At 39.1% G+C, this 139852-nt stretch overlaps 2 protein-coding genes and 2 pseudogenes across 3 annotated transcripts; 2 read left to right on the top strand and 2 right to left on the bottom strand.

Annotated features, from left to right (window-relative positions):
• Positions 1-40498: 40498 nt before the first annotated feature.
• On the bottom strand, positions 40499-41053 carry LOC113937887 (protein S100-A11-like). Its single transcript, XM_027622808.2, has one exon. The coding sequence runs from the start codon at positions 41000-41002 to the stop codon at positions 40691-40693; it is 312 nt and encodes a 103-aa protein (XP_027478609.1). The 5' UTR covers positions 41003-41053; the 3' UTR covers positions 40499-40690.
• A 40715-nt stretch (positions 41054-81768) lies between these two features.
• Positions 81769-82186, top strand: LOC113938180 (annotated as a pseudogene).
• A 6653-nt stretch (positions 82187-88839) lies between these two features.
• LOC113938429 lies at positions 88840-92875 on the bottom strand (annotated as a pseudogene).
• A 325-nt stretch (positions 92876-93200) lies between these two features.
• ACTR2 (actin related protein 2) lies at positions 93201-130730 on the top strand. 2 transcript variants are annotated; one of them, XM_027621461.2, is made up of 10 exons: positions 93210-93391; positions 100263-100373; positions 102402-102416; positions 105735-105950; positions 109684-109756; positions 113316-113452; positions 115412-115561; positions 119387-119532; positions 123599-123731; positions 128006-130730. In XM_027621461.2, exons 1-10 carry the CDS (start codon positions 93344-93346, stop codon positions 128174-128176), a joined length of 1200 nt encoding a protein of 399 aa, XP_027477262.1. In that variant the 5' UTR covers positions 93210-93343; the 3' UTR covers positions 128177-130730. The 2 variants fall into 2 exon arrangements, with proteins under 2 accessions (XP_027477264.1, XP_027477262.1); XM_027621463.2 differs by lacking the exon at positions 102402-102416 and having other exon boundaries at positions 93201-93391.
• The last annotated feature ends 9122 nt before the right edge of the window (positions 130731-139852 follow it).

Here is a 139852-nt window from a genome sequence, read left to right as displayed (position 1 = left end):
CACACACACACACAGAAGACTGCCAAAGACAAATCCAGAAAACCCTAAAGACTCCACCAAGTAACTACTAGAACTGAGAAATGAATTCAGTGAAGTCACAGGATCCAAAATCAATCTACAGAAATCTGTTGCATTCCTATACACCGATAATGAAGCAGCAGAAAGTGAAATTAAGAAAATAATCTCATCATGGAACACTACATCAAAAACTAATGATGTAATGTATGGTGATTAACATAACAATAAAAAATTTTAAAGAATCCGATTTACCATTGCAGCAAAAACAGTAAAATATCTAGGAATAAACCTAACCAAAGAGATGAAAGATCTATACTCTGAAAACCATAAAACACTGATGAATGAAATTCAAGATGACACAAAGAAATGTAAAGACATTCCATGCTCATGGGTTGGAAGAACAAATACCATTAAAATGTCTATACTATCCAAAGTTATCTTCAGATTTAATGCAATCCCTATCAAAATACCAATAGCATTTTTCACATAACTAAAAGAGCTCTAAATTTATATGAAAGCACAAAAGACCCTGAATAGCCAAAGCAATCTTGAAAAAGAAAGGCAAAGCTGGAGGTATCACAATTTCAGACTTCAAGTTATATTACAAAGCAGTAGTAAATTTTTTAAAGATTTTATTTTTAAGTAATCTCTATATTCAACGTAGGGCTCAAACCCACAACTCTGAGATCAACAGTTGCATACTGTTCTGACTGAGCCGGCAAGTGCCCCACAAAGTGGTAGTAATTAAAACAGTATGGTTCTGACATAAAAGAAACACATAGATCAATGGAACAGAATAGAAAACCCAGAAATAAACCCACAATGATATGGTCAATTAATCTTCAACAAAGGAGGAATGAATATACAATGGGAAAAAGACAGTCTCTTCAAAAATGGTGTTGGGAAAACTGGACAGTCACATGCAAAAGAATGGAACTGGACCACTTTCTTTTACCATACACAAAAATAAACTCAAAATGGATTAAGGACCTAAATGTGAGAACTGAGACTATAAAAATCCTAGCAGAGAACACAGGCAGTAACTTCTCTGACATTGGCTGTAAGCAACATTTTCCTAGATATGTCTCCTGAGGCAAGGGAAACAAAAGCAAAAATAAACTTTTGGGACTACATCAAAATAAAAAGCTTCTGCACAGTAAGGGAAGCAAGCAACAAAACTAATAGACAACCTACTGAATGGGAGAAGATATTTGCAAATGATATATCCAATAAAGTGTTAGTATCCAAAATATATAAAGAACTGATACAACTCAACACCCAAAAAGAAATAATCCAATTAAAAAATGGACAGAAGACATGAATAGACATTTCTCCAGAAAGACATCCAGATGGCCAACAGACACATGAAAAGATGCTCAACATCACTCATCATCAGGGAAATGCAAATCAAAACCACAATGAGATACCACCTCATATTCTGTCAGAATGGCTAAAATCCAAAACACAAGAAACAGTAAGTATCAGAAAGGATGTGGAGAAAAAGGAACACTTTTGCCCTGTTGGTGGGACAACAAACTGGGGCAGTCACTGTGGAAAACAGTATGGAGGATCCTCAAACAAGTAAAAATAGAACTACCATATGATCCAGTAATTCCACTACTGGGTATTTACCCAAAAAGTACAAAAACACCAATTCAAAGGGATACATGCACCCCTATGTTTATTGCAGCATTGTTTACAATAGCCAAACTATGGAAGCAACCCAAGTGTTCACTGATAGATGAATGGATAAAGAAGAGGTGGAATAAATATACAATGGAATATTATTCAGCCATAAAAAAGAATGCAATCTTGCCATTTGCAACAACATGAATGGAGCTAGGGAGTATTACGCTAAGCAAAATAAGTCAGTCAAAGAAAGATAAATATCATACAATTTCACTCATATGTGAAATTTAAGAAACAAAACAAGTGAGCAAAGGGAAGAGAGAGATTGAAACCAAGAAACAGACTCTTAACTCTAGAGAACAAACAGATGGTTACCAGAGGGGAAGCAGGTGGGGGAATGGGTGAAATAGGCAATGGGGCCTAAAGAGTGCACTTATCCTCATGAGCACTGAGTAATGTAGACTTAAAACCAAGAAAAAAAAAGACAAAACTAGACACTAGTTAAAGGGGTAAGAAGAATAGACTTCACTCAGTAACAACCATGGCAATAGGGAAGAAGCCCCAGTGTGAACTGAACTCACCGTCACTGAAATGAAAGATAGACTTTTTAAAGCTGGCATGTGCTAAGGAAAAGACATTGAGAGGTGTTAACAGGGTTGGTCCATGTGTCTAGGCCATCTGGGTTTGTTCACTGGCACTTATCTAGAAGACAGAATTTTTTGCATCTTTATGATAGGAAGCAGCAGTGCAAGTTAGAGCAAGGTGCCCAGTGCCACTGGTCTGGGAATGAGAGTTACCTCCTAGAATGTTTGCATTTCAAGGAGACAGGAAGCAGGGAAGGATTTACAATTGCAAACTTTCTAAAGTGACTACTCTAAGAGAGGGTTTCAGGACCTCTCTGCCTGCCACCATGTTTTGGCTAGAACAAACAAATTCTCCAGGCAGCATTGAGCTTTTTCAGGCAGGCATTAAGGAGGGGCCTGGATCGTCCCAAGGATGTGGCCTCGAGTGGTTAGAAACTATCCTGGTGTTTGTTCAAATCTCTTAGTGTATGTGGATGGACAAAATCATTTATGCTGAGAGTCTGTAGTTTTTATAAGCCAAGGTTGAGACCTGCTTGCGAAGAGGGCTCAAAGGAGCCTGACTGGAGTTTGGTCAAAGAGAGTCTTCGTCAAGACAGAGCCCTGAATTTAAGATGTCCAGTGATTGTGTAAGAAGCATCCCTTTAGGTCAATGACTCTAAAGTACCATATTTGATCTGCAGGAATGGTAGGCAGGAATGGTGAAAAATCTTAGCAGAAATTGTCAAGTTGAAAAACGTTTCCAGGACTTGTACTTGCCAGTTACCACCATCTGCTCCCTTCAGCCACCCCCTCCCCATACCCAACCTTACCCCAAATATATACTCCCAATACACACTAAACTCATCCCCACTTCAGTTTAAGGTGTTCCCTTTTTCTAGTCCAACTTTCCCCACCTTTCCCAACCTATAGAAGGTGAGAGATACTTTAGAGGTGAAGTTTCCACTCCTTCACCTCTGCTTTCTTCCTCCAAAACAGGAGGGTGCAAAGGATGTAGACTCTTGCATCCCTATACCTCCCCCAACTCCCACCTGCAATAACTCCATTCTCCACCCTGAGCAAGACTTTAAGTTGGGTGACATTGGACTGCACCATCCTGTCCCACTAAAATGTGATGGGAATCAGAGAACACTGGTATAGGACAGAAACTTGGAGAATGTTTACTAAAGAACCCTTGATCCTTTTTAGACAACAACAACAACAACAAAAACTAAGCCCATGTGTGGGTTAATGACACATCAGGAATAGAATCCATGTCTCCTGACTCCTGGTCTAGTGGTCTTTCTATTGCCCTTAAGATTATTTGCTCAGACCCCTGGAGAAGAGGTGTCACAGAGCACTAAAGAGAAATAATTGCCTCATCAAATCCAACCATCTTTCTAAAACAACAGATGAATGAAAACCAAAATAAGACTGTACTCTGTTCAATAGTTACTTTCTGGTACCCTCCGTTGTGCTCTCTGAAAGTTCCCGGAAGCCAGTGCTATCTTCTGCATATTCTCCTCTGAGAATGCTACATATTCCCAAGGACTAACTCTAATCACCCCCCTTTCTGGAAGCCTTCCCTGTCTACATCAATCTGAAGTGGATGCTCTTTGTCCTCTTTTATCTACCTCAGCTCTTTTGTTAGTGCTCATGTAATGCCTCATACAAAGCTGTCCAGTTCAGGAGCCTCGATCCACATATGACTATTTAAATAAGTTAAAATTAAGTTAAAAATTCAGTTTAGTTCCTCAGTTGCACTACCCACATTTCTAGTGCTCAACAGCCATAAGTGGCTAGTGGCTACCATATTAGACAATGCACATTAAAGAACATTTCCATCTTTGCAGGAAGTTCTATTAGACAGCACTACATACTATTAGTTATAATTTTTTATGTGTATGTTTTAGGTTTCTAGCTAGACTATGAGCTCCTTGAGGGCAGGGACCATACCTTATCAATTCTATATCCCTCCCCTACTTAGCACAGTGCTTTATACCTAATAAATATCCAACATATTCATTGATTGGATCCTCAGGAAAGAATTGCCTCATTAGTAAGCTCTAGGATCTTTTTCCTTTATTCTCAGCCAAAATAAAGCTCAGCCCATCTTCCCAGAAAGAAGAAGAATGTGTTAAAGCCTAATAGATAAGAAATTCCTATCCATCTAGGCATGGTCAGCCAGAAGAAAAGGCAAAGGAAAGGATTGGCTGAAGTGCACTATGCCTGCCATAGATATCATACTCCAGGCCTTCGGTACTCTGAAAAGAACCTCTGTCTGAACACCTGGTTCCCTGACTTCTACCTCCCATGGAGTTGCCCCCAGTTTGGAATTTTTTTGAGGTCAGGGTGCTGCCAAGGTTGCCACAGTATTCAGCAAATGGCAGGATGGGGCCACAGATGTGTCAAATAAAATTAGATTAAAAAATTCCCTAAGTAGGTCTCAGAACCATTACAGAGGAGTGTAACACCTGTGACTAAGGAGTCCAAGAAATAATAAATAATCCTTATGCCAAAGTGGCATATTTTGGGGTGGCATATTCTGCTGCCCTTCCATCTTCAATTAGCCAAGCCACGTCTACATTATTATGTGCTGCTAGGAACTCATTTTCGTTCACTTCTAAAACAATGGCAACCTTGTGGACAACTTCTATTTCACCTAATGATGATATTACATAACTAGGCTGGGCAATCCATCCATCTTGGTCTGTCATCTACTCAGTGATCCACTCATTCATTCAACAATTACGTATTAAGCACCTATTCTGCTCTGACATGGAGATAAACCAATGAGAAAAAGTGCCTGGGTCTATGCTCTTATGAAGCATGTAAATTCTCATAAGAGATGTATCAGTTAACTACTACATTTCCTCCAATCTAAGACATCATTGATTTCCATCATGGATTTAATAACAGCTTTTCAGGAGGAAAAAGAAGTGCTACCACACTTAAAACACATATTGATTCAATGTCACCATCACAAATTCCTCTCCAAAAATATCACTAAAGCAATGTGTTGATATGACAAAACTCAGTTTATTGCTTACCTAGGTAAAGGAAAGCATTATCTAGATAGGCTTTGTAGCATCTCAAAGAAAGTTAAGGACAAAACTGGGCTATTTTTGAACTTCAAAAGTCTGGTTAAAGGTGGGTCTTTCACTGGGGGGCGGGGAGGGAAGGCTCGGTTAGCACTGGATAAGGATCACGATATGATAGTTTAGAGTTGATAGACACAGCAGTTGAGGCAAGGGGCTCAGAGAGACTTGAAATAAAAACTGTCATTTGGGGCGCCTGGGTGGCTCAGTCTTTAAGCATCTGCCTTTGGCTCGGGGTCATGGTCCCAGGGTCCTGGGATCAAGCCCCGCCTCAGGCTCCCTGCTCCGCGGGAAGCCTGCTTCTCCCTTTCCCACTCCCCTTGCTTGTGTTCCCTCTCTTGCTGTCTCTGTCTGTCAAGTAAATAAATAAATAAATCTTTAAAAAAAATTTTGTTATTTGATGCTTTAGTATATGTGCTGCCGAAGCGAGCACTTATTTGATGCTTTATTTTGAAGAGTAGATGTGTCTTTCAAGCAGGTCCTGGAATCAACAATAAAGTCATTTGTAACTTTTATCTTCCTGATAAAGAGTTGCCTGAAATGGTGAAGTCATGTTGATGTAGAGACTAAGCTACTTAGATGGTGCCATCAACATGTGAAAAATATGCCCCTTCAAAGAAATAAATTACACAACTAAGAATATGTAATTATAATTGCAAAATGTGCTCTGATGGATAAATATAGGGTACTATGGGAGCATATAACTGGGGCACCTCACCTACTCTGCAGAGGTCAGAAAAAGCATCTTTGAGGAACTTGTACTTGAACTGAGGCAAAATGATGAATTGAGCAAAATGAAGAAATGGAGTGGAGGGGGTAGGAGTATAAGATAGCATGTGCAAAGGTCCCATGGCAGGAAGGAATATGCGGCATGAAAGATTTGCAAAGCTGGAGCACAGGAATGAGAGGAAAGAGGCACACAGCATAGGCCAATTGGCTGGCAGTGGGCAAGAGATTGCTATCCACTGCTTTGCTTCAGAGTGACTTTTTATTTTTGAGACAAAAGCACTTAATGCTCTGAGATCTGAAGACAATATCCCCAGAATCAAAATCTAACGTTCTCAAAGTTTTAAAAAGAGTGATGAATGAGCCTCCATGGTAGTCTAGCATAACACCATCAGATTCAAATTGTTGCCCAACAACAGCAAAACCAGTTCTAGAATATCCTCCTACTTGTGCTCAGACTTGTGATCAAACAGGTTATCTTGATTCTGGTCTGGAGATTTGGCCATGCCCAGGAGGCCAGATAAATTTAAATTAAGGAAGAAGAGTTTTTTCCAAGTGTTTAATTTATAACTGAGCAAATCAACATTAAAAAAAAATCCCCTGGGATTAAGACCTCTGCTTTATAATGATTTTTGTTTTATATACAATCATTCATTAATTCATAAGAATACTTCAATAATGTCTATGGGGTACAAGCTGCCACACTAAATCTTGAGTGAAACTTGCTTAGAAACTTGATTCTAAGCAGTTGGGGATGGGTTTAGAACCACGTGATCAAACGAAATTCTTAATTCAGGGGCCTCTTTGCTCTGATTCTCTATGGCTGTGTACAACAATTTATTATTACCTGCCATGTGTTGACTGGGCTCAACTCAGCAGATTTTGTTTGATGTCTCTCATGCAATTGCAGTTGGAAGTCACCTGGGACTGTGATCATTTGAAGGCTCAACTAGGTGAGACATCCAAGATGGCTCACTTACCCGGCTGGCAATTGATGCTAAATGTTGGTCAGGAGCACAGCTGAGGCTGTCACCGAGGGCACCTGCATGTGGTTTCTCCATGTGGCGCCTGCTTCTCTCAACATGAAGGCTGAGTTATGACAAGAAGCAGCCGAAGAACAGGTATTCCAAGAAGCAGGAGCAGAAGTTGCTGGGCCAGTAGAGGACTAAGCCTAGGACTTCCGCTGTGTTACTTCCACCATATTCTATTAGTCAGAGCAGTCACAGGGCCTTCCCAGATTGAAGGGGATGCAGAAATAGATGCCACCTCTTGATGAGGGAGTGACAGATTGACTTTGCACAAGAGCAATGCAGAGGGGTGGGAGATACCGCAGCAATGTTTGGAAAGTATAATCAACCCTACAGGAACAGTGAGAATATTTGGACCAAAAACTTGTACCAAATCTTACAAGGAGGAGAAGGATACAAAAGAGTAATGAGCATGACTCTTGTCTTTGAGGTAGTACTTGGCAATGCTAAACTCACACTTAAGAGAATATGTTAAGGCACTTCCAAAACCACATACCAATAAATATGGACAAATGCACAGGCATCTTCCATGCAATATCAAAAAAGCTCTTCTGAAAAGTAGAAACTCTGTGTGAAAACCCAAACTGGGAGTCTATTTTGTGTAATTTAGAGGGAGAGAAGTATAACCAGTTACACATCAACCCCAGACTCCTAATCAATTTTCTAAGTCCGAACTAAGACACTGTAAAGCACCTATATATAAGTAATAATCAACTCTATTGGGTTGTAAAATGCTTAGAACATTTGCTACCTCATCACCAAACAATTAATATGAATGTTTATAAATCGCTGCTTCATGTCAAGAACCATGAAGGATTTGAGATTTTTTCCCACTTGCAAGCTACCAAGTTAGTCTGCCACAGTTTTGTGGATGCTAACCAAAGACAAATCTGGGTTGGTGAAAAAGAAGTTTATTACTCACAGAAATAGCAGCCAGAGAACTATTATTTTCTTGCTTTAGTTCCCCAACTCCAGTTTCTTCAGGTGACAGAATGAGGGCCAGGTGGTGCCAGCCAACTGCATTCCAGGAGAGGAACCCCAAGACTAGGAAACTTCAGTTTTGTATAATGGACAGGAAGCAACCTCATTGTTCAAACTTTGTTCCTGAGGGAGATAATTAACTTTATTGCACTGCATAGCAAACAAACCTACCTTCTGCTCTGGAGAAAGACACTATCTCCATCTTCCTAGGCTATACTGTCCTGGAAAAGATAGTACAGAACAAAAGACTGTTGGTGCATCTGCTCACAAGACCTGAAGAAACACAAGAGACACATGGAGAATTATCTCCCAACCCTTCGTGGACAGTAAAGTCTACATCCGAGATCAAGCAATAGCTGAATTGTGTGTCCCATTTGTTGACATTTGGCATTTTCAAAGCATCTTCATGGAATTCTGATGTTCTGGCACTTGTTTAGAATATAACAAGAGACTTTCCTTGAATATCATTTTCCAAAGAGAAAGAGAATTGGTAATATATGACTTTCACTCACCAATACACTGAAAACTGAGACCATGGAAACAGATAATGAGATCATGTAACCATCTGTTTATTTTTCCATTCATGCACTCACTTACTCATTTATTCAACAAATAATTATTTAGGCCTGAGAATTATAGAAAGGAAAAAGACAGTCATGTTCCTTACTGTCATGGAGCTTATGGTCTAGTGGAAGAGGTAAACATTAAACAACTACCCAATGAATTGTTTATTAGAATGGTGGTAAGTGCTCTGAAAGAAGGAAAGCTGATGCTACTTAGGGAGTCTGGGAAGGCTTATTTGAGAGGTGGGTTGAAGGATGAATAGTAGTTAATCAGGTAGTAAAGGAGAAATATGGGGAGGAGTGAAAAGGGAGAGAGCCTAGAACAATCCCTGAAGATAAAACCTTGGAGAACACCATTATTCAAGGGAAGGTAAAGGAAAAGAAGTCTACAAAGAAGATTGAAAAGTAGGAGCTAGAGAGGTTGGAGAACAATTAGTATTAAGAAAAATTGTCCGGGGGCACCTGGGTGGCTCAGCCAGTTAAGCATCCGACTCTTGATTTTGGCTCAGATCATGATTTCAGGGTTGTGAGATCCAGGCCCACGTCTAGCTCTGTGCTCAGCGGGGAGTCTGCTTGAGATTCTCTCTCCCTCTCCTTCTGCCCCTCCCCCTGCTGTGCGCATGTGCTCACTCTCTCTCAAAAACTAACAAGCTAAATAAATAAGTAAAATCTTTCAAAAAGTTGTCTAAAACTCGGAAATAAGGTGAAGAGGGTGACTGCTTGATTTCAGCTCAGGTCATGATCTCAGGGTCCTAGGATAGAGTTCCATTCTCAGTGGGGAGTCTGTTTGAGATTCTCTCTCTCCCTCTGCCCCTCTCCCCATGCTTGCTCTCACTTTCTCTCTCTTTCTCTAAAATAAATAAGTCTTTTTTAAAAATCATGGTAAAAAAAGGTGGACACAACCCAAATGCTCATCAACTGATGAATGGATAAACAAACTGTGGTATATTCATATAATGGGATGTTATTCGTCCATTAAAAAGGAATGAAGTACCAATACACATGTAACTTGGATGAACCTTGAAAACATTATGCTAAGTGAAGGGAGCCAGTCGCAAAAGTCAATGTATTATGTGATTTTATTCATATGAAAGTCCAGAATAGGCAAATCCATAGAGACAGAAGGTAGATTAATGGTTGCTTAGGGATGGTAGGGGAAGATGGGGTGAAAGGGGAGTAACACCTAAGGGGTACAAGGTTTCTTTGTGAGATGATGAAAATGTTTTAAAACTGTGTACATACTATACACCATTGAATTGTACACTTTAAATGGGTGAACTAAAAAAAAGGAAGAAGAATGTGGTGTGGTTCATAGTGTTAAATGCTCAGAAAAATCAAGTGGGAAAAGAATAGTGCAGTGGGAGGTGAAGAAAGAAATGAGTTAGATGACTTTCTCAGGATGTTTGGCTGCGAAGGGCAAGGTAGATATCCAAGTGTCTGTAGTATTGAGGAAATATGGTTTTTAGATTGAAGATAAGATATCTCAAGATGCCAGTAGAGAAGAGAAGTTAGAGAGATAGGAGGGAGTTTCATTGATAGTATAGGTCCCTGAGGCAGGAACAGGAGGAAAATCCAGGACACAAGTGAGGGGTACAGTTGGAGACAGTATGGTGAACATCTCTTTTGGTGAAATGGTAGGGGATGGAGAAAGGTAGGTGGGTGTGGAAACAGCTGGGTTTGTAGGTTGGGTCACCAGAACTTGAGGAAGTTCTCTGATGGCTTCTGTGCTTGCTGTGAAGTAGATCTGGCCATCTGAGGGAGTGAAGAAAAAGGTGATTGGGTTGGAAGAATGAGGAGTGGAGAAAATTTGAAATGGTTGCTTCTGACAATGGGAGGAGGGGTTTGCAGTGTTGCAGGGAAGACTGTAGTTGGAAGAATCTTATTTAGTTCCCACCCAGAAAGTCTGGAGAAGTTGAATTCATAAATATATCCTCCAAGATGAGCAGGAGAATGATGGACCCCAGGGTTTAGAGTGGCCTATTGGAGACTGCTTTTAGGATAAATGATTCTGGGTCTGGGTCTAGACACCTGCATTCTAATTTCAGGTAAACCACTTATCTGTTGTGTGATCTTGAATATCAATTAACTCCTCTGTGCTTCAGTACTTTTTCACCGAAATTGTATTTTTTAACTTTTACTTTGAAATAATTTTAAATTGGCAGAAAATCCAAAGATAGTATAAAGGGTTTCCATTTATCTTTCCCTCAGCTTTCCTTAATAACTAACATTGTACATAATCATGGCCCATTTATCAAAACTCAGAAATTAACATTGGTACAATATTAAATTACAGATTTTATTTGGATTTTAACAGTTCTTCCACTAACATCCATTTTCTGTTCTAGGATCTAATCCAGGATGCCGCATTGCATTTACTCAACATGTTTCCTCCAGTCTTGACAGCTCTTAGTCTCTTCCTGTCTTTCATGAACTTGACACTTTCGAAGAGTGAAGTATTTTGTAGAATTTCCCTTCATTTTGGGGTGTCTGATATTTTCTCATGATTAGACTGCAGTTATGGACTTTTGGGGGAAAGGAGTATAGAAATGATGTGCCCTTCTCATCATATTGGGGGCACATGATATCAACATGACTTATTACTGGTGATGTTAATTTGATCAGTTGGTTAAGGTGGTGTCTGCCAGATTTCTCCATTATAAAATTATTACTTTTTCCCCATACTCTATTTATTAGAAGTCATTCACTAATTCTAGCCCATATTCTTGAGGAAAGGGATTCTATGTTTCTGTTTTGAATCTTTGCAATGAAGAAGTTTAGCCCCCCGAATTCTATGATTCTAGGCTGTTTTCTATAGTGGTACAATTTGAAAGGAACCAGGATGTTCCTAACATTAATCATCTACCTGTCCTAGCCCATGATTGAAATTCCAAGATTAATGAGGCATTCCTTGGGGTTTTGCATTGCTTACTTTCTACAGATCTTCTTTTAAAATGCAATCATTTCTGGGAGAACCAGTACCATCTTATTGTGATTGGTAGTTAAGGATGCTTGGAGGCCAAATAGTGCAACCTCCCATACAAAGTGCAAACCTTCTTTTATTTATTTATTTATTTATTTATTGAGAGAGAGAGTGATAAGCAGGCTCCATGCTCAGCATGGAGTCTGATGCGGGGCTCGATCTCACAACCCTGAGATCACAACCTTAGCCAAAATCAAGAGTCAGATGTCCAACCAACTGAGCCACCCAGAAGCCCCTGAAGTGGAAACATCCTTATGGTGTGTATTCATGTGCAACCTGAAAGTGCCTTTTGGGTAGATCTTAGTCTGGCCCTTTGCCCCATCTTGAGACCAGGCAAAGAATTTATCTCCTTACACATATACCTAAAAAATTACTCCCAATGTGCCATTCACTGACATTTTCATGGGCAGACTAAGCCAAACACCCAGAAGTTCCCATTAGACATCTTTGTTCTTTCTCCCAAACCATCCCTACCTCAACTGATCAGTTCATAATCTTTTTCCACAATCTGTCCCCTCCCCTCCCCTCCATGCCCCGTATTATCCCCATCAATAAGTACTCAGCATGTCCTACTAGTAAAACAAAACCCCAAAGCTGGTTAGATAGCCCCTGGGGAGGATCCTCGTCCAGCCTTTCCTATCTGGGTCATACCCCTCTGAGACAAAAAGCAAAGAACTCTGTTCCCAAAGAACCAGCCAGCACTTTTACCAGCAGCTTGTAAACATCTCTAGGAGGATCACTGGACTCTTACTCTTTTTTTTTTTTTAAGATTTTATTTATTTATTTGACAGAGAGAGAGAGAGAGCACAAGCAGGGGCAGCTGCAGGCAGAGGGAGAAGCAGGCTCTCCACGGAGCAGGGAGCCGGATGCGGGGCTTGATGTGGGGCTCGATCCCAGGACCCTGTGATCATGACCTGAGCCGAAGGCAGACGCTTAACCGACTGAGCCACCCAGGCACCCACTTTGTGACATCCTTTAAAACACTACACTAAATGATCAGATGCCTCACATCTCAGCTAACCTAACCCTGTCTCTGATACAAGAATGATAACCCAACTCCTTCCGGAATGGGAGTGAGGAATGTGCCGGCACCAGAGAGAGATTTTCCTTAGCACCCCTTTAAACATAGGAGCCCAACCAGGGTACCATGAACACCTTACAAGGGCACACTTTTGATATTGCACAAGATCTAGGAGGAAATGGGTCCTGTTGGGAAAGGATTCAGAAGACCTGAAGGGCAGAAGGAACGGAAATTGAGTCTCCATCAAAGTGCTATTATTTGCAGGTGAAAACCCTGGCTATTATGTGTCTTCACACTCAAAGCAGAGCAACTAAGGAGGATAGAATAGTATTATTCTGTTGCCTAAGAAAAATTTATGAGGACAGTCATCCTTGGAGAAGAGAGTATGGCGCTGAAAGAATTCCCTACGACAGCACTTCTCAGCCTATCTGCCATGAAGGACCAGAGTTTTTCATTTCAATCCAACACCTAAACTGACATTTTTGCTAAATGAAATGAAAAAGTACTAGAAAAATAATTATGCTTAGATTGCTATAAAACTTCCTAGGTGCTTACCCTTGATTTCTGTGCCTGTGTTCTCATGGATGGACTGGTAACAAACACTTTGCCGATGGGCCTGGCCAATGGCTCCCACCTTGAGGAGCCCTACAATTTGCCCAATTTCACAAGAAATAGGTCTCTTATCAATGAAACACGATAGAAAGGTGGGCATTTCTTGTTACATTCTTTAATATTAAAGGAAAAGCCATTTAACTTCTATGGTTTATCTTTCCAGGAGGTTGGTTCATTCTAAGTAAATATATTCTAAATGGTTTTTGTTGAAGAAATTAGGACAGGCTCCCATTTTGTAAAACTCAAGGCTTAAATATAAAATATGACAGATTGGAGTCTCAGGAGTCAAGCTACTTTTCCTATCTGGCAATTTATATTAATTGATCTACCAGTTAATTTACAAAAAAAAAAAAAGGAGAGAAGCCCTGCTAGTTAATCTAGAGCATGCGTTGTCAAAATTATTGAGCGTAAAATTTCACTGCTCTTGAGACATCTCGCACCTGCCTAACTGAGCCAGGTGCACCTGTTTTCCAAGACAACTCCAAAGACAATGCATCTAGTCAGGCTGGCAAGAAAAGAATGAGTTTCATGCAAGGACATGCATTTGGGGTTTAATGAGGCACACAGGATTATTATTTATAACACAATCAACATACGCAGTTTATGAAGTGATTAAATCTTGTCCCAGAAGAGCTCACGTGGATCCATGCCATGATGACCCAATAATTTAGAAGATTATTTTTCTTTTCTGTCATAATTTGCTCTCCTGTGACCAAAAAAGGATTTGAACTACTCTGAGATAAAAATTCAAGGCCATAATGGCCTTTGTTTTCCCCAAATTAAATGGTAGCAGAAACAAAGACTTAGCTTAAAAAGCAAAACAAATTAAGAATAACTTCACCCTGAACCCCCAGATGGGGCCGTGCACATTTTGATCTTTGGTTTGTCATCCTTGGTATTTTTATGTCCTTTTATTCCCTAAGACTTTACATTTACGTGGTTGTTATTCTTTGTAAGTATTTTTAGTTGCCGTACAAGATCCTTCCAAGCCTTTCTGGATGGGCAGTGTAGTTATTATATCCACTTTGTGTGGCGATAACAAAGTATTTGGCTTGGGCACCAACCAGTCCAAATGAGGCATGAATCAATCAGAAGTGACACCAGCAGAGAACTCCCAGTACAGCTGGAGGAGAGGTCACGAGGCAAATTGGCCCTGCCAATTTGAGAGGAGGAAATTGAGGTGGTTAGGAAGGTGGTTAGGAAAACCATGCCTGGGGTCACAAGCCAATATTTTCTATTTTGAGGTAGTAGGATTGCTTCTAAGCTGTCTGACTTCTAACCTGAACCCCCCATTCATACTTCTAACCACTTTAAGATAATGTTGAAACCCCAAAATGAGTAGAGATGATGGTGGATAAGCTTCTTTCATGTCCCTACAAAAAAAGGAAGGAGGAAGGAAAGGAGGGATGGCAGGAAGGAAGAAAATAATATTTTTTTATGAGAACTGGAAATACAGCCTCATTGTGATCAAGTGTTTTCAAATATCAATTTTGCCCTAGCTGATTGGAATTGTTCAAGATACCCTGTTTAGTGCTGGCTTTCTCAACAGTGACACAAATGACACTTGATATTATGGGCCACAGAACTTTCTTGTGGGGGCTGTGCTGTGCATTGTAGGATGCTTAGCAGCATCCTGGCCTCTACCTGCTGGATGCCAGTAGCACTCTCCTAGCTGTGACAACCGAAACTGTCTTCAGACATTGCCAAATGTCTCAGACAAGTCCTCCGGTGGGAAACACCGGTTTAGTGTGTTTGTTCTAAATATATTCTCAAACTCAATTCATTTTATATCTGAAGGTCAAAAGTTGCAACGAAGAACTGGAACTTTTATAAAAAAGAAAATACGAGATTCTTTCATTAAGGGAACTCTGTAATTTTGATCAAAAATATTCCCCCCATGCCCATCCTCTGACTGAATTTTGAATGCAAATGGAATTATTCAATTAGGTAACCAAGAGCAGCCACCTATCTTTGAACTGTATAGTTCATAGACCTAACAGCAGGTTTCATTCTTCTACCCATCATGACACATAGAATGGCATTTGATATTTTTCTAACATTTCCAATAATTTCTTATATTTGTTTTAGATTTATAGCCTATTTCCTCTCATTTTTTTCTTAAGCACAATAACTCTACGCTATATGAGGAATTTACTTAAATTCTTTTTAATTTTCTCATGCAAAAGCTATTTTCAAAGGACTTTGAGATAACTGAAAAGTGCTCTGTAAGAAACATACCTTTTAGCTTGCCCTCCACCCATGTTCATGGCAGCGTGTTATGTGCTATATCCATAATAGCCCAAAGGAGGGATCAACTTAAACGCCCATGAGCAGATGGACAACATGGATAAACAAAATGTGGTGTATACCTACAATGGAAAGTTATTCAACCTTAAAAAGGAACGAAATATTGACACATGCCACAACATGGATGAACCTGAGGACACTATGCTGAGTGAAATAAGCCGGTCGCAAAAGACAAATATTGTACAACTCCACTTATATGAGATACCTGGAATAGTCAAATTTATACAGACATAAAGTAGAATGGTGATTTCTGGGGGCTGGAGGGAGTGGGGAATTGGGAGTTTTTCTTTAATGGGTACAGAGTTTCTGTTTGGGATGGTAAAAGGTTTCTGGAGAGGGATAGTGGTGATGGTTTGCACAGCGCTGTACTCAATACCATTAAACTGTACATGTAAAATGATAAAAATGGTGGGGCGCCTGAGTGGCTCAGTAGATTAGGCATCTGCCTTCAGCTCAGGTCATGATCCCAGGGTCCTGGGATTGAGACCTGTATTGGGCTCCCTGCTCAGTGGGGAGTCTGCTTCTCCCTCTCCCTCTGCTCCTCCACCCCATTTGTTCTCTCTCTCTCAAATAAATACATAAAATCTTTTTAAAAATGATAAAATGTACATTTATATGTGTATTTTGCCATAATAAAAAAATCAAATCAGAATATTCAGCAATATGAAAATACTCTATATACATAAAAAATATGCAACCATAATATCTCATTCGAAAAAAATCCTCTTCTCTGGGGTAAGGGGTGTGACATCAATGTAATATCCATGGGCACACCCATTGTTCCTTGGAATCTGGTCAAATGCATTTCAGATGTCCAGCTGGGCTGCATTTGTGGCCAAGCCAACCATTTCAGTCATCCCTAAAATCCAATTGCTGAGGCAAGTCAATCCCTTAGGAACTCACTGAACTAGTTTGGACAATTCAAAAGAAAGAACTCACTTTGTGTTTTTTTGGTTTTTTTTTTCCTCAGAGTCCCAACCTTAGACTCCTTTCATTAGCCTCAAAAGCTATGCAGATAATTAAGAGTTGAGAGTAACATTATTTCTCCCATCCACTGGAAAAGCAAGGTCGAAGCAGCATCCCATTTCTTTTCATTGCACAAAATCATATTAATAAATACTTGACACTGTGTCTGTGGAATTGATTTGTTTTGTCAGCAACAGAAAATATTGAGTGTCTATCTCTAGTAGGTACATCATGTACAAAATTATACTCTGTACTACTCGATTAAATTAAAAGTTACAAAAGAGAGTTATAAATGTGGGATGAAGTGCAATCAATATCCAAACACTTATGTATGTATAAAAAAGGGGCATCGATTGTCTGGTTACTGCCAGTGTAGACACTTTATTTCCACCACTTATCCTACATCCAGGTCAGTATGAGCTAGCATGTATGCATGCATATGGAAGGAGCTTTAATTCCGGAACAGAGAATGTGGAGAGGAAGTGTGGGGAGGGGGAGAAGCTGAAGTGAAGGAACTGGGGAATGGAAGGAGATAGAAGGGCTTCCAGCATCTACCTAGTTCCTTGGACTGGTTTTGAATTCACTACTGGGAGAGTTAGAGGCAGAAGTTGATGGAACTCTTCAAAAGAGGCTTTGAGAGACCTGTCAAAACCAGGGAAGGAAGAGGAAGATGCCCTTTCCTCCCATTTCTAGTTGCCCCAGCAGTGTTGTTGGGCTCTAAGAACTGGTAAGGTTGGGAGCATCCAGAGGCCACAGCTTGAGGGTGTGAAACGGGGCACCACCATGAGGCGACAGACAGCAGCAGTGGACAAGAAGAGGAAGAAGATGAGGGAAGATGTCATGACGGGCACTACTGAAGCACCCTTGTATTTGTTCCCAATAGTAATGCCGGGTCACTGTGGGGGAATGGAGATGGGAGTATCTTTTTAGGAGTACAGTGATTCATAAAAGTCAGTAGATACTGAATTACATATAAAGTGTTTTTATTTAGCCCCTATAATAAATCCTGTGAGGGTGGCATTATTATTATTCTCATTATACAGATGAGGAAACTAAGAGTCAGAGAGGTTAAGTATCTTTCCTGAAGCCACATGACTCTCAAGAGGCAGAGCTGGGATCAGAACCCAAGTATGTTTGACTCTAAATCCTATGTCCTTAACTGCTGTGCTTCACTGCTTCCTACTGTAGAAAGCAAGGACGGGTTAGGAACATCGGAATTCTGAATGTTGCTAGTTGCTCTATTTTATGCACTATTACTTTATAAAACACTATTAAGAATGCTGCGGGTTTTTTTTTTTTTTTAAGACTGATTTATTTATTTTAGAGGGAGGGGAGGGGCAGCGGGAGAGGGAGAGAAAGAATCCTCAATCAGACTCCCCGCTGAGCACGGAGCCCACTGCGGGTCTCACTCTCACAATCCTGAGATCAGGACCTAAACTGAAACCAAGAGTCAGACGCTCAACCGACTGAGCCACCCAGGTGCCCCTACTGCAGGTTTTATACATGCATGGTTTTGTCATTTTGCTAATAAGTGCTATTGAAAAAGACAGTGTTTCTTAGGAGTTCACAGATTCTTAGAGATTGTTTTTTGTATCTTTCTGTAATACTTGAAAAATGCTGCACATAAAAGTGGGAGCCAAGGGGCGCCCGGGTGGCTCAGTTGGTTAAGCGTCTGCCTTCAGCTCAGGTCATGATCCCGGGGTCCTGGGATCGAGCCCCGCATCAGGCCCCCTGCTCCGCGGAGAGCCTGCCTCTCCCTCTCCCTCTCCCACTCCCACTGCTTGTGTTCCCTCTCTTGCTGTCTCTCTTTCTGTCAAATAAATAAATAAAATCTTGAAAAAAAAAGTGGGAGCCAATAGCCTATCCTAAATCATTTTAAGATAAGGTTGTTTAAAGACAAATGCCCTTTACATGGGGATGAAAGGTGTGGCATAGGGAATATAGTCGCTGGTATTATTATAGCCCTGGGTGGCGACAGAGGGCAGCTACACTTGTGGTGGGCACAGCATGACATATAGACTTGTTGAATCACTATGTCGTACACCTGAAACTAATGTAACGTTGTGTGTCAACTCTACTTCAAAAAAACCCAATAAAAAGTAAAGACGAATGCCCCCTAAAGTACAATTCTGAAAAATTAAAGAGTGCCTCCATATACCTCCTATGTTCTTTGTAACCTGAATGCATACTTCATACACTGACGACACTTACGACTGCATCATATATTATTTTGTTTGATCTTTCTGAAATGTGTTTACATTTTTGGCTTACAGTCTCTTCCATCACAAGTTCCTTTATCCTAGTTAAACACATTCCAAGTATATAACAGAACACAGCCGAGTGACCCTGGAAGCTCTTTGGTAGGATCCCTCTTTCATTTAGCTCACCTATTTGGTTGGAAGGAGTCTTCCCCTGGAATGTGAACTGTCTGAGAACAGGGGCTTATTTTCTCTCTGATGTCTCTCTGCAGCCCAGAATCATGCCTAGAGTCAAGTAGGTGCTAGATACATATTGACTGAATGAATGACCAATGAATGCATCCAGACTATGTGAAGGAAAAGGGATGGGGTGTTTTAGATACAAACAGAATGGAACTGTACAGACTATCTGGCCCCTTGGGAGCTACAGGCACTGCCTTTGGGGCCTGACCTGTGCTTTGGTGAAAATTTCTAGCCTAAGTGGCCCCCTTACACTCCATCATCTTGTATTTTGAAGCCCAGCCTGTGGATGACTCCTTGGGTCAGAGGCCCACCACAGGTGCAGTCAGGAGGACTATGGAGAAGGAAGGTCAGTTTCAGCAGACACCCTGGCTGATATGCCCTCTACTTTGCTCTTTCAAGCGTGGTCCCTGGGGACACCTGGGTGGCTCGGTTGGTTGAGTGTTCAACTCTTGATTTCAGCTCAGGTCATGATCTCAGGGTCATGGGATCGGCCCCATATCAGGCTCCATGTTCAGCGGAGTCTGCTTCTCTCCCTCTCCGTCTGCCCCTCCCCATGCTCTCTCTCTCTCTCTCAAATAAATAAAACTTTAAAAAAAATAATAAAAAAATAAAGTGTAGTCCCTGGATTGGCAGCATTAGCATCTGCTAGTGCTTGTTAGAAATGCAGATTCTCAGGCCTACACCAAATCTACTGAATCAGAATCTGCATCCTAACTTGATCTGCAAGGGATTTGTAGGAACATTAGTGTTTGCAAAGCACTGTTATGTAAGACCATTCTTACAGCTCCCTGCCTGACACAGTGCTAAAAATATGTTATGTCTAGCATAGCCTTTCTGTAGCATCTTTTACCTCAGTGGTACCATTTTCAAGGTCTTATTTTGCCTTTTATTTTATTTTTATTTTCCAAGCAATAGAAGTGCTGCTATTTATTGAGCCCTATGAGATTTTTATCCTCTTTTGTACATAAGGAAACTGAGGATAAGAGATGTTACACCACCTGTTATAGAGCGTAAGCTCCTGGGGCACCTGCATAACTCAGTTGGTTGAACATTGGGCTCTTGATCTCAGCTTGGGTCTTGATCTCAGGGTCTTGATCCCAGGGTCATGAGTTTGGGTCCTGTGCTGGGCCCCATGCTGGGTGTGGAGCCTACTGGGAAAAAAAAAAAAGCATAAGCCCGAAGTCAGTACTCCTGTATAATTCCTAAGCTCTCCTCGCCACACTGAAGGGTTAAGTTCTTATAAAACCTCCATATTTTAAACAATTTCTTCAAAAGGAAAACTCAAAAGATTTTGTTGCTTCACTTCCAGACTTTCAGTGTTGAAGGGGGGGTAGCCTGGGTTCCTTCAGCTTGGCCCTACCTAGAGGAGGAACTACCCTCACAAGCTCTGGAGAAGCCCCAGAAGCTTTAGCCAAGCACTTCCCTTCTGTAGGCCCCTTAAGTCAGGGCTCTTGAGCCTGCTGCACTTAGAATCAGCAGGGGAGCTTTAAAAAATACCACTGTCTATACTCTATCTCCAGATATTCTGAAGTAATTAGTCTGGAGTGAGGACTGAAGACAAGCTTTTCTTCTTCCTCTTTTCCTTCCTCCTCCTCCTCCTCCTTCTTCTTCTCCTTCTTCAAGTTTTGTAAATAGTTCTCATGTGTACTCAGGGTTCAGAGACTGTGCCCTAAAACCAGTGAAGCCAATGACTCTCAGACCCAGGCAGGGGACAATCATCTAAATATGGCTCTATTGAAGGCCTCTTGCTGACTTCTTGGTGTCACAGCTTTCTGACGAACTAGATTACTAGAAGGACATTTTCCTGATGTGATGCAAGGCCAATTCATAGGTAGTTTCTGTAATTAGAGGGTTTGCCTCTTTTTAAAGATTTATTTATTTATTTATTTGAGAGGGAGGGAGGGAGAGAGAGCACGCACATGGAAGCACAAGGAGGGGCAGAGGGAAAGGGAGAAGTAGACTCTCCACTGAGCGCAAAGCACAACACGGAGCTTGATTTTATGACCCTAAGATCCTGACCTGGGCTGAAATCAAGAGTCGGACGTTTAACTGACTGAGCCACCCAGGCATCCCCATAATTAGTGTTCATTTGGTGGCACAAAGAAGCAAAAAGGGCACGAAAATAGTGAGTCAGGATGGAAACCACACTGGTGGCTCCCATTAGCTGGTGACTCACTCCTTCCACATTGCTGGATAACTCTGGTGCTCCAAAGGGACAGTCTACCACAACACTCGTCAGGGCCAGTAGGTCATGTCAGTGGTATCTCTGGGTCATTAAAATGTCTAAAGAGGGACGCCTGGGCGGCTCAGTCCATTAAGCACCTGCCTTCGGCTCAGGTCATGATGTCAGGGTCCTGGGATCGAGTTCCACAGGGAGTCTGCTCCCTCTGCCCCTCCTCCTACTCGTTCTCTCAACCTCTATCTCTCTCTCAAATAAATAAATAAAAATAAAAATCATAAAAGGTCTAAAGAGAAAGTTCAGTCCATTCGAAATCCTAAAAATCTACTGAGAAGTCAAAAGCATGTTTTATTTGTGGGACTGAATTAGGCCCAAGTGCTTCAGTGACAAAGGACACACAAAAACTGGTACAACACCCATTAATTTCAGTCTTGGAGTTTTGAGGAAAGATGGTAAATACTTTTCACCCAGGAAAACAACAGTAATATAATGTAAAGGGATTTTTTTAAAAAGGACAGGAAGAAAGAGAAGAGACAACAGCAACACAATTTTGGAAACTGGAAAGTGGGAGGCAAGAATTTAGCAGAAGAGAGAAACCTAAAGGTAATAACATCAAAGGTTTCCCAACCAACTGGCCCAGCCAGATCAACCACAGGGAATTTCAGTCAGTAAGTTCCAAGCATGCACCAAAGCTTCAAATTAGATTTTCAGTCCCCCATGCCCTCTTTTCAAATAAGAGCATTGTTAAGATTGGGAACAAGACAAGAGCATCCACTTTTACCAATTCTATTCAATATTGTATTAGAAATTTTAGCCAGGGTAATTAGGTAAAAAATATATATATTATATATATATATGGCACTCAAATTGGAAAGGAAGAAGTAGAATGATCTCTTTTTTGCAGATGACGTGACCCTATGTATAGAAAATCCTAAGGAATCAACAAAAAAACTATTGAAGCTAATAAATAAATGCAGCAAAGTTATAAGACACAAGATCAACCCACAAAAATTAGTTGTCTTTCCGTACACCAGCAATGAACAATCCAAAAATGAAATTAAGAAAACAACTCCACTTATAATAGAAAGAATAAAATACTTAGGAATGAAGGCAACCAAGGAAGAGCAGACTTGTACTCTGAAACTAAAAAACATTGTGAGAAAAATTAAAGAAGACATAAGTAAGTAGAAAGACATCCTATGTTTATGGACTGGACAACTTACTATTGTTAACATGGCAATACTACCCAAAGTGATCTGCAGATTCACCACAATCTCCACCAAAATCTCAATAGCCTTGGGATGCTTGGGTGGCTCAGTGGGTTAAGCATCTGACTCTTGATTTCAGCTCACATCAGGATCTCAGGGTCATGGGATTGAGTCCTGCAACCAGCTCCACACTTAGCGCAGTCTGCTTGAGGTTCTCTCCTTCTGCCCCTCTCCCCCACTTGAGCTCTCTCTCTCTCAAATAAATAAATAAATAAATAAAATCTTTTTAAAAACCTCAATAACCTTTTCTGCAGAAATTCATATGGAATTCTAAGAGATCCAAAATAAGTCAAAACAATCTTGAAAAAAAAAGTTGGAAGACTCATACATACTGATTCTAAAACTTTCTACAAATCTACAGTAATCAAGGAAGTGTGTATTTGGATACAGATAGGCATATAGATCAATGGAGGAGAACTGAAGTCCAGAAATAAATCCATACATTGATGGTCAATTGATTTTCAACAAGGGTGCCACAGACCATTCAATGGGAGAAAGGATAATCCCTTCAAAAAATGGTGCTGAGACAACTGGATATGCACATGTAAAAGAAATCAATTAGACCTCACCTCACACAATACACAAAAATTAACTCAAAACTGATCAAAGACCTAAATATAACTGTTGAAAGTATAAAACCCTTAGGAGAAAACAGAAAACAGGAAAATCTGCATGATCTTGGATTAGGCAATGATTTCTTAGCTATAACACCAAAAACATAAGCTACAGAAAAAAAAGCTAAATTGGACTTTGTCAAAATTTAAAACTTTTGTGTATTGAAGAACACTACCAAGAAAGTGGAAAGGCAATCTACAGAATGGGAGAAAATATTTACAAATCATATATCTGAGAAGGGTGCAGTGTCTGGAATTTTTTTAAATACAATTACCACTCAACAACAAAGACAACCCAATGGAAGAAAAGCAGATACCTGAGGAGTAACAGAGATCAGAAGGAAGCTTCTGATGTCAAAATGTGGAGCAGGACACACAAACAGAAGAAAAGAAACTTGTAGAAAACAGGGATAATGCAGGGAGAAGGCAATGGGTAACTGTGAAACAAGAACAGGATGCTACTGGGGAAAAAAAGAAAACATTCAGAGAATGGTCTTAGAAATTAAAAATAAAAAAGTGAAAATGAGGAACTCAGTAGAAGGTTTGGAGGGGTGCACCTGGGTAGCTCAGTTGGTTAAGCTTCTGACTCTTGATTTTGACTCAGGTTGTGATCTCAGGGTCCTGGGATCGAGTCCCTCATCAGACTCTGGGCTCAGCAGAGAGTCTGCTTGAGGATTCTCTCCCCCCCTCCCCTGCATACATATGCGTGCACGCTCTCTCTCTCAAATAAATATATAAATCCTAAAAAAAAAAAAGGTTTGGAAAATAAGCAGAAAGTGTCAAAACTGTCATTTAAACCCAAGTTAGCCTGACCCCACAGCCCATGAAAATAAAAGGTATCTTAGATTTGTAAACATTATCTAACCCGAATTATGAACTTGTATTTCCTTGTGATGGAGAATAGGGTGTCTATTATCCATTGGATATGTTGGGAATATATATTGGAATCTACTGGATCATCAGTAGAACTAGAGGCAACCTATTACTTTTACTTCTTCTGAAAATATAAAAAATAACAATTTCTGGTTTCAATCTCTTTATGAAATCATCATGTGTAAATTATGGGATGCCATTCATACAAATGGCTACTGGCTAAAGCCTCATAATATATATGGGGTTTTGTTGTTTGTTTGTCTGTTTTGGCATGGAGAATCTCATTTTGGAAAAAAATATAAGAAAGCAATGTTTTAGGATTATGGAATTTTGGAGCTAGGAGGAACCCTAGATTTCTTCTACCCTTGCTTTCTCACCTCAAATATGTGAAAAACTAACCTTGTTATTTACTGACCTGGGACTGGAATTCAAGTTTGCTAGCTCCAAGGCTACTGCCATTTCTGCTCTGTAGAACTATTAGAAGTAGAAAGCAGGAGCACCAATGCCCGCATATAATTACTTTAATATCGGGAAACAGTAACTAGGTCATCCTCTTGTACCCAGAATAAAATGAAAATGAGGACAGAAACGCATAACTTTGTCTCCAAACTGCAGTGCTTATGGAAACGAAAGATCAAATCATCTAATTTAACTTTTCCTACATATACTCATCAACAAGTGCTTCTTGAATACAAAATACATAACAATGCATAAAGCCATAGGAATATGGAATGAAGCACAAACAGAACTGGGGCATATAAACGGTCTACACACTATTAAACATCATTTTGTGCAACATTCATTAGTATCAATGAATAACTAGCTTAGGAATGTAATATTTGACCTTGAATTCCCCTCGCAGTTAAACCACTTGAACACTGTCTTTTTCAATAGTAGTATTTTTTTTTCATAAAGTGAATAAACTGTAAGAAATCGTAGCAAGATGGGGCACCTGGGTGGCTCAGTTGGTTAAGTGACTGCCTTTGGCTCAGGTCATGATCCTGGAGTCCCAGGATCAAGTCCTGCATCGGGCTCCCTGCTCAGCAGGGAGTCTGCTTCTCCCTCTGACCCTCCCTCCTCTCATGTGCTCGCTCTCTCTCATTCTCTCTCTCAAATAAATAAATAAAATCTTAAAAAAAAAAAAGAAATCGTAGCAAGATGAAATAGAGCCAAGTCTAGCCTATTGAGGTAAAAAAGTACTTTCCAACATTTTTAAAATGACCTCTTATTGTTACAGATATAGTATATATATGCAGTAAAAAAACTGAAATGCAGATAAACAAGAATAAAAACCAGAGATCATCACATTAGTGCATATTCTAAATCCTTATCTTTATAATTATTAACTATAATTAGATTATGTTGTATATACTGTTTTGTAACCTGCTTTTTTTTTTTCTGGTCAGCATTCTCTGTCCATTTTAGTAAATTTTATCTCAGTTAACTCCCAGATCCCAGACTGTCTTTATCATTTGGTTTCTTCAAGAAAATTCAGCCCAGGGGCGCCTGGGTGGCTCATTCGTTAAGCGTCTACGTTTGGCTCAGGTCATGATCCCAGGGTCCTGGGATCGAGCCCCACATCGGGCTCCCTGCTCCGTGGGAAGCCTGCTTCTCCCTCTACCAGTCCCTCTGCTTGTGTTCCCTCTCTCACTATGTCTCTCTCTGTCAAATAAATAAATTAAAAATCTTGAAAAAAAGAAAGAAAGAAAATTCAGCCCATTTCCCAGGTACCTGGGTGGCTCAGTCATTTGGGTGTCTGCCTTCAGCTGAGGTCACAATCCCAGAGTCCTGGGATTGAGCCCCATGTCTGGCTCACACTTTTTCCTCTGCCCCTCCCCCTGCTTATGCTCTTTCTCTCTCTCTCAAATAAAATCTTAAAAGAAAGAAAAGAAAATTCAGCCTATTTCCATTGCACCTGGTTATTCTGTTTTAAATCTCTTAATTTAGCCCAGGCTGTTGAGGCATGACACTAACTTAGTGAAGACACTCAGCCAGTTGTCCCGGTTTCTGATTTCGTCTGATTGCTTGTTTGTGTATATTAAGCTTGATCTTCTATCCCTTGTATTTCCTAAGAACTGTAAATTGGATCCAAAAGCTTAACGTGTTCCAATTAAACATTTTTGGCTAGACTAGTCATAGGTGTTAGTGGTACTTCCTCGTATTATTTCAGAAGACATGATATCTGGCTGCCCAAAAGAGGAGTTATGAATTGCCTGCTGTGTGCATCGTCCCTAGCAGTACATTATTAGCAAGTGCCCGGCAGAAAACGAGAGAGTTGTCCAAAACACAGCTGACACATTAGCTTTACCATCCTCTTTCAGAGACCAGACCTTTTCTAAACCCCTGTTCAACTTACTTCTATACAGTTCATTTCCATTTAGTGCTGTATTTTATTTTTTTTTAAAGATTTTATTTATTTATTTGAGAGAGAGAGAGCAAGCACACAAGTGGTGGGGAGGGGCAGAAGAAGAGGGAGAAGCAAACCTCCCACTGAGCAAGAAGCCCGACGTGGAACTCAATCCCAGGATCCTGAGATCATGACTCGACCCCAAGACAGCCATTTAACTGACTGAGAAACCCAGGCACCCCTAGTGCTTTATTTTAGCTCTGTTTTCCTCTGAATTTGCCAAATTTCATGTTCTAATAGAAAAGAAAGAGATGGAGTACAAAGGATAAGATGAACTTATTCTACTCCCTAATCATTGGGTTTTCCTTTATTTAAAACTATAAGATTTAGTTTGAGAAACCAAGAGAGGCACTTAACATGTCTATGAATATGGTCAAGCTAGAAAAAAATGGGGCAACCTAGAATAGACTATTTATAGTAGCAGAATTACTGTAGAGAAGAAGGGTGTTACATTATATAAATAGTTCTTCCTGGGAGTATAATGATACCTCTGCTTCTGCTATATAAGGAATCAGCCAAGAAAGGGTGGGAGAAATCTATTATGTTACCAAAAAGAAATTTTTCATACTGGCCCAAGGGACTAATAACGTTTAGGAGGAACACAGCTTGTTACTGAATATAGAGTGTGTTTAGGGGGGTGACTTTTAGGGAGAATGGATATCAAAGGTGCATCTTCATATCCCATGGGACACTTGTTGGAATTCTGCCAGTTCAACAGGGGATTATTCTTATTCTGACTTTAATTCACACTGATTCTCACATATTAAGTAGTGTGCTTTCACTTTAAGGAAGTACTAAGTGAAATCAGTGAAACAGCTGAATTGACAGGAGTTCCAAGAATCGCAACATACAGAATAAAAAGATCAATGAAATCATTCATACAAGAGCCCATTCACAAATGGCTTTGTGCCACCATAGTACAAAGATAAAGACCAGGCTGGAGTGAGAGCATAGCTCAGGATTCTGGATTTAAAAGAGTTTTGACTTAAGTTTAATTTATGGCCCAATAAAGCTCACATTACAGGTTCTTTGCTCAAGCAATACAAAGTATGACTATTCACTTAATTCATTCATTCTGCAAATTTTCAGGGCATACCAGGCCCCATATTGGACCAGACGGTGTTCCAGGCACAGGGCATTTGGCAACAAGCAAAACACCCCTATCCTCACTGAGCCGATGTTCAAGTGGGAGAGACAGATGATAAATATATTATGTAAGTAAATTAGGTCATGTAGTAGACAGTGGTGAGAGCTACAGGGAAGTAAGAGCAAGGTTAGATGGATCTAGCATGAGTGGAGGAGAAGGTTGCATGCATAAGACTAAGCTTTGTTAAGAAGTAACAATAAATGGGGCGCCTGGGTGGCTTAGTCGTCTGCCTTCGGCTCAGGTCATGGTGCCAGAATCCTGGGATCGAGCCCCGCATCGGGCTCCCTGCTCCACCGGAAGCCTGCTTCTCCCTCTCCCACTCCCCCTGCTTGTGTTCCCTCTCTCACTGTGTCTCTCTCTGTCAAATAAAATTTTTAAAAAATTATTGAAGAAAAAAAAAGTAACAATAAGCAAAGACTTAGAAAAGGTGCAAAAACTGTGGGGAAGAGACTTCTAGGAAGAGGTAACAGCTGGTACAGAGTCCCAAGAAGGCAGGAGCATCTTGGCTTATGCTAGAAACAGCAAGGAGGCCAGAGGAACTAGAGCACAGTGGGCCAGGAGGGAAGCAGAAGGAAACCACAGAGGGCCCAGTGTTGCTGGAGGATTTCGGCTTCCACCCTTTCCTTGTCTACCCTGGGTAAGACTCTGCTCTGGAAGAGAGAAGAAACACAATATGCATTCATTTTGAAAGAGTCTCTCTGGCTTCTTAGTTGAGAACAGACTGAGGAGGATAAGGCAGAAACGGGGAGATCAATTGGGAGACTACAGCAATGGTCCAAGGAAGGGCCACCAGTGGTTTAGAGCAGGGCGTAGAGTGGTAGTGGTGAAAGTGATCGCTTTCTGGGCATGCTCTGAAGACAGATACAACAGATTTCCTGAAGGCCTGGAGGGGGGCTGGGAGAGAAAGACAAGAGTCAACCTCTCTCCAAGGTTCTTGGCTTGAACAACTATAAAAAATGGAATTGTCATCATCTGAGGTGTAGAAGCTGCAGATGGAGCAGATTTTCAGGGAGGAGGGCAGATCAGGAGTTCAGTTTGGGTATATTACTTCGACATCCAAATGGGGAAGCCAGAGGGCAATTGACTATACGAGTCTAGAGTTCAGCAGAGAGGGTTGGGCAGGAGACATGATTTGGGAGTTAGGACACAGATGATAATTTACTTATTTCTATTTTTTTAACATGTATGGGAATGTACATATATTTAGTACATATGCCATCTACCTCCTTTCAATAATTATCAACATTCTGCCATTTTAGTTCTGTATTTCCCTATTTATATAAGCTCTTATTTTATTTGCTTAAACAAGCCATTTGAGAGTTGGAGGCATCTTGTTGCTTCACTCCTGAACACTCCTGCATTCCTGACAGGAATAAAGTCACAAGACTGAATGAGATAACAAGGGAATGAATGCAGATAGTGATGGAGCCAAGGAAGGAGCCCTGGGGCATACTGAGGGTAAGGGTTCTGGGAGAAGAGGAAGAACCTAGAAGGAGCAAACACTGAGGGAGATAGAAACCAAGAGAGGAGTCTAGTGCTGGTAGTGGACATTCTCTTCTGATTGCTTACATTTACCAAAATGTAGAGAGGCAGATACAAGAGCCATTCATGGGATTTGTCCTTATAACTTTGGAGTTTCTCCTTCACACTTGTGGAACTGACAATTTATTTTTTCCTTGTTCTCCTTAAGATGGGAGTAATTGTGCAAGGGATCCAATAACTCTTTCGGATTGTTTTTAAATAAGCAACCTAATAAACCCTGGGTCATAGATTCCACAAAGGATTGAAAGGTAGCAGAACATGCCACCCCAAAAGGTGCCACTTTAGTATCTCGGTTATTTTGAGCTGAAGGTGCTTGAAAACTGATTCAAAAAAAAAAAAATAATGTAGGGAGAGGCTTTCTCTGAACTCCCTCATCTGCCCAAAGACAGATCCTCCAAAAGGAAGTTAGTTGTCAAAAATCCTCTCTCTGGGATTTTCATTAACCTGGGAAGATTGACTTTTATCATAGGTGAGGAAACTACAAGTCCACAGCACCCCCAGACAAACGTTGTCACACGCTATCATACCTCCCATCCGTTCTTGAGGGGCCCATTCAGCTTTCCTAAAAATCATTTATTCTCTCCTAAGAGACCGACATTCTCCCTCCCCTTTCCTTATTAAGATGATAGGTAATCCTGAATTCTAAGCCACCTCTAAGCCACATCCCTGGGTGTCTTCCACATATACATGAGGTATACATGTTAATCAATTTGTTTGTTTTTCTCTCATTACATTAATCTGTCTTTTATTATAGAGGTCTCAGACGCGAACTCAGAATAGTAAAAGAAAAAAATTTTTTCTTCTCTATGTGATGGAGAAACCAAGTCTCAGCATTGCTGTCTGAATTGGTAAATAATAATAATAATAAATCCATTTTCAAAACTAAAACAAACCAATCAAATTCAGAGACTAATTTAGAAAAAAGGTTGAATGACAATGCGATTTTTTGTTCTAATCACACAGCTACCCCCTTTTTTTAAAAGGTGCTATTCACATCTACCTACACAAAATAAACTGTGGTCAAATACTAAAATATTTTCTTTCCCTTGAAATATTGTACATAGCTGAACAACAGCTGAGATAAATAGGGTACCTGTAGGTTAAGAGCAAACTCCGTCCCTGTACCTGGTCCTTGGGCGGAACTCTGAAAACCTTCATTTCTAGAGAGAGGTTGCTAAGGGATCAGGCAAATCTTCTCCATTCTTGCACTTCCTGAACACTGGAACCTCTCCCTTCATGACTCAGGAAATAACAAGCAACAAAATAAATCAGATGCAGATTCAAGATTAAAAAGACACTTTATAATAAATAAAAATAGTAGATGTCATTTACAGCCTGGAACCCAGAGATAAAAGATACTGGATGGAGAGCAGGGAATGCTCGGGATCAACATCATGCATTTTATTCTGAGTCTAAGAGAAAGGGAAGCGGGAGAGAGACTGCTCCGGAAATGAATGAGTCAGCTCAGAGATGTCCCCTCTCTGGACCTGTTTGCTTCTTTCTCCGCTTTCAGGTCTTCACCCAAGAAACTCTCCACTCTCCCTTTTCAGCCAAGCACCAAGTTCAGGAAAGAGAAACTATTTTCTAGACTTGGCAGCTATCTGGTTCAGAACAATACCAACAGCAGCTCAGTACAGAGCCATAAAGAGAAATTGAAGGAAACAGAGAACCAAGACAATAAAAGGGGAAGGAAAGAGACCCAGAAGAGGAGAGTGGAGCAGAGAGAGGGGCAGAAAATGGGAAGAAGGACTATGATGACTATTTTCCACTTAGTACGCTGTATACTAAATGTAGAAGGACCAAAGAAAAACAGAATTCTATTTTAAAAAGAGCTGCTTGCACATTCTAGGAGGGTTGCCAAGGGATGTTTCTTGTTGGGAAGGTACTGAAATGGGCTTTGTTAGGCAGAAGGAGGCCCCCCAGCCAAGTCTAGAAGCAGGCAGTTGAGGGAAGAGGAATGAAATCGCTCTGCACAATAACCTCGGAGGTCATCTACAAGAGGGCCGTGGAACCTTTGCAGATTTGTCCCTTTGACACAAACCTTCTTTTTCCACTGAAAATCAATGTAGGCTGCTGTCCCTAGGACTTGGGGTTAGTCTTGGGACATTGCATATGTTGCGTTTTGCCTAAGAGCTACCCACAGGCCACCAGGACTAGAGCCGCAGAGGGGAACTAAGGGAACCGGGCAGGCCTGCCTTGGTGTCGTGGTGGCATGGGGTTCCCCATATCACACTCTTAGCTAACACCCAGAGCATCTATTTATGTTTGAGGCTCTGCTCTGCGTGCTCTATCCATATGATGAATACACCCTTATGAAATAAAACCTTAGAAATCATTATTCTTCCAGCATTGCAGATGGGGGAAACGGGAAGAGAGAGGTTAAGGGACGGTATCTAAGGTGATTCCGGTGGCAAGGGGAAAAACTGCTCTTGAACCCAGGCCACCTGCACCTTCAGACACCGGATTCTAACCACTTCCCTACCCTGCCCTTTGGAGAAGACAGGGACTGGAGGGTTCTCGCTCCTCCTTCCCACCCTGCCCTGCACACCTCCTCTCCTGCCTTCTTCCAGGCCTGCATACCACACCCGCCTCACCCCGATAGCTATTCCTTGAAAAATCCAACCGGGCAAGTGGACTGATTGGGCTTATTACAGTTTGAGGATTATCTTGGCGGCTGGGGGAGGGGAGATGGGAGGAGGGGAAAAGCCAAGCTCTGTGGGAGGAAGGTGGGGGGAGGGGGGAGACACTGAGAAGTGAAGAGGACAGAGCAGGGGAGGGTACAGTGAGTGGGGCTGTGGAGGGGGAGGGGGCAGGTTTGGAGGGGGCCCAGGCTTCTCAGCCCCACCCTCTCCCTGAGTGGCAGCACTCAAGCAGGGAAGGACCTGGCTGGGAGGTGGCTGGCAGTAGGGGTCCCATGCCTCATTCAGAGCCATGTTCCTGACCCCTGGCACAAGGTCTGGAGTCTGTGCTGGTTCAATGACTGCATACACGAATGAACTAACTCTGAAATACATGCTCTTCCACAAGTTGTTAGTTTTTCCCTTGGTTCGGCCACATACTGAGCTTCCCCGGTTGCTATTGCATAGATATATTTCCCTCTGTTTTGACATCTAATCTAGATGCTGGAGTAGATGTCAAACCATCCGCTTCTTGTAGAAGCCCCCTGCTCATTTTGTGAGCATGCCTGCAAGGACTGGTGATGATCTAACATTGATTGTTCTCCACCTCCCTTGCTCCTTTCCTACCAGCCCGTATACCAACCGGCATTTCCTGCCTTGGCTTCAATCTGTGTCATTGAATGACTTTTGACTTCACGCGATTAGTAAGCTTTGCACTGTCAGTTCTTTATAAGTAATCAGCCATCTTTACATTTTCTTTTAACATTAAAGTTTGAAATGAGATCTTGAACTCAAAGCCCAATAAGCTGGTTAATCCTGAAATGCCATTATTAAAACAGCATAATGTTATATGTCACATCATCTAAATGCTCAATGTATACTTCTTTATTTATTTTAAGATTCATTTATTTGAGAGAGAGAGTGCAAGCAGGAGGAAAGGCAGAGGGAGAGGGAGAGAAATCCTCAAGCAGACTCCCCGCTGAGCATGGAGCCCAGTCCCGGGTTAGATCCCGGGATCCTGAGATCATGACCTGAGCCAAAATCAAGAGTCGGCTGCTTAACCGCCTGAGCCACCCAGGCGCCCTTTCAGTATGTACTTCTTGAATGAAAAATGAGGCAAGTGGATCACCACATAGGGAATTTAAACACCTGTGTCCTCTGCCTAGCCCTGTCACTTACTTGCTATATGATCTTAAAACAGCTCGTTTAACCAACATCAGTGTAAAGTATTATAAAAAATATTTGCGTTCTGATCCAAAGCTTTTGGGTTTTTTGGTTCTTTTTGTTTTTTTCTTCCAAGTTTTATTTAAATTCAAGTTAGTTAACACATAGTGTAGTATTGGTTTCAGGTGTAGAAGTGATTCATCACTTACCTATAACATCCAGTGCTCATTACATCCCATGCCCTCCTTAATGCCCCTCAGCCAGTTACCTCATCCCCCCACCTGCCTCCCTTCCAGCAACCCTGTTTGTTTCCTACAGTTAAGAGTCTCTATGGTTTGTCTCCCTCTCTGATTTCATCTTATTTTATTTTTCCCTCCCTTCCCCTATGTTCATCTGTTCTGTTTCTTAAATTCCACATGAGTGAAATCATACGATAATTGTCTTTCTCTGACTGACTTATTTTGCTTAGTATAATACCCTCTAGTTTCAACCACGTCATTGCAAATGGCAAGATTTCATTCTTTTGATGGCTGAGTAATATTCCATTGTATATATATATATACCATATCTTCTTTATCCGTTCATCTGTTGAAGGACACCTCGGCTCCTTCCACACTTTGGCTATTGTGGACATTGCTGCTATGAACATTGGGGTGCAGGTGCCCCTTCAAATCAGTATTTTTGTATCCCTTGGATAAATACCTAGTAGTGTAATTGCTGGGTTATAGGGCAGCTCTATTTTTAACTTTTTGAGGAAACTCCATACTGTTTTCCAGAGTGGCTGCACCAGTTTGCATTCCCACCAACAGTGTAAGAGGGTTCCCCTGATCCAAAGTTTGTGAAAAGGAACTTGGTACACAGAATAATGCCCACCCCCCAGAGAAGAGATGTCCACATCCTAATCCCCAGAACCTGTGACTATATTAGCTTTAGAAGGTAAAGGGGAATTAAATTTGCTATTCTGATGACCTTAAAATAAGATTATTCTGGAGTATCCAAGTGGTTTCAGGTGTTAAATTCAGCAGGTGTTGAATAGATAAATAAAACATACTATATCCATTCAATGGAATATTATTCAGCCATACAAAGGAATGAACCATTGATAAATGCTATAACATGCTTAAACCTGAGAAACATGCCAAGGGAAAGAAGCCAGACACAAAAAGTCACATACATATTACATGATTCTATTCCTATGAAAGGTGCATAGTAAGCAATCTATAGAGACAAAAGTAGATTAGTGGTTGCCAGAGGCTGGGAGGCAGGAGGACTAGGGAGTGATTGCTAATGGGTATCTGTTTCGGGGGGCGGGTAGAGAGGGGAGTTGTTAAAATGTTCTTAGATAGTGGCAATGCTTGGGCAACTTGGTGAACATACTAAAAACTACTAAATTATTTATTTTAGAAAGGTGAATTTTATCAAATATGAATTACCTCAAAAATAATTACCTCAGAAAAAATTCTAGTTTTAGTAAGTCAAACAATACAGAGCTAACTAAAGAAAAAGCTAATCACCTCTCTCATTCCCCATTTAACCTTACCCTCCCATATTAAAAGTTTGATTAACTTACTTGAAGTCTTTCCTTCTTGATCTCATATACTTACATGTACATAAAAGGGGTTTTGTCTTTGTTTTTTATCCTTAAGAAAATGAAGACAATTTATATACAACTTGTTTTCTTCATTTAACTTCTCAGGATATCCCACCAACTCTGTATATATAATTTTATATATAAATTTGTATAAAGTTCATATCTTGGATGTACCATAATTTCTTTTCCTCGCAATCTGATGGTTTAAGAATGGTATCACAATATATCAAAATACCAAGTTGCACACCTTAAATATATATAAATTTTATACGCCAAAGATCTTTCAAATAAAGTCATTAAAAATATATTGAGGGGCGCCTGGGTGGCTCAGTCGTTAAGCGTCTGCCTTCGGCTCGGGTCATGATCCCAGGGTCCTGGGATCGAGCCCTGCATCGGGCTCCCTGCTCCACCGGAAGCCTGCTTCTCCCTCTCCCACTCCCCCTGCTTGTGTTCCCTCTCTCGCGGTGTCTCTCTCTGTCAAATAAATAAATAAAATCTTTAAAAAAAATATTGAAAAAATGGTATCTCATAAGTCTTATGCATGTCTTTTGGTAACCATATAGACAAATTTCTGCTGGATGTGTCTATGAGCAGAATCGTCACACCATGAAGTACATATATTTTCACTGTTCTTAGATAATATCAGTTTTCCAAAGGGGTGGTATAGAATTATATTTCCACTAGTAATACATGAGTAACCCAGTTGCTGTATATCCTTATCAACACTTGGTATTTTCTGCTGTTTTAATTTAGTCATGCTGGTGGCTGTGAAGTGGTGTTGCCCTATACTTTTTATTTTGTTGTTATTTAACTTTTTATTGAAATGAACCTATCATAAGTACATATCTCAGTGAATTTTCATAAACCGAGCACACCCCTATGACCAATACCCAGATTGGGTAAAACAGAACGTTTTTAGACCTACAGATATCTATGACCTTTTAATTCTACTCCTAGGCATATACCCAACAGAAATACACATAGATGTTAACCAAAAGATACAACTCAATTTTGATAACAGTTACCATTTTATCACATTCCCCTTAAATCTTAATATATTTTAATAGAAGAAATAAAGCATTGCAGTTAAAGTTGAAAGCCCTTTTGACTTCCAATCCCAGGCTTATTACCCTCCCTTAGGTCCCTGAACCCTGAGTCAATCCCTCGTAGATTGGGTATTTTTATACCTTTTCATGCATATATTTATGTTCCTGCATCTTCCTGAATCCCAGTGAAACTGAGCACCTTCTCCTATTTCCTCTTTTATGAATTGCCTTTTCATGACACTGGCTCTTTTTTTATTGTTTTGTCTCTTTATTAACTTGTTGAAGTCTTAGTTTATTAAGATATTTACCATTTTCCATCATTTTTATTGTAAACATTTTCCTCACCTTTTCTTTTCAGTTATGGTTTCTCTCGTCTTGCAAAAAAATATTAATTTTTATGTAGCCAAACATGGCTATTTTTTTCCTTTAATTTTTCTGGGTTTCTCATCTTGCTTAAGAAGACTGCCATACCCCCAAGGTTATACAAATATTCTCTCATATTTTCTTCTAATGTTTTATTACTTTATTTTTCTTTTTTTTTAAAGATTTTTTTTTTTTATTTATTTGAGAGAGAGTGGGAGATCACGAGCACAGGGGAGGGGCAGAAGGAAAGCAGACTCTCTACTGAGCAGGGAGCCCAATGTGGGACTCGATACCAGGACTCTGTAATCATGACCTGAGCCAAAGGCAGACACTTAACAGACTGAGCCACCCAGGTACCCTACTTTATTTTTCATATTTAGATTTATTTGCAAAGCACCATATTCCAGACACGGCATGGGATATGAACGAATATGCTAGATTGGGCTGGGAGTTTCCTATGCAGGTCAGAAAGCTAAATTGGCGCCACTTTTGTCTTCAAACATTTCCTATATAGCTGACGAAAAAGAAATGTATATACAACTAAAAACGATTAGTCAGCAGCTAGCCTAGCATTTGATATTTTGTTAACAGGAAGTAGAAAAATATTAACCATTTGGTGACGTGAAATCAGATGAGGATTTTTAACCTATGATTTGTATTTTATGGTAGTTGAAAAATGTGGTAGTCCTGAAAGTATTCTAGTTTCCTTCCAGGTAATAACAAGACCCAGGGATGAGTGTTGAGGATAGCTGAAATATTTGCCTAAATTTGAATCCAGGGAAAGCCATTTTGGGGGTTTTATCTTTCTTTACCAATGTTGGCTTTCTTTGCTTTCTTCTCATGGGGTCCTCCTTCAAGAACAACAGACATTTTACAGCGAAGCTAAACAAAACTGTTGCTGCCCTTGCTACCCGGACTCTTGCAATCTACTGGGTCTGCCTTTGCACTCCCCCAACAAGAACCAAAACACACCATCTGCTTTAACTGAAGCACTCATCCGGACCAACCTTGAAGAATTAGAGCTTAATTTGTTGAGCTGTGGAGAGCTGCTCTACGTTTTCGAGGCAGTTTCACCTTGGCTCCCTTAGGGTAGGTGAATCTGGCTGCCTCAGATGGGATGTGAACACCAGACACCTGACTTAATCAAAATCCTCGGGAACTGTTTCTGCTCGCCCCCTTCTGACTGAGGGAGCTCACATCACCAAATGATCCATATTATTCACTGCAGCTGCCCAAGCACCCACACCGTTGACCCAGAAATTGCTGCCGGCCATGAAAAGGGAAAGTTCATTTTTGGAAAAGATATAACATTTAGACTTTCCTTAGATCATTTTTTGACATTGTATAGTAGGTAAATCAACAGCCCACTCAACTCCCCCCAGAAGCTTCTCCCTAGTTAATTGAAGAGGGAAAAGGGATATTTGGGTTGGGCTTTTCTTTACCATCATTTAAAATCCTTTCCTAAAGATGTTTTTTCCCTTACAGGTCAGAGGGAAGACATGTTTAGTGAAAGAACCAAGAGCTGGACTGGGGCACGTGGTGCTTGGAACTCCTTACTAAATTATTTTTCTTCCTTTGTTCCTTCAGAGGAGAAGGCTGCCACAGACTCTACTTTTGCTCCCTGGCTTGGTTTACAAGGTTAGTCAAATATCCTGTACCAGAGTGCCTGAGTTAATGATTTATCTAACTGGGATAAAAGCCATATGCCATGGCAATGTTTCATCTTATTGTATTTTTGCAAACGAGTCAGCTTTTGTAGGCTGATGACAGAGTTTAATGTTGTGTCATTAGTCTATCTAGAACACATGCATTTATTATGGTCACACTGCTGTAAGGAGCAATAAAGACCTTCCCTTTTTGATAGTACTCTGATTTTTCTGATAACCCTGAAAGGAAAAAAGAGACAAGTGACTCAAAGAGAAAAGATAGCATGTGGATAATGTTTAAGTCAGATTGGATCTCAGGTCTGAGGGCATTTTTTTCACGGTTTTGAAAGTTATTTAATGACATGGGAAAATGTGCTTAATATATTTCAGAAAGCAAAATGTGTATTTCAGAAAGCAAATGTGTACAGCATGGTCCCAGTTTGTGGGTCTACAATGATGATAGCAGGAAATATTTTCTGCAAGTGATGGAATGTACATTCTTTGTACATTTCCCCCAAATGTCTACAATTTGCCTATGGCCCTTTTTTTTTTTTCACATTCAAGCACTCATAATTGGAGTATTTTTATTTTATGTACAATGAGTTGGCATTAAGGTAGGTATCTTGGATATCTGCAGTTAGGGTAGGTATCTTGGATGACCCATTCAAGGAAATTCATTCAATCCAACTTAATGAAGCCTATATCCTTCGTGTACTGATGGAAACACTGGCGACGCGTATTGAGGCGATATTTCTGGATGAGATGGTGTGGGTTTGAGCAGACCCAGCAAGAACAAGAACCCTGGCCAGATTTCCTCCAATGGCTCCAGGAGAGCGTTGGTGACCCATCTTGCTCTCAGATGCAACGAAGCAAAAGGTGCCAATTGTCCTTTTACAATCAAATACCTTTTTTAAAAGGGAAAGGTAATTATAATCCACCTGTCTTGGATTTTTTTTTATTTTTTACATTAAGGAATAATTTACATACAATAAAATTCTCTTTTCGTTTATAATGTCATGAGGGTTGGGGGTTAGTTGTTGTTGTTTGATTTTCTTTTGAGGTCACATTCTGAAAAGGTAAATTGTTTTTTCTTTTTTCTTTTATTGAGGTAAAATTGGTATTACAGGGTGATCACCTCCAAAATGTCCATTTAGATCCTCTGCCCATTTTTTAATCGGGTTGTTTGTTTTTTGTTGTTAAGTTGTATGAGTTGTTTATATGTTTTGGATATTAACCCCTTATTGGATATGTAATTTGCCAATATCTTGTCCCATGCAGGAGGTTGCCTTTTTGTTTTGATGATGTTTCTCTTTACTGTGTAGAAGCTTTTTGGTTTAATGTAGTCCCATTTATTTATTTTTGCTTGTTCTCCTTCACCTTTGGGGTCAGATCCACAGAAATATCCTAAGACTGATGTCAAGGAGGTTACCATCTATGTTTTCTTTTAGGAATTTTATGTTTTCAAGTCTTACATTTAAGTCTTTTATCCATTTTGAGTTCATTTTTGTGTACAGTGTAAGATAGTGGTCTAGTTTCATTCGATTGCATGTGACTGTCCAGTTTTCCCAGCACCTTTTATTGAAAAGACTATCTTTTTTCCATTGTGTATTCTTGGTTCCTTTATTGTAAATTATTTGTCTATATATGCACGGGTTTATTTCTGGGCTCTCAGTTCTGTTCCGTTGATCTGTGTGTCTGTTTTTATAGCTTTGTAATATAGTTTGAAGTCAGTGGGATACCTCCAGCTTTGTTCTTTCTCAAGAAAAAAATGGCTTTGGCTGCTTGGATCTTTTGTGTTTTCATACAAATTTTAGAATTATTTGTTCTAGCTCTGTGAAAAATGCCATTAGAATTTTGATAGGAGTCACATTGAATTATAGTTTTAGCTTTATAACAATATTAATTCTTCCAATGCATGAGCACAGAATATCTTTCCATTTATTTGTGTCATCTTCAGTCTCCATCAGCGTCTCATACTTTTAAGTGTATAGGTCTTTGACCTCCTTGGTTAAATTTATTCTGAGGTATTTTATTCTTTTTGATACGGTTGTAAATGGGATTATATTTTCTTAATTTCTCTTTCTGATAATCTTAGTGTATAGAAATGCCACTGATTTCTGTAAGTTAATTTTCTTTTTTTTTTAAGATTTTGTTCATTTATTTATCAGAGAGAGAGAGAGCACAGGCTCTCTGTATTAAGTGTCAGGTCATCTGCAAATAATAACAGCTTTACTTATTCCTTTCCAATATAGATGCCTTTTATTTCTTTCTCTTGCCTCATTTCTGTGGCTAGAACTTCCAATATTGTGTTGAATAAACGTGGCGAGACTAGGTTTGTTGTCTTGTTCCTGATGTTAGAGGAAAAGTTTCCAGCTTTTCACCATCGAGTATGATGTCAGCTGTGTGTTTGTCATACATAGCCTTTATGTTTAGGTATGTTTCCTCTATACCCACTTTGAGAGTTTTTATTGTAAATGGATGTTGAATTCTGTCTAAGTGCTCCTTCTGCACTATTGTGATGATCATATGATTTGACTACTTCATTTTGTTAATGTAGTGTATCATGTTGATTGATTTGCAGATATTGAACCACCCTTGCAACCCTGGAATAAATCCCACTTGATCGTGGTATGTAATTTTCTAGACGTGTTGTTAGATTCAGTTTACTAATATTTTTGAGCATTTTTGCATCGATGTTCATTAAGGATATTAGCCTGTACTTTTCTTTTTTTGTATGTGGTGTCCTTGTCTGGTTTTGGTAACAGGGTAATGCTGGCCTCATAAAATGAGTTTGGAAGCATTTCGTTCTCTTCAATTTTTTTGGAAGGGTTTGATAAGAACATGTATTAAATCATTAAACGTTTGGTAGAATTCACCAGTGAAGTTGTCTGGTCCTAGACTTTTGGCTGTTGGGAGGTTTTTATTAAGTCAATTTCCTTACTAGTAGTCGATCTATTCAGATTTTCTATTCATGATTTAGTCTTGGAATACTGTATGTTTCTAGGAATTTATCCATCTCTTCTTGGTTGTCTAGTTTGTTGGCATATAATTATGATAAATCCTTTGTATTTCTGTGGTATTAGTTGTAACTTTTCCTCTATCATTTCTCATTTTTTTTTTTTTTTTTTTTGCTTTAAAAAACGCTATTGCTTTATTAACTACCAGCAGGACTGGCCTGCACAGGGGGTGGTGGATGCTCTGTGCTCGGGGTCCGTGGAGGATGTGAGGAGAACGTGATGGTTGGGAGGCTGTATTGAAGGAAAGAGGTGGTCTGGAGGCCAAGGCCCAAGAGCCCCTCTGATTTACTTCCGGAAATGGGCAGACCTTGTAAAGGAGTCATGGCAAGCTATGGCCATGCCACCAATAAGATTAAGAAATTCTTGGAAATCTAGCTGCCCGTCAGCGTTGAGGTCCAGTTTCTTCATCATGCGATCAAGGACACCAGGGTCCTTCTGGTTCTTTGTGAAGGCAGCCAGTTCTGTATTCATGAAGGTCAGGAACTCTGTCTTGGAGAGCATGCAGTTGTTACCCTCCTTTCCAGCAAACTTCTGGAAAACAGCAATCAGAGACTCGATGCACCGCTCGGTCTCAGTAGGGCTGGACATTTTTGCCATGTGTTCGCTGGACTGGCGAGGACGGTGCGTCCGGCGGCGGAGGCGCTGCGAGTTCTCTATCATTTCTGATTTTGAGTCCTCTTTTTTTTTCTTAGTCTAGCTGATGGTTTGTCAATTTTGTTCATCTTTTCAAAGAACCAGTTTTAATTTCATTGATCTATTTTTTTTAGTACCCATTTCATTTATTTTTTTTGCTCTTTATATCCTTCCTTTACTAATTTTGGGCTTTGTTTTTCTTTTTCTAGTTCCTTTAGGTGTAAAGTTAGATTATTTGAGATTTTCCTTTTTTCTTATGGTAGGCCTGTGTTGCTATGAACTTCCCTCTAAGGACTACTTTAGCTGTATTCCATAGATTTTGGTAGGTCATTTTTCTGTTTTTATTTGTCTCTCTCAATTTTTTATTTGTTCTTTGATTTCTTCAATGGCTCATTTGTTGTTCAGTAGCATGTTGTTTAAGCTCTGCATTTTTGCAGTTTTTCCAGTTTTCTTCTTGTAATTGATTTCCAGTTTCATAATATTGTGTTTGGAGAAAATGCCTGATATAATTTCAGTCTTCTTGAATTTATTGAGACTTATTTTGTCACTAGACATATGATCGATCCTGGATAATATTCCATTTTTACTTGAGGAAAATAAGTTGCTGCTTTTGGATGGAACGTTCCATATATGTCTGTTAAGTCCATTTGGCCTAATGTATTGTTTAAGGTTGATCTTTCCTTATTAATCAATTCACTGATGTAAGTAGTGTGTTTAAGTCCCCTACTATTATTGTATTATTGTCGATTTCTCCTTTTAGTTCCATTAATATTTGCTTCATATATTTTGATGGGTTTTTTTTTTGAAGATTTTATTTATTTTATTTGAGAGAGAGAGCAGGAACAGGGGAGAGAGGGAGAAGCAGACTCCCCACTGAACAGGGAGCCCGATGTGAGGCTCGATCGCAGGACCCTGAGATCACAACCTGAGCCAAAGGCAGATGTTTAACCTACTGAGCCACCCAGGTGCCCCTATTTCGGGATTTTCTTTTCTTTCTCTTTTTTTTTTTTTAAGACTTTTATTCATTTATTTGAGAGAGTGAAAAAGAGAGAGAGCACAAGCAGGGGGAGCAGCAGAGGGAGAGGGAGAAGCAGACTCCCCGCTGAGCAGAGAGCCCGACTTGGGGCTCGATCCCAGGACCCTGGGGTCATGACCTGAGCTGAAGGCAGACCTTAACCGACTGAGCCACCCAGGTGCCCCACCTGCATTGGGATTTTCAAAAGAAGCAATACTTATTAAAAACAATGCTTTGTAAATTAGATAGAACTTATTGATATCCATAGTTATAGCTTTAATAAGCTTGTCCTCAGTACCATAAACTTGTCATGTAATTAGGAATCAAGTTTAAGCTTGTTCAACTCCTGCTTTTTAAAACATATTTTCCCATGAAACCATCAAATCATTGTAGTGGTGAATGTGTTGTTTCTCCCACAACCCTGTATACCTACCTCTCATTCTCTATCTTCCCCCTACTTCCTTCAGCCCATGGAGTACTAGGAAAATCCCAAGGAGCCTAGTTCTGAAGAGCACCCCCATACACCACCTTCTGAATTGTTTGTGTGGATTTAAGAACCAAGAAACAGAAATATAAGGCAACTGCTCTACCAACTCAATGAGCTAAAATAATACTGTCAAGATCTCCTGCTTTGTTTCAAACCCATATCTCTTTATAGTTTTTTTCTAAACAGGGGTGCCTGGGTGGCTCAGTAGGTTGGGCACCTGACTCTCGATTTCAGCTCAGGTCATGATTTCAGGGTCGTGAGATTGAGCCCTGAGTTGGCTCCATGCTCAGTGGGGAGTCTGCTTGAGATTCTCTCCCTCTCCTTCTGCCCCTCACCTCACTCTCTCTTTCTCTCTCTAAAATAAACTAATCTTTAAAAAATTTTTTTCTAACCATAACCACAATATCTTTTTCATATCTTAATATTATCTTCAAAATCAGGTACCCATTAGTGACACCCCTTATGGGTCCCACTCTGGCTCCACATGGGCTCAATCCAAGAGATGCAGATAAAATCCACAGCTGCTAAGCAGGTTAATTGGCAAGCTATAGCTTTTGGCCAGAATTATTTGACCAAGCTGCTCCCCCAAAAAGTGAGAGTATGTCTGCTTCAGTCACCTTTTCGCTAAGCACCTCGTTCAATCTTGACTTTGGCCTTTCTAATCATACCATCAGCAGGGAAGACTGATGTGGCAGAGAGAGAGAGCGAGAGAGAGAGAACATCCATCTGGACGTTGTAGAACATAAGATTTAGGTAGTGTGGTCCTCCACGTGGCTTGGACCCATTCATAAATGTCTCAATCTATCCTTACCCCCTTGCTACTAGCTCTGTGTTTTAAGGTGATTAAACACACTGTAATTTCTTTTTGATCTGTGAGATTTTCTGCACCATGACCAAGTCTAGGATAGCTTGCCTGATAGGATGCTTGGAAACCACCATTGCATCAAATTAATTTCCCACATTATGGTGCTCGCTTCGGCAGCACATACAATTTCCCACATTATGGATTTAAATCCAGGTACTCTGATACCAGTGCCTGCTCCTTTAGAATTATACCATACAAACTCCTTGAAAAATCATGTATGCTCAAAGTCTATTGATTTCCAACAATCAAAACATTTTAGGGGCACCTGGGTGGCTCAGTGAGTTAAGCGTCTGCCTTGGGCTCAGGTCATGATCCCAGGGTCCTGGGATCGAGCCCCACATCGGGGCTCTCTGCAAAGTGGGGAGCTTGCTTTTCCCTCTTCCTGCCACTTACCCTGCTTGTATTCTCTCTCCCTGTCTGTCGAATAGATAAAATAAAATCTTTTTTATTCAGAGGAGGAAAAGGATACTTTCTGAAAAAACAGGTGGAAAAATGAGTGTTTAAGACCATAAGAAGAGTCACAAAAAGAACTTGGGGAAAGCACGAATTTTAAAGTGAACTGATAGGGCGCCTGGGTGGCTCAGTCAGTTAAGTGTCTGCTTTTGGCTTGGGTCGTGATCCCAGGGTCCTGGGATCAAGCCCCGCATCGGGCTCCCTGCTCAGCAGGAAGCCTGCTTCTCCTTCTCCCACTCCCCCTGCCTGTGCTCTCTCTCACAAATAAAAAATAAATAAGTAAAATCTTTAAAAATATATAAAGTGAGCGGATAGAATGAGATATAACATACATCAAATGAATCAATTAGAATTTTTGTTAAAAGTAGCTTTCTGGAAAAGCCTACAAATAATGGCTAATTCAGTAACAAACACCTTGAGCAATCAGATTGTAGTTCCTAAATACACTTTCCTGCTAAAAGGAACCACAGTTCTTAAAGAAATGGCTGACTCCATGTCTGAAACAGAATACATCCACGCTGAGACTTGGACCATTTTATCCCTACCAGAAAGCAAAGAAGTCATGAAAAATCAGTAGGATCATGTCAAAATGACTCAGAAGCAAACTTGAAGACATTTCTACTGACCCACATGGAACAATTTGAGCAGCGGTTAAGAATAATAGCTGTAATGAATTAAAACACATTAAATATGGATAAATAGTAAGTTCAATTTATTCATTAAAAAATCTCATTGGCCATCTTTAGAGAATGCTAGAGAACCGATTCATCATTTCTCAAAAAGGCACTGTAGGTAAAAGAGAACTTATTAAAGCTGATTAATTTGTAGTATTTCAATGGAAACTGAAAGGATCACCGAACATTAAGATGGATACTATTCTGTTCTATGCTTTTAATGGTTTACTGAATTCTGCAGAAGAAACAGAATAGGTAAAAATGCTTTTACTGTGTTTTTAACAAGTTCTTACTCGCAGATTCATACCTCCGGTAGCTACATAAAAATGTTAATGAATGATCACAAAGAGGGAAGAGGCATCACCATAACCATAGTTAAAGCATTTTTGTCTGTTCTAACAGACTGCAACCCATTAGTCGTCTGTGCTAGCTTTCCAAGGAAACCTCCACTTAAATTTGCACTTGTATGTTTCACACGTTTCACGAGGGGCCATTATTCCTATATGTTTATATTCATAACTGCAGGAGACAAAAAAATTACAGCATGACACATTTTTAAAAGGACCAACCAAATTAGATAAAATGTCACGACCTTTACTTCTCTTTTGGAGGCTTATTTTAAATTACCACTTTATCCTGCATAAAGCAATTTTTCAAAGGGCCTGTGATTCTTCCATTCTAATAAACTTCTTTAGAATTCCATCATAAAGAGAACTAACCTCTCTCCTTTGCGCGCTACTCTGTCATTTTCTATCCTGTCCTATGGGGGTAGAGATTACCCTGTTAACTCACTGCCTTATTAGGTCAATTCACGGGAACTGCCACGGCTATGGTATATATAGCCGTCCCAGAATAAAGGAGTTTGAAGATGCAAGTTATAGCCATTACACTCGCCCAGAGAGGGGCAGGAAAAGGACTCTAAAATGAGCGAACTAAGAGAAAACAGGCGTCTATAAGTCTGCTCCTAATTATTGGGTCTTAAAGCTTATACACGTGGGAGTGGTCACACTGAGGGTACATATTACACTTTTTTTTTCATTCCTCAAAGGCAACAGTATTCACAGATAAGAATAAATTCAAGAAAACAAAAATCCCAATGTTGCCAGAAGGTTGGGTCAAGTATTTGTGTTAAACATTACCCTGAAAGGCCCTGCGTCGTTAGGTTTCTGGAGAGGAGGAAATATAATTATTATTCTCAAAAGACTTCCACAAATAAAGACTAACTTTGACTGAGTGCTTCTCATGGACCATATTCAGCCCTGCATGTGTGTGTATCATGTGTGTATATTTCTATATATCTTCAAAGCCTTACTGTAACCTCCTCAGATAGATATTGGTATTTCCAGTTTAGAGATGGACAAACTGGAGCTCAGGGAAGTTAAGTAACTTGCCCAAAGTCACACAGTAAGTTGAGTGTTGGATCTGGTTAGGGACCCTAGCAGTCTGTCCCTCGAGCTTGAGTACTTAACTCTTAAGCTATCCTCCCCACTGCAAGTTTGACCAAGAGACAGAACATTTACATATACTACTTAAGATGCACAGATGGGTAAGTTAGAAATTTTGGCTTTAGTCCTTACTCTGACATTTTAGTCAACTCTCTTTGTGCCTCATTTTTTTCATCTGTCAAATGGGTATTCCAATGCTTATCTAGCTAATTATGCAATTATGATGATAATGGATGTGAAAGTGCTCTGAAGGGACAAATATTATACAACGTGCCATTTTTTTAAAGCAATAGGGGTCCCCACATCTGTCCCCTGTCTTTGTGGGGTCAAGGTCTAGATTGATATTGTCATTCAATAAATACTTATTGAGCATCTACCGTGTACCCAACAAGTGCTTGGCACTACTTGTATAGAAGATGAGCAAACTAGATATGGCCACTGCCTTTTCTGAGTGTGTAGTCTCAAGCCAAGGACAAACATTAAGCACACAAGTACACAGATATGAGTATAATTTTATTTTTATTTTTTTTAAGATTTTATTTATTTATTTGACACAGAGAAGGAGAGACAGAGAGACAACGAGAGAGAGAGAGAGAGCACAAGCGGGGGAAGTGGGAGAAGGAGAAGCAGGCTTCCTGCCAAGCAGGGAGCCCAATGTGGGACTCGATCCCAGGACCCTGGGATCATGACCTGAGCCGGAGGCAGACGCTTAATGATGGAGACACCCAGGTGCCCCATGGGTACAATTTTAAATTGCGTCTCGGAGGAAATAAACACCTCACCATGAGGAAAGAGACTAAGAGAACGGAGATTGGGAGAAATGACTTTTACAGGGCTGCAGGGAAGAACTGAAAGCGTGGGGTGAGACGTGTGGTGTCTGAGTCCTGGTAGAAGAGGTACCGACCAGTGCAGGGCAAGGCAGGCAAAGCCTTGTGGGCACTGTAGCGGTTTTGTATTTCAGCCTAAGTGCAATGAGAAATCATTAATGGGTTAAGAGCTGGGGTCTGGCACGGTCAAAGAGTTGAAAGTGTTTGCCGCAGTAATTGCACTGATGAGCCATGATGTCAGGGCTGGATAAGGGGTCAGTGAAGAGAGAAGGGGACTGCAGGATGGAGAGAGAATGGCAGGCCGCTGGGCTGAAGGGTTTGATGGGATGCAAGGAGTGTTGCTGGTAGTTACTTGAGAAAGTGGAAGGAGAGAACAGTGTGTCTGAACGAGCAAAGAAGACAGTGGTGAAGTTTCTGGTCCATGTTATGACCATGGGAGCGAGTGGTGGTGACAGAGTAAAGTGTAGCTGGAGATGTGAAGTCAGAGAACTGAAAGGCCAAGATGGGTTGACTGAACTAGGAAGAAAGTTCCAACTCACAGAGGGCTCGTGTGTGGGTTTTGCACAGGGCTGACCCCTGCTGGTAAGAAGCCCCGGAAACCAAACTGCTGGCTGAGAGGAACCCGCAGAAGCTTAGGGAAAACGGCAGCCACAGGCAGCAAAGGAAGAGTGCTGTTCTTACTTAGATGTAACATTTTCACTTTTCGAAATGTCTCTTCTGGGGTTCAGAACGTCCTTACAGCTAAAACACCCCTTCTAGATAATTCCAGGCTCATGTTATCAAATAATGAAAATGCAATGCATGAATAGTTGGGAGAACATGAATTTCTCCATAAATTTTATTTTTACTTTCTTTCTTAGTGAAGTGTAACATACATGTAAAATGCACAAATTGTAACCGTATGGCTAGAAAATTTTGGAAATCTATAAACCCATCGCATTACAAATGTCACCATCACTCATATTAAATATAGGATATTCACGTAGCCCAGAAATTTCTCTCTTGCCCACCCCTAGTCACTACTTCTGTACCATCCTGACTTCTGACAATATAGATTAGTTTTGTCTGTTCTTCAATATATAAATGGAATCAAACAGTATGTACTATGTACTCTTTTGTACTTTGCTTCTCTGAGTTAACATATATCTGTGAAATTTAGCCATATTGCATATAGCAGTAGATCATTCCTTTTTTTAAAAAATCCATTTAGGAAATATACCACCATGATTTATTCATTCTCTTGCTGATGGGCATTTGGGTTGTTTCCAGTTTATGACCATTACTCTATATGTCTTCTGTTGATCGTATGTATGTATGTATGTATGTAGATATCTAACTAGATTTAGAATTGCCAGGTCACTTTAAGTAGATGCTATCAAAGGTTTTCCAAAGAAGCATTCCTGACACCGGTATACGATAATTCCAGTTGTTCCACATTTTTTTGCTAACACTTGGTATTGCTAGGTTTTTGTTTAGTTTGGTTTTGTATTCTAGCGTGTGCATCCTCTCATGTTAGCCAACTATTAGAGGGGACTTCAAGAAAACCCGTTGGAGAGTTTGACGTGTTTCTCGTGGAGTTTCTGTGGCACAGAGGCAAGTGCCAAACCTAGTTCTGAAAACATTCTCCAGGCTAAAGCAGCAAATGGTAGCAGAGTGGAGACAGCTGCATGGAATGGGGAGTATACTCCCTCTGAGGGCAGGGAAGGCCTAAGTGGTTCTCCTGGACCAAATGCAGGTCTTAGGTTCTTCTTGTATCCTGTCCTGGAGAGGTCATCAGTTTTGAACAATGAAGTGGCCTGAAAGACAAAAGGGAGAAGTCCAGAAAGCAGTCAGAGGAGGGGCATTGCCAGGGACCAGGGAGCTGTCATCAAAGAGCCCAGCACAAGAATCTCTGATGACCTCAAGGAAGGGCCCCATGAGAGGCAGGGAATCTGCCTTCCCCATGGGTCACATTTGTGAGGTGCCTGTCAGTGAGATCTCTCTGTCCCTTCCTATCCTGAAAGAAGAGCTGGGTGAGGGCCAGGCAAGAGGAGGAGAACCACAGTTGGAAAAGAGATACAGAAGTTGACCAAGCCCTCTCCCCGACTATTGCCTTTCCAGCCTAAGGCAACCCAGAGCTGAAAGAAGATTCAAATTAGGTGAAAGTGTGAAGTTGTGATTCACACACTAGCCTAAACATTTTATTTACTAAAATATCCCTGATAAACCCCCATGCCCCAAAACTTCCTCTCCTTGCAGAACTGCCTGCTTCATTTAATGGCAACTCCATCCCTCCAGCTGCTTCAGCCCAAAGCCATCAAGTCATCCTTGTGTCTTCTCACAGCCCGTAGTCTATCTATCATCAGATCCTGCCATCCCTACCTTAACATGTTATATGTTTTAAAAGGGGGGCGGGGCATGGTCAAGTATGTTTTTGGTGTTTTCTGTACTTAGAATATCCTGAATTATTAATTGTTGGCCAACTTTCAAGAAGATAAGAATCAGTACGGTTTGTATGTAGGTTTGCTGTGTTTTGCAAATGCTCTGTCTCTTCTTTTGCATATGCTTGTGCTACTAAAGGCTGAATCATCTGAACAGAGACCAAAACCTAAGAAAGGAACAATAATTCATTAAAGTAAAATGATTGAGGTTGCTACTAATTCATATCTCATACAATCCAATAAAAAGGAATTGTATAAATAACATACATCTTGGGGAGATGAACTCAACCTACTAGATGGAAGTTTGATTTGGACATAATTACATATAAACATGGGTTTCAAAACAAATATAAATCCTTAACTTAGAGTTTCATTGTGTTTTAGAATCATCACTACCTTTATGTTTATTGTTTTCTTTCATAATTGAGTTTTTATTGGCTGTTCTGAGAATCAGTAGAGACATTTCAATTTGTACACAATTTTTTTTTTTTAAGTAGGCTCCACGTGCGGCTTGAACTCAAGACCTGAGCTGAGCTCAAGAGTTGGATACTTAACCAATTGAGCCACCCAGGCACCCCAATTTGTACACAATTCTTAACGTATATACTAAAAATTTTAAAAAATCATGGGGAATCATGGAACACTACATCAAAAATTAATGATGTAATGTACGGTGATTAACATAACATAATAAAATAAAATTTGAAAAAAAAATCATGGAGTTGTGATTCTTTTCTAAAAGTTAGTCCAGTGATCTTTCAGCTTAAAATTTGGAGGCAAATATTCCTTAACAGTGTATCAAGTACCTATATCTTCAAATGTTGATATACTATTACATTGTTAAGTCCCATTAATTCACAGTTTAATATCATATACACTACATACTCAGATTTTCAGTCTTGCATAGCACATTAAAAAAGTTACTAGGAAAACGGGACTACCATGACCAAGGTGTTAGAGAGTGTACAAAATTCTGACAGGAGGAACCAAGATCAAGGAGTGGTTTTCTTTAGGAAACAGCTCTATCAAAAACAACATGGGAATATAATTTAAAATATTCAAGACTATTAAAAGCACGACTTACTCCAAATTGCCATTCAGTATGCTTGGTATTACAGGATATAAAAAACTACCCCATCCATGGAATGTTAAGCTGATGCACAGGACAACTGAAGCCTCCCACGTTCAATATCCCACTATTTTCTCGTTGTACCAAAAAATGAACAACCAGCAAATGATTTCACATCTTAAAAGAAAAAGCATTAATCGTTGAACACTACATCAAAAACAAATGATGTACTCTATGTTGGCTAATTGAACATAATAAAAAATTTTTTAAAAGCATTACACTCAAAAAATGGGATGAGGTGGGATTCCCTCTTTAAAGTTTTCTACAGCTACTAAAAAATTTGCATTTACAAAATAGCTGGTAAAAATATTTCTCTAGCTGACCTTCCTCTTGGGTACCTTGGTGGTGAGGCAGGTGTGTGGTGTGTGTCTGCGGCCACCCAGAGCCTTTGCAAAGCTGGACTGCCTGGCCACTGCCACTCCTCCACTCCTCCCACTGCCCAAGCTGCTGCAACCCTACCCTAATATTTACATATCTGATGAAGTCTACCTAATAAAGGAGAAATATGTGTTTGCCTATGCGATTTATAAATATAAACGCAGAGAGCTATGGATTTTTTTTTTTATTTGACACAGATAGAGAGATAGAGCACAAGCAGGGGAAGTGTGAGAGTGAGAAGCAGGCTCCCTGCTCAGCAGGGAGCCCGATGCGGGACTCGATCCCAGGACCCCAGGATCATGACCTGAGTGGAAGATAGACGCTTAACAGACTGAGCCACCCAAGCACCCCTGAACTATGGCTTTAAAAGGAACATATTGTTTTCATGATAATGCTTGTTAATCTCACCAATAGGAGCAAATACATTGTTAGCAGACCTCCCTTGCAAGAAATATTAAAAGAAATTGCAGAAGAAATGAATATGTAATAGAGTTATTCATTTAAAAATAAGAACTGCTTTCCCCAAATAACTTGTACTTTAAATATTCTAAGATTACTTGTGAAAACTAAAATTCAAGGGATTCTACTTCCAGAATAGCAGCTTGAAGTACTACACGAATCTGTTCCCCAGCAAAATAACCATAACTGAAGAAAATTATAAAAAAAAAAAAAACACCCATTTGAAGTCTCTGAAAATTGTCCTAAAGTTGTACAGCAAATGAAGAAATATTTATTCAAGGAGATCTACTAAATTTCAGTACTAACAGCAAAGGTCTATAGTGCTTGAGCCACAACCTGCTCCTTCACTGCCCTTCTCCAGGTCAGCTTTAGGGAAGTTCCACTTCAGACAGATTTGGCCAAGAAGGCAGGGCTTTCTTTCTCTTGTTTCCAGTCAAGGGATAAGGTATCTCACCAGGAGGTGCCCCTAGCATCTCTTATCTCCTCCATCTCTGACTTGCAGAGGCTATATTCCCAATGAGTATAGCCAAGAAATTGAAGACTCCTTTCCTCTATGCAGCTTTTACTCATGTGATGGAGGCTTTCCCCCAGGCACTGCAAACAGAGAATACTGGGGCCCCAACTACCTTGCCACAGCTCACTTGGAGGACAGAGGTTCCACACAAGGAGAGGCAAGACAAGAATGCCAGAGGCTAACATCCCTATCTAGCATCCTGTTTGTAAAGCACTTAAAGGTCTCTTCTACCCTCATCTCCAGAGGAGTGGCTCAGAGATATTGCCTATTAGAGCAGAGAGTTCAAAGCTCTTTCCAAAGGAAGTGACTTTATTTCAACTGGCATAAGAAAGAACCAACAAATTTGAAGGTAGATCAATTGAGATTATATAATCCAAAGAATAGAGAAAAGAAATGGTGAAGAAAAATTAAAATTAACAAAGCCACAGAAAAATGTGATACCAGTGAGCGCACTGACGTGTGTAATGAGAGTAGCCAAAAGAGAGGAGAGAAAGAACCAGGAAATATATTCAAAGAAATAATGGCTGAAAACATCCCAAATTTGATGAAAAATAATCTATAAATTAATCTATACATCCAGGAAGCTCAATAAACTCCAAGGAGGATAAACTCAAGGAGATCCATGTATAGATACATCATAGTAAAAATGCTGAAGAACAAAGACAAAGAGAAAAATTTGAAAGCAAAAGAAAAACAACTAGTCATGAACAAAGAAAGCCAAATTAGATTAATAGCTGGCTTCTTATCTGAAACAATGGAGGCCAGAAGTTATTGGAATGGCATATTCAAAGTGTTGTGTCAACCAAGAATTTTATATCCAGAAAAACTATATCTCAAAAATGAAGGCAAAATAAAAACATTCCCAGATAAGCAAAAACAGCAAATTCATTGTTAGCAGAACTGCCTTGCAAGAAATATTAAAGGAAATTCTTTAGTCTGAAAGCAAGTCACTTCAGCCAGCAATTGAAATCCACATAAAAAAATAATACTGGTGAAGGTAATTGTCCAATTATGTAATATAAGAAAACAAATGCATATTTTCCCCTTCTCAAATTATTTTAAAGCAATGTGTCTAATTGTATTGTTCATCCTGTAATATGTAGGAATGTATTATATTTGGCAATAACAGCACAAAGATATTGGGAGCAAATTTTTTTGGAGTAAGGAAAGTACACCACATGGTAATGGAATAAATAAATAAATAAATAAAGAGATTAGGAATGGTTAATAAGAAGGTTAATATAACAAGCTCCATAAATATATACTTGCTTTTTTCCTTTTCGCTTCCTTACGAGACATAAAATTATATAAAGAAATAGCTATAATAATGAATTTTGAGTTTGTATCAGGCATAGACATAATATGTATCACAATATAGTACAAAAAGGAGGAAGAGAAGATAGAAATATATATATATATACAGGAATAATGTTTCTATATTTCACTGAAATTGAGTTGATAAAAGTCCGAAGTCAATTTTGGTAAGTTAAGATGTATATAGTAAGTCCCAGAGCTATCATTAAGAAAATAACTCAAAAATATATTAAAGAAATAATTAAAGGAATTTAAATATTACGCTAGAAAATATCCACTTAATGCAAAAGAAAGCAATATGGGAACAGTAGAGGAACGAAAAGACATGAGACATATAGAAAACAAAAGGCAAAATGGCAGGTGTATATTTAACTGTATCAATAACTTAAATTTTAAATGTATCAATAACTCTCCAATTGGATCTAATGCTATCCAACTTTTAGATTCAAAGATATGAATAAGAAGCTGGAGTGACTATATTAATACCAGACAAAATAGACTTTAAAACAAAAAAATGTTATAGAAAGTGAGATAAGTAAGAACATTTATAATGATAAAAGTATCAATCCATCAGGAAAAATATAATAATTATAAACATATGCACCTAAGAGAAATCAAAAAACAAGAAGCAAAACTGACAGAAGTGAAAGAAGAAATAGTTCATTCAACAATAATGATTAGACACTTCAAAACCTCACTTTCAATAATGGAAAGAGCAATAAGGCAGAAGATCAACAATGAAAGAGAGAACTTGTTTTTATAAGCCAATTAGATCTAAGAGTCATCTATGAACATTCCATCCCAAAACAGCAGAATATAATTCTTCTCAAGTTCACATAGAAACTTCTCTGGTATAGACCATATGCTAGGCCATAAAACAAATCTCAATACATTTAAAAGGATAAAAATAATACAGGGACGCCTGGGTGGTGCCATTGGTTAAGTGCCTTGGTCTTGGCTCAGGTGGTGATCTCAGGGTTCCTGGGATCAAGCCCTGCACTGGACTCCATGCTCAGCATGGAATCTCATGCTTGAGATTCTCTCTCCCTCTCTGCCCCTCCCACTTGTGCTCTTTCTCTCTCTCTAAAATAAATAAATAAATAAACAAATATTCTTTTTTAAGATTTTTATTTATTTGACAGAGAGAGAACACAAACAGGAGGAGTGGGAGAGGGAGAGGCAGGCTTCCTGCCGAGCAGGGAGGCTGATGTGGGGCTCGATCCCAGGACCTGAGCCGAAGGCAGACACTTAGCAACTGAGCCACCCAGGTGCCCCTTTAGATTGGTTTCTTAATGGGAATAAGAACTCCAGCCAGTTAAATGAAGTTAAGGAAAGTGTGTGTGTGTGTGTGTGTGTGTGTGTGTGTGTGTGTGCGTGCACGCGCGCGTGTGCACGTGTGTGTTTTAAGATTTATTTACTTATTTTTGAGAGGCAGGGGAGGAGCAGAGGGACAGGGAGAGAGAGAAACTCCAGCAGACTCCCTGGTGAATGCAGAGCCCATGGGGCTCGATCTCACGACACTGAGATCATGTCCTGAGCCAAAATCAAGAGTTGGATGCTTAACTCACTGAGCCAGCCAGGCACCCCAAAACTGTGTTCTTAAAAACCTATTTGTGCTGTCTGAGAATTATGTATTTGGTTCATTGATTAGATCTAAATTCTCTAACCAAATTATGGCTCTTTCTTTCCAAACTCTCCCTTTATCATTAGCAATTGTCACAATTCCAGAGTTAACAATTTGTGCTTTGTGAAAGTCTTTTTTATTTTAAGCTTATTTAGATCATTTCCTCTGGGTCTAATAACACTCGAGAATTTATGCAGCCTTTCTTTTATATTGTGCTCTAGAAACCAAAATTGAGACTGAAAAAACCTAATGAGGCAAATAAGGTTTTTTCTCTCTTTAACACTTTTGTAGCTTTTATATTTCACTGTCCTTATTCCCACTGATGAGGACTCTTTCACTGAGGTTTATTTCTCTGTTACTTTGAGGCCAGAGCATCCGAGCATCGGGAACGGCTGTAGGATCGGTAAGGAAGGGATGGAGAAGAAGGAAAGCATGATGAAAAGAGCCTAGAAGAATGGAAAAGCATGTTCTGCTTGATGGGATCGGAGAAGTCAGTTATTGAAAATGACAGAAAGGCAGGCTCTCAGCACTGTGAAAGCTTGTCTCTTCTTTTAGGAACTAAGAGATAGGAATCATAGTAAAAGAAGAAAAGCAGATCAAAAAAGGAAAGAATGGTAGACAGCAGATACAGAGAAGATCAGAGATGGCTAGCGAAGAGTAGAACCCAGGGGGCCACAGATGGAGAACAGAGGAGCAGTGAATCTGGAGGACATGGCAGTCAACAAGAGAGAGGGCAGCTCTGAGGAGGAGATTGAGCCTGGCCAGTGATGGGAGAGAGAAAAGTGGCTGGAACACAAGCAGCAGGTGGAATAGCCCTCAGCATTAGGAAGGTGAGGGGATGAATAGGAAAGGAGTGAGGAGCAATGTGTATATACATTTGGATATTTTTAGCACTGAAGGCAGGACAATTCAACAGTTTGGGTGACGTGGAGAAAAGGCTATGGAAAGCTGTGACAAACTGAAGTCCTCATTCCTAATTCCTAATTTCTTTATCATTCAATTTTCACCTTTGTTATGGGGGTAGGAGCTGCATGAACAAAAGTGCAAAGACAGGAAATTTCAAAGAATAGTGGGAGATAGGGAGTAGATGAATTTACTTATTTTTTTAAAGATTTTATTTATTCATTCTAGAGAGAGAGAGTGAGTGAGAGCACGAGTGGGGGGCGGGGCAGAGGGAGAGGGAGAAGCAGGCTTCCCGCTGAGCAGGGAGCCCGATGCGGGGCTCAATCCCAGCACCCTGGGATCATGACCTGAGCCGAAGGCAGACGCTAACCGACTGAGCCACCCAGGCATCCCTTTTATAAAATGTTTCTGAAAACACTTTAAAGAGCATCTTTAGCAGCTAAATCTTTGCACATATTCTTCATTATTTCCAAAAGTTCTATCTACAGAATAAAAATCTCTAGCCTAGGGGCGCCTGGGTGGCTCAGTTGGTTAAGCGACTGCCTTCGGCTCAGGTCATGATCCTGGAGTCCCGGGATCGAGTCCCACATCGGGCTCCCTGCTCAGCAGGGAGTCTGCTTCTCCCTCTGACCCTCTTCCCTCTCGTGCTCTCTATCTCTCGTTCTCTCTCTCTCAAATAAATAAATAAAAATCTTTAAAAAAAAAATCTCTAGCCTAGCTAATGAAAATAAGTCATTAGGATATTTCTTAGATCCACAATAGTAAAATGACTAACAAAGATGTGTGCATATAGATACACACACACACACACACAGTGCTATATAAACACCTGAAGATGGAAGCATCAATGTATTGCTCATATATATGAGTATTAGAATTGAGAAGAAATTACAATGTCCTATAGATATTGGAGGCTTCCTCCATGACTCCATTTAAATTTACATGGAAGCAGGGCAGGCAGCTTAATCGGAGAAGGGCAAGAATCCTTCAGAGGGGGATATTAGGGGAAATTACTCAAATTTTCATATTTATATCTCATCTCTAAACTACATTGTAGGGGTGCCTGGGTGGCTCAGTCGTTAAGCTTCTGCCTTCAGCTCAGGTCATGATCCCAGGGTCCTGGGATCGAGCCCCGCATCGGGCTCCCTGCTCCGCGGGAAGCCTGCTTCTCCCGCTCCCACTCCCCCTGCTTGTGTTCCCCCTCTCGCTGTGTCTCTCTCTCTCTCTGTCAAATAAATAAATAAATAAAATCTTTAAACTACACTGTAAATTCAATGAAATTTGAGACCTAACACAACCCAAATAAAAAAAGAAATAGGATTTTTAAATCTTCAAACAAAATTTTTTCCCCTCATTGGGCCAAACCAGACCCAATTCCAGTGTTCAGCTTATCTCATGTAACTGGCTTCTACTTAGATTACCTAAACCAATGACTGCTACAAGGGAGGTAGAATTAACCTGATTGAATTAAGCCCATCAGAGCCCTCTCTGTGAACCGGGGTGGCAATCCATCCATATGCCCTTTGTAATACACAGCTGGTACATAATTTGCAAGGGGTCGGTGGATGTTGGTTGAATAACTGTGTTAAAGATGAAATTGAAACCTATGATGATAGAGCTCGGATGTCAAGGGAAATTGCACTGAAATGGAATAAAAGACTTTGCAGACATGATCACAGCACTGCTAATCGTGATTTGAGAAATCTTGAACAGATGAAATATCGAAAGACCAGACATGTGTCAATAGTATTATAAGGTGTGGGAAGGGATGCTGAGGAACCCAACTCTGTCAACTAATATATCAACTTTAACTATATGACAGTTCTTAATTTTTTGGTATTTGTGAGACATTTTAAAATTTTACCGTTCTGTTCTTTTTTCTCATGAAATATCTTTTTGTTGTGTGTGTTTAGTCATACTGTGGTTCAAATAATTTTATCCTTACCCCTGGCCGCCGCTTGGTAATGAGCTTACAAATGGTTTGTAGTAAGATTACACTGTATTGGATTTTCTTTTCAATTATTTTTTAAAATTTTGATTCCAGTGTAGCATATAGTGTTATATTAGTTTCCGGTGTACAATATAGTGATTCAACAATTCTGTACATTCCTCAGTGCTCATCACAAAAAGTGTACTCTTAATTCCCTTCACCTATTTCCCCCATCCCCCCACCCACCTCCCCTCTGGTAACCATCAGTTGGTTCGCTATAGTTAAGAGTCTGTTTTTCGGTTTGTTTCTTTCTTCTTCTTCTTTTTTTTTTTTTTAGATTTTATTTATTTTTTGGCAGAGACGGAGAGAGCGAGAGAGGGAACACAAGCAAGGGCAGAGGGAGAGGGAGAAGCAGGCTTCCCGCAGAGCAGGGAGCCCGATGTGGGGCTTGATCCCAGGACCCTGGGATCATGACCTGAGCCGAAGGCAGACACCTAACAACTGAGCCTCCCAGGTGCCCCTCTTCTTTTTTTTTTTTTAATAATTCTAATTTTATTTTATTTATTTATTTTTAAGTAGGCTCCATGCCCAGTGTGGGGCTTGAACTCATGACCCCAAGGTCAAGAGTCACAGGTTCTACTGAATGAGCCAGCCAGACACCCCTCTTTTTTATCTTTGTTCATCTGTTTCTTGAATTCCACATCTGAGTGAAATTATATGGTATTTAACTTTCTTTGACTGACTCATTTCACTTAGTATTATACTCTCTAGATCCACCCATGTTATTGCAAATGGCGAGATTTCATTCTTTCTTATGGCTGAGTGATCCATTCTATATACATATACCACACCTTGTTTATCCATTCATCTATTGATGGACACTTGGGTTGCTTCCATAATTTGGCTTTTATAAATAATGCTGCAATAAACACAGGAGTGCATATATCTTTTCAAATTAGTGTTTTTTTAAAAAAAAAATAGTGTTTTTGTGTTCTTTGGGTAAATATCCAGTAGGGGAATTACTGGATTATATGATAATTCTATTTTTAATTTTTTGAGGAACTGCCATACTTTCCACAATGGCTGCACCAGTTTGCATTCCCACCAGAAGTGCACAAGTGTTCCTTTTTCTTCACATCCTCGTCAACCCTTGCTGTTTCTTGTGTTGATTTTAGCCATTCTGACAGATATGAGGTGCTATCACATTGTGGTTTTGATTTGCATTTTCTTGATGATGAGTGATGTTGAGCATCTTTTCATGTCTGTTGGCCATCTGGATGTCTTTCTGGAGAAATGTCTATTCATGTCTTCTGTCCATTTTTTAATTGGATTATTTGTTTTTTGGGTATTGAGCTATGTAAGTTTATATATTTTGGATACTAACCCTTTATTGGATATGTCATTTACAGGTATCTTCCCCCATTCAATAGGTTGCCTTTTAGTTTTACTGTTTTCTTTGCTGTGCAGAAGCTTTTTATTTTGATGTAGTCCCAATAGTTTAATTTTGCTTGTTTCCCTTGCCTCAGGAGATATATCTTAAAAAATGTTGCTTATAGCCAATGTCAGAGAAATTACCGCCTGTGCTCTCTTCTAGGGTTTGATAGTTTCAGTTCTCACATTTAGGCCTTTAATCCATTTTGAGTTTATTTTTGTGTATGGTGTAAGAAAGTGGTCCAGTTTCATTCTTTTGCATATAGCTGTTCAGTTTTCCTAACACTTGTTGAAGAGACTGTCTTTTTCCCTGCTTTGCAGTATATCTTGAAATCTGAGACTGATACCTCCAGTTTTGTTCTTCTTTTTCAAGATTGCTTTGGCTATTCAGGGTCTTTTGTGGCTCCATACAAATTTTAGGATTATTTGTTCTAGTGATGTGAAAAATGCTGTTGGTATTTTGATAGAGATTGCATTAAATCTATAGATTGCTTTAAATAATATGGACATTTTAACAATATTTGTTCTCCCTATTCCATGAGCATGTAATAATTTTCCATTTGTTTATATATCTTCAATTTCTTTCACCAGTGTTTTATAGTTTTCAGAGTACAGGTCTTTCACCTCCTAGGTGTTTTATTATTTTTGGTGCAATTGTAAATAGGATTGTTTTCTTAATTTCTCTTTCTGCTACTTCATTATTAGTTTATAGAAATGCAACAGATTTCTGTATATTGTTTTGTATCCTGCAACTTTACTGAATTCATTTATAGTTTTTTGGTGGAGTCTCTAGAGTTTTCTATATTAAGTATCATGTCATCTGCAAATAGTGAAAGTTTTACTTTTTCCTTACCAATTAGGATGCCTTTTATTTCTTTTTCTTGTCTGATTGCTATGACTAGGACTTCCAGGATTATGTTGAATAAAGTTGATGAAAGTGAACATCCTTGTCTTTTTCCTGATCTTAGGGGGAAAGCACCCAGTTTTCACCATTGAGTATGATGTTAGCTTTGGGTTTTTCATATATGACCTTTATTATGTTGAGGTATGTTCCTCTAAATCTACTTTGTTGAGGATTTTTATCATGAATGGATATTATACTTTGTCAAATGCTTTTTCTGCATCTATTGAAATGATCATGTGGTTTTTATCCTTTCATTGATGTGATATATCACTTTGATTGATTTATGAATATTGAACCACCCTTGCATCCTGGGAATAAATCCTACGTAATGGTGGTAAATTATTTTTTTAATGTATCGTTAGATTCAGTTTGCCAATATTTTGTGGAGGATTTTAAACTCTGTTTTCACCAGGGCTATTGTATAGTTCTCTTATTTTGTAGTGTCTTTGTCTGGTGTCAGTATCAGGGTAATGCTGACCTCATAGAATGAATTTGGAAGCTTTCCTTCCTCTTCTATTTCTTGAAATAGTTTGAGAAGAATATGTATTACTTCTTCTTTAAATGTTTGGTAGAATTCACCTGTGGAGTCTTCTGGTCCTGGACTTTTGTTTGTTAGGAGTTTTTTGTTTACTGATTCAATTTCATTGCTGGTCATCAGTCTGTTCAAATTTACTCTTTCTTCCTGATTCAGTTTTGAGATGTTATATGTTTCTAGGAATTTATCCATTTCTTCTAGGCTGTCCAATTTGTTGGCATGTGATTTTTCATAATCTTATCTTATTATCCTTTGTATTTCTGTGTTATTGGATGTTATTTCTCTTCTTTCATTTCTGATTTTGAGTCCTTTGTCTTTTTTGTTGTTGATGTTGTTGTTATGAGTCTGGCTAAATGTTTATCAATTTTGTTGATCTTTTCAAAGAACCAGCTTCTGTTTTCATTGATCTGTTCTATTGTATTTTTAGTTTCTATTGTGCTTATTTCTACTCTAATCTTTATTATTTCCTTCCTTCTACTGGTTTTGGGTTTTGTTTTTTCTTCTTTTTCTTGTTCCTTTAGGTATAAAGTCAGGTTGCTTATTTGAGATTTTTTTTTGCTTCTTGAGGTCGGCCTGTATTGTTATAAACTTCCCTCTTAGAGCAGCTTTTGCTGAATCGCAAAGATTTGGGACCATTGTGTTTTCATTTTCATTTGTCTTCATGTAATTTTTTTTAATATCCTCTTTGATCTCTTGGTTGACCCATTCATTGTTTAGTAGCGTGTGATTTAACCTCCACGTATTTGGTTCTTTCCAGATTTTTTCTTGTTGTTGATTTCTAGTTTTATAGCATTGTGGTTGGAAAAGATGCATGGTATGACTTTGGTCTTTTTGAATTTGTTGAGATTTATTTTCTGGCCTAACATGTGATCTATTCTGGAGAATGCGTACTTGAAAAGAATGTGTATTCTGCTGTTTTATGATGGAATGCTCTGAATATATCTGTTAGATCTATCTGGTCCAATGTATCATTTAAGCCACTATTTCCTTGTTGATTTCTGTTTGGATGATCTATCTGTTGATGTAAGTGGGGTGTTAAAGTCCCCTACTATTATTGTATTACTATCAATTACTTCCTCTATGTTTGATATTAGCTGCTTTATGTACTTGGGTGCTCCCACATTGGGTGCATAAATACTTACAATTGTTATATCTTCTTGTTGAATTATTACCTTTATGATTATATAGTGTCCTTCTTTGTCCCTTGTTACAGTCTTTGTTTTAAAGTCTATTTTGTCTGATGTAAGTATTGCTACCCCAGCTTTCTTTTCACTTCCATTTGCATGATAAATGCTTTTCCATCCCCTCGTTTTCAATATGCATGTGTCTTTAGGTCTGAAATGAGTCTCTTGTAGGCAGTGTATAAATGTGACTTGCTTTTTTATTCATTCCATCGCCCCATGTAGAGGTTGGAGCATTTAGTCCCTTTACATTCAAAGCAATTATTGATAGTTATATACTTATTGCCATTTTGTTACTTGTTTTAGGGTTGTTTTTGTAGTTTTTCTCTGTTCGTTTCTTTTGCTCTCTCCTCTCACAGTTTGCTGGGGTTTTTTTAGTGATATATTTGGATTCCTTTCTCTATTTTTTGCATATCTCTTACCAGTTTTTGGTTTGTGGTTACCATTAGATTTGTATCTAATATCTTATGTGTATAGTACTCTATGTGAAGTTGATGGTCCCTTAAGTTTGAACCCATTCTTTACTCCTCCCCCATCCCATGTTCTAGGTATACTGTCATACTTTACATCCTGTTATTTTGTAAATACCTTGACTGATTTTTATAGAAATACTTAATTTTACTGCTTTTTGCTTCCTAATTTTCTTACTCCTGCTTATGGTCTTTCCTTTCCACTCAAATAGTCCTCTTTAACATTTCTTTTTTTTTTTTAAGATTTTATTTATTTATTTGAGAGAGAGAGAATGAGAGATAGAGAGCATGAGAGGGAAGAGGGTCAGAGGGAGAAGCAGACTCCCTGCTGAGCAGGGAGCCCCGATGTGGGACTCGATCTGGGACTCCAGGATCATGACCTGAGCCGAAGGCAGTCGCTTAACCAACTGAGCCACCCAGGTGCCCCTCTTTAACATTTCTTATAGGGTTGGTTTATTGGGCATGAATTCCTTTAACTTTTGTTTGAGAAACTCTTTATCTCTCCTTCTATTCTGAATGACAGCCTTGCTGGATAGACATTCTTCCCTGAAGGTTTTTGTTTTCTTTTTCTTTCAGCACTTTGAATGTATCATCCACTCCCCTCTGACCTGCAAAGTTTCTGCTAAAAATTAGCTGATAGCTTTATGGGGTTCCCTTATATATAACTATTTTCTTTTGCTGCTTTTAAAATTCTCTATCACTAATTTTTGCCATTTTAATTGCTACACGTCTTGGTGTGGATCTCCTTGGGTTGATTTTGCTGGGTTCTGTCTGTGCCTCCTGGATCTGGAAGTCTGTTTCCTTCCCCAGATTTGGGGAGTTTTAAGCTATTAAATTAACTTTCTGCCCCCTTTTCTCTCTCTTTTCCTTCTGGTATCTCTGTAATGCGAATGTTATTATGCTTGATGGTGTCACTTAGTTGCTTAAATCTATTTTATTGTTATTATTTCTTTTCTCTCTACTGTTCAGCTTGATTGCTTTCCATTACTCTGTTCTCCATGTCACTGATCTGTTCTTCTGCTTCCTCTAGTCTACTATTTATTCCCTCTAGTGTATTTTTAATTTCAGTTATTGAGTTCTTCATCTCTGATAGTTTCTTTTTATGTTTTTTATCTCTTTGTTAAGGGTCTCACTGAGGTCCTCCACTCTTTTCTCAAGTCCAATGTGTAGTTTGTGCAGAAATGTGCTGGGGCGGGATGCTCAGTATTAGCAAGGTTTGCCTAGGTCTGTTGTGGGAGGGGACCTAGAGCCAAGGCCTGACTGGAGGGGGCATTTTTGCAGGAGAACATGGAGCAGGGTGTGTTTTTTAGCAAGTTAGGTAGCAAGTATTAGCACTGTGCTAATTCCTGCAGGTGCCCATGTATCCAGGATTGGGGGTGGGGGTGGGGGTAGGGGCTGGCAATGGCACCTGCCCACTTTCTTGTTCCTGGAGAAGTTTCCCAGCACATGCTCTGAGGTTAGTGAACAAATCTCCCTCCAATATACCCCAGGAAATTTTCAAACTGCTGTTTCTAGGCTGTATCTCTGCATATCTCTTTAATAGTGGGGACCAAGTTTCCTATCACCCTCCTGATCAGGAGGGAGCCAGAGCCAAGCCAAATGACTTTTTAAGTTCCAAGTGTTAAGCCCTGCTGATTATAAGAACTCACTAACTTCAGTCCATCTGGTTTTCCAAGCCAAATGTTATGGGGGTTCATCTTCCCATTCAGGTTTCCTGTGCCTGGGGCGCCTGGTCTGAGGTCTGTTTCTCTCACCTCTCCATTCCCACAGCATCCCTTCCCTCCTGCAAACAGTTTTTCAGGTCCTCTTGGCACCCAACTTCATCTGTGCCCTTCCTACCCTCTTCAATGTGGACTTTTCTCTACATTTAGCTATGGAGAGTCTGTTCTACCAGTCTTTGGGCTGTTTTCTGGGTTATTTACACTGACGTGGGTGTAATCTAGTTGTATCCATGAAACAAGGTGAGTTTAGGGGTCTCCTATTTCTCCATCTTCTCTGGAAGTCAAAATACTACAGTTCTTCATGGTACTTGTGACTGAATTGGAAGAGTCAAAGTTCCACAAAACAAGTCGGCAATAATTACAAGGAAGGAGCTACCCCAGGATAAATATGTCTGACATCCATTATGTAGGGGACAGCTGGTTTTTTTGGTTCCCTAGAATCCATTTTCCATTCTTCTAGGAAAACATAATGCCAGAACACCCGAAGAGCCACCTCTACTCTGTTCTCAATCCATGTGGTTGCAGGGCCAGGAGTTTCCCAAGTTTCCTAAGTCAATAAGCAATTCCCATCCCATTGGCTGCACTGATTGGTCCAAGTCTGACCAAGAAGAATGAGGACCAGGATTTTTGTTTGGCTGTTGGAAGAAAGAAGTTCTTTTTTTCCTTCTGAATTTGAAGCAAAAAGAATGCAGAGAAGAGCTGCTGTAGTCATTTAGGCATCATGGAGTGTGGGTGGAAAAGGGAGTAGTGGAGCCTGGAACTGCCAGGAACCACCAGGTGGAGCCTGAGCACAATACTTAGATAATATTATATGTGTCATATCCAGCTATGCCAGAAAATTAATTTCTCTCGACTTTTCAGTTATAGGAGCTGTGTTGACATACTTTCTTGTTTTCTGTATTTTTGATACTCTGGCATTTGGGGCTTTGATCCTGGAGAGACTTCCCCTCCTGGGACTAGTTAATTCACCCCCAAGGCCAGGTACCAGACAACTAGAGATCATCCCGATAGCCCAGACCCTACTGAAATTAATCAAACTGTCCAATCTTAAACAGGTACCTACCCTGCTTTACCCATTTCTTCTCACAAAAACCTCAATAAAGACTCCGGGCCATGTTCTCCCTTTTCATACCTCTCTGCCTCCTGACCAACCCTAGTCCTTCCCCACCTGGCCCTGTGTGGCATGCTATGCCTCCTGTTTCTAGGTGTCTGTGAGTATAAACTTATTCCTACATGACAATCATTTCTATGTCTGAATGTCTTACCTGATTAAAACAAATCTTGGGTACATTTTTGAACAGGAGTCAATAAATCTCTTATTTTGTTAAAGGCAATTAGATTTGTTGTTGTTGTTGCTTATATCTGAAAAAATCCTAACTGATAGGATTGCACTATACTGGCCTTCTATGGCATTTTGGTTGTTCAGCACACAACCATTTCCCCTTCTTTTGGTAACCACAATCTGGTTTCTTCTTAGGGATTCTTCCTATTCTTAGTTCATGTGCAGCAAGTAAGAACCCTCCCTCCACTGAGGGTTGAACATGTGACCAGGACCAGCCAACTATTGGAATTCCATTCCCCCAATTACAATGATTGGTTCAGGGGAGGTCATTTGAACACATTTGCCTAATCATAATGAGTCATGGCGAAAGACTTCTTTTCAACTAACTTTGAACCCAGAATGATACAGGATGGAGAACTGCTGACATCATCTTACCACCTCAGGTTAAAGCCTGCCTGAGATAAAGTCAACACAATAGATATATAACCAAGAGTTAGAGAAAGAGAAATTGAGTCCCAATGTCATTATTTGAGTCCCTGATCACACTATGCCTGAAGTCTACCCCTATACTTTTCAGTTACAAGTCAACTACAGGTCTTCCTGGATATCCCAATAAACCCATCATAAGTGAAAATAAATTGAATACACCTAACCAACTGAACATCGTAGTTTAGCCTAGCCTATCTTAAACATGCTGAGAACACTCACATTAGCCTATAGCAGGGTAAAAATCATCTAACCCAAAGCCTATTTTATAATAAAATATTGAATATCTCATGTAATTTTTTGAATACTGTACTGAAAGTGAAAAGCAGAATGGTTGTATGGGTGCAGAGTGGCTGTAGGTATATTGGTTGTTTGCTCTTGTGATTGCATGGCTGACTAGGACCTGCAGCTCACTCTTGCTGCCCAGCATCTCCAAAGAGTAACATAACATGCATTGCTAGCCTGGGAAAAGATCAAAACTCAAAAATCAAAGCAAAGTTTCTGCTGAATGCGTATCTCTTTTGCACCATGGTAAAGTTGAAAAATCATAAGTCGAACCCTTTTAAGCTGGATGGTCTATGATTTAATTTGAATAGAACTGTTTACTTTTCTGACTTGCAAGCACTGGAGAAATTTTGATGTGCATACCTGGCCTACTTAAGATGAACAAAAGATGCTAACAAAGGACAGAGGCAAACATCACACAAAGATAGCTCATCATGCATATTCCACAGCTAACCTTTCTAGGGAATCCATAAACACCCCAAATTGTTGCTAAACATCTTTATGCAGCACTTACCTAATAAAAGGAAAACAAATTCATTGTACCCAGTGTTTTTTTTTCCCAATCTCTTTCCCATTTTCCTTGTTATATAAATCTCATCCTTGTTTTCATTAGATAGAATCAATCTGTCGGTTATCTCTCTTACACACACACAAAAATAGCATGCTAATAATTGATTCATTGAATTGTTTTTTGATTTTTCTTTGACAATCTTATTCTTCCAAAGCTAGTTTATTCATGTTCTAGGATACAAACAAGCTTTCTTTGGTGCTTGCTTTTTGTCACATTATAAGGCAATTACCTCAAAGCAAATTGTATGCTGCTTTGTGCTATGTCACATTACCTACTTTGCTCCAGGTCATGGCAGACATCACCATGGTCATGTATATACTCAGTTATGGAAAATATTAATTTTTTACATTAGTTAAAATTTTGCAGCATTCTTATGAAAGATTCATGGAAAACTAGTTTGCTGCCAGACAAACAATTTTGGTGTTGATACACGGTATAATTCTTGTAGATTACTAATGGGAATGCTTCATCAGTTCATCTTATTGTGGTGAGCAATAAGAACAAGGGAAGGTTTATTAACAAAAGTAATATTTTTGATTGGGTTAATAGACTGAAAGGCCAGAGATATGCAGTAAAATGTCATTCAAATAATGAATCCAACATGGACTTTCATGACATTTTTTGATTGGCAGAATGAAGTAACATGGACCATTATACATTGCTAATTGAACAATCCAAAAAAGTATCAATTTTTTCATTTAATTTATATAAACTTTTATTAAGTATTTATTATGTATCAAGCACTGTGTTCAGCTTAGTATATAGGAAGAGATTGCACCTTCCCCCACACAAAAAATATGGTACAGAATAAATATTTTATTAGAAATCTTAATAGAATGATATGGAAGCACAGAGGAGATGTATCAAATGCAGCCTGGGTATAACTATTCAATGAACTATTATGCCATCATTAAATATGATGCTTAAGAGAATTCATGACAATATTAAAAATGCTTATATATGTAAAGGAGAAAAGTGGGACGCAAAATTATATCAAGATTCTTTTTTGGGTGCCTGGGTGGCTCAGTCGGTTAAGCGTCTGCCTTTGGCTCAGGTCATGATCCCAGGGTCCTGGGTTCAAGTCCCACATTGGGCTCCCTGCTCAGCAGGGAGTCTGCTTCTCCCTCTGACCCTCCCTCCTCTCATGCTCTCTCTCTCTTTCTCTGTGTGTAATAAATAAAATCTTAAAGAAAAAAAGGACAAACTGCATGATTCCTTGATATATAAGGCACTTAGAGGAGTCAAATTTATAGAGACAGAAAGTGGAGTAGTGACTGCCAGGGGCTGGGGAGGCAGGAGTAGGGAGTTAGTGTTTAATGGGGACAGAGTTTCTGTTTGGTATAATGGAAAAGTCCAGAAGTGGATGGTGGTGATGGTTGCATAATGGTATGAATATACTCAATGCCACTGAAATCTATACTTAAAAATTGTTAAAATCACAAATTAAAAAAAATTTCTTTTTTTAAGTAGGCTCCATGCCCAGTGTGGAGGCCAATGCAGGGCCTGAGATCATGACCCTGAGATCAAGATCTGAGCTGGGATCAAGAGTTGGATGCTTAACCAACTGAACCACCCAGGTGCCCCTATATCAAGATTTTTATCTTCCTTATGAAAATCTAATCAAAAGATGCATAGAAAAGTACTAGAAGAAAATGCACCTAAGTTTTAATGGTGATTGTCTCTGGGTAGCAGATTATGAACTCTATTTTTTTCTCTTCCTTTTCTAAGCTTTATCTTCACCCTGCCGTGTTTTATATTGCATTGTAATTTAAAATACTTTAAAATTTATTTATAAAATTTGGTAAAATAGTAAAAAGTAGATAGAAGAGTACAATGAACTCCTATATATTTATCTTCCAGATTCAATGTTGTCAAGATTTTGCCTATTTGCTGTATCTACCCTTCTTTTTTTTTTCCTGCAGAGTATTTTACAGCAAATTCCAAACATCGTATCATTTTACCTGAAGATACTTTCGTAAGAATCTCTTCTTTAAAGTGGACATCTTCGGGGCACCTGGGTGGCTCAGTCATTAAGCGTCTGCCTTTGGCTCTGGTCATGATCCCAGGGTCCTGGGATCAAGCCCTGCATGGGGCTCCCTGCTCAGCGGGGAGTCTGCTTCTCCCTCTCCCACTCCCCCTGCTTGTGCTCTCTCTCTTGCTGTATCTCTCTCTGTCAAATAAATAAATAAAATCTTTAAAAAAAAAAAAATAAATAAAAATAAAAATAAATTGGGCATCTTCTTACATAACCACAATGCCTTTAGAGCATGTAACAAAATTAACAATAATTCCTTGGCATCCTTTTACATCATCTAGTAACAGAAAATCCCATTTCCCTACTTATCTCAAAAATGTCTTTTTTAAAAGTGGTTTATTTAAATTTGAGTACAAATAAGATCTCCTTTTTATAAGTGGTTATCAAGTCTCCCAAGTTCCTTTTAATTTAGAGAATTCTCTCTACCCCACCCCCACAAATATAAAAATATATATTTTTCATGTCATTGATTTGTCACAAAAACTATGTTAATTGCCCTATAGAATATTCTACATTTTGGATATATGAGTTGCTTCCCCATGGTATCACTAAACTATTCCTCTATTCTTTTTATTTCCTCTAAATGGAAGTCAACACTAGAAGCCTGATTAGATTCAAGTTCATTTTTGGCAGGAATACTTTACAGGAAATTATCTAAAAACCCTGGTGTTTGAAGTAAATATTTATCTCAACATGCTGAAATATTATGGTCTCAAATCAAGATGATTTAATTAACCAGAATAAATAAAAAGACACCATTTTAGGTTGAAAGATTAAACTGCAAAGTACAGATTGAGGACACCTGGATCCACATGCAGGGAAGACACCCAGAAGGTTTTCACTGAACACTTGGCAGGCAGCAGCCCACCGCAGTGGTTAGGAATATGACTTGGGAATTGGACAGGATGGGTTTGAATTCTGGCTCTGCCACTTACCGAGTGACTTTTGGTAAGTGAGTTAATGTCCCCATTCCCTCATCAATCAAAACAATATTATAGCCAGTCCTCAATAAATATTGACAGTATTTTGATTACCTCTAAGCACAGGAAATAACACACTAGAAAAACTCTTGTCCATGTGCACAACAGGTCACATACAAGAATATTCATTACACCAAGCTTTGTAATAGGCAAAAATTGAAAAAAAAACCTAAATGTTCATAAATTGGGGAGGGATAAATAAAACATGACATATTCATATATTAGAATCCTATCCAGTAGTTACAAGACCTAGCTCTCTATGTATTAATTTTGGATGGACCCCAAAACAGAATGTTGAGGGGCACCTGGGTGGATCAGTCGATAAAGCATCTGACTCTTGATTTTGGCTCAGGTCATGAGCTCAGGGTCCTGAGATGGAGCCGTGCATCTTGCTCTAGCACGGAGTCGGCTTGAGATTCGTTCTCCCCCTCCCTCTGCCTCTCCCCCCACTCTCTCTCTTCATGCATGTACTCTAAATCAATCAATCAATCAATCAATCAATCAATCAAATCTTTAAAAAAAAAAAACCCAGAATGTTGAGTGAGAAATCAAGTTTGCAGAATGACACTTCAGGATGATAGTATTTATGGAAAAAACCACATACAAGCAAAAGTTAATACTAGAAATTTTATACAGGAACATGTGTATGCAATGAATATGTTTTGAACTTGACTTTTAAAATATTAAATAATTATAGATCAACAGGGAGTTGTAAAAAAATAATATAGGAAGGTCCCATGTACCTGTGCTCCAGTTTCTGCCAATGATAACACATTGCATCAAAACAGGAAAGTGACATTGATACAATCCACAACTTTATTCAGATATCACCACATATGCACTCGCGTGTGCACGCATGTGTCTGTGTGTGTGTGTGTGTGTGTGTGTACACTTCTGTGCAATTTTATCACATGAGCACATTCATGTAACCACCACCACAATCCAGATAGAGACCTGCTCCATCACTCCAAGATCTCTCATGCTACCCCTTTAAAGTCATACCCAATATGCTCCCCAGACCCCATCCCAAACACCTGGCAACCACTCATCGGTTCTCCATCTCTATAATTTTGTCATTTCTAGAATGTTATATAAATGGCATTAAAAAGTATGTAGCCCTTTTAAGATTTTTTTTTCCATGTAGCGTAATTCCCTTGAGATCAATTCAAGTTCTTGTTTTGTGTATTGATAGTTTTTTCTTTTTTTAAATTCAATTAATTAATATATAATGTATCATTAGTTTCAGAGGTAGAGGTCAGTGATTCATCAGTCTTATATAATACCCAGTGTTCATTACATCATGTGCCTTCCTTAATGTCCATCACCCAGTTACCCCATCCCCCCACCAGCAACCCTCAGTTTGTTTCCTATGATTAAGAGTCTTATGGTTTGTCTCCCTTTCTGATTTCGTCTTTATTTTTCTTCTCTCCCCTTATAATCCTCTGTTTTGTTTCTTAAATTCCACATATGAGTGGGATCATCATAATTGTCTTTCTCTGATTGACGTATTCACTTAGCATAATACCCTCTAGTTCCATCCACACCACTGCAAATGACAATATTTCATTTTTTGATGGCTGAATAATATTCCATTGTATATATATACCACTTCTTCTTTATCCATTCATCTGTCAGTGGATATCTGGGTTCTTTCCATAGTTTGGCTATTCTGGACATTGCTGCTATTAACACTGGGGTGCAGGTACCCCTTTGGATTACTACATTTGTATCTTTGGGTAAATCCCTAGTAGTGCAATTCGTGGGTCATAGGGTAGCTAGCTCTATTTTCAACTTTTTGAGGAACCTCCATACTGTTTTCCAGAGTGGCTGCACCAGCTTACATTCCCACCAACAGTGTAAGTGGATTCCTCTTTCTCCACATCCTCACCAACATCTGTCATTTCCTGAGTTGAATTTTTGCCATTCTGACCCCTGTGAGGTGGTATCTCATTGTGGTGTTGATTTGTATTTCCCTGATGCCGAGTGACATGGAGCATTTTTTCATGTGTCTGTTGGCCATTTGGATGTCTACTTTGGAGAAATGTCTGTTCAAGTCTTCTGCCCGTTTCTTGATTGAATTATTTGTTCTTTGGGTGTTGAGTTTGATAAGTTCTTTATAGATTTTGGATACTAGCCCTTTATCTGATAAGACATTTGCAAATATCTTCTCCCATTCTGTCGGTTGTCTTTTGGTTTTGTCAACCGTTTCCTTTGCTGTGCAGAAGCTTTTTATCTTGATGAAGTCCCAATAGTTCATTTTTGCCTTTGTTTCCCTTTCCTTTGGAGACGTGTCTAGCAAGAAGTTGCTGTGGCCGAGTTCACAGAGGTTGCTGCTTGTGTTATCCTCAAGGATTTTGATGGATTCCTGTCTCACATTTAAGTCTTTCATCCATTTTGAGTCTATTTTTGTGTGTCATGTAAGGAAATGGTCCAGTTTCATTCTTCTGCATGTGGCTGTCAAATTTTCCCAACACCATTTTTTGAAGAGACTGTCTTTTCTCCATTGGATATTCTTTCTTGCTTTGTCAAATATTAGTTGACCATAGAGTTGACGGTCCATTTCTGGGCTCTCTATTCTGTTCCATTGATCTATGTGTCTGTTTTTGTGCAGTTCCATACTATCTTGATGATTACAGCTTTGTAATAGAGCTGGAAGTCCAGGATTGTGACGCCACCAGCTTTCATTTTCTTTTTCAACATTCCCCTGGCTATTCAGGGTCTTTTCTGGTTCCATACAAATTTTAGGATTGTTTGTTCCAGCTCTGTGAAAAATGTTGATGGTATTTGGATAGGAATTGCATTAAATGTGTAGATTACTCTAGGCAGCATAGACATTTTAACAAAATTTTTCTTCCAATCCATGAGCATGGAATGTTTTTCTATTTCTTTGTGTCTTCATCAGTTTTTTTTCATGAGTGTTCTATAGTTTTCTGAGTAGAGATTCTTTGCCTCTTTAGGTTTATTCCTAGGTATCTTACGATTTTTGGTGCAATTGTAAATGGGATCAACTTCTTAATTTCTCTTGCTTCTGTCTCATTGTTAGTGTATAGAAATGCAACTGATTTCTGTACATTGATTTTATGTCCTGCCACTTTGCTGAATTCCTGTATGAGTTCTAGCAATTCTGGGGTGGAGTCTTTTGGGTTTTCCACATAGAATATCATATCATCTGCAAAGAGTGAGAATTGGACTTCTTTGCCAGTTTGGATGCCTTTTATTTCCATTTGTTGTCTGATTGCTTAAGCTAGGACTTCTAGCACTATGTTGAATAAGAGTGGTGAGAGGGGGCATCTCGGCTGTGTTCCTGACCTCAGGGGAAAAGCTCTCATTTTTTTTCCCCATTGAGAATGATATTCACTGTGGGCTTTTCATATACAGCTTTTATGATATTGAGGTATGTTCCCTCTATTCCTACAAGGCAGGGAGTTTTTTTATCAAGAAAGGATACTGTACTTTGTCAAATGTTTTTCTGCATCTATTGAGAGGATCATATGGTTGTTGTCCTTTCTTTTATTAATGTAGTGTATTGCATTGATTGATTTGCAGTTGTTGAACCACCCTTGCAGCCTGGAAATAAATCCCACTTGCTCGTGGTGAATAATCCTTTTAATGTACTGTTGGATCCTATTGGCTACTATCTTGGTGAGAATTTTTGCATCTGTGTTCATCAGGGATATTGGTCTATAATTCTTTTTGGTGGGGTCTTTGTCTGGTCTTGAGATCAAGGTGATGCTGGCCGCATAGAACTAGCTTGAAAGTTTTCCTTCCATTTCTATTTTTTGAAACAGCTTCAGAGGAATAGGTATTAATTCTTCTTTAAATGTTTGGTAGAATTCCCCTGGGAAGCCATCCAGCCCTGGGCTCTTGTTTGTTGGGAGATTTTTGATGACTGCTTCAATTTCCTTGCTGGTTATGGGTCTCTTCAGATGTTCTATTTCTTCCTGTTTCAGTTTTGGTAGTTTATACTTCTCTAGGAATGCACGCATTTCTTCCAGATTGTCTAATTTGTTGGCATACAGTTGCTCATAATATGTTCTGGTAATTGTTTGTATTTCTTTGGTGTTGATTGTGATCTCTCCTTTTTCACTCATGGTTTTATTTATTTGGGTCCTTTCTCTTTTTGATAAGTCCGGCCAGAGGTTTATCAATCTTACTAATTCTTTCAAAGAACCAGCTCCTAGTTTCATTGATCTATTCTACTGTTCTTTTGGTTTCTATTTCATTGATTTCTGTTTAATCTTTATTAATTCTCTTCTCCTGCTGGGTTTAGGCTTTATTTGCTGTTCTTTCTCCAGCTCCTTGAGGTGTAAGGCTAGGTTGTATATTTGAGAACTTCCTTGTTTCTTGAAAAAGGCTTGTATTGCTATGTACTTCCCTCTTAAGACTGCCTTTGGGGTGGTTTTGAACAGTTGTGTTTTCATTTTCATTTGTTTCTATGAATTTTTTAAATTCTTTTCCAATTACCTGGTTGACCCATTCATTCTTTACTAGGATGCTCTTTAGCCTCCATGTATTTGAGCTCTTTCCAAATTTCCTCTTGTGATTGCGTTCAAGTTTCAAAGCATTGTGGTCTGAAAATATGCAGGGAATGATCCCAATCTTTTGGCATGGGATCCAGTATGTGATCTATTTGTGACCCAGTATGTGATCTATCCTGGAGAATGTTCCATGTGCACTCAAGAAGAATGTGTACTCTGTTGCTTTAGGATGCAATGCTCTGAATATATCTGTGAAGTCTATCTGATCCAGTGTGTCATTCAAAGGCCTTGTTTCCTTGTTGATCTTCTGCTTAGATGATCTGTCCATTGCAGTGACTGGGGTGTTAAAGTCCCCTACTATTATTGTATTATTATCAATGTGTTTCTTTAATTTTGTTATTAATTGGTTTATATAATTGGCTGCTCTCATTAGGGGAATAAATATTTATAATTGTTAGATCTTTTTGTCGGATAGACCTTTTAATTATGATATAGTGTCCTTTCTCATCTTTCATTACAGTCTTTAGTTAAAATCTAATTTGTCTGATATAAGGATTGCTACCCCAGCTATCTTTTGATGTCTATTACCATCCCCTCACTTTCAATCTGGAGGTGTCTTAGGGGTCTAAAGTGAGTCTCTTGCAAGAGCATATCAATGGGTCTTGTTTTTGTTGTCCAATCTGATACCCTGTGTGTTTTAATTGTGGCATTCAGTCCATTTACATTCAGAGTAACTATTGAAAGATATGAATTTAGGGCCATTGTATTACCTATAAATCACTGTTTCTGTTGTATATTATCTCTCTTCCTTTCTGGTCTATGTTACTTTTGGGCTCTCTCTGCTTAAAGGATCCCCTTTAATGTTTCTTACAAGGCTAGTTTAGTGATCATAAATTCTTTTAGTTTCTGTTTCTTTTCTGAAGGTTTCTTTTTATCTCTCCTCCTATCTTTAATGATATCCTAGCTGGGTAAAGTATTCTTGGCTGCATATTTTTCTCATTTGGCACCCTGAATATATCATGCCAGTCCTTTCAGGCCTGCCAGGTCTCTGTGGATAGGTCTGATGCTAGTCTAATGTTTCTACCCTTGTAGGTCACGGACCTCTTGTCCTGAGCTGTTTTCAGGATTTTCTCTTTGTCTCTGAAATTTACAAGTTTTACTATTATATGTTGAGGTGTTGATCTATTTTTATTGATAGTGAGGAAGGTTCTCTGTGCCTCCTGGACTTGAATGCCTGTTTCCTTCCCCAGATTAGGGAAATTCTCTGCTATAATTTGCTCCAATATACCTTCTGCCCCTCTCTCTCTTTCCTCTTCTTCTGGGAGACCAATTATTCACTTTATGGCACCACTTGTCTCTCGAATTCTCCCCTTGTGATCCAGTAGTTGTTTATCTCTTTTTCTCAGCTTCTTTATTTTCCATCATTTGCTCTTCTATATCACTAATTCTCTCTTCTGCCTCACTTATCCTAGCAGTTAGAGCCTCCATTTTTTATTGCATATCATTAATAGCCTTTTTGATTTTGACTTGATTATATTTTAGTTCTTTTATTTCTCCAGAAAGGGATTCTCTAGTGTCTTTTATGTTTTTTTCAAGCCCAGCTAGTATCTTTATAATCGTCATTCTGAACTCTAATTCTGACATCTTACTTATGTCCATACTGATCAGGTCCCTGGCAGTCAGTGCTGCCTCTTGTTCTCTTTTTTGAGGTGAGTTTTTCCATCTTGTCATTCTGTCCACAGAAGAATAGATGAAAAAGAGAACAAAATACTAAAATTGCAACAACAACCCCGAGAAAGATACACTAAACAAATCAGAAGAGTCCCAAAACCAAAAATAAAACAGAACAGAGCAATACACTGGATCCTGTGTGTATTTTGGTCTGTTTGTTAGAAAACCAGATCCCAAAATTGTAAAGAAAGAAAAACATACATATACAAAAATAAAATTAAATGCATTGAAAGGATAGAATGTAACTGTGAAGATGAAAATTAAAAAAGACTTTGATTAAAAAAGGAAGAAAAAAGAGAGAGAGAATATGATCAGGTAGGTGAAGAGAACACAGCAATACACTAGATTCTGTGGGTATTTTGGTCTGTTTGTTAGAACATACTGCATCCCAAAATTGTAAAGAAAAAAAAAAACCTTATATATATATATATATATTAAATAAAATAAAATACAATGAAAAGAAAGAATTTAAGTGTAAAAATGACAATTAAAAGGATTAAAAAAAGAGTTGATAAAACAAGAAATTGGTTGAAAAAGGAAAGAGAAAAAAATTAAAATTGAAAAACTAAAGAATCATGGGGAAAAAAACATGACTTCTATATACTCTTTTCCCATAACACTGGAGTTTTGCAGTTCTGTGTGATCAGTAAACTTGGTCTTAGCCAGATGTTCTTGCAGATCTTCTGGTGGAGAGGCCTATTGCGTTGATTCTCAGTTGTCTTTGCCCCAGGCGGAACTGCACCATTCTTGCCAGGGGGCCAGGCTAAGTAAGCTGTGCTGGGTTGCTCTATGTGGCTTTTGTTCCCTGAAGGCTTTCTGCACAGCTTTAGAGAATGAGAATGAGAATGGCAGCCTCCCAATATCAGGCCCTGGAGCTAAATGCTCACACCCCCACTCCTCAGTGCACCCTCAGGGAAAAGCAGTCAATCACTCCTGTCTCTCTGGTCTCTGGCCGCACTCCGTGCTCACCCAGCCTGTGACCAAGCATTTCTATCTCAGGCATGAGACCCCGTTTGGAGTCTCCAAACCCTGGAAACTCCTCCCGGGGGGAGGGAAAGGGGTCAACAGGCAGTTCTGCTGCTTTCTGGACCCCTGCTCAGAGAGCAGTTGCCCATCTGTGCTGTGGTTTATAGCAACACAGAGCTGAGAGCCCTCTCCTGGGCCTCCTGATTGCAGCTGGCTTCCCTGGTCTGGCCTGGAGACTCTGCTGCACTCAGGCACCCCTGTTCTTTCTGTGAGATCCTGAGACAACACTGTCCCACCTAGGATTCCACCCACCTTGGCCACCTGAGCACCTTTCAGGCAGGGATGTTCTTCACCAGAGCAGACTTCTAAAAGTTCCAATGTTGCGCTCCGCTGCTATATCACTGTCCAATAGCCAGCTTATGGAGATTCCCTCCCGCTGCGGTTTATCTTCCCATATATCGCCTCGGATTCCCTTCTCCACACCCCCTACCTTGTAAAAAGTGGTCGTTTTTCTATTTGTAGAGTTGCAGCAATTCTTTTCTTAGATCTCCGGTTGAGTTTGCAGGTTTTCAGAATGATCCGATAGCTATGTAGCCGAATTCCTGGGACTAGACGGAAACTAAGGTCTCCTACTCCTCCAACATCTTGGACCCTCTGATAGTTTGTTTCTTTTTATTGCTATGTAGAATTCCATGGTAAGGATGAAACATACATTGCTTAATCATTTGCTCATTAAAGGACATTTAAGTTGTTTCCAGTTTTTGGCTATTGCAAGTAAGACTGCTATGAACATTCCCCTATAGTTTCCTTTGTGAAAGTTTGTTTTCATTTCTCTAAGGTAAAAGTTTAAGCATGCAGTTGCTGGGGTGTGGGTAAGTGATGTTTAGTTTCATAAGGAATTGACAGACATATTTTTTCTAGACTGAATGTTTCACTTTATTTTCTGATCTGCAATGTCTGAAAAATCCAGTTTCTGTATTTTTACCAGCATTTGATGTTATCACTATTTTTTTATTTTAGTCACTTAATAGTCTGATAGGTATGTAGTGGTATCTAATTGTGATTTTAATCTGCATTCCCATTATGGCTAATGATGTTGAATATCTTTTCCCGTGTATGTAGTGGATATTCTAAGAATGATCTCTTAGGATCTTCCAAAACTTAAAACAATGTTATTTCTGAGGAAGGTGAGAGGCAACTGGGATTAATGATGAGCATAAAGAGGGACTTCAAGTGTATGTATAATGCACCATATGTTAAAAGAAGAATTAATTCATGTAGCATTTATATGATTAATTATTAACTAAAACAAAACAAAAAAAGCACAGAATGAAAAACGGCAGCAGTATTTTATCCTGGAAAGAACTCAGACTTAAAATCAGATAGACTTGGCTTTGAATTCTGATGTCCCTACCAGCTGTGAGGTTTTAGAAGCTGATTTTAACCTCTGTTAGTCTCACTTCTCTTACCTGTAAAATAGTGATACTAAGACTCACCTCATGGGATTGTTGTGAAAATTTAGTTAAGTTAGATAATACATTAAAAGGGCTTAGTATAGTGTGTGGCAGAAACGAGTTGCTCAATAAATAGCCACTGTTCCTACTAAGATGGAGACTTTATTATTTTCTTTAGAGTTTAATTTATTTAGACCTTCAACTCCTCTTAACCTCCCGTAAGTAGACTAGTGTTCATTTTTAGGAATAGTGTTATGCTATAACATGCTTAGTGATCTCATTCCATGCTTCCTAAATGAGTAATAGATTGCGCCTCTAAGTTGTACAAAGTTGATACTAGCAAATCCCTAGTAAACTCTTTTCCTTGAGGTCCTCAAAATTTACAAAACTGTCTATAATCCTTAACAAAGGCTTTTCTACATTTTTATGATTGTCAGACCAAATCAACAATGGAAAATCTATAATCTTAACCAGAGTAAAGAGCAATCATTTATCCTTAAGAACGCCCAAACAGGTTTGAACAGGCCAGTTTCTCTAGCAACTTCACGTTCCAAGATAAAAATCTCGTCCAGATATTCAAAAGGAAACTCAAGTTCTCTGCATTAGGTGTTAAGTGAAGGTGCCATGTTACCAAAATTATGTGATAGGTCTCCAATAGGAGTTAGTCTACTTTAGCATATTTAGGTTTTCTTTGCCACCGGAGATGACCAGTCTGTCACTGAAGACAACATTATTTCAGGCACCAGCACATTGCATTTATAATTTATAGGGAATTCGATTCGAGTGTAATGTGTCAATTATGTACATTTACCTGAACAAATATGAAGAAGTGATCACATGTCTAGAAATGTTAATACAGGTCATTGGGGTGAACATGGAGAATCCTATTCTGCTAATTGAGGAGAAAAAGGCAACAGGGGAAAGAGAATAAGGAAGGAATAAGTATATGAGGAACATACGATGCTCACCCTAATTAGAACATCACCACTGAAAAAATATAAGGGAACATGAATGTCAATGTTATAACTCTGTGTTGTAAAATGATACTACTTATTATAAATTGAAAGAGTAATGTATTTATTTGGGGTAAAAAACAAACAGAAATGTATAAAGTGAGAAAAGTATAGAAAGTCTGGCCAGGATCACAAAGCTAAGCGTTCTTAAAGTGAAGACTAGAACCCAGGCCTTCAAATTCATGGATCAGTATCCTTCCCACTAGCGTCTATATCCCATGATATAACTACATTCATTATTGCATCATTTAACTCTGCACCTCAGGCCACTCATCTTTGCCATAAGAGGGGTGGGGTGGTGGTACCAACAAATGGTGGTACCAACAAATGGTGGTAACAAATCTGAAGGTAGTCACAGGTATCTGAGGGCTATTTTTAATATTTTGCAAGAGAACAGTGATACTGTTATTTCCAAATAGGGATACTCATGATTTCAGGGTGTGCCACCAACAATTACTGGGACACATGTCTGACAATCACCTGTGCATGCTGAGCACAGAGAGTATGGGCTCTGCCTGGCAACAGTTCAGAGCAACAACCAAAGCTAAGCAGCAAAGTGCATTCAGTGGGATCTTCCTCCTGGAAAGGCTGGAAACCACTGGATTCGATTGCTATGTGGCTTTAGCAGTGGCAGAAAGAGAGTTAACTCCCTGCTCAGTCCTCTTGCTGTCTACACCTTATGTGTAATCCAGGTTGGCAGATGAGTCAGAGTTTGAAGAGGGTTTATGGCTTCATCTGGGAGTTGTAGGCGAAGATCTCAGCTAGACTCACAAACACCATAACACAGACAAAAAATAATCCCAAGAAGTAGAAGAAACAGATCCTAAGCCTCCAGGCCAATGGCAGAGGCAGGGCCCAGGCTTAGTTTTACTAGGTTCTATTTTCATGTCTATAAACTCACATATTTTTATTTTAGACTTGTTTGTTAAGCTTCAAGGCCTGAAACAGCTTGTGACAAAAGCTCCATGCTGCTGTTGGGGGGTTTGGCCATGGAACATATCCCTTTTTAATCTTTCATTAGAGATTTAAATATATCACTGCCCCCACAAGCTTTGTGTTTCTTTTCAGTAGCAAGCTATTCCATCAGATTTTAATCACGATGTCAAAGTAACTGAATATCTTATTTCGGTTAAACATAAATTCTGAATTTAATCAAATTTTATGCATTTTATCTAGATAATTCAAATGATTCTTAAATTAAAACTTCTGCTGTTCTGATAATTTACTTGTTTTTTGGTGATGACAGATCACTTGGAGGTCAGGAGCTTACATGTTGATAGTTGGATACTGTTGTCCGGCATAATTTTTCCCCCTAAATCATGGAAAAGTGAAATTCAAACCTACTTAGTTATTTTTTAAAAAAATGTTTAGGGGCACTGAACCCTTATTTAAAAAGTCATCTGTTAATAGTCAAATTCTGAGTGCAACGACAGCCTCAGGAAACAAGAATGAATGAATCTTACAACATGATGTTGAGCAAACAAATGAGACAAAAGAATATATATCATAATGATTACATTTACATAAAGTCAAAAATTCATCTTTGTTGTTAGAAGCTGGGTAATGTTTTCCTCTGGGATGGAGAGGGGGGACAGTGATTGAGAGGAGGTGTAGGGGCATCTTCCGGGGTGCTTGTAATATTGTATTTCTTGACCTCGGTGTGGTTACATAGCTGTGTTCACTTAGTGAAAATGTCTTGAGTGCAAAAGTGTCCTTTGTGCATTTTTTTGCATGTGTATTGTACCTTAATAAAATTTTATTTTAAATTAGATTTATTTTTTTAAATGTTAATTTTTAATTACATGGGAAATACATGAAAACATCCCCCCATTTAAAAAAAAACTGGAATATTTTAGTTAAGGTAAGTCCTTTTTGATCCCTTTCAAATTTTGTACTCTCCCAAAAGGGTATCAGCTTATCCTTTTTACATATATTTGCATACATAAGTAAGGGCATAGAAAATATATACCATTGTGTGTGTATTTTAGAAGAATCTGTATTCTTTTTTAAACTATCTGGATTAATAAGACTTTGCATTGAATAATGCAGGGTATCCACACTATCTTCCACTAAAAAACCTCTAATAGTCTTCACTAAAATTAAATATCATTTTGTAATATACCTCATAGACACAAGTTTTATTACACATTATTATATTGGATATATGTTTAGTTTTATATATGGTATTTATGCAATATACCTTTTATTATAGTGTAAATCTTTTATACAGCTTGTAATAAAATTTATGCAATAAAAGAATCCTTGTGTACCTGTCAGTCAGCAAACCTCAAGGACAGAAAATTAAACTTGGAAATAGAAGGCTGTAAGAATCAGTAGTAAGTAGCTGAGTTGAGATAGCAACATATATAATCAGGTTGTAAAATTTGTAAAAGTGCTGCCAATGAGATTATGCTACAGTGTTGTCCATACTGTATGTAGAAGCCTAAGGAAGCTCCCAAATCAAGAGTTAGAGTTTAATTTAAGCAAGATACCATATGATCTTGCAATTTATGTTGCATTAGGGTAATGAAGCCTTGATAAAAAGAAAGCCAAAAAGCAAAAAATTAGTCATTGTTTATTTAGTACTGGGTATTCAACCTACACTCCACACACACACACACACACACACACACACACACACACACACACACACGCACACACAGGTTAAAAAGTCAAATGGTTTTCAGGGAGTTCCAACAGAGGCTGCCCAGCAGGGGTCTGCAGTGGAAACTGACCGGCTGTTCCCTGCAGGAGCTATCTATTGAAGACAATGTCTGAAAGCTTCTGCTTTAGAATTGTTGGCCACCATGACACTCCAGTTTTTGAAATGGAGTTTTTGCCAGCTGGAAAAACAGAATCCAACAATGATCGTTGTCATCTGAACCATTCATAGCTCACACTGTTCTCAACCTCGTAGATGAGAACATGTGGCTGTCATACAACACAGACCTGAAAATTTTGGACAAATTCAAGGAGTGGTTTGATTCAGCATTTGTTACTGCAGGTCATGTGAGATTTATTATGCTTCATGACATAAGGCAATAAGATGGAATAAAGAACTTCTTTACTGATGTCTGTGATTTATAAAGTTTGCAATGAATCCATTTTGTGAACCAAATTCTCCTATTTGTTCAAGCCCATATGACAGAAAAGTTCAGTTTCTTGGGAAGAAACACCTTTTAAGTTGAAGGCAGAAAAATTTGGAAATAAACAATGTTGCTACAATGGGGTATTCTCAGGAATGTGTACATTGTAAGTAACTTGATTAAATAGCCTGGAAAAGTCCAGGGGAGCCTGAGTGGCTCAGTTGGTTAAGTGGCCAACTCTTGATTTCGGCTCAGGTCATGATCTCAGGACTCCGTGCTCAGAGGGGAGTCTGCTTGAGATTCTCTCTCCCTCTTTCTCTGTCACTCCCCTGACTCACATGCACACACTCTCTCTCAAATAAGTAAATAAATCTCAAAAAAAGTCAAATGGTTTTACAAAGCTGATAATGTTGAACATCCAATGCCGGCCTTACCCTCTTTACTCTCAATTTCTGCTTCCCCAAGGCAACTACCTTCAACTCTTAGTTGTTTCTTCTGATACTTAACTCCTTATTTCTGAACCTGCTTCTTCAGCTATTTCTTGATCTTTTTTAGTTTATTTTTTTTAAAGATTTTATTTATTTATTTGAGAGAGAGGGTGCACAAGAGCAAGGGAGATTGAGAGAATGAGTGGGGGGAGGGGCAGAGGGAGAAGCAGTCTCCCTGTGGAGCAGGGAGCCCAATGTGGGATTCGATCCCAGGACCCTGGGATCATGACCTGAGCTGAAGGCAGACGCTTAACCGACTGAGCCACCAGGTGCCTGATATTTTTCAGTTTAAACACCATCCCTTAACCATCTTCTATGAAAGATCATTTAACTCCATTACAACTCCTCGCCAATACACATACACTTCCCTTCCCCTCATCCTCCTAGCTTCCAAATATCATATTTGATTAGACCATTATTTGGTATTTATACTCATACTGAACCATGTAGTATACATAATAACATTTCTTTTGTATTACAATTTAAAACTTTTTCCTGGATTTAATCATTGTCTGATTTTTCCTCTGTTTAAGAAGTAATCACTAGTTTATCACCAAACTTTCCACTAGAAGTACATATATACAGCTCCCAAAGTCTTTTATTTTTATTTTTATTTATTTATTTCAGAGAGAGAGAGCACAAGTGGGGTGGGGAGGGGCAGAGGGAGAGGGGGAGGGAGAAGCAGACTCCCCGCTGAGCAGGAAGCCCAACTCAGAGCTCAATCCCAGCACCCTGGGATCATGACCTGAGCCGAAGGCAGACGCTTAAGCAACTGAGCCACCCAGGTGTGCCTCAAAGTCTTAAAATATATCAGACAATCTAGTGTGTATGTGTATGTGGGGAGTGAGGGAGAGATTGATTTCCCTCCTGAAGTCCTCTGTCCTGATTCAGACTCTAGAGTGATGCACAGCAGATTCCTTGGGATTTTTGTTCTACCATCATGGAATTCTTATCTCTCTTCTGTCTTGGTGAATCCTTGGTTTTCTACGTCTCATGATTTCATATTTCTTGAATAACTGCCTCATTTTCCAGGAGTACATCCTTCAATAACTTTCTGAGAAATGGAGCATTGTCTAGAAAATTGTTTCTCAGTTCTTGGAAATAATCTTGTATTATTTCTCAAATTCTTTCTTTCCTCCTATTTTCTGTTCTTTCTTTCTGTAAATTCTATTATTCTGATATTAAATGTCCTGGCCTGGGGCACCTGGGTGGCTCAGTTGGTTAAGTGTCTGACTTTGGCTCAGGTCATGATCTCAGGGTCCTGGGATCGAGCCCCACATTGGGCTCCATGCTCAGTGGGGAGTCTGCTTCTTCCTCCCCCTCTGCCCCCCACACTCATGCATGATCTTGCTCTCTCTCAAATAAATAAAATATTAAAAAAAATAAATGTCCTGGCCTGATCCTCTAATTTAATTTTTTTCCTATTTTTTTTCCATTTTACTGTCTTTTCACTCTACTTTCTGGAAAGTGTCTTAAACTTTATGTTCCAACCTTTCTGTTGAATTTTTTCTCCTATCATATTAAAATTTTCTTATCCCTCTGAGGACACAAAGATATTAATTATAATGATTTTTAAAAGTTCTCTTCTGCTTCTTACATTGTCACTGTTTTGGTTTTTGTCTTAGGTGTTAGAGATTCTCTTGAAGTGTTTGACGATCTTAGGTTGTCCAATGATATTTAGGAGAGAAAGATTGAAAAACTGACTGGAAGATGTGTGTTGGACACTGAGTCCTGTTGACTAGTGGGTTTTACTGTAGTATGACCTAGCAGAGTTTTGACTGTTTTTGGTAGGAGGATCCCCAGCTGTCAGTGTCTCTAGGAAAACTGATTACTGGTTTATTAGCAGTTCAGTAGGAAGGAGGCTGGGTGTCTCACTGTTTTGGATGTAGATTTCCCATTAATCTCCCTGTAGTCCCCAATTGTGTCTGTCCCTGAGAACAGAGTCCCTTTGGCTTTAACTCACTCTAGAGAAAAGCCACTCCATTCCATGACAGAAGGGATGGCAAGGGAGGCAGGGTAGGGTGTCATCTGGCTGCAAGGGCTGAAGGAGGATATTTAGGAGTCCAACTAATGTTTAAACCATTTTTAGTCAATTCCTTTTCAGATTTCTGCAAGAAGAAGCTTGCTTTTTCCCCTTCCTAACCTCAGGCATTAAGTTTTAAGCTTTCTAAGTTTTGTTTAATGACTGCCATTCCTCCATCTGCTCTCCAACTTACAAGTATTTGTCAGTGAGTCTAGCAACTTCATTTCTTTCTCTCTTTCTTTTGTTCTTCCTTTTTTTGGCCTCAGGGAGTCTTTGTACTTGCAGTTCTCTTCACCTTGTGAAGTGAACTACTTTAGCTTTTATCCTGAAAGTTAAAAAAAAAGGCTTTATTGAGATATAATACACATACCATACAATTCACTTATTTAAAATATATACAACAGTATATGTCAATTCCATCTCAATAAAACTAGAAAAAATAAGTAAATACTACAATAGAGTTGTGCAACCATCACCATAAGCAATTTGAGAACATTTCATTCTCCCAAAAAGAAACCATATACCCATTAGCAGTCATTCCTTATTTCTCTCTTCCTCCCCCACAACCCACCAACCTAGTCATAGACAACCATAATGTACTTCTGTTTCTATAAATTTGCCCATTCTAGATATTTCATATAAATGGAATCATAAGTTATAGATGGAATTGTAATTGGCTTCCTTCACTTACCATAATGTTTCCAAGGTTCAACCATGTAATAACATGTAGCAGTACTAGTACTACACTCCTCTTTGCAGCTGAATAATATTCCATTATGTGCTTATGAACACACTACATTTTGTTAATCCATTCACTGGTTGATGGACATTTGGGTTGTATCCACTTTTTGGCTATTCTGAATATGTGGCTATGAACATTTATGTACAAGTTTTTGTATGTGCATATGTTTTCTTTCTCTGGTATATATCTAGGAGTAGAATTGCTAGGCCATATGTTAACTGTGTTTATCCTTTTGAGGAACTTCCATACTGCTTTGTAAAGCAGCAGTACCATTTTACATTCTCACCAGCACCATTTTACATTCCCACCAGCAATAGATAAGAGTTCTAATTTCTTCACATTCTTGTCAACCCTTGTTATTATCTGTCATTTTGATTACAACCACCCTAGTGAGCGTGAAGTGAAACCTCACTGTAGTTTGCATTTACCTGATGGCTTCTTTGATATTAATCAAGCTAAGTTTCTTTTCACGAGCTTATTGGCCATTTTGTATATCTTCTTTGGGTAAATGTCTATTCAAATCCTTTTCCTATTTTCAAATTGGTTTAATTATTTTTATTATTGAATTTTAAAATTTCTTTATATATGGTAGATACAAATCCCTTATCAGGTACACAATTTGCAGGTATTTTCTCCCATCCTGTGAACTGTCTTTTCACTCATTGGATGGTATCTTTTGTAGCAAAAGTGTTTTTAATTTTTGATTAAGTCCAATTTGTCTATTTCTTCTTTTATTGCTTGTGCTTTTGTATCACATCTAAGAAACCATTGCCTAATTCAAGGTTATAAAGATTTATCCCCTGTGGTTTTTTAAAAAAGATTTATTTATTTGAGAGAGGGAGAGAGAGAGCAGGAATGGAAGGGGCAGAGGGAGAGATCTCAAGCAGACTCCACACTGAGCTCAGAGCCAATGTGAGGACTGATCTCACGACCATGGGATCATGACCTGAGCCAAAACCAAGAGTCGGATACAACCAACTGCGTCACCTAGGCACAACCACCCCCTAAGTTTTTAAAGGAGTTTCATAGTTTTACCTCTTAAATTTACATCCTTGATCTATTTCAAGTTAGTTTTTATACATGGTGAGATGAGGGGAGAAATATGAACCTTTTGAATGAAGAATATCACAACTAAAATGCCAACTAAAACTATAGCTTATACACACTAAGTGCCTATGAGATTTGTTTTTTGATTTTAAAAAATCATTTAATTAACCTAGTTTTAAAACTATAATTCTTCCATTGGAAAGCAACTGCAGTGGCTAATTAGGTCAAAACCTATTAGCTTTGGAAATGAGAAATTATGGGTCAGGCAAATGATTTGATTGTTTTCTGATCCAATCAGGCAACAATCATTGATGACTGCTTAAACTATTAAGTGGCAAGCTCATGGGGAACTCTGTAATATATCATTTGATAAAACCAAAATCCACGGAATAATCTTAACATCACTAACTCTGGGACATCCACACATTGTGTTTCTTCAAATGTGATGCAATAGGAAGTACATCTCACTGCCCATGAAATACTTTTATGAAAATAGTTGAACCTACATCTTATCAAACTTCTAGATCTAACCACCAATTTCTAGAAAACATGGAAGCTAGAGGAATAAGACAAACAACATTGCATGGATACAATCAGCCAAATCCAGAATTGGGACATTCCAGAGGACAAATGATCCAGGTTCTTCACCCAAAATGTGTAAGAAAAGAGAGAGGGAAGTGTCATAGACTAAAATAGTCTTAAGAGACATATCAACTGAATGCAATGTGCAGGCCTTATTTAGATCCTGATTGAAAAAAACCAAATGAAAGAGAAGAAAGAGGACATTTTGGAGACAACTGGGGAAAGCTAAATATGGATTGAGTATTAGGAGATAATAAGAATTTGTTAATTTTGTTGGCTATAATAATGTTATTGTGATTATGTTTTTTAAAGTCATTATGTGTTAGAAACACATACTGAAGTATTTAAAGGAGATAAGGTATGATCCCTGGGATTTGCTTTAAAATACTCCAACAAACAAGAACAACAAAATTGTGTGTGGAGGGAAATTGATGAAACAAGAACAGCAGAAAGCTGATTGTTGCAGAAGTTAGCTGACAGGCTCATAGCGTTCATTTTACTATACTTTTATATGTGTTCAAAATTTTCCACAATAAAAGCCAAAAACAGTAATCAGACTGATTATTAAAAAATAACCTAGCGGTGCCTGGATGGCTCAGTTAGTTGAACATCCGACGCTTGATTTCAGCTCAGGACATGATCTCAGGGTTGTAAGATCAAGGCCTGAGTTGGGCTCCACACTCAGAGTCTGCTTGAGATTCTCCCTCTCCCTCTCCCTTTGCCCCTCTCCCCGATAATGCTTTCTCTAAAATAAATAAATAAAACCTTTTTTTAAAAAAACCCTTAAAACTATTTAATCATAAAACATATAAATTCTTCAGAATTATTTCCTCTAACCCTGAGATGTACTTATGTTATACAGGAATCCAAAAACAAGTAAGAAGGTAGATGAATTCAGAAAAAGGGTGTTTGACTGGCTCAGTCTGTAGAACATGTAACTCTTGCTCTCAGTGTCATGAGTTCAAGCCCCACATTGGGCAGAAGTCTACTTACAATAAATAAATAAAGTCAGGAACTTGGATAGTAAAGCATTTAGTTTATTAACTTTCATAATATTTATTTCCTTCCCCAACAGAGTTACGGAATCACAAATTACAGATTCCTACTTTGGTGTGTGTGCATATGTGTGTATAACAATTGTACTCTTTCTAGGCCAGATCTAAATCAAGGCAATAACATTATTCATAGTATTGCAAGGTTTTTGCTTGGTTCTGATATCAATTCAATGTTAATTTTGTATTATCAAAAGCAAAGAATGTCCATGTAACACATCCTGTCTATAGTATCATCAAATGCCATAACAACATTATGTATAAACGTCACTTAAAAATTTAATCAACCACCAGAAAGCAATCATACAAATACAGGACATGGAACATTTCTATAGCCAAATGATCTGAACTCTTCAAAAAGTTAATGCCATGAAAAAAAAAGTGAGATGACTATTCTAGATTAAGAGATTAAAGAGATTAACAAGGGGTGCTGGGGTGGCTCAGTCAGTTGAGCATCTATTCCTAGTTTCTGCTTAGGTCATGATCTCATGGGAGCCCACCCAAGGACCCATGCTCAGCATGGGGTCTGCTTGAGATTCTCTCTCACTCTCCCTCTGCCCCTCCCATTTGTGCTCTCTCTCTTTCTTTCTCTCTCAACTAACTAACTAAATAAATCTTTTTTAAAAAAGAGAGAGACATAACAACAAACACAATCTCTGAACCCTGATTGGATCTTGGTTTAGGAAGAAAAACAGCTATAAACACGGTAGGGACAACTGGGGAAATACGAATATGGACTGAATATTGGATGATATGGAATTATTGCTAATTTTTCCTAGATATAACGATACCATGGTTTTGTAAAAGATGGCATTTATTCTTCAAGTGGGCCTGCTGAGGAATTTAGGAATGTAGTCCACTAACCAAAACATTAAGGCATTGACAAAGGAGAGGGCGATCAGCAGGACAATGGCCAGTTTCAGACCTGGGTTTTCAGTGGCTCAATGGGCCACCTTTTTCCACTGAAGTATGAGGAGGACAGTGAAGGAGACAGACTTTTCAAAAATCATGACTAAGATGTAAAAGCACAGTGCTGGACCTGGGCTACACACTGCAGAGGGTCTCCACATTCATCCAAACACAGGGGCTCCCACTGCTACTACTCGACCAAGATGCTCATGGCTTGCACGCCCACACAGATGAGCAACTTGCCAAAAGTTGTGTCCCAAGAGGAAGCCAATGTGAACAAGGGAACTCTTCGATGAGATTTGCTAGGTACACATTTGCAAAGTGGATGAACAACATTTCTATAACTTGTTTGGAAGTGTCTAAAAACCATATCCTCAAAAGGGACGTCTTTCATGATTTGGTTCTTTGGTTTGAGCATCAACATGCTGAAGGCCACTGCATGTAGCAGCCCTTGCAAGAAGATGCCGAAACTGTGCAGGAGTGCAAGGCTCTTGCCTTGCAGTTCCCACCAGCCTTGAGGGCAGCCTGCGTGGCAGTCCCAGCTGGAGTGCCTAGGGGGCCCTGCATCCCAAGCCTGGCAGAGGAGCACAAGCCCCAGGCCACCCGTGGCCTTGCTGCCTGCAGGCCACCACTCTCGTTATGATTTTAATTTGTATTTCCCTAATAATTAATGATGTTGAGTATCTTTCCATGTGCTTATTAGCCATTCATAAAACTTTTTGGGTGAAATGTCTATTCAAATCTTTCACCCCCTTTAATATTAGGTAATTTGTCTTATTATTATTGTTATGTGTTTTTTTTTTTTGAAGATTTTATTTATTTATTTGACAGAGAGAGACACACAGCGAGAGAGGGAACACAAGCAGGGGGGAGTGGGAGAGGGAGAAGCAGGCTCCCCGCCAAGCAGGAGCCCGATGCGGGGCTCGATCCCAGGACCCTGGGACCATGACCTGAGCCGAAGGCAGACGCTTAACCGTCTGAGCCACCCAGGCGCCCCTATTGTTATGTGTTCTTAATTTATTCTGGAGACAAGTTCTTTGTTGGATATGTAATTTGCAAAAATCTTCTGTCTTTTGGTTTTCTTAATACATGAGTTAAAAGTTTTAAATTTCTGTTAAGTCCAATTTATTGTTTTTTTCTTTTATGAATCACGATTTTGGTGTCATATCTAAGCAATCTTTGCTTAACTCAACATCAAAAGATTTTTCTTGTCTTTTTTACCAGAATTTATGGTTTTAGCTCTTCTAAATTTATTTATTTTTATCTTTTAATTTTTTAAAGATTTTTTTAAGTAATCTCTACACCCAATGTGGGGCTCAAACTCACAACCCCAAGATCAAGTGTTCCATGCTCTTCCAGCTGAGCTAGCCAGGCTCCCCAGTTCTTCCAAATTTAAATCTATGATCCATTTGAATTAATTTTTGTGTTTAGCATGAGGTGAGGACCAAAGTTCTTTTTTTTCCTCCACATATAAGAATATCCAGTTGTCCAAGTACTATTTGTTTAAAAAAAGATTACCTTTTCCCCACTGAATTTTTTTAGCAGATTTGTTGAAAATCAATTGACCATAAATATAAGTTTATTTCTGGACTGTCTATTCTGTACCATTGATCTGTATGTCCATCCTTATGACATTACCATACTGTCTTCATTACTGTAGCTTTATAATAAGGTTTGAAATCAGTGGAAATCTGCCAATTTTGCTTTTCTTTTTCAAAATTGTTTTGGCTATTCTGGCTCTTCTGCATTTCAATATAACCTTTAGGATCAAACTTGTCAATTTCTAAAAAGAAAAAAGCCTGCTGGGGTTTTGATAGAGATTACATTTGAATTTATAGATCAATTTGAAGAGAACTGTCATCTTAACAATGAGTGTTGAATCCATGAACATGGTATGTTTACTTATCTAGATCTTTTTTTATTTCTCTCAGCAGTGTTTTGTAGTTTTCAGTATATAGGTTTTGCATTAAATTTATTTGGATTTTTCTGGTGTTCTTTCATTTTCAGATTGTTCACCAATGACATATAACAATATATTGATTTCTGTTATGTAGACCTCATATCCTATGACTTTACTAGACTTAATTTTTTTAAAGTCCTCATTTTTATTGTGTAAAATGGGGATATCTACATAGCAAGATTTTTATGTGGAATAATATACATAAAACCATGGCAGAAGGATAGAAATGAAGTCTCCCAACCCTCCTCCCCCAAAATAATCGCCTAAAATATGTGATCAGATTATTTTGAGGAAAGTGAAATGACCAGGTCTTGCCTGGTATAGAAGGCAGGAGCCTGTCACCAACAGTACTGCATCTGAATTTGCATAATCAAGGGTTTGCTGCATTTTCATTAGTATAATGAATAGATGTTGATATTTTCTATCATCTGCATGTACTGTTTTTATAATTGGAAAAAACATAAAATGTAATTTCTTAAAAAGTAAAAAAAGTATGAAACTTAATTTCATAGAGAGGAAAAATAAAAGGACACAGCAATGCTTGAGTTCAATGTGCTGAGACCAAATAAATATACTTCAAGGAATTGTACAGTGCCAGGCACTGGGGCCACAAAAGGAAGATGTGCAATTTGTGAACTAATGCACTGTTCAGCAGACTGAGGTACCTCAACAACTACTGAAGCAGGTGCAGAGAAGACATATTTCCCTGAGGCCTCCTATCCATCCCAATTTCTCAAACTTTCAACTACTATGGCAGCTTTAGTCTATTTTATATGTTGAGTTTCCATATAAGATTAAATTTGAGGGGCACACCTGGGTGGCTCAGTCAGTTAAATGGTGGACTCTTGATTTTGACTCAGGTCATGATCTTAGGGTCCTGGGATTGAGCCCTGCCTGCATCAAGCTCCACACTCAGCAGAGAGTCTGCTTAAGGATTCTCTCTCCCTCTGCACCCCCCCATGCTCCAGCACTCTCTCTCTAAAATAAATATTTTTTTTTAAAAAAAGATTAAATTCGAATAAAGCCACCTATGCCTTTATAAAGGTTTGAAAACCACTGGTCTAATAAAAGAACAAAATGAAAACTGAGAGGTAGCCTAGTATTATAATACTGGACTGAGGGGTTCATAATCCAAGTTTTATTCTAGTCACTGCACACATACAGCCATGTGAAAGGCACAATTCTAGTTCTCACCTCTCAAAAATGCTGACATTTTTTTCAAGATAAATTTTAATATCACTCATCCAATATTTGTTGAATGTAATAAGCACAATAATATTATTCATATATCCATGGTAAACTAATTAGTGAAGAAAGAGAGTAAAGAGCATCTTGAAGGTTATGGCAAAGTCTTCATGGATGTGACAACTGGGGCTTAGAGCATGAGCAGAAGTCTCTTGATCGATTAAGAAAAAAAAAGGAGAGCCATTCTAGGTAGAAAGAATTATACATTTAAAAGTACGTAAATAATAATCAATAGCTACCACTGAATAGATACTTACTCTATGCACAGAATTTTATCCTCACAACCACCCATGGAAGTAGAGGTTAGTATTCTTATGCATAGGCAAGGATAAATCCAAATCACAGAATTCTTGAGTGGGAGGGCCATATTTGAAACTAGGGTTGTCTGATTTCAAGGCCAAGACTCTGGGTTCAAACACGTACATACAGTGAAGAGGTGTGAAGCAACATGGTGCTGCTGGAAGGAAAGTGGTGAGCAAGGGGTCTGAAAAGGTAGGCGCTCACTCCCGCTCACTTGACTAAGGGCAAACTGGGCAAAAAAGGGTTGGGCTGGAATTGGAGGTTATCAGTATAAACGCATGACTTCATATGTGTGTATCCATCCCAGCTCTGTTCCCTGAAGAGGCCTAGAAGCAATGACACACCAAGCTATGTTCAACAGTGGGGTCAGCGTGGATGTCGAGGTTTGTTTCCCCTGCCTTCCACCCTCCAAGCTGTCTCCTCTCGCCACATTCCACCGCCATCTCGCACAGATCCAGTGTCCTTCACCTGCCTGTCCCTTTTGCAGACGGGTAAGCGGGCCCCTCAACTCCTACAGCGCTTTGGGCCGCAACGTCCACTAAATCTGCCGCTATTAAGGCCCCTCGAAGCTCCAGGAACTAGAAGCAACAGGGAAGAACCCAGGTGGGCGGTGACGGCTACGGCTGAGATGGAGCTGAAGCAAAAACCGGAGTTGTGGGCGGGGCCTCGACACTTCTCCGTCTCTTATTGGGTCTCACTACAGCCAGTTTCGGCCTCCTCCCTCCCATTCCCCCACCCCTTCCGTGCAGACTGTACCTTAAATAGCGGGTGGGGCCTGCGGCGACTTCCGGTTGGGGGAAGAAAGTTGGGCCGAAGGAGGGGCCGCGAGGAAGGAGGAGGAAGAGGAAAGGGCCGGGCAGCAGGGGCTGTAGGTCGTTCGGCGGTGGCGGCGGCTCTCTTCCGGGCGGACGATGGACAGCCAGGGCAGGAAGGTGGTGGTGTGCGACAACGGCACCGGGGTAAGCGCCCGGCTGGGAAGCCGTGGCCACAGGCCCGGGCGGGGATGTGCTAGTGGCGCGTGGACCCTCGGCGCCCGAGGTTGCACCCCTGGGCGCTCGGGCCGCCGGGACCGAGGGGCGCGGGACAGCGCTTCCGGCCTTCGCGGGCGTGGAGCGTGAGCGGACTGAGCCCAGTCCTGGTCTCCCCGACCCTGCCACCTCCGCAACTCGGGGTGAGGGCGGCGGGCAAGGCCGACGCTGGAGGGGGACCCAGTCCGCTGCCCGACGGTGGCCGGCTCCGCGCCCCAATGGGAACAATTTGGCTGAAGGGCTGGAGGGGTGAAAGACTGGGTAGGTTTGTTCGATAAGGGTTCCATTTCCCAGGGTCACTGGTTCTGTAGAAAGGAGAAAGACCCAGAGGCCTTCCTCTTCCTGTGTAGTTGAAGATACCGAACGGGAGGCAGGAAACGGGTTTAAAGAAAAAAAAAGGGAAGTGCTGTCATGCGGCGAGCCGCAGCCCTTTCGCAGTTTTTGAGGCGGGGGGGCGGTTGAGCAAAGCATCATTTACTTTTTGTTCTGCATGCTGGGAATTTGGCCTCCGTGCAGCCCCGCAGAGACAGTATGTTCTGTTGATCTTGGGAGATCTAGGACCCCTTTAAGGCCCAAGTGTTAATTGTGGACCTTGGGGGAAGTTGACAAATTTTGGTTTCCCCCTCCCCCATTTTTTCCCTTAGATGCAGAACACAGATCATGTTAGTCTTTAAGATTCAAAAAGGCAAATGATTGTAAAAATCTGGCTAAAACACTGATTTGAAAGTTGTTGCTTTCAAACCTACCTCCCCCCGCCTCCATTAAAAAATAACTTATTTGGAGTAGCACATTAGAAGATAGAAATGTTACTTCTTTGGGATGAATTCTATAGTGATCATTTCCCCCTACATTACAATGATTACTAACCATTTTGGAGTTGCAATATTTTGTGACTTTTCTTTTTCCATAAATGTGATGTATAAATTAAAATAGGCTTCCAGTTATGGAGTGAATAAATCACAGGATGACAAGGACTGCATAGGAAATATAATCACTGGTATTGAATAGCATTATATTGTAGCTACACCGGTGGTGAGCATAGCATAACATAGAGTTGTCATATCACTGTGTTGTACACCTGAAAAAAAAAAGATTTTACTTGAACTTTAAAACGTTTCGGATACTGGATTGTTGAGGGGGAAAAGGGAGCTGATATTTACTGACATAATACTGCCCTTACTGTGCTACAGACTTGTACAAGCAATAATTATAGTAGATTTATATGAACTAAGTTAAAAACACGATAGTAAGAAGAGTTATCATATAATGGGACATCCATACAAAATGGGGTACTTAAAAGATCCACCACTGTGGAAACATGTCTAAAATTTATGTTAAGTTAAAAAAAAGTTTTAGAATGATCCTATTTATGTGAGTGTTCTGGGTCCACAGACTTGTACATGAAAGTTTTAGAGGGAGAGGTATGTTCGAAGCGGTTACTTGGTGAGCCTGGGGGATAAGAGTGAGGGAAGATGGGAAAGACTTCATGACTTTTCTGAATTATTGGGAAGTGTTCTGTTTTGTTTCTTAACAAAACATGTGAGAATGTCTTTAAACCAAATTAACTATAAACATTTATTACTTTTTTTTTAAGATTTTATTTATTTATTTGACAGAGAGAGACACAGTAAGAGAGGGAACACAAGCAGGGGGAGTGGGAGAGGGAGAAGCAGGCTTCCTGCCGACCCAGGAGCCCAATGCAGGGCTCCATCCCAGGACCCTGGGATCATGACCTGAGCCAAATGCAGAGGCTTCACGACTGAGCCACCCAGGCGCCCAACATTTATTACTTTTACAGCTAAAACTCAGTTAAAGGTGCTTTAAAAAAAAAAAAGTAGTAGCCCGATTCCCCCTGTAGTCTCAAATTGACCTCTAAATAGATTTAAAACTTTAAAAATGGAATTTAAAATATTTTTTAAAATATGTCTGATACTTTCTTTAGAAATCAGAGCCATTATATTTCAATGGCTTCCTCCTCCTTGAAGGGTAACGAGCTCTGTATTTGTGGTGTATGAGTTTTTCCATTCAATTAGAATAGGATTGTTAGCCGTGAGTTCATTTTTGTTACTATTTCATTAGTTTACCTGAGTTAGAAAGCTGATTATATGTTAATGATTAGGCTTATGGCTAATCCATAATTTAAGAATCTTGTATCTTAAGAGATCAGTAAAGGAAAAATGTACTTAATTTGAACACAATTTATGTATTTGGTGTTACATTTCTAGTTACTTTAAAATTTTATCCGGATTTCCTATAGACATGATTGGCTTCAAATGAAGAAACAGTTCTGATGTAATATGTAGCTAGGAATGCTGTGATATTTCTGAAAATTTAGAGGATTCTAAATCCAGAAATTCTCTATTTCTTACTGCTTATACTTCATAGTCCTCTTGATTTTGTTTAGGTACCTGAAGCTATACTGAGTTATCTACAACTAAATATTACAGAAGGTGTTCAAATTTAATTTCTAAAAACTTGTGTAAATAGTTATTACCCTAAAGTAACTGTCCTCTTACACATTTTAGCTTTTAGACTTACAGGCTATTTGAGAAATTGATTTTTTTTTAACTAGGCCCTAATTGGAATGCTCTGAGTGGGTGAGTCTTATGATCACATGCTGGTTGTTGGTCCTGCCTCTCTTCCCCATTAGCTCCCAAATAGACCAGGGTCTCTCTTTAGGGTAGCCTAGAGGAGGAAAACTTACCTGATTCCAATAATTTATGCATTTCATCTTCATAACCATTCAAACCTAAAATAGCGCTTCCATGTAAATAGAGCCACTGAAAATGGCCAGACAGATGAAAATCTGGAGATTTTCTTAGGTTTAGGTGTCTTTCAAGAGTTGGGTCCAGGCTCCTGGTGTGTATTGCTACCAAACTTGGGTGATCTCATCAGCATTAAGATAGTTCACTGACAGGGAAGACTCCTGTGCTTAATGTGTGACTGGTAGAAGTTTTAGGGTCTAATGATACAAAGTAGCTTATAGTGCTAGGATAATTATGCTTTCATTTATAATTCTCACTTTTGTTGTTGCTAATAACGTGCTTTATCAGATTTATCCTAGTTTATATGTTGAATTTAGTAGTGCTTGAAGTAGGAACAAACCAGAAACAAATGTGGCTTCACTCTGCAAAATGCTTTGAAACAGAATAAATATTTTTGTGGCTTAAGATGAGAATAATCACTAGGCAGTTAAATTAATGAGCATATCAATACCATCAGATTAAATTAATAAAGGAAAAATACAAATTAAATAAGCTCAAATGGATTTATAAATCCCAGTTTATTTTTTGGGGAGAGAAAGGTACTTTTAGAGCAAATGTAGTTGCATTTTTTTCTGCATTTTTGCTTGAAAGAACATTATACTGTTCACGTTCTTACCATTTGATGACTCAGTGGCAAGTTAGGGAGCCAGTTCAAACCACAGTGCTATGAGGAGGAAACTATATTTGGTAAAATCTATTTCTTAAACACAGCCTTCTTGCACACAATGAGAGAACGAAGTCCAAGTCTTAAAATGATTAGACTGGGGGAGGTATTGCAAGGTTAAAATGATACCAAATGAGTAGTTTAGAAAAGAATATTTTGTTTGCATTTTATCACATGAATTAGATTTTTTTAAAAGTACTGACTTTTTCCAAGAAAGGAAATGCCAAATTGTGTCTTCATCTTATGTTAAGAAATAGATTATTTTAATTAAATTCTTGTTATTGTAGATATTAATGCTTTCACATTTGAAATAATGTGAAATAGTGCAGCTTTTGTCATTTTGACCGAGTATCTAATGCCCTGTAGAAGTGCTAGTGCTGGATTACTAGGCAGCATCTACTTCCAGTAAGCTACTGCTTAAGCTGAATAAGTAATTTCATTAATAAGTGATTGATATGTTTAATTTGAATTAAATGCCAACTTTCCTTATTTTGTAAAGCACAGGAATAAGTGGGTTTACAATTGTTTTTATAATTTCAGGGGGTCTCATATTTCAAGGAGGTCTTTTTACCTTGGTCACTTGGCAAATATTTCATCCCTTAAATATGCTCAAACAAGAATTTTAAGATATAAACCACCCATCTGAACATTTATAATCAGTAAACATTGACAAATGTGATTATTTATATATTTGCCGTGTCGTGTATTTCTGAGTATGTGTAGTTCAGAGTGAGAGGGGAAGCATGTCAACCTTCACAGCCTCCACCCTGCACCAGGTTTTGATTTATTTCCCATGCCGCCTCGTCCTCCCGCCTTCAATTTTTAATATGATTTCTCTCTTAAATCATTTGCTTATATTTAATATGCTGAAGATGACCCTTACAAACTTGTTGATTCTTTTTTCAGCCATTCATTTTATAATTTTCTTTAAAAACATTTATAACTATATAAGTGAGCATTTTCAGCCTGGAAGGGACACTTTTGACCCAGCCAGTGTCCTTATCTGTTCATTATTTTGAGGTAAATGTAAGAATTTAATATCTGCTTTCTGTATTTGGAATATAAGGTAAATTATGACTAATGCTGGTATTAGGCTGATGATCATGATAAATTTTACTCATATAGAAATTTGGGTATGGTTAGGGCACATGGGTGGCTCAGGTTAAGAACCTGACTTCGGCTCAGGTCATGATCCCAGGGTCCTGGGATCCAGCCCCACATCAGGCTCCCTGCTCAGCATGGAGCCTGCTTCTCCCTCTCCCTCTGCCTGCAGCTCCCCCTGGTCGTACTCTCTCTCTCTCTCTGTCAAATAAATAAATAAAATCTTAAAAAAAAATTTATTCCTATGTCATCATATCCTACTATTGCCTTGAAAGATAATCCAGTAAGAATTGTAATAGTTTTAGAAACGAGGGGCGCCTGGGTGGCTCAGATGGTTAAGCGTCTGCCTTCGGCTCAGGTCATGATCCCAGAGTCCTGGGATCGAGTCCCACATTGGGCTCCCTGCTCCTTGGGAGCCTGCTTCTCCCTCTGCTTCTCTCTCTCTCTCCCTCTGTCTCTCATGAATAAATAAATAAAAAAAAATCTTTAAAAAAAAAAAAAAAAGAAAAAAGAAAAAGAAACGAGTAGCTGTAACTGAAAACTACCCTAGCCTTGGTGGCTCAGAGGTTAACAGACCAGGACTAGGTTTTGTGGGTTTGGAAGAAAATGTATATGAGCAGTATGTTTTATGTAGATTCTAGAATGTAAATGTGAACTGAGAGGATAGGAATTCAGGTGGTATTTCAGACAGATTTTTCATAGCTTTAATCTGCATAAGTCATGACTTTAACATATTTTAAAAATTCTATTTATAGAAGACTTGAAATTCACTTGAAATTCTGGATGGCAGAATGTTCTAGGCTATTTATAATTAAATGTGGTTCATCAACATTTCCAACAAGGTTGGTGTTAGAGATGTTTGAAATATGAAAATTCTGTATTTTGGCGGATTACTCAAAAGTCAGTAAGTTTAAGATTGTTGCTAAGTTTTACCACCATCAAATAAAACAGTTCCTTGTACAAAGTAGCTTTCTGTCAAGGGGTAGGTTAATAGTTTCTGTCAACCTTTTTGTTATTATTGTCATGTGTCACACTCAGATACTGTTTTTCTCCTTAATTCTTTTTTTTTTTTTAATTTTTATTGTTATGTTAATCACCATATATTACATCATTAGTTTTTGGTTCCTTAATTCTTTTCAGAGAATGTATGGTGCCTGGAGCCATGAAACAATGTACTTTTTCTCAACATGAAACATATTCTCTGTATTAAAACAATCCTAGTGTCTACTCCCAAATCAACAGCAAAACTTTTAATTTTTATTGATCATTTATATGGTATGCCCTTCTGATGTGCCAGACACTGTTCTAGGCACTTGAGATTCATCAGTAGACACAAAAATCCTTACACAATATAACTTACATGAAAAAGACTTGTTAAAGAAGAGGGTAGAGACTGATTACATGAAGAGGGTAGAAATGATTACATTTCCTGGTCTATAGCTTCCTCCTCCCACACTGAAGTTTTGAATTGCATTTTCCTTGCAATGTCTGCTCTTAAAAATAAGACTGAACAGACTGTATTATTGGTACAAAAATTAAAAACCCTTGGTTCTATTTTCTGTTTTACTGTAGTTGTTAAATCACTTAGCGTATCAGTTTCTTACAAAGTATTATCAGAGTCATGTTATGCCCTCACTGGAGAACTACACTATCCGAATATAAAATTCTGGTTACCTGGTATTACTAAATACATATATCTAAACATAAAAGTGTAAACAGTCAAAAATGCCCAAAATGTTTTTTTTTAACGTGATGCTAGTCCAGATGCCATTTCCTCCCCCACTTTGGTTAAATGTTGCTTAAGTGAATTGCCAGAGATAAATGAAAGCCTGCTTTAGAATTGAAGCATTAGTTCTGTTCAGTTTCTAACATTTCTCTTTTTAAAAAATTCTTAGCACTTGTTGAGTGAATCTGTCCCATTTCTCACTTGTGTGACCACTGCGTGCTAAGATCTTTTTGAGGCATTGGACTCCACCATGAACTATGAACTGCTCAGCTTAAGCTTCCTGCTTTCCTGAGACTTTCCCTATAGTGGGGAATCTTGCGCACTAAATAAGCAGTGAACTGGTAAATAAACATGAACTCTTAAGTAGTCAATGCCATAAAGGAAATAAAAGGTGGATAGGATAGATTGGGTAACTACTTCAGATAATTTGAAAGCACCAAAAGTTTAAAATACTGTATAAATGCAAAGTGGTATTTTCCAGATGCTGTTTTTAAATGGACATGGTAAATACCTTGACACTAACCCACTTTTACTGTTCTCTTCCAGTTTGTGAAGTGTGGATATGCAGGCTCTAACTTTCCAGAACACATCTTCCCAGCTTTGGTTGGAAGACCTATTATCAGATCAACCACCAAAGTGGGAAACATTGAAATCAAGGTAATATTTTATTTATTGATAAATGAGGATCAAAACTTGTGGGGTGTTCTTTGAATTAAGTAGTTTTAAGATACAATACCATGAAGAACAAACAGGCAGAATATCTTATATTTTCAATTTATATCAGCAGTTGAAGACACAAAAATTGAAATGCCATTACTGTCTGAATGGAGTAAAACTCTTATTAATAAGATTTTTATATTGATGTGACTATTGTATTAGGGACTTAAAGCCCTTATTACATATAATGTTTAAAAGAAATAAGCCTGATATTTTTATGTCTTTCAGTTCCATATGTTTTTCATTATATGTTAGTGTCTATTTGGGACCTAAGACTTTTCCTTCCTTCTCATGCCCTGATCCCTCCTACTTTTTAATGTAACTAGTCAGGAAAACACAGGCTATAAATCTTATTGGTTCCTTTTTTCACTAATATAGTAACTGATTTCCATAACGTACAGGAAGAAGCAGTGCAAGTCTTGAGTTGGCCTTGCATTATTTATCTTACTGTAAGGAGAGAGGAGGAAGGTTGTCATTGCCTACTCACTGTACTTAACATGAGAGACTGGACATTAAGGATGATAGATTTTTCTCCGTCCTAAAGGAATTGGAAATCAAGTGGGAATTACAATATTTTAAAAGAAAAAAATAGAATAATCAAAAGGACAGCGGTCACCAATTGACTTAAATTCTTAAGGTGGCCTAGGGATCAGATTATGAAAAATGCAGTCGAATTTAGGGGCCCTTTTATTGAATTATTTGTGAACCAGCTAGCATTGTTGGTGTCCTGTCTGGACAGTCTTTGGCAGAACTTCAGTTAGATTATGAGTCATTTGAAATACGAGTTAAGTGTACCTCTTTGGGATATTTGTTTGAGATATCTAGGAAGGTAGTAATAGCTAGGAGATATTTGCTACTTGGTAGCTCTCTGCTCTTGGTACTAGAGAATTGAGATACACAATGAATACAAATGTCAACTGAAACTGAGGTTCTGGGTTAAATTTTTAAAGACTTAAGGTAGTGAATGATTCTGGCCTCTGTTTTGTTATTTTACAATCAAATGGGACATTCGGTATGATAATTTTTTTCAAGGTCTTTTGGGAAATTTTGGGGATACCTTATTCTCTTTTTGTGAATGCCTTTCATTCTGATTGAATTTAATCTTAAATGAACGACTTAAAATTTAGCCGATACTTGTGATAAGGACAAGCTTTTTTAATGAAGTTGGAAGTCACACATTTTAGTCAGTATCAGGCTTTTAAAGAATGTCTCTTTTTTATATACTTTATGGATAATAACATTTTTGAGGTGTACAGATACATCATATATAACCATTTTATTCTCTAACATGGCACAAATGATTATGTACCTTTTCACTCCCACTTTCTTGCTTTTTAAGGCCAAGTGATAGAAATGAAACTAGTCTATATCCTAAGACATTTTTGCTAAGGAATTCCCCAGTAGCATTTGCTTGTATGGTTTGTCATTCTGTGTTCTCTTGGCTCAGTTCTGTTCAATCTGCTCAACCTTTTAAGTCTCTCTAGTTAATTTATTCTTCAAGTAGAAAATAGTAAAAGAAATCTGTGTCAAATTTAACTTGACTAGTAGAGCTTAGAAAAAAACCACTCTAAACTCACCCTCTACCTACTCAGCTAGACCTTTTCTGTTATTTAATTTCCTTAATTAAGGTTCTTAAATTCAGTAATGAATTAAAGAAACTTGACTTTTTGGAATTCCTATGCCTAGTGGATTGACTTATACTTTGTGTTTTGTTAGCTGAAATGTGATAGACTAAAAACTGGAAATTTAAATTGTTTAATGAGTTAATTTTCATTCAGGAGTAATAACTGTCCATGTTAATTTGGCCCTAATTATTAACTCCGTAAAATATAGTACTGCATCTGACCTCTACCTAATTTGTCTCTATTGCTTGTATGTTTAAAAATTTCAGTGAGGATTTTATTTAGGCCTTTTCTGACTCTTACTTCTACCTTCTCTTTCTTCACCTTTCTTGACCTGTTGAAGTAGAATAACAAAAAGATGGTAAGTGAGGTTACACACATGCTCTCTGTTTGTTTTCCACTTTTGCTTGATGGAACAGTAGTTGTTGTTTTGTGTCCCTGTAGTATTGGGGAGGGGGGCAATTCCATATTTTAATTTTAAGTACTTTGATTTTTAACCTTTTCCATTGCTTCAATTTGGTAGCAACTAATTAAGTCCTATACTTTCCTGATTGCATACAATGGACCAAACCAGAACTAATTACTAACATAGTTTTGAATTGTTTTCCTTGTGTTTCTTGTAGATAAATGTTATAATTAAAATGGAATGTGGTGTGCATAATATTAGAAACCAAGTAGCTTTATTTAGAATATGTGTGATCCAGAGAATTGGGGTGAAGTTGTTACATTTGGATAAATCAGTTTTATTGATCAATGTTAAATCGAACATTGCCTATCATAGTCTGTATGTATTTGCATCCAGTCGGGTAGCAAATGTGTAATAAACTGAGTAAAACTTTAATATGCCAATAACTATAGATAGTAAGGGAGGAAAAGAGATTGACTTGTTTCCTATACCATTTTTATTGATGAGCAGATTTTTACAACATTATCTGAGGATAAATAAGAAAAATGTGAAAGTCTTATAAGACTTTTCCATAAACAGCAGATCTTCCCCCTAAATAAATAACATTGTGTGGCCCCTTTTTCTTTTGAACTAAAGTGCGGGGCACATCCCAGACAATGCACTCTTCTTTATATTTTTCTGTGACAGTCCTTAAGTGCTTCAATAGTAGGTATTTTCAGGTTTGTGTGTTTTTGATATTATTTGTAAGCAGTTTTGACAAAGATGAGGCGTTTCTAGTGATTTATATTTTAATTAGTAAGAGTATCTTTGTGGAGTTTTCTTTTGGATAAATGAAAACATTTAAATCTGGAAATTCCTGTATTTATACTAAATAAAAGATCATGCATTAGTCTTAAAATCTTGAGATTAAGTGTATACTTTCAGAGAACAGCGTAGGCTTTATTAACAAACTTTTTTAATGGAATTTCCTTCTTAAGGATTTAATTGTGGTTTTAAAGTATGTTCACTCTGTTTTCCAATTTGAGGTGACATTGTTCAGAATAATTCTTGGCAAATATAATCTACACTGCCTGCTTTTCATAAAAGATAAATGCTTTTGAAAGAGCATCTCAGACAGTTACTGTGATTTCTCATTCTCTTAGGTAACAGGTGGTAGTTCAGACTTGAAGTCCAGGGATGAGGTGGGTGGTAAAAATCTAAGGTTCTGAGGTATGAGGGCAAGTTACATAAAGCTCTTGGCATTTATAGTTCTGGGAAGTTGAAATGTTCTAGGGAAGATTATATGTTTTATGATTTTTTAAATTAAAGTTTTAGATACAGATAAATATTTTAACTGTCCTTCCTCTTTGTTCAGAGGGATTGTAAAATATTCAGTGCCAGATGTTTCTTTCAGTTAATTCTTTATAGTATGTATGCTCTAGAAGTAGATAGATGAGGCTTTTATTTTGAGTTGGTATTGGGTCAGACATATGTAAATCCCTATTCTTGCATGGAAATAAAAGTAAATATTCTGATGAAATCAAATCAGACTTATTGTAAATTTGATGAACTATAGTTGTGAATGTATATTGATTATATAAGCCATCTAATTAATTTATTAACTTTGTACAACACATAGAATGATACATTCTAGAGGAAAGTAAGTAACAAAATTGTGTTTTATATTTGTTAATGGTTAAAAGTAATGTGTGTTCTTGTAGGTATAGATTCCCCCCTAATTTTTTATTAAATATTTAGAACGTATAACAAAGTTGAACGAATTTTACAGTGAAACCCATACACCCATCACCTAGATTCTGACATTAATATTTACTCTACTGACATATTACATATTTATTCATCCCTCTATTAATCTATCTCATTTTTTGGTGTATTTCAAAGTATCAATGTACTTCTAAAGTAATTCAACATATGTATGTCATTGACTAGAATTCACAGATGCAGATTTTTAATTTTCCATTTTCCTATCAGATGATTTTAAACAGTTAATGTTTAAGAAATTTGAATATTTAAGTTATGGTAAATTAACTTTATAAGAAATTAGTTGCAACAGAGAAGTTTTCGTGAACGTTTCTGGCATCTGCTTTAACTTTGTTTTTCCTTTTTGTTGTTGCTTTCAGTGGATTTTCCAGAAATCTTTTTTTGAGCCCTCACCCTGGTTTACCTCTGATCTTTTTTTAAATTGTTATTTTTAAAAGTTTTAAACTCATATATATTTAAACCTTATTTTGAGACATTTTATGTTAATGTTTCTCATTTCCTCATGTTTTAGATTTATGGTATTGTAGCAAACAGTAGCTATTTCTGATAGCTTTTTTAAGTTGAATTTATCAGTATATGTAGAAGTCAGGATTATTTCATATCTTGACTAGCTGACTTTTAAAATAAGCTTAAATTCTATGACATCATTAGCCTTATTATACATACAAAATTTGACTTTTCAAATGTGGGTCATCTTAAGTATGCTCTCCTTGGAGACAAGACTTGTGAGTACTCTGCTTCTTGTGTGCTAGCATAGTTTTCCAGTATTATACTTTAAGGTTGGAAATGTTGCTCATGAGCTAATTTTTAAAAATTGTTTCCCTGTGTTTTAATTTTTGGTGTCTCTACAAATTTCCATTGATCTTGGTGAGGCATATATAGAGACTTAATTTCAATTCTGAGGCATGTGCAGGTAGAAATTTGTGAAATTTGCAAGTTATGTGGTGCATATCTACATTATTACAATATAATAAAGAATCATTTACTTTTTAACTTCTTTCATTATGCTTTGTAGTACATTAAGACGTATCATTTACACTTACCATTTCAATATTTAGTACAAAGAACTGTGCTGCATGCATTGAGCATTTTTCTACAAGTTTTTTTTTTCCCTGATGTGCTATTTCACATATCACAGGCCTTATTTTTTGAACATTTGAGCAAAAGAAACAGATGAAACCTCATACAAAACCCTCCAAAATATGAAAATGTGGGGTTTATTTGTGCTAATGCTCTTCTTTTGGAAACATTTGTATTAAAGGTAAGGTCCATTTATTGATTTAACCCACGTTGTACATAAGAATTTTTATTATTCATGATTAAACTTTCCAAGGCATTGTTCTTGAAAGAAAAGATTTTTTAAACTTGTGGAATGAAGAACTTTATCTGAAAGTGCCAGAAAAATTAAAATTAAATTATTCCCAAGTTTTCCAAAATGTCATGGGAATGTAATTTTCTGAAGATATTTTATGCAAAAATTTGGCCTAAAGCCTTGATATTCTAATTTTCTAGGATCTTATGGTCGGTGATGAAGCAAGTGAATTACGCTCAATGTTAGAAGTTAACTACCCTATGGAAAATGGCATAGTACGAAATTGGGATGACATGAAGCATCTGTGGGATTATACATTTGGACCAGAGAAACTTAACATAGATACCAGAAATTGTAAAATCTTACTCACAGAACCTCCCATGAACCCAACCAAAAACAGAGAGAAGATCGTAGAGGTAAGTGTTTAAATGGGATGTGTATGTATGTGTTTCTGTGATGTGACATTATAGCAGATGTTCTTCCTTTTACCATTGTTAAGGATAAAAGGAATGAAAATAATTGCCCCCCCCCATCCTATTTACTGAGCACCTAACTAGTCATTATTTCTAAATAGGCTATATCAGTAAACAAAACCAAGTCCTGCTGCCATGGAACTTATTTTTCTGGCAGGTGACACCCACCCCCCACCCCCACCCCACCCCTGCCACCCACAAAGTGAGTTAATTGAATGGTTTGTTAGAAGATAATAGATGCTAAAGAGGGGGAGAGAGCAGGTTTAGGGGGTTGCGGGGGTTATATTTTTCATAGGGTGTGAGAGTAGGCTTCTGAGAGAAGGTGATATTTAAAGAATAAGGGAATCAGCCGGGATATGTGGGGGGAAAGCATTCCAGACAAAGGAAGTAGCTAGGCAGTGTGAAGGTCTTAAAATGGGAACAAGCCTGGTGTATTAGAGAGTCAGCAAGGAAGCCAGTGTGGGAGAGCAACGGGATGAGGTCAGGATAATCTAGGGCCTTGCAGGCCCTTAAAGACAGTTATTCTACTCTGAGCGAAATGTCCCCTCTGGGTTAGGGACATGCTCCAGTTTAGGTTTCTGTGGCCGCTGTGTTGTGAGTAGACCATAAGGAGGCAAGGGTGGAAGAAAGACCAGTTTGAAGACTTTCAGTTATCTAGGCAAAAGATAATGATGGTTAGGATTAGGGGTAATAACAGCAGAGGTAAAGAGAAGTGGCCAGACTAAATCTGTTTTGAAGGTAGGGCCAAAGCATTTTGTAATGCTTTAAATATGGGTAATAGAGGGGAGAGTCAGGGATGACTCCAAAGGTTTTGGCTTGGGCACCTGGAGGATGACATTACCATCAACTGAGATGGGAAAAGACTGAGATAAGTAGAACAGGATTTGAGGGGAGTGGATCAGGAGTTCAGTTTTGGGGGCCCCTGGGTGGCTCAGTCGTTAAGCGTCTGCCTTCAGCTCAGGTCATGATCCCAGGGTCCTGGAATCGAGCCCCGCATCGGGCTCCCTGCTCAGCGGGGAGTCTGCTTCTCCTTCTCCCACTCCCCCTGCTTGTGTTCCCTCTCTTGCTGTGCCTCTCTCTGTCAAATAAATAAAATCCTTTAAAAAAAAAAAAGTTCAGTTTTGGACATGGTAGGCCCGCATTAGACGTCCAATCAAAAATGTCAGGGAGATAGAAGTATTCCCCACTTTTCAAAAGTTCATGTTATGCCACTTCACTTTTACCAAAGACCTACATTAGTACCCGTTTTCACTAATTGAAGGAGGCCAGAGGAGGATTTTCACTTGTTTGAAAAGGGGGGACAAGCGAAAACTGCATTCAGCATTTGTTTTGCAGCGAGCTGTTAGAGGCAGCGTGCACCCAGAGCAGCAAGAGGGGCCCCGCCAAACTTGTACCCCGGAACTATACTCAGCATCAAGGCGCCATAGCTTTGAACTGTGTCTGTGAACATCTGTGCTTTATCTCGTTTTATTCTGTGCATCCATTAGCACGATGTGTCCAAAAAAAGCCTAAGAGAGGTTATTTTTGGGGTTTGGGAACACTGAGTTTTCCATATAAACTAATGGTAACTGCTTCTTTGATTTACAACATTTGAGCTTTACCTAAGATTTCCATATGAATGCTCTACTTTTCGGATAGCAGGGAAACCTGTAAAAGATGAAGTTCAGGAGAAAAGTCTGAGGCTGGAGATAGAAACTTGGGAGTCATCAGGATATAGATAATCCGTTCACCAGGAAAATGGGAGCAGACAGTGATGAGAAGGCTAAGGACCAGGGAGGTGGGAGTTAGCGAGAGGAGCTTGAAGGGCTCTAAGGGAAGCAGGTACGGAAAGCAAGAAGTCTGCATTCTTCATAGTTTAGATAAGTAACTTTCCAAGGTTCTCTTTCATTATATTTTGTTTTATATGAGGTAGGAACTGTATGTCTTTGTCTTTTGTTATATATGAGGTAAAAACTTAGAATAATTTTTTCTGTCTTAGTAGCTTTGCAGATACTACTTAACGTAAATAATTCTGTTTTACTCTATGACCATATTTCGGTGTTGATGGAAATTTTGGAAGGATTTTAGAAAAGATTGTTGCTAGACAATATTTTTTAATTCTGGATTAAAACTCAAGTTTTATGTTAAGTGTTTTAAAAATTTAAGATCCTGGTTTTAGTTACAAAATCCATGTCATTCCTTATGGCTTATATCTTACTATTTCCCCCTCCGGAGCAGCCCTAGAGCTGTGACACATGGCCCTTGTTATATTAGTTCATATTTTAGTTGCAACTTACTCTTTCTAAATGACTTATAACTACTAATACTTTGTGATGGATAAGTAGTCATTTATAATGGTATTTATTTTTAGCAGTGCATTGTAAAATCAGAGTAGAGGTACTTTTGTATTAAACCAAAAGGTTCCTTCTACATGTGGATACCTCTTTAGGAAAGCAACGCAACATCAGAATGAAAACCAAGTTTCCTTTCAGATGAAAAGTTAGGGAGATGACGTTATACCTGGGTACCTCTTCCACTAGCCAGCTATTTGACTAGGGCATGTATTTATTTATTTTTAATCTGCTAGAATGACAAGAATTGTTCTCATGTGCTATAAGGTCTCACCTTATTTTAATACTCTTTTACGTGCAGGTGCAAATTTGGCTGTGACTGATAATGCCCTACTTTAATCTCATCCAGAAAGTTGATTGAGTACTACAATTACTTTCTAATTATCTTAAAAATAAAAACAAATTCTAATGGACTTTCAAGATGACAAACGCAAATACAGCTTCACTCTTCTGTTTTCTCCCCTGTGGTGGGGAAATAAAGGATGATGGAATAGAATACTGGGTAGAATATCTAGTTGCTTAATTGATGAATATGTGTTTCAGAGTAATAACATTTAAATCCTATGTAATTCTCATTGTGATCAGTTACAACATTTCTAAGTGTCTAGATTTACAGAGTGGTAGTCAGCCCTGCCAGTCAAGGAGTGCTCACTGTAGATGACAGAAAAAGTCCTACAGGATGTTCCCAGCCCACCTGGACTACAGAGAATGAGCATGGTTGTGAATAGGGAGGGCACAAGGAGACTCGTCCCTTTATTGTAGCTGGAGCATGGCGCCACAGCTGGGGCTCAAGCTGGAAGGGTGGGCAGAACAGCTAGGCAGTTTCTGTATCTGCCAGCATTCAGGAATTACTGCATATATTTTTGTCTTCCTGCCCTGCTGGTTCACTACTTTCTTTCTTTCTTTCTTTCTTTCTTTCTTTCTTTCTTCTTTTTTTTAACTGTTGGAGGTAGAACTCCAGTCTTGGCGCAGGTTAGGGGAGAGGGGCCAGCAGTTAAGCAATTTCTGTAGTTCGTCCTTGAATTAAAAGATATTTTCATTAAGGGACATCATTAAGAAAGGCTTGTTCAAATGCAGAAATCTTTCTTCCACTCTAGCCATTAATTAAAACATTCAAAAATCTTTGCTTTGTAGCACCTATGAAATACTTGAGGACTCTATATATCCAAAAATCTCTTCCCTACAGTAGAGCTCTGTGACAGCTGAGGAGAATGAAGGACTCTTTTAGGTCCCTTTTGATTCTATTTTGGCAACTAATCTACTCTGTGACCATCAAGAAAGCATAAAAATATTTACTATGTAACTTCTAAATACCAGCATTTCTTTCTTTCCTTTTGCATTTTCAGGTAATGTTTGAAACTTACCAGTTTTCTGGCGTGTATGTAGCTATCCAGGCAGTTCTGACTTTGTATGCTCAAGGTAGGTGAAACTTAACTTTTAGAATAATCAGTTCAGCAGACATTAAGTGCATTTTATTTGAGTTTTCAATAGTTGGAAATCCCAGAAAAGCACAGTATTTATATATTTATTTAAATATTTAAAAATATTCAAATATTTTCATAATTTCTAAAATTTGTAAAATAAAATATCACACATATTTTTATTTCCTTCATTAAGCAGTGAAGGACAAGGTAAAAAGAGAACTCAATTTTTAAAAAGGAGATTCTCTCTTAGACTATTTTAAAGTAAAAATTTTTTATGCAGTGAAGAACGAACATGGAATTTGTCCTTAGAATTGTCAGAGTCGGGGCACCTGGGTGGCTCAGTCTGTTAAACATCTGCCTTTGGCTTAGGTCATGATCCCAGGGTCCTGGGATCAAGTCCAGCATCGGGCTCCCTGCTCAGCGGGGAGTCTGCTTCTCCCTCTGCCTGCCGCTCGCCCTGTTTGTGCTCTCTCCCTCGCTCACTGTCTCTCTCTCAAATAAATAAAATCTTAAAAAAAATTAAAAAAGAATTGGCAGAGTTAAAAAAATATATATATAGAAGTCCAAAAAGGTTGGTATAAAATCACACTTGTTGTATACATAGTAGAGGGGAAGGTAGACATTTGGAAGTGCCTTCCTAACTTTTATGTTTTGTTGGTGCTGCCATTAGTAACTGCCTTCCTTTCTATTGAGAATAAAAATTAGCCGTGTGGGGAGAGCTCTTTCTAATCTGATCGTCTTATTAAGAGAATTTATGGGGCTGTCAGATATGTGCCACACAGCCTGTTAGGCACTTAAAATGTGAAGATTCCCTCAAAAAATTTAGAGTCTGTTCGGGAAAAAGATACAAAACAGATAATTTTGACCCAGCATGGCAGAGACAGTTTCTGAAGGAGGTGATACCTGAGCTAAGTCTTCAGCCTTAGTAGTTAGCTGTGTGTATGACATAGTACTTAGAAAACTCACTTTAATACTGTGGTGACCCATCTAATTCTAAACATGGATTAGTAAAAATCACCTTGTAAAAATATACATTGACTCATTAAATTGTCTTCAGTACTACATCTAGATACTTAGGAAATACCTGGGGGAATTAAATTTTCAAAGAAGCTTTGTTCATTCACAGAGTGGAATGTACCTTGTACTGTGTTTAGTGCAGAGGATGTGGCAGTGAGTAAGCTAGACGTGGTCTTCTTGACCTTAAGGTGATTGTATTCCAGCTGTGAATAATTTTCTTTTGAAGAAGGAACTAAAAATCACTTGTTACTTTGCAAGGAGTGTTTACCTGCACCGAGGTAATTTTATTTCATTTTTAGAAATTATTTTAGAAAATACTTTGGAAAAAAATAGATATTAAAAATTTTGAATCTAAGCTTTGAAACTGGTAATAGTGATTTTGTTTAGGTGGTGAGGATGGACAGTTCTGTTGAAGTGAATTTTTGTTTAAATTGTATTTGAATAAAACTGACCTTAATGGATTTTTCTAGCAGTATTCATACATTTATTTTCATCCAGTGAGAAGATACCCTCTTTTAATTCCTGATATTTAATCATTTTTTGTTTAACTGTTGAATGCTTAATTTTGACAAATGATAGTCCAGTAAAAATCAAAAGAACTCTGACCCACTGTGAAATTCTCCTTCTAAACAAGGTGGCTAGGGCTACCAGTTAAACAAAGGTAGGAAGAAGCACTCAGAGCCATGGGAAGGGTTGTGAATAAGAGAAGTGACACGGTGAGTTAGGAAGCTATGTTTGCCTGCATGCTACAGACAGGATTGAAGGGAATAACTGGAATTAGGGAATCTGGAGGTTAGAGTTGTCAGGAAAGGTGTAAGGAAAGGTATGAATTCGATTGAATCTTAAAGAATCCATAGGAATCGAAGTGGAAAGAATGGATACTCCAGTGACAAAAATGGTATGGCAGTGGAAATGGGTCAGATGTGTACAGGGAAAGGCTAGTCTGTAATCTGGTGGGAGTGGGAGAAAATAAACTGCAGTTGGATGGGAAGGTCTGTTTGGAAAATAAAATGTCAATCTCGGCTTTAGTTGATATTACTGGGAGTGTTTTTGAATTAATGATGTGGATTCCTCTATTTTGCAATGAAATGTTTCTTGTTGAAAGGAATGTGGCATTAAAGGCAGTAGATGGTTTTTATGAAGCTTTTTGTGAAGATTTATATACACCATCAATCATGGAAAGACATTATGTCAGCTTCAAAAGGAGGTAGATTGAATAAATGTATCAAAGATAAATCATTATGATGAAATACTGCAGTGCATTCAAGTTTGTATTAAGAAAGGGAGAGAGCCTATTCAGGGATGTGAAAATGATAAAATAATGGTTAAGAAAGTTACAGACATTGTGTATTCTATAAGGTTAAATTTTTTTGGTTAAAGCATTAGACTATTGGGGGGTGGGAGGGATGGGGTGGCTGGGTGATAGACACTGGGTAGGGTATGTGCTATGGTGAGCTCTGAATTGTGTTAAGACTGATGAATCACAGATCTGTACCTCTGAGACAAATAATACATTATATGTTAAAAAAAAAAAAAAGGATAGGAGGAGAAGAATGAAGGGGGGGAAATCGGAGGGGGAGATGAACCATGAGAGACTATGGACTCTGAAAAACAAACAGGGTTCTAGAGGGGACGGGGTGGGGGGATGGGTTAGCCTGGTGATGGGTATTAAAGAGGGCACGTTCTGCATGGAGCACTGGGTGTTACACGCAAACAATGAATCATGGAACACTACATCAAAAACTAATGATGTAATGTATGGTGATTAACATAATAAAAACATTATTAGACTATTAACTATTACAAAATTTGAGTTCAAAAAAGTTTTGTTTTAATTAACCCTAGTGCAGAAGGTAACTTTTGCAGTCATTTGTACTTTAAATAGTATGTATGGGAAACAAGGCAGCTTCTTTGCTGTTCTTTTATTATAAGGTTTAACTGATACTCTTTCTGGTTTCTGGTGAATAATTGAAGTGATCCTTTGGCTAGCCAAGATTAATTGTTCTCAAATTTCCAGCTATCTAGTATCAATAGGAATTTTTCCAAACCCAGTTTTGAATATATATTATATGACAAAAATAATAAGTACATTATTTCAACAAGTTCACTATCAACTTGTATAGTTTTTATCTCTCACAATCGTTTTCCTAAAAGTTACCATGATGCTTTAGAAAATTTTACTTCAGGGAAATTCAGGGATCAAGATTAAATTGGAAAGAAAAATAAAGAATTGTACTGAGCTTTAAGAACATGTTGTATCTTTCAGTCCTAGGTCTCAGAGTCTGTTTCTTCTCATCTCCTGGGATAGCGCACAGTTAGACTAAAAGTCTCACAAGAGACATGTGTGAGAACACTCACTTTAGTGTCTAGATGTTAGAAGTAAACTGCAAAATAACGAATAATAAAGAAATGCTGGCTTCTAGACGATTCTGGGTGGTGAAGTTTCTAGTTTGGCTTCTGTACGAATTTTTTTAAATTTGCTGGCTCTGATTTTTCTGATTTGGCTTTTTATTTAAAACCTCATGGTTCTCACACAGGTTTATTGACTGGAGTAGTGGTGGACTCTGGAGATGGTGTAACTCACATTTGTCCAGTGTATGAAGGCTTTTCTCTCCCTCACCTTACCAGGAGACTGGATATTGCTGGAAGGGATATTACCAGGTATCTTATCAAGGTAAGCAAAAGAAGGTATCATAGAAGTTAGCTTTTGTAATTTGAATTTACTAACTTAACATATTTCAATATATCCTCTCAGGATCATAGCAGATCTTCTGCACCACTAGGGGAGTGTCCCATTTACCCCATTATTCATATAAAAGTCCATGTAAGGTTTATATACATGCTCTCTGATACAGTAATGAGAATAGAATACATCATTACATAATTTTGTTTGCTATTCCTGAGGACTTGGTAGTGAGATAGAACTGAGACCTTAAAACTTTTTGAACAATAGAGGCAGCCTTTTGTGCCATAAAACTTTTTTTTGAGGGGCGTGTGGGTGGCTCAGTCGATTAAGTGTCTACCTTGGGCTCAGGTCAATCTCAGGGTCCTGCAATGGAGCACCACATCAGGCTCGTCCCTCAGCAGGAAGTCTGCTTCTCCCTCTCCCCCCACTCCCCACCCCTCAGCTCCCCATTCATGCTTGCTCTCTCTCTCAAATAAATGAATCTTTAAAAAAACCAAACAATACTCTGATTTCTCTTCAGATCATATAAATCTTTCGCCTTTTACTAAAAAAGCCAAACAAACAGGGTCCATTTGTACCGGACTTCAATATTTAGTAGTTTTCGTGGAATAGATCCAGTTTTTAGTGTTTCCTATATATTAAAGTTTACTTCTGACTCTTTAAAACATTGCTGGAGAAAGTATATAAGGCTGTTAATTAGAGGCATGTGTATTTTGTTAATATTGAAAAAATAGTTTAGTTAGTCTATTCTCTCCAGGTCAGTGGTTCTTAACCAGGGGTGATGCTGCCGCCCCTTCCTCTCCTCCCCACCTGCCCCCCCCCCCCCCCCCCCCCAGCCAGGGACATTTTGCAATGTCTGGAGACGTGTTTTGGTTGTTCCAGCTATGCAGGAATGCTACTAAACATCCTACAGTGAACAAGGCAGCCCCCACAACAAAGAATTGTTAATGTCCACGATATCATTGGTGCCACTGTTGGGAAACTATTCTAGGGTGATATCTGTGCAGTAAAATGGAGTTGTCTGTCTCTATCTTGACATCGAGTTCCTTTCTTCTCATTTAGAATAATAATGAGATTAAACTAATGAGAACTACAATACTGTCATTCCAGGCCAAAATTCTGTCTGAGGAATGTCCAAGGGTTTTCTCACAAGGATTAGGGGATTAATTTTTAAAGTTTTTATATGAAAAGTCCCAATTTGTTCATGATGCATATTATGGGTTTCTTTTTTTTTTTTTCTGCTAACTGCTTGAATTCTCATCATTTATTTGATTGACAAATTCTCTTGCCCGTCTACTATATGTTAGACATAATACTAGAAGTTAGGGATGAAATTTTCTAAGGTCTAGGGATATTTCATGAATATGGCATTGATTGAGCAAATGGCAGATTATAGGAGTCTAGCACTAAAATATGCATCAAAATATTTTGATTATTTATCAAAATCATCTAAACATTAGCACTCAGAGTAATTTTTTTTTTTAAGATTTTTTTATTTATTTGACAGAGACACAGTGAGAGAGGGAACACAAGCAGGGGGAGTGGGAGAGGGAGAAGCAGGCTTTCCATGGAGCAGGGAGCCCGATGCGGGGCTGGATCCCAGGACTCTGGGATCATGACCCGAGCCGAAGGCAGACGCTTAATGACTGAGCCACCCAGGTGCCCCTCAAACAGTAATTTTTTTAAAACTAGCTTGGTTTTTTTTTTTTTAACTTGTTTTACCCGTTTATTATTCATGAACAGTTAATTCTTTCAGTCTGTGAAACTGAACTATAAATCCTCTTATGGAAAATACTATTCCCATTTCTGAAATATTCAGTAAGACCTAAGGGTCCGCTGTCCATTGCATTTGTTACTGACATTAGCTATTTAGTGAGCACTGATAGCTTGCCCAGAGTTGAACTCATTCAGATTAATTGTGACTTTACTGCTGTTTTTTTGTACCAGCTGCTGCTATTGCGAGGATATGCCTTCAACCATTCTGCTGACTTTGAAACAGTTCGCATGATTAAAGAAAAATTGTGTTATGTGGGGTATAATATTGAGCAAGAGCAGAAGCTGGCCTTAGAAACCACAGTATTGGTTGAATCTTACACAGTAAGTATTTCCAGTACTTAATATATACGAGGTTTTAAAATCGTGCACCATGATTATTGGTGTGTGCTTAAGTAGGTTTTCTTAGAATCAGTATTTTTGTTTTGAGTTGTTAGAGTATGTATATGTGTGACCTTAAATGTCTTTCTTCAACAAGATTCTTTGGTTTAGTTATTTTAGGACACCATATAATGTGAAATAAGGCAAGAATCATAAATTACTTTTCTACCTTAGGATATAATTAGATAGATGTTATTTTGAGATTCTGATATCTGAAATAGCGTTTTTCAACATGTGTTTTAAAGAATATTATTTCCCTGAGATGTTATTAAGTAATTTCACAAAAATTAAAGTGGAGTTTACATTGTCCAGTAAGTTTGGGAGTCAGTTTCACTTTACTGAAGAACTTCTCAGAACCTTTGATGTGCTAATATGTGTATGCCTGTGGGAATATGGTAAACCGCCTGTTTCTCAACCTTACTAGACTACAGGGTTCCAGCATTTCATGAGACTCGTGTTCTCTGCAAAGCATACTTTGGGAAGTGCTCATCCTGTATTATTGCTCTAATAATTCAGTAGGTGGCAGTCTTTTCCTGACTTTGTATTTTCTTAATGAGATGTTCAAAACAAACGTTAACTTGAAAGTGAAACTAATAAGACTGAGAACCCGGTTATAGGTTACACCAGGAGAGTTGATTCTACCTGAATTTTTAACGTTTTGTTATCTTAAGTCTATTGTATTCATCTGGGTATAAAGCACTTCCATATCTCCTCTTTGATCTAGTTAGTATTAAAATGAAATCAAGTCGGGGCGCCTGGGTGGCTCAGTCGTTAAGCAAGCGTCTGCCTTCGGCTCAGGTCATGATCCCAGGGTCCTGGGATCGAGCCCCGCATCAGGCTCCCTGCTCGGCGGGAGGCCTGCTTCTCCCTCTCCCATTCCCTCTGCTTGTGTTCCTGCTCTCGCTATCTCTCTCTCTCTCTCTGTCAAATAAACAAATAAAATCTTTAAAACAAAAAAATGAAATCAAGTAATAGGCAGTAAAGGCAAGTATTCTTAAACCATTTGATTCATGTAAGCTCTACATATCACAAATATGTATGAAATAGTCATTTTAAAAATAATTGTTAATTTTTATAAATTATATTGTTTTATTTTTAAGCAATACTGATCCAAATAATTGACAAGCAACTTAATCCCCAGATTTGCCCTGGGGATTCTCTTCTGAAGCTTTTTTGATAGTTCCTCCAGATTTGTAGTTTTTCATCTACCTGACTTATTTGTAAGAAAATGGCATGAGACAAAAGATGAGGGAACTAGAAATATACGACATTTTATTTAATTTCTCCCCTCCTTTCTCAAAGAATTTGAGGTGGGTTACAAAAATATATACAGATGATCCTTGGGGCGCTGACCCCCTATGCAGTGTATAACTTTTGACTCTCTCAAAACTTAACTACTAATAGCCTACTGTCATTGCCTTGCCAATAACATAAACAGTTGACTGACAGATATTTTGTATGTTATATGTATTATATATATTACATACCATGTTCTTACAATAAAGTAAGGTAGGAAGAAAAGAAAATGTTACTAAGAAAATCATAAGGAGGAGAAAATACATTTACAGTATTGTACTATATTTATTGAAAAAAATCCAAGTGTCGATGGACCTGTGCAGTTTAAACCACGTTGTTATAGGGTCAGCTGCACAACAAAAAAAACAGTAGACTGATGAAACTTAGAAGTAAATGAAGAGGGATAAGGGCCGACAAAGGATAGGATAAGATTTGGTGCAAAAAAATGAGAGTCCTACAGTCATAACAGGTAGGGTCTAGAGGTGGGTACCTCCTAGGCTGAGTGGCCCCATGCTAACCAGCAGCCAGAGTATGGAAAGAAACCACACCGTCAGAGAGGCTGAAGTATGAGCTACAGAGGTTTTGCCAATAACCGTGTACTGTGTAAAGTTTTTCCAGATATTTTGGGTGATTTCATGTGGTTTCTAAACTCACCTGATGGGTTTTTATTTTTTTAAGGGTAAATGTTTGAATGGGTATCCTTGGGGGTTGTTTTTTTTTTTTTTTAATTTGATACAATTTATAAATTGTATCAATTTGAAAAATGTGCTTGCTTTTGCTCCTATCTGTAAACATGGAGAAAATGTTTTAAAAAACTTGCTTTGTGGTACTTTGTCATACTGGAAAGTCACTTTTTGGAATCTAGATACAATTACAGTAATCATATTATTATAAATATACTGTTAGAAATGTTAATGTAAAACTAATTCTGGTATCTCCTATGGAAATGGGTCAAATGCCAGCATAACACAAGCATGCTTATAATTTAGGTCAGTCCAATGAATTGTGAGGTGGTTGTAAGAGAGGGTGGGGCACCTGCATGGCTCAGTTAGTTCAGCATCTGCCTTCAGCTCAGGTCATTATCACAGGGTCCTAGGATCAAGCCCCAAGTTGGGCTCCCAGCTCAGCGGGGAGTCCGTTTCTCCCTCTTCCTCTGTCCCTCCATCCCGCTCATGCGCGCACTCTCTCTCTCTCATTCTCTCAAATAAATAAAATCTATAAAAAAAAAGGGGGGTGTTTTCGGGGGGGCGCCTAGCTGGCTCAGTCGGTGGAGCATCCAACTCTTAATCTCGGGGTCGAGTTCAAACCCCACGTTGGGCATAGAGCCTACTTCAAAAAATTAAAATTAAAAATAAATAAGTAGAGGGAGTTTTTACTTAACATTTCCATTTAATTAAATATAAACATGATGTAACTTAAGAGTTTTCTGCATGCAGAAAAGTGGCTCAGTAGGTTAAGCATTCGACTCTTGATTTCAGCTCAGGTCATGATCTCATGGCCGTGCGATTGAGCTGCGCATCAAGCCCTGTGTTGGGCTGCGCGCTGGGCATGGAGCCTGGTCAAGATTCTCTCCCTCTCCCTCTGCCCACCCCCCCCCACCCCCATGTGCATGTGCATGGGCTTTCTCTCAAAAAAAATATCTTATTTCCTTAAGTTAAAATTATATTTATCCATTATTTAAAATTCAGTAGGGTCTAGAGGGGAGCCTGGCTGGCCCAGTCCGTAGAGCATGTGATTCTTGGTCTTGTGATGGGTTATGAGTTCGAGACCCACTTTGGGTATAGACTAGATTACTTAAAATCTTTAAAAAAATGTTTTAATATAGGGTCTGGTAATTAGGATAGAGTAGAAGTGCTTAATAAAAAGTAGTCTTAAAAGTAGTCTAGATCAGTGTTTCTTAAACTTTTTTGATCATAAAACATTTTTTGGATTAAATGATTTGACAAGTTTTACACATGATATAAAGTGTTTTGATGGCAAAATAGTAAAGTTTCACAGTGTAATTATTTGGTAAAAGAAATTACTTAAAAATTTTAACTGAATGTGTCTATGCTACATGGTAAAAATATCCATAAAATAAATCACAAATGTGTTAAAATAGAGAAGCAGCATTGACACCAGCAGTAATCCAAATGCAGTGGTTTATTAATGCTTCCTTTTTATGCTTAGCTGCACACAGTGATGGAACATAATGCACTCATGCATTGGTGATTTTTCCAAGAAATTCCTGATGTGTTGGAGCATGGCATGATGGCATGCTCTGCATTTAAAAACAAAACAGCATGATAATAACTATCTAAATGTATTTTATGTTACTTTTTTTCTTTTCAAAAACTTATTTTAGGAGAAACATGTTGCTGATAATGATTTTGATTATTGAACAGATGTGTTTAAAGTACCAGTGTTCTAGAGAACACTGGGAATTTTTTTTAATGTTTTGCTGACTAATACCTGGTTATTCTTGGTTTCTAGCTCCCAGATGGCCGCATTATCAAAGTTGGAGGAGAGAGATTTGAAGCACCAGAAGCTTTATTTCAGCCTCACTTGATCAATGTTGAGGGAGTAGGTGTTGCTGAATTGCTTTTTAACACAATCCAGGCAGCAGACATTGATACCAGGTACATCATAAATGATGGTTTCAAAGTTACTTAACAGTAGATGGAGTATGTATAATTGAAATGACCAAGTTGTCTATTACCTCACTCATGGTTTTGAACAGATAAGGCAAACGAAGTTTTTGAGGGTGGCACTGGATGTTGAATATATATCATTGTGTCTCAGAAACCACCTTAAGGGGCGCCTGGGTGGCTCAGTTGGTTAAGCGACTGCCTTCGGCTCAGGTCATGATCCTGGAGTCCTGGGATCGAGTCCCACATCGGGCTCCCTGCTCAGCAGGGAGTCTGCTTCTCCCTCTGACCCTCCCGCCTCTCATGCTCTCTCTCTATCTCATTCTCTTTCAAATAAATAAAATCTAAAAAAAAAAAAAAGAAACCACCTTAAGTTTTTTTTTTAATAATTCAAAACTTAAAGAAAAATTTTAAGAATAATACAGAGAACTCATGTATGTATACTCTGTACTCAGTTTTGCATTCTACTGAGTTTAACGTTCTGCAAGTTTATTCTATCATTCTCCCTCTCTTTTTTTTCTTGAGCCATTTGAGAATATGGTGAATGCATAAGTCCTTTTTTACTCCTTAATATTTGCTTTGTATTTCCTGAGAACAGAGGTATTCTCTTATATAGCCACAGTGCGATTATTGAGCTCAGGAGATTGATTACTGATCTGATGTTATCTGCCATCCATTTTTCAGTTTCATCTACTATCCCAATAATGTCCTTTATACAGTTTTTCTTTTCCCCAGGAGATTATCAAGTCTGAGATCACACAGCGTATGTAGTTGTCATGTCTCTTAGCTTTTATCTGTTAACAATTCTTTAGTCTGTCATGACAGCGACATCTTTTTAGAGAACAAGCCAGTTATCTTAGAGAATTTTTTTCAACTTGAGTTTGAATATCTTCTCATGATTAGATTCAGGTTATGCATTTGGGGCTGGAATACTACTTTAGTGATGTGTCCTCCTCAGGGTGTCCCATCCAGAGATGAGATCTGTTTGTTTCTTGTTGGTGATGTTAGGATTAAGCTCTTAATGAAGTTTCCTGTTTGGTTTTTGTATTTTTCCTTTCTTAGTTTATAAGTGATTTGTGGGAAAATACTTTGAGACTGTGTTGATCTCCTGTTCCTCATTAAACTCTGCCCTCCACCGCTTTTAGTATCTGTTGATGATTCTTGCCTAAATCCATTTTTATTGTGGTTGCAAAAAGGTGATTTTCTAATTCTGTCATTCCTTCTATAGTTATTAATTGGCATTCCAGCATAAGGAAGTGCTCTTCCTTGTTGTGTTTGGTATCAGTGTGGACTCATGATTTTGTCCAGTGATTATAATTTATTACTGTATTTATTTTGATGCTCAAATTGTTCCTGATTTGGCCAGGGAGAGCCCCTTCAAACACACCTCTGTGTCCTTTGACATGCTGTTATCTCTTTGGGCACATTCTGTTTTGTGGCACAGCATATTCCTGGCTTATCTTTAATTTTGTAGGTAAAATATTACCATCTACTCAAAACTACATAAAAAGCATACTCTGAAGAATTGCTCTCCCAGCCCCTTGTTCTCCACCCCGGTCTTCCTCCCCCTTGTAGGTAAATGATCTCATTAGTTTCACATTTATCCTTTCTGTGTTTCTTACTTGCTCTTACACAAAAGATAGCTTAGTATAAATGCTTTTTTGCACTTCTTTCACTTAGTATTATCCTGAACAATCCTGTACCACTTCCTAGGGATTGTCCTCCTTTTTTCCAGTGTATACATATCATGGTTTACTCAGTGAATCTTGGTTATTTAGGTAGATTCCAATATTTCTGCAAATAAATAATGTTGCAGTTAATAACCTGTGCACTCTATATTTTTGTACTCTTGGGCATGTATATTTTGAAAAAATTTCTAGAGGGAATTGTTGGGTCAAAGGAAATGCATGTAGTTTTGTTACTGCTCAGTTTCCCTCTGGAGGTTGGGACCCTTCTCCTTCCCACCAGTAATAGATGAGGGCACCTATGTCCCCACAGCTTGGTCACAGTTTGGCAACTTTTTAACTTTTATGCCAGTCTGGTGAGTGAAATGATTATCTCAATGTAATTTTAATTTGTTTTTTACTTAAGAGTGAAGTTGAACATGTTTTTCTGTGTTTAGGGCTGTTTTTATCTTTTTCTGGTGAACTATCTGTTCGTGGCTTTTGCTGCTTCTGTAGAATTTTTGTAATTTTCCCCCTCAAGTTTTTTAAAAGTTCTTTTTATATTATAGCTCTGTGATATCTATTGCAGATACTTCTCCTGATTATCCATTTGTCTCTTGGCTTATGGCATTCTTTGGTTATACAAAATTTTGTGTTTACTTAGTTATTAAATAAGTTTATAACCTTTTATTGCATCTAGAGTTTGAGTCATAGTTGAAAAGCCCTCCTGTACACTCAGGTTACAGAGGAATTCACTCAGAAGCATTTTGTAAAAAGCAAGTGTTTGCTTACTTGTCTGTTTAACCCTGAATTAAATAACCACCAAACTAATTTTTGTGGGATGGCTGAGGAGCACGATAATAATGGAAAGTAATAAAAATAGCAGTTGGCTTATAACAAGCTATAAACTTGATGTAAGATGATCAAGAATCTAAACTTCTCAAAGTAGGGAGTAAATTCTCATAGTAGGGATTAGGTAGAGAGGCTTTTGTCCCTTGACTTAATGATCATTAATAGTAAAATTGCATTTATTTTTTCTTTTTTTCCTTCAAATTTTTTTATTGTTAATCACCAAGTAAAATTCCATTTAAAAGTGTATGCTGGGGCGCCTGGGTGGCTCAGTTGGTTAAGCAACTGCCTTCGGCTCCGGTCATGGTCCCAGGGTCCTGGGATCGAGCCCCGCATCGGGCTCCCTGCTCGGCGGGAAGCCTGCTTCTCCCTCTCCCACTCCCCCTGCTTGTGTTCCCTCTCTCTCTGTCTCTCTCTGTCAAATAAATAAAATCTTAAAAAAAAAAAAAAAAAGTGTATGCCCACTGGTGGTGATTCAAGTTTTGGCGTTCCCGAAGCACTGAAGTCCGGTTCAGTACCCTTACGACAGATCTGGCATTGTGTGTTCTGCATGTTGGAAGGATACATGTAAATGCTAGTGGGTACATACCACGTGTAGCCATATCTTAGCTGCATATGCTACACTCATGTGCATACTTCTGCGAGTAGATATAAAAACTCCACTCCTCTGTGAGCTGGGATTATAATAGCCTGAGCCATTGGAAGCCACTTTGAATGAAGCCAAAACAGGTGTGACTCAGCTCCTGAACTTTACTAGAAGAGTTCCTCAGACCCTCACTTAGTTATATTACTTTTACTACATATGCGGTTATTTTAGATTTGATTATCTGGTATCATAACCGGTAGCATATTTGAGGAAGGAGAGGACTGCTGTAACGAGGAAACATGTCAATGTCACGTAAAATAACAGCAGCTAGTCCCAAGGCAAAGGAACAAAAGGGAAGACTACAAAAGGCAGATGGAAAAATTGAAAAGGAAGAACTGAAATCATAATAGAAAATGGTTAATTGTAGTAAACTCCGGGGAAGCACTCTGATGACACAGTCCAAATAGTGGAAGTTTGTAATGTAAACTCTGGTCATTTATAAATGTTCAATTACAGGGGCGCCTGGGTGGCTCAGTCAGTTGGGGGTCTGACTCCTATGATTTCGGCTCAGGTAGTGACCTCGGGGTCATGAGAAGGAGCCCCACATCAGGCTCTGAGCTCAGTGCAGCGTCTGCTTGTCCCCCTCCTTCTGCTCCTGCCCCCCGCTTGCTCGCTCTCTCAATAAAAAAATAAAATAATTTTTTAAAAAGTCTCAATATTTGCAAGAAAGTGTCATGTGCTTTCGATGTATTCTCATTAAAATTATAAGTCTTTTGCATGTAGAGAGGGTTTGTTATCTAATAACAGCATTAGTAACAAACATTCAGCCCTACAGTTTCCATGTTGAATTTTATTTAACTCTCCCAGCAATCCCTTGAGGCTGATAGATATAAAAGGAACTTGGTAAGACTGTTTTTCTCATCTGAAACCCAAATGAATACCTTTTGTGTCCTTCTAGATCTGAATTCTATAAGCACATCGTGCTTTCTGGAGGGTCTACTATGTACCCTGGGTTGCCATCACGGTTGGAACGAGAACTTAAGCAGCTGTACTTAGAACGCGTTTTAAAGGGAGATGTGGAAAAACTTTCTGTAAGTACCATTAAATAATGCAACTGTTAACATGCTTTTAAAACCCTGTAAAGTAGCTTGTGAATCTTGACAACCACCAGAGGGAGCAAGAAGTCTTCCTAAACAAATTATTAATGAAGTCACAGGCAGCCTTGAAAAGAAGGGGAGAAGTAAATGGTTCTAGGTAAGCTCTGTTTCAAAATGGTTGTACTGCCTGGTCACCTCTGTATCCAGTGGCTGGAGGCAATGAGGTCCAGGGCCAAATGTTCTGGTTCCTCTGTAACAAGACAGCCTGGAGTCGAGATGCTTCTAAGGCACAAGAAGAACCTGCCATATAGTAGTCCCTCCCCACCACCCTTTTCTGTGGGGGATACGTTCGAAGGCCCCCAGTGGATGCCTACACCGCAGATAATACTGAATCCCATGAATACCATGTTTTTTCCTATACAGGAACACCTATGATAAAGTTTAATTTATAAATTAGGCACAGTAAGAGATTAACAACAATAAATTGGACAGTTAGAACAATATACTGGAATAAAAGTTATATGAATGTGGTTTCTCTTAAAATGTCTTATTGTACTGTACTCACTCTTATGGTGATGTGAGGATGAAATACCTACGTGATGAGATGAAGTGATGTGAGTTAAGCAGGTCTTATGATGTAGTGATGTCAGAATGAGGATAATCTGCTTCCAGACCACGGGTAACTGAAACCACAAAAAGCAAAACCACAGATAAAGGGGGACTGCTGTACTATAGAGAGAGAAATGTCTCTTTGGGGTTTTTGGGTTCTTTTTAGCTTACTTTTTGGACATGTAACCAGCCTTCATTGCTACTCTTGGACTGGCTCATATTTCTGATTCTGGGTTATTTTTCTGACTATTTCTTGCATATGTCTTATTTCCCTAATCAGATTGTAAAACCTAATGTATCAAATACATTGCATCCTCATCAGCTATCCTAGCTATTGAAATAAACTTTAATTGGTAGTTGTCAATGTGTAGAATAGAAAGTAATTTATAAACTAGTATGTAATAGTTGATGGTTATTTGGCATTTTCTTTTTTCAACCAACCACTAGAGTGTGTGAAGTACACTATATATACCATGCACTCAGCCAGGAGTCATTTAATTCTGAGTTAATCTCTGAGCTTTGTCCCAACAACTTTGATTGGCTGTTGTAGATAATGAGATTACATTATTACAGAGGACTGTCTATCTATCAGAGATACTAATGTCACATCTTTCATCTGTGACTAAATTGTGAAAATTAAATATGGACTCGCATACATTACATAAATTAAAAGACTCGGGGCGCCTGGGTGGCTCAGTCATTAAGCGTCTGCCTTCGGCTCGGGTCATGATCCCAGGGTCCTGGGATCGAGCCCCACATCGGGCTCCCTGCTCAGCGGGAAGCCTGCTTCTCCCTCTCCCACTCCCCCTGCTTGTGTTCCTGCTCTTGCTGTGTCTCTCTCTGTCAAATAAATAAATAAAATCTTAAAAAAAAAAAAAAGACTCAAAAGGAGCCATGTTGTCTAAGTACTTTGCTTATTTGTCTGATTTTTTTTAGTTATACACAGAATTTAAAGTTAGTCTCAGGTGATTATTTCCTTATTCAGCAAATATTTCTTGACCTGCTTCTGGGTGCCAAATACTTGTCTAGGTGCTGGAACAAACAAAACAGTAGTGAATAAAAACCAAGTCCCCACTTTTAGTCTGTGAGTGTGTCAGTAGTAATAAGCACTCTGAAGAAAAGTAAGGTAAGGTGAGGGGCTAGAAAGTGGTAGTGACTGGGGAAATGGCACGCTCCTTCACGTAGTGTGGTCGTGGAAGGACTCTGAGGAGATGAATTCTGAGCAAAGACCTGAATAGAGTGAGCCGGTGAGCCACATAACCATCTGTGGGGAGAATCTTCGAGGCAGGAACAGCAAGTACAAAAGCCTTGGGTTGGGGCGCCTGGGTGGCTCAGTCGGTTAAGCGTCTGCTTTTGGCTCAGGTCATGATCCCAGGGTCCTGGGATTGAGCCCCACATCAGGCTCCCTGCTCCACGGGGAGCTGCTTCTCCCTCTGCCTCTGCTTGTGCGCCCCCCGTGCTCTATCCCCCTCTCTGTCAAATAAATAAATCTTAAAAAAACAAAACAAAAAAAAACCCTTGGTTGTGGCTGGAACAGAGCGAGTAAAGGAGAGGCCTGGGCAGTGAGGTCAGAAAGGTGGTCGGATGCAGGTTTGTCAGCCATGGCGAAGGGTTTAGCTTTACTCCTAGTGAAATAGAAAGCTTTGGGAGGGTTTTGAGCAGCAAAGTGATAGGCTCTGACTTGTTTTTAAGGGATCACTAAGTCTGATGTGGGGGAGGGAGGACGGAAGAAGGTTGTAGAAGGATGAGGTAGCAAGCTCGGAGGGAGGGAGGAGATGGTGGAGATTTGTGAAATGGAGGAGGTATGAAATGGTGGTCTTGAAGAGTAGAAGAGAGAAGACAGCGTGTCATGGGCTTGCTGGGCTGCACTAAGGGGCTCAAGTGAAGGATGTGATGCAGTTAAGCCAAGACGTGGAGTTGCTCACCTGTCGTGTTCAGTTGCTTGAGGGCAGCTGCAAAGTAGAGAGTTGGTCATGTGAGTCAGTGTTGTGCCACATGAGTGTGAGAGGGAGAGAAGGACAACGTCACTAAGGTACCACCAGGAAGCGACGGGGAGAGCCCACATGGGCTCAGTAAGAGCAGGCGTGGGAAGAAATCATCTGGGGCTCCTGTAGGTGACTTGGCAAGAGGAGTGGTGAGTGGAATGGTTCAACTTGGGATTTGTCAGGAGTGGAGAGGGAGAGCCGCAGCGGAGAAGAGGAGTCGGTGTTACCAAACCGGCCGGAGTGAGCGCGATAGCAGCCCTCAGACAGCTGCAGGGGCAGCAGTGTCCTGAGGGGCTAGCCGGGCCTCCCTTGGAGCCAGGGAGGCCAGACCCCAGGCTGGTATCGTATTGGCTGTTTTATAAATAAAGTTCGATTGCAACAAAGCTGGGCCCATTTTTCTAAGTAAGTCAACTGGTGTTTGTATCTGATCCTACAGTTCGGTTATGTGACGTGAAGACAATCTAAAATGACATAGTTACTTTGAGTCTTTTTGTGGGGTGTGTCACAGTAAGTTAAACAATGACATTTTAAGGTTTTTCTTTCAGGTGTGGACTGGTCACACAGATTGAGGTGTGTCTTTTATTAGATAATCGATAGTGGCTACAGAATATAAAACTTATCCCACTTGTCTTTAATTTTGGTAACTGTGTTCATTTTTTCCAGCATCCCCATGGTTTATTTGACCATATTTGGCCTTGTTTATTTTGAGAACATTTCATTTGAATTTGAGACAAATAGAAAGTGAGCTTTGCTTATAAGAAAAGAATTTCAGTCTTACCCTTACATGGGACTGCAATCATAGAGGCATTAGACCTTGAAGAAACCATAGAAGTCTTCTTACCCAAACCCTTGACTTGACACCTGGCTAAGTGATTTGCTCATGTGGTCATCCCCAGTAGGTGGGAAAACCTGCCACAATCAGGACTGTGGTACTTGGGCTCTCAGTAGGCTTGCCATGGAATTTATTGTTCAAATCAAGACAGTTTTGAGGGCGCCTGGGTGGTTCAGTTGGTTAAGTGACTGCCTTCGGCTCAGGTCATGATCCTGGAGTCCCGGGATCGAGTCCCGCATCGGGCTCCCTGCTCAGCGAGGAGCCTGCTTCTCCCTCTAATCCTTCCCCCTCTCATGTACTCTCTCTCTCTCTCTCTCATTCTCACTCTCTCAAAATGAATAAATCTTTAAAAAAAAGACAGTTTTGAGAGTGACGGGGTGGTGTTTTTTTTTTTTTTTTTTAAGATTTTATTTATTCATCTGAGACAGAGATATATATAGAGAGAGAGCATGAGCCGGGAGAGAGGCAGAGGGAGAGGGAGAAGCAGGCTCCCGATGTGGGGCTCGATCCCAGGACCCCGGGATCACGACCCGAGCCAAAGGCAGACGCTTAACCATCTGAGCCACCCAGGCATCCCCGGGGGTGGTGGTAATAGTGATGGGGCAACAGGTGTAAGTCAGGACTGTTCTAAGCACACTGGGATGGATGTGTGATCTCCTCGCTGTGAGCTTTGGGCAAATTACCAAAAATGTCTCTACTTCAGATAACAAATCATGCCGTCCTACTTAAGTCACAGGACTTGTGAGAATTCAACAGGAGAATGCATGAAAAAGTCATTTCCATAAAGTAGAAAGCATGATGATGCACTGGTGACATTTTACAATCTCATCTTTCTCCTTTAGAAATTTAAGATCCGCATTGAAGACCCACCACGCAGAAAGCATATGGTGTTCCTGGGTGGTGCAGTTCTAGCAGATATCATGAAAGACAAAGACAACTTCTGGATGACCCGACAAGAATACCAAGAAAAGGGTGTTCGTGTGCTGGAGAAACTTGGTGTGACTGTTCGATAAACTAACTCCAGAGCTTGTTCGCGTCACACCCGTAATGCTTTCTTTTTTCCTTTATTGCCAATCTTTGAACTCATTCAACTCCAGGACATGGAAGAGTCCTGTCTGTGCCCTTTGACTGGAAAGGTCAGGTTTTATGCTGGTGTCTTGGGGAAGCTTTGTTAAATTTTTGTTAATGTGGGTAAATCTGTTTAATTCAACCACTTCCCTACAAACACGATGAGAGAGAGGGCAAAGGGTCCTGTCTGCTGCTTTGTTTCTTCTAAGTAGGCATTTAGATCATTCCTCTCGGCTTCCTGTTTTCACTTTACTGCTCTAACGCTGCTAGTTTTAGTCTTTAGCACACTAGGTGGTATGCCTTTATTAGCATAAGAAAAAACTTTACAGGAGCTTTTACATATTATTGGGGTGGGGGTGGTGAGGGATGGGCGGGCAGCTGCTGACCCCTTTACAGCATTTCCTCTGTGGTGTGGTGCTTTCAACAGTTACTGCACAGTTGAAGTACCTTAAAGCTTCTGGAATTAACATTTTAGGGAAACGTTAGGCTCAGAATTAGTGTTTTGGGTGGGTTTTTGTGTGGGGGTGGGGAGTGGCCTTTTGATTTTAACTTTTTGAGTTCTGAGCTTTCCTGCTCGGAGGTATGTAAGATGAAATTTATTTACAGTACTTTGATTTGGCAGGTTTTCTACTTTCGGTCTGCCTGGAACTGTTTCCATGATATAAAAAGCAGGTGTAATATTCCATTACCATGTGGCTTAGGGATTTGTTTGTTTTTGTTTTGTTTTTAAATCAACCATGTTAGCTGGGAGTAGACTCCCTAGAATCTATCAGTGGAAAATTAACAACTTAAAAATGCTTCTGGAAATTCAAATTACAGATGAAAAAAGTGCTTAAGAGTGCTCCTTTTTATACCAGAAGCATTAAGGTAATCCAGTGCCAAGTACCATTCTTGCAGTTATTCTTTTATATAACTGATCAGTGCTTCTTTCATAAGAATAGGTAGATACATATGAATAATTACTGGCAGTAGGTTATAATTGTTGGGTTAAAAATAACATTGAAATACGGGACTTGTTGCCAGTTGGGTAATTTTCATTAGTTTCTTTTTTATTATTTTAATTTGAGACCTGGAAGTGGAGTAAAATTTGACTACTTAAAATGTTGGCCAAAAAAAAAAAAAAATCAAGATTTAAATTCGTATTTGTACTGAAAAAGTAATCATAACTAATAAGTCTCAGTCATCTTATGCTTGAAGGAAGAGTTGTTGATATTTTGTAAATGTTAGCAGACTTTCCCATCTGTCAGAAAATCGTATTTATGATTCCCGTCGGTATTGCTTTGCGTCTGAAAAAATATCAAATAGTACTCAGACTTGAATTCTTTCTAAATTTGAGAAATAAAGTAATAACTTGTATCACGCTAAGTACAAGATGCAGATACTGGGGAAAAAAATGTTTTCCTTCATTTCAAAATACTCTACTAATGCTTTGAACGAAGAAGCTTAATTTTTAGGTGACTGAAATTGGAGAAATTATTGGCTTTAGAAAGAGTCTCTTTTTTGTGAGAAAACTTAATCAATTTATATGAAATGAGCAGCAGAAAAAGGTTATTTTTAATTATGCAGCTTCTGTTAATATTCAGTATTTTTTGTCTGTTTTACCTCAATTTGAAACAAGTAAAAGAAGTTTGCCTGCATGCTGGACGTGCTTCAGTACACATGGGTAGCCTATGAATAACATGTACTAGGTTTTAGGGACCTGGGTGGCAGTCATTTTGGAATTCTAAAGGACTCCTAAATCATGTTCTTAGAAATCCCCCTAGCCTTTGAGTCCTGGACTAGTTAAAGGATACAAATGTAGGACCAGTTTTATCAGCTGTTCATTTCCAGTGAATGGATTAACCTTGGCCTTTGGTCATGATTTTAATCTATGGGGGTAGAAAACAAGGGCTAGGGTGGACTCTTAGGACAGCGAAAGAGCATTTATCGTTTGTCCCTTGAATATAGAATTTGGTTTTAATTTCATCATTCTGCTAGCAAACATGACAGTTAAATGGTGTATTTATATATATATATACACACACACACATATATATATAAATATACAGTATAATTTTAAAATTCCATTTTCTAATTTTCCTATTCCAAGGTGAAATAATGCATTTAGTAATTTGGGGGGTAGTGGAAATACAGTGTTTAATTGGAGTTGCCAGGTAGGAGTCCCTCAGAAATTAAAATTTTTTCTGTTTGAAAAGAGATATGATTTTTAGCTCTTGAAAACCATTGTCACTTAAATTTCCAGTAGTGATTAAAATTCTTTCTAAATTAGAATTGCCAATGCCGTGGCATTTGAGAAGGGTTTCTTAGAAATAAGTCCTACATTTAAACTTTTTTTCTTTAAAACATGGTATTGATTGTTGACTTTTTACACAGTTCTAAGCACTGTTAACAATATCTGGAAAGTGTTTTGAGAGATCAGTGGAAAGTTAAACATTCTACATTTAACGTGAATACACTTCTTTTTGATTCAGAAAATAAAATCAGATTTTTGAAAGTAAATTTGAATTTTGTCTTGATTTTACCTATTTTTCTCTCTAGTTTCATTTTCTTATTTTTGCTCATATTTTCATTTTTGCTAATGCAAGACGGATTGACAACTTCACGCTAGTTGTTAGGAGAGGTTTAGTTCAGTGTTCTAATATTTGACCAAAAAACCTCTTTTTTTTCTGGTATTTCAAATACGTAAGGAAAACAAAAACTTTCTAGAAACCAGAGTAGATTACAGCTACGGCTGTATTTGAGGGTTCTTTCCCCTCAAGTGGACGGTTTTGTTTCCTGGAAGAGTTAAGGTGGCTTTTGCAGGATTAGGAATGCTAGACAGCTATATGTAAGGTGCCTCTGTACTAAACTGACCTTTCCTTGCTTTCGTACTTGCCTTTGAGGATAGGGGCTGAGGAGTAGACGATAGGATCCTTGTGTATCCTTCTTCATGAACTTGTATGCTTGAATCTCATTGCTCCCTTCATGGCCACATTCCCCTAGGACGTCCTGAGGTTTGCGTCTGGTGTCTTCTCCAGCCTCTTATTAGTTGCCAGAATAATGTGACAACCGTCTCCATAAGTTCCAGAGGAGGAAGATACTGGGCACTGCTCCTTGTGGATGGAACGATGTTTTAGTGGGCTCCATTGGTTTTCTTCACCCATAAACTTTGGCCACTGTACAGTTGAGTGTGGAACTGTGCTAATTTTAGAGCCATCCAACAGGGTGCCCAACGAAAGTGAACCAGAAGCTCAAGGATTGATTTTAGCTCAGTATTTAACACGTAATCTAATCTTGGACTAATTGACCAGAACCCACAGTACCTGGGTATTTGTAGGGTCCCTTTTTTCCGCCAGCTCAAATTCCTTGACCTATTAAAAGCTTGACTACTTTGTAAAGGCCGAATTACTGACTTTAACCACTCTATTGCAAGGGACCTTAGCTATAGAATAGAAAACCTTGTGTTGGGGTTGTCAATAAGGCAGCTGTTGTATAAATTCACACCAATTCTTCGCATTAAACTTCACACTTTAAAAGCCTCCTAAAGCATCTTGCTCTGCATTGTTGAACATCTGAAGTTAGGGAGAAAGAAGCTATTACATTATAGTTACTTTTGTTTAAATCATCTGCACTAGGGCAGTGACAAAAACAAATGCTTTGTACCTGTTCTGAGTATTTCATTTTGTGTTGTGTGCAGATGTAAGATACCTAACTGGGCAAGGGGAATCGAAATGATTCTCTTTGGCAGAACATTTCCTGTCCTGCCTCCTCTCTATCCTCAGTTCCTCCCCACCTAGAAGAGGAAAAAGACTGGAAAGGACTCTGCAAATAACTTTCCCTTGAAAGAGAAGACTTAGTATCATATGATCTCACTGATATGAGGAATTTGAGAAGCAAGGCAGAGGATCATACGGGAAGGGAGGGAAGAAATGAAACAAGATGAAACCAGAGAGGGAGAAAAATCATGAGAGACTCTTAATCTCAGGAAACAAACTGAGGGTTGCTGGAGTGGTGGGGGGTTGGGAGGGATGGGGTGGCTGGGTGATAGACATTGGGGGGGGTATGTGCTATGGTGAGCGCCGTGAACTGTGTAAGACTGATGAATCACAGACCTGTACCTCTGAAACAAATAATACATTGTATGTTTAAAAAGATAGTAGGAAGGGAAAAATGAAGGGGTTGATAATCGGATGGGGAGACAAACCATGAGAGACTGTGGACTCTGAGAAACAAACTGAGGGTTACAGAAGGGAGGGGGTGGGGGTATGGGGTAACTGGGTGATGGGTATTAAGGAGGGCACGTGTTATAATGAGCACTGGGTGTTGTACGCAAACAATGAATCATGGAACACTACATCAAAGACTAATGAGGCACTGTAGGGTGACTAACATAACATAATAAAATAATAAAAAAAAGAAAACCACTGCATAGCAGCTGCACCATTTTGCATTCCTTAAAAAAAAAAAAAAGCGAGAAGACTTACTATTTTAACTATGCTTGTGTGCAATTGAAAGGTTTGGGTTTGAGAAGTACAGAAAATAGTCACAAGAATAATAAAGTATGGTTTTTAAGCCCAAGGTAGATTCCGTAGAACACTGCCTTTGGCTGTTAGCATCAGGTTGAGCTTTTGCCTGAAAGATGATTTTCTTAAAGGTTAATAAAAAGGAGACTCTACCAAGCTGCTTTGCTCTGCCTTGAATATGGATTTGGAAAAGAGGGCCCCAATTCTCAGGGCCCCCAATTCAGAGTTCTATGCACTGAAAAAGTAATTGTAAATACTTGAATGCAAAGGTATTAATATCAGATAAAGGTTGACATTTTTTAAGCAATTAGTTCAGAAAACTGAAGTTCAGACACGCCGCAATATTAAGTTGATCTTTTTGTTAAGCCTTGATGTTGTGTACAGGGATTGGGATTTTTTCTCTAGGTGTATCGTAAAATACGCACAAGAAAATTGCAAGGCTGGTCTTATCTTGGGTAACCAAATCTAAGGATTTCCTGAGTGAAGAATACTTCTATTAACTACTCTTAAACATTTTTATATCTCGTTGCCAACTTGAGATTTGAAGAGTAAGAAATTTGGGCTTTAAGTGAACTTCAAATGTCAAAAATAAGTTGATAACATACATTTGACCCCTTGATTTGAAATCTTCAGTCTGTCTTCACATACATGTTTTCTTTCTTAGATCTAAAGCTCTGGCATTAAATTTTAAGAACTGTTGAAAGGAATGTAGGTTTGGAAACTAAAAGTACAATGACTAGGTACAATTCAAAAGACCTTGATGATCAGTTAAGGCCATTTTGCTTGTTTGTTTTGTTTTTCCTTAGAGCTTTAGGCGGAATTTAATACATCAAGTATCCTATAGGACATTATGTAGGTGGGGTAAATTTACCTACATTTCCAAAAATAGTCAAATTACTTGCCCCCTCCATGTCTCTGTCCATCTGAAGTCAGAATCACATGGAGTGTTTAAAATGCAGGTTCCTGCCCTCACTCGACCCACTGAATTTGGGGCTGAGGGTCGGCCTGTTTTCCAGCTGTGCCCCCTCCAAGCTCTCCCTCTGCAGCTGTAGGATCTTAACGGGACAGGCAGCCCCAAGGAATGAGCCACCGCCCCGGGCGCACACCGGCCTGCCCTTGCCCTGCTCTGCTGACGCCTCTCGGAGCTTTTAGCGAATGGGTTCCGAAGCGAGATGGGGAGAGGCCCTGGAAACCACCTCTGAGCCCCACTGTGTGGCCGGTGTGCTGGCTTCCACCCCTCCCCCAGACAAATCCTCAGTCCTCGGTCCGGCGGGCGCTAAGAGCCTGTACTCTAAATGCAAATTCTTCTGGGAAGGTTAAAGCCCCATTAGCCATTTACACATTTGTGTGAATTAAAAGGAAGTCCAGGGACTCAAACTGACACCTAGTGAAGATTACTGGCTCTTTGTGATTTAAGGCAGGGGAAGGTCTGTAAGTTTGGCGGATACAGTGGCTTGGAGAAAACTGACTCCAAGGCAATGTGGAGTTATTAGTGTATTGCTTTTTAGGGGCCGTATACATGGGAGCTGGGTGTTGGAAGTAGTGAAATAACCAGGGCGAACTGCTTATTTCAGAATTGTTTTTAGAGATGTTTTCTCCTCACTCTGACTTGCATGCCAGAACCCTGAACTCAAGCTGGTCCAGCTAGTGCTACAATTCAGCCATTTGACGGATTTAAATGATCTGTAGTCTGGCCAAGCAACCCACCTACCAGATGTAGCTTTTACTTCTGGAGAGGAAATCTCTGTTTCAGGTTCCATGCAACTGACATACAAACGAACTTTTGGATGCAGCTTGGAGCCCGCGTATGTATGGTTAATTTTTGACTTTTTGGAAGTATAAACCCAGTTCCAAAATTTGGAAGTTTGTGGCATTTTATTATGGTAGTTGATAGCTGCTAGAGAAACACAGAAGCTTAGCCCTGCATTTGCTTTTTCAGGAAAGGATAATTTTAGCCAGAGATTTGAGTGAGGAGGAGGAGGGAGGGGGCGTGCCATATATATTAAAGTTAAGTAGCCAGCTGCGGGTGAGGGCACGCACCGGGAAAATTAAATAACCCGCTGCAGGTAAGGAGGTGGTTGGCTTTCAGTGCAGCAACCCTCTCTAAGAAGGAGTTGGATGGAGCCTCTGGGTGAGTAGGAAGTTACTTTTCTCTTCTGAACCTACGGCTTCTACAGCCCATACAAGTAAGCTTTAGGGTGCTCTAGCTGGAGAGGGTGTAGTTTATGCTGGGTGCATTTTCTTGCTATTTGTTTGTATCTCCTTCCTACTGTTTTAACCATGAAAGCTTCTCTTAAATTTTCCATTTCACTCCAGAGCACACAACAAATACCCTCCAGCCTTTTCAAGCACCACCTCTGACAGTACGGTTAGCTGAAAATGCCTATCGGATATTTATAAGCCCCGTTTGTTCCAAATGTTGACTGAAATTTGTCCCGAAGTGGAAGAGTTTAACTGTTCATAATGATCAATAGTCACTTTAATGACTGCTCTAAATACATTTCTTACCACATAAAAACTGACTGAAAATCACAAGGTCCCCCAAAGCAGAATGCTGCTTCATAATGTGAATTTGGGGGGTACCAGTGTTTACCATTTGCCTTTTCTCAAACAGGTGGAAGTGATGTTAGGAACACTGTCTTCTGAATTTAAGCTACTGTTCTTTTAAAAATGGTGTGACAATGTCATGTTTGGTTTGGGTTAATTCTACCAATCTCAGAAAAGAGTTGGCTGAAGACTTCTCTTTTCCATTTCATATGTGTAGCACTCTTTTATTCTTTAAACCCATTTTTTCCTGCTCCTACCATTCAAAAGAAGCTAAGATTTGTGGTGTTAGCCAAAAAAAGAAAAAAATCCTCTCTCAGGTGCCCTCAAAATAACAAAAAAGACTTCCTTGAGCGTTCTAAATGAAAATTTGTTTTGTTGCACTTGTGGGTCCTTGGAACAATTATGTGAAGGGAAGGATTTATGGAATGAGATTCCCATGTTTAAGAGTCTAAAGAGGTTTGGATTTATGGGGCCCCCAGCCCCGCCGTCAAATCACTGAGACTGGAAAACTTTTGAGCAAACGAAACCAAATGGTCGCTCGCTCCACTAGCTGATGGCATTCAGAAGCTGGGCCTGAAGGAGGGACTTTTCCCACTAAATTGTAGTACAGTTACTACTTTAAAGAAGAGGTCCTGTTTTCTTCAGGCTCCACGCTTGTCTGCTAAAATAATTAGCTGTGAGGCAGATGGGGGAAGGACTGCATCTGCAAAAGGCAAGTCAAGGGTAGGGGTGGGGAGCAGGAGATAAGCCCCTCGCTGGACTCACAGCTGCCCACCCTGCAAGGAGCACAGCTTGCCAAGAATCTCCACACTGATTTATGGAGGAGAAATGAGGAAACCATTTGCCCCAGATATCTTGGATTTGTGACAATATCGGTGTAAACTATTTCCATTTAGACCAAGAGAATTCCGAGCCTCCGAGGTGTTCCCGCCCCGCCTTGGACCCTCCTCGTCTAGTGTTTCTGGCAGCGCTCGGGCCAGTGGCTCTCAGTGCGGGGGTGCCTCTTGCAACATAGATACCTGGCCCCACTTTCGGGAATTGAGCTCCTTTGCACTTGTAAAAACCTAAATCAGAAACCAGGTTATTTTGTACAGAAGTAAGCTGCAGCCTAAATGATAGAAATCTGGGTATATTTTCCCAAAGGTTCCGCTTAATCATTTTCTGAGAGAATGAAGCCCAATGCTTTCTGCCTAGAACTTAGCTACCAGGGGCTCTTGGACTCCTGGTTTCCCCCTCTGTGTCTCTCTCTTCCTCTCCCTCTCTCTCCTTCCTGTTGTGTGCCTGGAGGAAATCGGCTTCTTTTATTACTCTCCAAAGTGTTGCCAGTCTCCTCTGTTTGAAAGGGCCTCTGTTTCAAACCCCTTTTGGAAAAGGAGAGCATTTTGGTTTACTGCCTTGGTTTACTGCCTTCCAGAGAACAAGAATGCATCTTGAACCAGTGTGTATCGAACTTTTACATCTCCTTGACTTTCTGTGAGCTGAGCCAACAGGGGTCCTCAGGCCCTCCATTAATTACAGGAGTCCCCTAGAAGCAGTAGCAGTTAGGCCACAATGGAAGGCTGTGATGAGCACTGGGCAGGGAGTACCCACTGGGTACGGGGGTCCTGCCTTAAGCACTTTGCAACCATCCTCTTGTCATTCAGCCAGGAGTTGTTATTTGCACTTCATAGATGAGAAGACAGACCATGAAAGAAAAATAAGCAGGACAAAGACGCCAAGCTAGGAAATTGTAGAGGCAGTCTAACTCTAGCATCTTGGCTCTACAACTTGGCTTCAGCACCCTACCGCGGTTCTGCATGATGGTCATCCGTGTCTGTCGGCCTCTCTTGAAGCCTTGATCTGCTTAGGACCCCGTCTTGACTCTCCCCGCCCCCCCCATCCCCTCCCTCAAAGGCCTTGGGAAAAGCACTTGTCTTCTGTGTGCCTTAATTTAACTCAGGCAGATGAATAGAGTGCCCTCAGCCTAGAGTGGTTGACATCCCAAGTGCCATTAGAAAAGCGCTTTCATATGAAGTGCCCCGTAAGAGCTTGCTCTTCTGTTTCTAGCAAACCATTCCCAGGAAGCAAATTAAGTGGTAGCCCTGGGAGTGAACAAGTGAGCGGTCCGCTGGGCACAGGCACTGAAGTCCAGAGGAGCTTGTCACCCTTTGAGGATTTATCAAGTTTAGGTTTTTTTTAATTTTTTTTTTCCGGTAGGCTTAAATTTTGCCTAGCGGGTGTTCATTCTGGTCCAGGGCTCTGAATTTAGATCAGAACTTGACAATTTCGTCAGGAGAGTTCTCAAAATCTCTACTCACAACAGGAAGGCGAGAAATGGAAAGAATGTCAGTTATTAAGTTTAGCAGTGGCCCCTGGAATCCAAATGGCCCTTGAAAAGAACACTTGGGGAGAGGAAACTTTTGAATCGCTAAGTCTGCTAAGAACTTGCCTGTGTGGAATGCTCGGAGAGTGGCGAGAGCATGAGCAAGCTCTTCGGAGTGCCCGTCGTCCAGGGAGACAGCCCCATGGAAGGCCAGCTGTAGAGGCTAGAATGCGCCAGGCCAGGGGCGGTAGCTCTGCCCCCAGGCCGAGCAGCTGGGGGCCATTTAGCCGCAGCGGAGTTCGCTGTCTGAATTCAAGGATGTTCCCCGGATCTCCATCTGTATTGGGAAGAGCAGGTTGTTGGGAATGGCCATTGTTTGCTTCTGTCCCCCTTTGGCTAGGAGCAGAGGGAGGGGCCTGGCTCCCGTTCTCCTGTCGTTGCTGCGGGAGGACAGGATTAGTGGTTAGCCTCTCTCTCAAAGCCCTGGGGAGCAAAGGGCAGGCAGGAAGGAAGGAAGTTGTGTAGGATAAACAAAACAAAGCAAAACCAAAAAAAGCCACAAGAAAGTACTTCAGATGTGCAAGAATCTGTAATTCACATACTCAGGGGATGGTTGAGGGTTAGGACCTGGATTAAATGCTTTCATATGAACCGGAATACCAAGAGTATAGAGTGCCTGGCTGGGTCTAAAGAGGCCCTAGAAACAGATTCCTCTTAATGTTTCTGGATGTTTAGAACTATCAAGGCCTATAAATTCTTTTTAACTGTCCCTAGCAAGTTTTACCATAAGGCCATTCACATTGTCCGTTTGCCTTAGGTTTTCATAATAGGATTAAATAGGTTTTATGAACTTGTTGAAAATAATTCACCACTTTAAAAAAAAAAAAACTGCTTTAGGGGCGCCTGGGTGGCTCAGTCGTTAAGCGTCTGCCTTCGTCTCAGGTCATGATCCCCCGGTCCTGGGATCAAGCCCCGCATTGGACTCCCTGCTCCGCGGGAAGCCTGCTTCTCCCTTTCCTTCTCCCCCTGCTTGTGTTCCCTCTCTCGCTGTGTCTTTCTCTGTCAAATAAATAAATAAAATCTTTAAAAAAAATAAATAATAAACTGCTTTAAAAGAGGTGAATATACCGATAACACGTGTGAAGTGATCTCTTGAATGTTAATTAAAAGCCATTCCAAGTGAAGGAATCGCCATCAGATACTATTTTAGGGTAACTGGGCTGGCACCTGGCAACCTTCACAATTCAGTGTCTTTGTGATATCAAAGACTAGATTCCTTGGGATTGATACTCTGTGTCACGCCTCACAGATGGGGTTTTTCAACATCTTAATGACCCTTTGGCTAGCACCAAATACCTTTAAAAGGTAGGAGCGGTGGGCATTTTGAGAGGCCGCTACGTTCTCTCAGTGTAAAGTACGCCGAGGATTTCTAAGCCAAATGCGGTGGGAAGTTGTCAGCCTTGAGCAGCTGTTCTGGAGGGGGGCTTGAGGGCCAGCCTATGTGGGAGCCCAAGTTTCTGCAAATTCTGCACATGTACATGTGTTAAATTAACTTGAAGTTGAACGTGAACCAGAAAATGAAAACAAAAAATAACAAAACAAAAATCAACTCATGACAATGTTAGTTTCAGCTGGTGCAAAATAAGCACATTTGAAATTACATTGATTTTGCAGGAAATACCTCCCCCCCCCCCACGCACTGGATAACATAGTTATTTAACCATCAGCTAGAGTTTAAGGTCAGGGGTCCCCTTGTTTAAAGATCACAAGCTGCATTTCCTAATCCAATGGTGGCAGAGATGGTCAAGAGAATTTGAAAGAGATTCAACTCTGCAGTGTGCCGCTTCCCCTCACTCCCCACCCCCCTTTCTTAAGACTTTATTTATTTATTGAGAGAGCGAGTGTGAGAGCACAAGCAGGGGGAGGGGCAGAGGGAGAAGGAGAAGCAGACTCCCAGCTGAACAGGGAGCCCGATGCAGGGCTAGGGCCCAGGACCCTGGGATCATGACCTGAGCCGAAGGTAGACGCTTAACCCACTGAACCAACCAGGTGCAACCCCCCCCCCCCCCGCCGCCCCCATCCCGCAACGTTCCCTTTTTAAAGTAGCCCTCAAAATTGGTCTGAAACCAGTGACATTAAGAAGATCACTTGTATTTTCGTGGAAATTTCCAAGAGTTTTGAATCTGAAGAAATGTTCTGTAGGCTTCTAAGGCAACGTGGGGGTAATGGAGCATTTCCCCAAGGGTGTTCTGTGAAACCCAAGTTCTAAC

Source organism: Zalophus californianus, chromosome 8, assembly GCF_009762305.2.
Source record: "Zalophus californianus isolate mZalCal1 chromosome 8, mZalCal1.pri.v2, whole genome shotgun sequence".
NCBI lineage: Eukaryota > Metazoa > Chordata > Mammalia > Carnivora > Otariidae > Zalophus > Zalophus californianus.
The sequence above is the reverse complement of the archived record's forward strand: the minus strand, read 5'-3'. Positions and strand labels throughout refer to the sequence as shown.

Excerpts from the sequence above, each read along its gene's own strand:
- ACTR2 (XM_027621461.2), top strand. The coding sequence starts at position 93,344 with ATGGACAGCCAGGGCAGGAAGGTGGTGGTGTGCGACAACGGCACCGGG. Across the intron at positions 105,951-109,683 it reads ACAGAGAGAAGATCGTAGAG|GTAATGTTTGAAACTTACCA; the intron begins GTAAGTGTTTAA and ends TTGCATTTTCAG. Across the intron at positions 115,562-119,386 it reads TATTGGTTGAATCTTACACA|CTCCCAGATGGCCGCATTAT; the intron begins GTAAGTATTTCC and ends CTTGGTTTCTAG.
- LOC113937887 (XM_027622808.2), bottom strand. The coding sequence starts at position 41,002 with ATGGCAAAAATGTCCAGCCCTACTGAGACCGAGCGGTGCATCGAGTCT.